Raw genomic sequence first — 144,179 nt, forward strand, 5'->3', positions numbered from 1 at the left:
CACACAAACCCCAACTTACCTAGCATTTCAAATTAGGTTGTGTTTGGAAAGCTGTTATTTATTCACATAATAATGATTTATTTATTCACATAATAACGATGCCTATGCATCCTGATTTATTAGAGCAGGTAGGTCACACTTTCCCACAAAAGACAAATGCTGAAATCCACGGGGCTGCATGTTCTGTGCAGAACTTTAATAAATTGGATATTATCAGGGCAAGTGTTAAAGCATTTAGTGCTGTGCAGCTGACTGGGTCTGGATGCTTCTTTACATTTGATGCTGGCTGTGACTTTGCAGCCATGAGTGGTGCCTGCACACTGGCCAGGTGACAGAACCCATGATGAGGATTTCAGCCCAGGAAGGCCACAGCTGTCACTGAGAGGGTGATGCAGCAGCTGGGGTTGGCCTTGGGGCAGAGTTTCTGCTAAGAACTATAGCAGCCCTTGAGCTAAAGGGAATCTCACGGAGGCAGCAATCAATATTTTGTGGAGCAATTCACTCACATCCACAAATGGATCAGAATGCTCAAATGGCAGAATGTTAATATGCTCATTTGTGGTTTCTGTAGAGCTTGATGTGATTTTTGGAACAGCATGGAAACATCATCTTCATCTGACTGTGTGGGCATTACTTCATGACCATCTCTAATAGCATGGCAGAAAGCACTCTGCTGCCCACCTATCTATAAATAACTAAATATCATCAACCCAGGAATAAAATTGCATTTTATGGGTAGTCTTGGGAACATGTAACATAGGCAATTAGATTACATGTAGTCCTACAACAGTTCCACTAAAGGGAATGAAATTACTTAGAAACTTGCTGTCCAGGCCACTTGCAGGTGAATTATTTCTCTTGTACACCCATAAATACAATATGTGAGGAACTTGAATTCAACTTGGACAATGCAAATCTGTCTTTAGATAAGATCTAGAAACTTTATTGTTTCTAATGAAATTTTTGGATTGTAGATCTTGAGTCCTTTTTAGCAGCTAAGACAAAAGACTAAAGACATTCTTTTAATATTGTTGGGATCAGTACTGTGGGATGTCTCAGCCTAATAATATCTACTCAACAATTTTATGTGAATTCTACCTATTTCCAGTATAGAATCACAGAATCATTAAGGTTGGAAAAGGCCTCCAAGATTGAGTCCAACCTTTGGTCAAACACCATCAGCACTGAAGTGCCACATCTATTTCCCTGCTGCTACAGCTGTTTGTATGAGGGGTCATGGTTACTGTTTATGCTCTTTCAGGAAAAAGAAATACTAATCTGAAGGAAAAGAAAATACCTTGAATTTCTGCCTTTCATTGCTGCTCCATGTTTAGGACATAGAATAGAGAGAGGGAGTTTGGGACAGAGCTGCTGTGAGAAGAATTTACATTGTAGTGCCTGAAGTCTCAGATTGTTTTCACTGTGTGATGGACTCCCTTTGCTCTTCCAGTGCTTTATTTTTCAGAGACATGCAGAGAAAAGTAGCTGGCAAAAACAAGATTATGCAATGCATAATGCAGTAGTGCTGCATTTAACTGGTGTGATGTGTGTGGCTGCCAGTGAGGCTGTAAAGGTGCTTGGGATCACAGGGCAGTCCAGGCTCTGTAAAGGTATTTGGGATCACAGGACAGTCTGTGAAAGCACCTCAGGACATTAACCAGTCAAACCTCAGAGGATACAGCACCAGTCTGCAGGGCATCTTCCCTCTTGGTTTGCTATGCACCTGAAAAGACATAAAAATTAAAGAATTAAACCAAAAACTGTAGGTGGGAGAGAATCCAGATCCATTATCCGAAAGCACTTTAGAGCCAAAGATGATAACCCAACCACTCCCATAACAACTCTTTCTACCAAGGTTTTTGTCATAATAAAATGGCAATGTCTGGGTATTTGAAAGGAATGCCAAGTAAAGATTGAGTCATGAGGGAGGCTGAGCATTTCCCTCATTTTCAGAAAACAGGTGGAAGTGGAGGCTCAGCATCTCCCAGGAAGCGCTGAGCACCACAAGGGGTTGGAGATGCCAGGGAAGCTGAGTGTTGGTGTGGAGGGTGCTGGAGTGGGATGATCAAATGAGCAGCACGTGGTGCAAAACCTGAGGAGGAGACAGCTCTAGGTGTTTTGGAATGTGAGAATCCAAACCCTCTCTGTTGTGCAGGGCTGAGAGGCCCAGCTCCTCCCTGAGAGCAAAGTGAGGGAACAGCCTGGTGCTGGTGTCCATGGGTGGGTTGTGTAACACCACTGAGCTCCCATCGAGGGTTCAGGGAGCAGCTGAGTCACTGCAGAGACTCATTGTGAGAGCACAAGCCCAGGGGCAGAGCAGTGGCTGCAGCAGGTGTTATAAGAAAAGAGTCTGAAGAAGCACAGAAAGTCATCCCGAAGTCAGTGAACTGAAATGCTGCAGGGGATCATCAGGGTACTGAGGCCAGCATGCTCCTTCCTGAGATTAAAGAAAGTTCCCCACCATTTTGAGGGACAATGAACCCTGATTGAACCCAATAAAAGACAATAAATCACACCCAGAGAACACCAGTCTGGCTAAATGAGACCACATAACCCTAAACAGAACATTCAGAGCCTCATTAGAGCCAGCCAGGTGCCATGAAGTTATTGGTCTGCTGAGAATTTAGAGAGAAGGATCTATAGTAGTGGCTGATATCATTCTGGAGATAAAAAATATCTTATCTGGGGTAAAACTGAGCCTGGCTACTTGTGATTTTACTGAAGGACAGCATTCTTTGTTCTGAGTTCTAGGGATTTAAGAGGTCTGATAACAGAGTTTAGCACTGAGGGAGGAAAGGATCCTGTGATGTTGCTGCCATCTCACAGCATCATACAATAGCAACAAGGACTCCACAGCTGGGGCACAGTTGCAGCTAAATTTTGGCATGAAGTACTGGAACTATGAGGAGAGCAAATCCTTAGTTAAATGGTTATGTAACTTGTAAAATTTTTAAGCTATGCATAGATTTAAGAGGTAGAAATGAACATAAATATAAGTAGTACAAGGATATCTACAGTTGTCACTACAAAGCACCCAGGATCACACTGACCACTAGCCACCTACTTTGGGATAACTGCCTCAATTTCAGAAATGCACTTTAATTCTTTAAAGTGAGATGCTATTGAAAAAATGCTATTTGAAAAGGCAATCTCACACAGCACTGGACAAAGTGTATGTGGGTTGGATTTAAGCAGTCCATTTTCTGTATCCCACTAATGTGCTGTGATAAAATGAATCCTGAAATACCTTGTATTATGACTCATCTGATATTAAGATGTGTCAGTGTTCATAAACAATGCTGTTCATCTTCTGTGTGTGTGCATGTGTAAGAGGTGTAGGTGGAAGCTGAAGTTTTAGTTGTGATGACTCAGCCTTTATACACTGTTTCTCTTATTTCTGATTTATGAAGAAATTCTCTTCTTTCCTGTGCACTTAGATGGGTGAGGTTCAAGGGCTCAGTGAGGAATGTAATATGTTCATTTCCTGGAACAATCCTGAGATTTTTATGTCTCTGATATTTGACTATTGAAAATTTCATCTTCTGTCCAAGGCAGCCATCTGGATTTTGGCCCTCATTTCTTCACTCCCTTTCTTTGTGATCCCCTTGAGTTAATGGAGAAATTTCACCTACCCTCTCCTCTGTTGGATTCTATATGATACTGCTAAAGTGGTTTTGCGGGTAAAGGTTTTAAAGAGAAATATGCCTCTTATGAATTTCATATTCTCATTCCAGACTATTTGATAAGCAGCCATCTATTAGAATACAGTGAAGAATGTGTATGCAAAAATTAGGCAAAGTAAGTTTTGGTGGCGATTTAGGTCTTGGTTGGTACAGAGATGAAATAGGCTGTTCAAATTTCCACCGTGCTGGGGATTTTTTGTTTTTGCTTTTAAATGAGAATTTGTATCATTATAAGTATTACGCTCTGTAATTTGCATAATCCACCAGGTGACAAAATCTCCTTAAATAAAGCGTGAAAAAGGTGAATTGTTCAGCAGCAGGGCTGGGTTCAGGCAGTGATTTGCAGCGGGAGCCGCAGGCGCCCAGCGCAGCCGGCAGGTGGAGGGGCTGCTCCGAGCCCTGCCTGCCAAAGGGCTCCTGCCCTGTCCGTGCCTCGTGTTTCTCACAAAGCAAGAACCTCTGCGGCAAAAGACGGACCCTATCTTTTCTTCTTTTTAGGCTATCTTTTCTTTTCATCTCATGATTTTGTGCCGTCTCTTTTCACATCTCTCATTTTGTGACTTTTCAAGCTTTATGGATGGTGATGGCATGTAGAAATCAGGTGATCATTACAAAGGCAGGACATAAATTCATATATGTGGGAGTGGAGGGAAGAGGTGTGGAAGGGCTGAATGCGTTTCTTTTTAGCATCATGAAAACTCAAAGGTCCATAATAGAAATAGGCCTGCCCGTCTCAATATATTGCAATGGTGTGTTATGTGTTATAACCTAATGATAGATTATGAGGCTGCAGGAGCATTCTAAGTGCATAAATATACATGGTAGTTGCAGTTCTCCTCTGGCTGTTGAGTGCAGATGTTGTTCTGGAACTTCTCAAAAACCTTGTTGCGTCTGGTCGAGTGGATGCAATATTACTGATAGAGTAATCCCTTTGTTTAGGGCAGGTTCAATCTGAGACTTTCTCTCTTTATTTTGTTACTCCTGCTTACTAAAGCCACTTCAGTACCAAACCTGTGTCAGCCTAGGGAGTCCCAGGAGCAGGAGGGCAAGGGGCAGTTGTGCCAGGGGAGGTTGGAATGGTATCACACGTTCTCTGCCAAGTTCTGCTGTGCTCTGATCCCCTGCACTTTGGGGAATAGGGGCACCAGTAACAGAAGCAAGCTGTTTGTGGCCCCCCCAAGTTTTCCCCTTGTCTATTCCACAATGGGTTTGCTGGACCATCTCCCTCTGTTTCTTTTGAGCTGGTCAGCCAACACAGCAGGGCTTTTCCCCGGCTGCCTGCCATCTGCCATCTCCTCCTTTTGTTTCCCTTTAGAAGCTCACTCCAGTGAGGCACTGGGAGTCTGCCATGAAATCCTAAACAGTCCTGTTTCCTGCTGATGTTTAGGAAAAATCATTGCTGGCCATCAGTGAGGAGAGTTTAGCATCTTGAGAGAAGGGGCAGTGACTTGTAAAGCCAGCAAGGGCAGCCCTGCTTGAGCCATGTCTCTCAGAGCCTTGTAATGATGTCCTAATGAATATTTATCATTATTTGTGATACCCTATTTTCAGCAGTTGTGTATTCTAGTAACAGCTGACAAAATGTTCGTTTTGGTTTGTAATGAAATTGTCTCTGTTTTAGCTGCTCATTATGGTGGGGATGTCACTCCCCTACCATTGTGTCTGCCATTATAACCCAGCTGGATTATTGGCAGGCTAGCAGGGTTAAAGGCATATCTATCTGAGAAGCTTCTTGCCAGGATGAGGGTCTCTGAGTGGAAATGTTAACTCTTTGTACTGTGCATTTATCTTGTAACAGTGGGGGTTTTTGGTTTTGTTTTTAGCATTAAAAGCATCTTCCAAAACTTCCCAAATTTAAGTGGCAACCACTAAAATCAAACTCCTTCAGTAAGAAGCAACACAGAAATGTTCACTGATAAAGTAAATTAAATTGAGTTAGACTCTTATAATTTTGTCAGTTGAAGTTGTCAAAGGGATGCTTGCTGGATGTGTGCCACAAGAAAGCTCTGTGTGCTGTTTGGCAAAGTGTGATTAGGTAGTGATTTATTTTGAGCAATAACCAAGCCCTTGGCTCATGTGTCAGGCCTGTACATCCTTTTCTGTATCCTTATCATTAGGCCAACACAGAAATCCAGAGGCTGATTCCTGTAACATGGACAAGGCATGTGGATGGGTTTTTTGTGCATGTATTCTTTCTTTCACTGCAAATGCCAGCTGACACAGGAGCTGTGTATCTGAGCAGTCCAAGGAAAGCTGGTTTGGAAGCCAGGACCTTTAATTTCTTTCCTGCCCATGTCCATTAACCATGGTCCAAGTGATGCATTAATAATAAACCCTGAACCTATTGAAAGTGGCACACAGCCTTGGGTTTCAGCTACCATACAATTATTCCAGATCTCATCAGTGAAAATAATTTATAACTTTACAATTACGTTTAGGAATCTGGTCCAAATCTTCCAAGTGTTTTTTGATTGTTTTCCCAGATTTAAGTCTTAGAACATCCCATATTAGTCTGGAAACCTCTTCACACTGTTCTTTTTCCAACTATGAAACCTACATGGAAGTTCTCATTTGGCTGAAGACAAACTTTTGCCAACAGAGAGAACAGCTTTAAATAAACAGTATTGTGGGATTTCTGTTTCCCTTTTCTCAAATAATGCTGCTGTCCTGAGGATGCTTGGTTTAGGCAAATGACATTTTGATAAAAAGTGACTTTATTAAAAATTGACATCCAGCTCTAAACTAATTCTGTATGATGGATTAAACCTTTTTTTATCCTTTTTATCATAAGATTGTCTTTGCACTGTTAATTTTGAAGATTCAGACAAATCTGGTCTTAGTCTTAGTATAAACTGAAGTTCATTTACATTGGAGTGGAAAAGGAATCTGGATGATGGGGTCTCCCTTTGGGAAATCTCCCTTCCACTAAAAATTGATAACAAATGGGTCTGATTCTGATGTAGAAAAGTGTACTGCAGTTGGGTTTTCACTCTTAAAAAGAAACTGGAGTGATTTGGATCTTCATTGTTCACAAATTCTGGACTTAGCTGTAGGAAATATCTTCTCTTTGTACGGTATGGCACAGAGCATTAAGGGATAAGTTTGTCATGCAGTACATATCACACCACATCTGGTCTCTCCTTACATCCTCAGCTTGGAAATGGATGTTCAGATGGTACCACAATGAGAGAGCTGTGCTGGCATTTTAATTTTTAAAAAGCACATTCTAGAATTGTTAAAGCAGGAGCATCCTATCAAAATTGTTGTCTGAGTTCTCATAAAAGAGTGTAGAAAGTGTTAATAATATAACACAGCACACAAGAACAGATGTCCCATGGCAAAGTTGAAACAAAATTGGAAGAAATTAACACCCAGTTTGATAATGCACAGCAATGGAAACTTTGTTCTGCATATGGGGGCTCAAGCTTGGATGCTTGCAACCCCTCCCCTTCATTATTGAACAAAGAGGAAAATAGGAACACAATAAAAATAGAAACTGATAAAGAAAGCTCAGTCAGTGCATTCATTTTTATCCTGTAGCAGAATTTCATTTGCTGATCCACTTTCTTTGCATAAATACCAACGAATTGAACTCACCTTTAATCTCTGAAGCTTAACTCTTAATTGCATAGATTGTCCATAAAAGGCATGAAGCATTATCCCAGTTCCAGAACATTGTTACTTTGATCTTTTCCTGAACCATCATGTCTTATGAGGCTGTTTGAATTCAACAAACTTGGAAATTTTAGGTGTTTAGATAGATGATTTCAGGTGTGACTTGTTAAATTGAAAGTGGAGATAAAGAAATACTGTGAATAAAGTTCAGAGTATCCAGTTTCTGAAAAATGGTATGTGAATGTTACATGTGGTAACCCTGTAAATTTGGAGGGTTTTGTCCTCCTCACAGTTCAGAAATCTGTATACATGTTTAATAGCCAAATCTCATCTTCCTTATTCAGTCTTGAGCTCCTGGGTCAGTAATGTTTCAGGACAATGCTTAAGAGAGGATGCCACAATCAGTCCCTTTTTATGTGGAAATCTTTGATAACTTTTTTGGTTTTTTGTGGCTTTATTTTGTTTTGTGTTTTATACTGTATGTTATTCTGAAGATATGATGAACCAGTGACCAGGTGAGGACTGTCTGAAATGCAAGCAAACTTTGTTACATAGATGTTATTTAATCACATGAGTGAACCAAATATGTATTGCTGAATTACAAACATTTTGCTGCCCAGTAAGGACTGAGGGTTGCATTATTAGTTTTGGCAGCTTTATCAGAATGGTTGTTGAATATCATTCCTTTTTAAAACTTAAAGGCAAGGAAGAGTGATTAGTAAACGATTTATCTTTGACAGTCCATATCAGAGTTTTCTACTTTGATTGAGTTTATGGATTTTCTGACTGTTGGTCTGAGAAGCTTTCCCTCTAGGTAGGTAGATGGGAAGGTGCTGTGGTAATTGTATCATGATTGACCAGCTTTGGATTATTTTAGGATTATTCAGAATGGAAAATACAGCTTTTACTACCTTTTAAAAAATATATTTTAGAAAGATTTGTCTTTTAACAAGGCTTTTTAGAATTTAACCCTGCAGTCTCTCAAAAATGGTTTCTTTCTGTGAGTGCCAAGAATTAGCTTTTGTTCGTTTTCATCCAGGAAGCAATAGATCAATTTCATCAATCAATTTAATTCTGTGCCTCTGTTTTTCCATTTCTGATAAAACTCAATTATCAAAAGATGCAATACTCTTTTACAGCAGTTGTATTAATTAGACTTTCTCCAGCACGTAATCATCCTGAGTACTTTAGTGGTTTCGGTTTGACAATTTCCTACAGTCCTGCAGAGATTGTGGAGCTATGTCAGCATCATTGTGCATGTTTTACCTGACCTAATATATGTTCTGAGACTTTTAAATTTCTTTATTGGTGTTTTTATGCAAAATTGAATGGAATTTTTTTTTCAAAAAAATGTTTTTGTTGGGTGTTCTGACCAGTGATGGGGTTTTGCCAATGGATTAATTTAAAATGTTCAACTTTTTATATGCATGCGTGTACTTGATACAATCACCTCCATAACAATCAGTCCTTTGACACTCTTTAATAACAGCCTGACAGAATAGCTGTGATGGACAGCTCTGTTGCTTATCAGTTGTTTATGTTGTACATAAGCATCAGTCTAATAAAAGATAATTATTTCTGGGAGTCATTGCTCTAGGCCCAAAAATAATATGCCCTCTTGGCAAAAACATATTGCTTTTAATGTACTTCACCTGAAAAATAATTAAAGCCAGTTTGCAATGAATGTTTCATTCTTGTTGTTTGTCTTCAAAAGATATCTCATTCTAAAGAGATATTGGATGCAGCTTATTCCCTAAATAATTTTAAAAAGTCTTCATGTAACTTCTCTTGTACATTTAATTTTGAAAGCACAATAGATCTGACTTTACAGTCCAGATTTACTAACTGATATTTTTACTCCTGAGAGATAATTAAACTAAAAATTATTTGGCAAGTGTTTTGTCTAAGCAGGACTCTTGATGTCTATATTTCATCCACATGGTACTCTGTCATCTTCTAAGGGATAATATCAGAGTTCAAGTGTTCATCCAGTTTGTTCTCAACAGAAGCAATGTTTTTTTGCTCAAGAAGTTGTGTGGTTTAGATCCAGCGATCCCATTTCATTCTTTGTGGTTCGTGGCTTACAAAGGCATTTCTCTCCCTGGTACAGGATTCCCCAAGGGCTGGGAGGGAGACAAAAAGATTCTGTTTGGAGAATAGGAATGGAGTTCTGTGCAACCAGGATTAGGAAAGTCCAAGTTATTTCTTGAGCTTACTTTTGTTTAATGAGCTGTGAATGCAAAGTTTTTGTCTTTGTAAGAAAGCTCCATCACATGTAATAAATTAGGATTATGGGGTTTTTCCTCAGATGCAGTGTTTTTGTATTGCTGCATGTTTTAGAAAACTGGTATATATGGGACTGAGAATAGTTTAAAAATTTTCTTCCCTTCCTCTTTTTATTACATTAAGTACAAAACACTTTTGGGATGAGAGCACACAAAAAGGATGTACCATTGCAGAATCCTTATTTTTTACTAAATGGGATTAGCAATGTGTAGGTTATTCTTTGATTTCTGCATGTATCTATGAATGCAGTAGGTGAAACAATCCTTGTTCCTCCCTTTCCATACTAGGATACACACAAAAGATGTGATGCATAAAACATCTTTTAATAAATAACCCAGCAGAATCATCATTAGCAAGGGGAGGGCAATTATTTCTCTTCATTAAACTTCTCAGTGCTCATGTTAAAGTAATCATGAGACTGTATGCTTTACAGTCTTGCATGGTTAAGGCATATCCATTTCTGCACATTCTGTAACACAAAAACTCCAAATTATACTGAAGGGTTAGAAAATACTTGTGGTCAAATGGTAATTTTAGAAATGGCTCTCAAGAGGTGTTAATTAAATCTTTAGTGTCCTAGATATGTGTTTTAACTTTTATACAGAAATTAATACAGCTGTCTGGCTGCTACAAGAATCTGTGAGCATTTGTCACTGAATGTAACCTGAAGTTAAATCTGCAAGAGTTGAAAAGTGTTTTTTTTCTGGATTTGAAGACAATTCAGATATGAGTGCTTTTTTCTGCAAGGTGATTCAGAGTCTGAGCATGTTTTGCCTGCACAAAGCCAGATTGTGGCACAAAGTGCAACCTTAATATTCCAGAATTAAAATACTATAAAAATAAGTGGCAAAGCTCTGCAGATGAGGTAAACTACACAGTATCTCAGAGGTCAGGCTGAAGGAAGACAATCTAGGATTTATGTTGTACATGGGTACTGCTGTGTATTGCTAATCAATTAGAAGAACATGGAGTCTTTGCTATTAACTTCAAAATGTGTTTAGGATTAAATTTTCCTTGCTTTCAGGAGCAATCATAAAACATACACCTCTAAATCCCACTGACTTTACATGACATTTCATTAGACTTGTTCAGAATACTGAGATGAACCCCTGTAAACCACACATTGTAAGTTGCCTAAAGGCTTGGTGAATAAATGTCACACTTCAGTTTACTTTTTAGATTTTCAGACTGGGGACCAATATATAAATACTCACTGGATTTGTAAAGGCTCTATTCCAGTAATATTCATTTAGGGTTTTTACTCTGATCCAAGTCCAGTCAGTGGTATTTTGGTGTCACTGAAACACTTCTAAATTATCAGCTTCTTCAGAAGCCAAACATGAATGATGTTTTGTATTGGTTTAATCTCCTATTGCTCTAATCATGTTCTGCTCCTGCTCTCTGTTCTGTGGAGAACTCCTTCAATTTTCAGAGGAGATTTGGGAACTTAAAAATTTAATTATAAAAAATCAATGCGGAAGCAGATACATGTTAGCAGGCTTAAACAGAAAATTTTGAAAGCATTTTGAAAATTAAGTAGGTCTGTTATTGAATCTGCTCAAAAATTTATGATCCATAACTTGACAAATTTAAAGGACAAGGCAAAACTGAGTTCTTAATAGTTTATAAATTTGGACACTATTCCTGCATGTCAAGACTACATACTGCATCCTTGCCCTTATTTCAGGGAAGTATGCTGGGTTGTTGGTTGGTATAGTGGTGAGTTTGGGGTTTGTTTTTTTTGGTAATACAAATACATGTATTTGGACTCTTTTTTTTTGGCCTTGGCCATCTGAAGATTGAGTTCTTCCACAGGGCTTTTTGAGCTCTCTCTTTCCAGAGAGCCCAGTAGGGTAAATGCTCACTAGGGAGTACAACTTTTCTGTGTCATCTGCAAAAACTTTCTCACATGTTTGTGTTAATCACGAACCTCACCAGCTTGTGTCAGTATTTTGTACCAGAGTGCTGCATGAAAACATTTAACCCTCGAGGATGCAGTTCTCCAAAACAATTTATCCTTTGTGGAGTTGTGTCAGTTTCCATGGCATTTCCAGAGCCATGTAGTGATAAGAGACTAAATTAAGACAATTTCAATGGACTTCTGCATTTGCCAGGTGACATGCTGCTGTTGACAAACAGCTGTAGTGAGTAGCAGGAACTGAAAATGGGGAGCTATCGTTTCTTGATATAATTTTAAGTAACTGTTGAAAAAACAGCCAACCAAAGTTTGAGGTTCTTGCACGTGTTATTTCAAGTGGGATATTTACCTTCAGCAAAGGGAAACACACAATAATTTACTGCTAACCTATCATTATTAACAAAGTTAATAATGATAAGGAAGCAATAATAAATCACAACTGGCATGTTTTAACAAGATGTATAGAGCCTTCTGGAAGTGTTCTTGCATCTCAATTATGTAATAAAATGATACAAATGTATTATTAAGGTCAAGCCTCTTCCTTCCAGGGTGGGGTGTCACAACAGGACATTGTGTCCCCAGTTCTGACAAGCTGTTCCTCCTGATGCTGATGCCACCATCCTCACCTGCAGGTTCTCTGGAGCCACATTTACAGTAGGAGCTGGATCACCTTCCCATTTCCCTTTAGTCTGAAGCTTTCTGCTGTCCCTGAGTTTTACTGGAGGCTGGAGCCAAAGTATTGTCAGGGGCAGTTCCTGCTCCACAGCCTTTGGTTAGAGTGTTAATGGCATGGTTTACACAGGCAAATGTTTACTGTGTGTGCAATCTTGTTTAGCCACACCATCCTCATAGATGCAGGCTCACATATATCCTGACACCTAAGCAAAGACATTAAAAATGGATTTTTGTCCTGATGCCTTGGGGTTTTGACCAAACCTTGTCTGAGTGAAGGGGCCCACGAGTAATTAGGTCCAGAGCTACACAAGTACATTGTTTTTTACTGTAACCTTTCCTTGAGGCAGGAGTTTATCAAATCAGCCTCATTGCAAAGATTTAATTGATTCTCATAACATGCTTTGGGTTCATTAGGTGAAGTAATACAATGGATTGATAACACTTCTGCAGAATGAATTTATCTTCCTTGCATTGTCCTTAACATTAGAAGGAAGACCATGCATACACTTTCATTTGTATTTATACATCTGAGCTGGTGATATTCCATTTGAAAACATTTCAAACAGAAAGAGATCCATTTGCAGCTGCTTTAGAATTCATTCAGTAGCTGGACCAAGTTCTTTTGCAAAATTTAATTATGTGCTTTCTGAAATGGCAGTAAGTGGCAATTTTCTTAATGCAGTTAGCACCATACTTAATATTATAATAATACTGATTTATACTCTACTCATGTCTCTCTTGAACTATTGTTTAACACTGAAAAAGATCTTCCAATATTTGTTGGAATTAAAAAAGGATGAATATAAATACAAATGCATATAGGTGTTAGAAGGTGCAGTTTCTGATTGTAGTTATTTTGATCTATAATTACTTGCCAAGAATATTTCAATGATTGTTAAATGGAGAATGAAATTCAATTCCATCTACATATCATTACAAGGTAAGGGTAAGTTTATAAGGCAGTGAGTGAAATGCTAATCAACCCTTCTGAAATTAAAGAGGAATTAAATGATTGAAATCCAGTGGGAGGTATTTCAGCTCTAATCAGGTTGTTTAATAGAGTTTGGCACGTTGTGCCAAATATGCCCTATTTTGAATGTGACTTGATTTTGGCCAGCAATTAATTAAAGAATAAAGAGTTGTTATGAAGACCTGCTCAATTCTGATAAGTTAGTACCTTCTGCAGAAGTGTGGTGATGCTCCACGAAGTGTTGGGCCCTGCATTACTCATGAAAATCTAACTTCAAAGACCAGAGTATTTCCTTAGTGATTGCTGTTCTACCGTGGAATAATGCCATAGAGGCACTACATTAAATTAAGCCAGCCACAGGGAAAATATTGTATTAAGATATCATATTGAGAGAATGTGTTGGTATCAGTACATCAAATTAATTGTTGAATTATACTTAAAGTACTAGCAAAGCCCTACAGCTTCTCAGAAATCATTTTGAGCCCTACCAAGTTAGGTTCTGCTGATCCTGATGCCGAACGATGCATAAAGATTCGAGTAGACTGGGAGAATTCTTTTAGCAAAAGGTGATACTGGAAAATGTTCTACGCCAGCGCTAATTGGAATAATGAATAAATGGAATATTAAATAAGCAGGATGATTGATTTCTTGCCAATAAATTCTGTCCCTGGGCTGGGTTTTCTCTCTGTCTCCACGCTTTGAATGTCTCCACGTCTCCCTGAGTGAGAGCAGGAGTGTCTGGGCTTTCAGCAGGGCTTGTGGCAGGGGGAATTCGCCATCTGCTGGCCCTGCCGAGGATCCTGCAGAGCCCCCGGTGCCTGGGCAGGGTTACCTGCGCCGAGAGAGGGGCAGCAAATGCTGCAGGAGGAGCAGCGCATCTGGGGCAGCGCTGGGGCTCCTTTGGTGCAGGGATTCCTCTGAGGGAATGAGTGCTGCGGGAGAACAGGGGTGCGGGATCCTCCGCTTGCCCACACTGTGAAATTAAAGGCCTGCGCTGGAAAAAGGCACAATTATCACAATTGTGATAATCACAATTATCACAGCATGCAAACACGGCACTTTCATAAATAGATATCATCAGTTTTAAGGCTTACAATAACAGTAGGTAGGATTCAACGCAACATCACCTAACACTCTTAACCTCTTAAATCCTGATTAAAAAGATGTCAGGTGCAAATTCCAGTTTTAAATTGCAAAAGAATTTACTTCAAACAGATTTGTCTTAAATTCTGTACTATTTTCCTCCGTCAAACAGAACTGCATTCCTTTCTACTGAAAACCGTCAAGTGGAATTTTCTTTTGAGGTTAGAATTGAATTTAATAGGATATTAACTGAGGCTATAACATTGGATTGTATTGTACAGAAAATGAACAATTTATAAAATGAAAATTGATAAAATGAAAGTTTATTATTGTTTAAAAATTACTTATACAGCTTATGAAATTCTAAGGTAAATATTTTCAATATCAGGTCACTGAAAAACCTATTTGCAGCTATGTTAGAGTTTTGTGGTCTTTTAAATTTTGTTTTTTAGTATGCCACTTACTACCTTCCAGTTCCCTGTCACTCAGCCAGATGTTTATAATTCTTTAAGCTTTTAATTTGAGTGAAAAAAATTAGGCATTGGATACAAATTGAATTTGTCATGCTGTCTTTTTATGAGCAGATTAAATTTTTTACTTTCAACTGTATAGTCAGTTTAATTATTTTATGTGTTATATTTTTTAATTGCTTTAGATACTTTTCTCACCGACAGCTGAGTCCTTTATTTGCATCATTAAGCCAATTTTTTTGGTTATATTAACAAATATCTGTTACCTTAAGAACCACCAAAACCTACCTCTTCTCCCTTCTTTTAAAGCTTTGATAAAGTGCATTCCTAGGATTAGTGTTGTATCAATTTAAATTATTTTAACTATGCTTTCTTGCTATCATGAAAAATACCTTGGCAATAATATAGTATCTAAAATCAGTGGGAATTTTGATTTTAGAACATTGTGGAGTTCATCCTTCTATCTAACACATTGATCTGTTAATTCATGCAGACATACTCATGCATTTTTAAAAAAATCTTGTGATTCTCAGATTGGGAAAGCATGATGAGACATGACTTTAAACTCTTTTGCATACAACTTTTATTTGATGTTTATTTTATTTGCTGACAACATTCACATCCATGTGCTGTGAGCAGCCCATGATAACAGTGAAGTATAAAACACATTTGAGTTTGTTGTGTGCAATGCATTGAACATTAATGGAGCAGTCAAGTCATGACTGTGGGCTTGGTGTGGTTTAAAAAGCCACTGGAATTTGTGCAGTACCTGGTGGTCAAGCACTGTTTAAAACCAGAGCTCTGTTCTGTACAGTGAAAGGTTGAACCTGTTCGTACCCACTCGGCAAATTCTGAAACTCTGCTGCCCCAGCTGCAGCTCTCGAGCAGGGTGAGACTGTGGGATGGGGAGTGGAGCTGGCAGTGCAAATATCCAAACAAACATCCGTGCAAACAGAGCACTGAGGAGCAGCCCCAGCAGAGCCAGGGCGAGCAGCACTCAGATGAGCTGAGCTCAGATTAATCACAGCTCTGCTGTCCAAATGGGGACCAAAGTAAATCCTGTAGAAACCACAGGACCAGGAATGCTCCATTCAAAACATATCAGACACAATGGGAAATAACTCTGTCTTGCTGAGAAAAAGTAAAAAATTATACTTCTTTATTTGGACCAAAAAATAATTATGGTAATAATTTTTCTGAAGTTCCTGCCTACAAATTCAACAATATAGAATACATTCAAGAAATCAGAGCAGCATGCATTTCCCATCTATTTGATTTCATAAAATTACTTCAAAATTTGAATGATAATTTATTAACTTCATGCGTGTAAAAAATTTTACTTGGAGGAGGCCTATAATTGTGAGGTGGGAAAATCAGACAGTACATTATCACTACAAAATTGGTTTTGTGTGTGAAATAAGCAAAGATATGTATCCTATGTATAAAATAGTAGTTTATTCTCAAGAAAAACAGCCTTCAGTGGATTTCTTTTCAAAGTTCTAATGCAAATAAGAAATACATGCTCACTGAAGTACCCTGAAGTGTTTTATGATGCAGATAGAGTAAAAAGGTTTTAAACATGGTTGTGTTTGTTTGTTCTTCTCCCAACTGCTTTATCAATTTCCTAGTTTAAAGGGTACAAAGAATGTAGAAACAGAGGTCACATTAGATATTACACAGATTTATACCACTGTGGCACTTCATGACCTAAAAAATAGAAGTCCTAGGAAACAGAGAACCTTTTACTTTAGAAAAGATCATTGAGTCTTACCATTAAATTCTGTTTATTTTTGTCTTAGACTGCCCAGTTTTGTCTGCATATACAGGTGGGTACAGGATTGCACCTTGCTGTTGTAATTTTTGGTTTAATGCAAAGGTTATGGACAAAGTTTTAAAAGTAACCTAGCTGCAATAAATTCTTCAATAAATGCTTTCAAGTTTGATTTTTTTAAATTACTGTACAAAATTTGTATATTGTTTTGAGAATTACCCTAAATGGGCAGCTCCTCTTCTTTGCCACCATTCCCAGTTTAATTCATTACCTTTGGGTGGGGCACATGGTTATTTGCTGGGTCTCTGCAGTTTTTCTGTGCTACTGGATAGATCCTTCTCTTCTGGACTTGTGCCTGAGATCAGTGGTCGGAAGAAATAGATTAATTAATGAATTTTATTTATATTTTCAAAGTGAAGACACATTTTTCTCTTTTTTCCCTTTTTTTTCCCTTGCCTTCTATTATAGTTTAAATGACTTGTAAGGAAAAGGTTAATATAAAGCCCACTGTACATTGGTTGGTTGTCTTTATCAAGGCACTTTGTCTGGAAAATCCCTTTCTTTGTGTTACACAGTATGAAAACTCAAGCTTAATGAAAATGGAAAGTTTCTGTCAAGGAATGTTGTCATTTGGCCAGGAAGATCTTTTTCTTCTTTACCAAGCTGGCAGCTCCTCATTAGGCTACTAAAGATATCAATGTCCAGACTGTACAAATTTCAAGATGGGTCAATTCTGAACAGAAAGGTTGAATAGTTTTTCCTGTTAGGGATTAAGTATAAACCCCAGCCTGGTTTATAGTTAAAATAAAAACCTGTGTATGCAAAATGCCTTGAAGAACATTTCCTAGAAATCTGCTTGTTAGTTCAGAACTTCTCTCCTTTGTCACTACCAAACTCTGGGCACTTCCCCAGTGAAATTTGCCTCTTGTGAGAGTGTTTATAAGCTCAGAACCTCTAAACATCAGTGGGCATGGAGCAAGAGAGAGAGCAGGACACAGCCCAGAGCTCCTACAGAAGGAGCACCAGGAGTTGTTTGGATCATTAGGGAGGGACACTGTCTCCTGCTCCGGTGTGGGGACATCAGCAACAACTCCCAATCTTACTCTCTGAAGTGGAAATGAGCAACTAAAACCAGGTCAAAAAGGGATTTGGCACACCTTAGAGGGAATTTGACCACCTTCACTCAAGATGAGGGGAGGTGGGAAATTTCTATAATCAATCAAATGAGGAGGCGGGGCTGAAAGTCACCCCACCCATGTGGGCTGGTGATGAAGTTTGGTGCTCATCACCTCATTCTCACCTAGCTTTAACTAAGATATTTACAGATCCCCTGCAGCAGGATACTGGGTTTTAAAAGCATAGAACTGTTATCTCAACTACCATTATTACCTAGTACTCTGCAAGTTACTGCTATTGGTAAAATCTGTGTGACACTGTAAATCTTTGGTATCTGTTCAACAGGACGGCAAAACATGGTAAAGAAAAATGTTTGAGTGACTTGTTCAAACATTTCTTTACAACTTATAGACGTCTTGAATACTTTAAATTGTTTCCTAGTCTTGAAATGAACTAATATTATTCATTCAGCTATTTTGGAAACAGATAGCGTTTTTGCTGTGGTCAAATATTGCTAGGTCCAGCTTCAGGGAGGTGGGGGAAAGGGAATTAAGCACACATCAGGGATGTTGGTTTGTTGACCCTCAAACCTCTGAACTGGCAGTGTTTGAAAGGGAAGGCGTAACTTTGTCTAAACTCTATGGTTTTAAAATGTAATCAGGAATTGTATAGCATGGCTTCATCTACAACAAAATTATTCTGTACTTTCAGTCTTTGCAATTCTGGCCTTTGGTTCTGCTGCACAGGCAGAACAAGGTGTCACCTGAAGTCATTTAGGGGCAACAAAACATTTTACTTTCTGTATTTAACTAGGAATGATGACTATTTCTTAGAGGATGAGAAAATCCTGTAACTTTAGTGCTGATCCATGCTATCACCCTGACTCTCGTCTGCGTTTCTTCTGGGTGTGAAAACCATCTCCAGCAGAGGCTGCCTCTCTATGGGGTGCATGGATAAGTCATTGTTTTTCTGGATGTTGTTCAGGCCTCTTCCTTTCACTGTCTGCACTCTGCAGCGCCTCAGGAGAGTCACCAGGATTGCCTTCATCATGACCATGGCAATGAACTTCCCCACGCAGCTCCGGGGGCCGAACCCAAAGGGCTGGAAATAGCGGGAGGGGACCTGCGGGGAGCAACGGGAGGAGCAAGCTCAGAGACAGGTTTTTCTCCTTAAAAGTAGTGAAAGCAATGATGGAAACTGGCAGTAGATATTATTGCCTGTCAATATTGTTGCCAGGCCTATGTACAAATCACAAATGGGACGGGACTGCTGGGAACGTGCCTTGAGCTGTTGTATTTTCCAGCATCAGTCTCATTGCATGGTTATGACAATGGGAAGATGCCAGCAGCTCACATCCCAGGCAGCAGACCAAGAACTTAATGTTACAACTGACTTTAGAAGTTTTTTGACCAATCACACAAAGCAAAAGCACATTGACAGTAGTTCCATCCAACCACTATAGGCACACGTTCCTTCGGTTAAAACAAAGCTTGCTTATTTCAAATAAAATTCCTGCTTGTAAGCCTTAAGACACAATGCACAGAGCTCCATTATTAAGCTTAGAACTTCCTAATATCTCACTAGATACACTTTTCTGCAGCTTAGGGAGTTATTCTAGACCAGTGTTAATACACAGACCATTGTTCTATTTGTCCTTTTCTACTTACATAATTTTTCTGCTGACCAATCTTACGGCTACTGCTTAACTCTAATCAGAGTTCTGCTGTCTCTGAGGCCTGCCTTTTGCAGCTGTCCCAAAACCCTCTAATTTTAAGGATTCCCACAGATATACTCTGAAAAACTTGTGGAAATAAACTTTTAAGAGCAATTCCTCATTTCACACTGGAAATCCCAGGCCCACCTGCAGGCACTGACAGAAGTGTGGATCAGCCCTTGGAAATTCAGAGGTAGCAGGGATTGTACAGTTAAACAATTGAATTGTGCTCATGTGTTTGTCTGTTTGTCCTGGGAACTACAGGGATTTCACCACAAGCTGTGAAATGGAGTGAAGCCTCTGCTCTTCAAATGCATTAAACTTCATTAAAAAGTTCTTCAGAAAATGTTCATTATAAAGCTTATAAATATCTGAAATACAGGCTGATGCCTTGTCTAATGATAATCACTGAGCCATACACCTACTCCATTTCTAATTATAAAGCTAATATTTCTGAGAACTAATTTGTCATGAAATTAAATGTTAAAATTTTTCATATTTAATAGAGAGATAACGCCAAACTATTGTCTTCTGCCCTGGCAGCTGAAATAGGAATTGCAGGATTCCCAGGATTCCTGAAGAGTCAACAGCTAGTTTCTGCTACCTTTATTGCCGTTGAATAGATCAGTTAAAAAGAAAGTCTGGTTATAAAGAAATTATTTTTCTTCATCTGTGTAACTTCTTTTTAAAACAGTGAGGTATTAACTATATTCTTGTTAAATAGGAAATCAGAACAGAGTAGAAACCATTTATTTATATCAAATCATCTGGAAAAAGTGTACTGTTTTTTCTTACTTTCAGACTGACAAAAGTGTTCAGTTTAATTTTTTTTTTAAATAAACTGAGCCATGCTTTTGGAAAAATTATAGATAAATACAAGTGTTTATAACACAGAGGAAGTACAGCAGCTGGCAGTGCAGCACAATGGCAAATGCACAGCCTGTGAAAATGGAAAAATGTTTAGATTCTAACAATGGCATCTTATCATAAATAATGCTGTGGATTGCCATTCACTTAGAGAACTGGAGGGAAATTGTGCCTGCCAGAATAATTATGTGGCGAACAGAATGCATCAAGTCAGATAGAAAATGTGTGGTTAAATATTTGGTCAAGGGGAAATATTTTTAGTAGCAAAATGTCCTCGTAAATTAAGCAAGATATCAATTTTTGATAGAAATACTTGGAATGTAAATAATGGGTGGCAAAATGGAGTCTATTCACAGGGAATTGTAATTTTGATAAAACTTCATCACTTACTCTACTTGAATTTTCTGCAAAAACTTTTTTTGAGTTGTTGTTTTTAATGCAGTTTGCAGGATTTGCTCAGCAGTTGAGAAATATGAACCAGGTGGATTAATGCTCATTTTGTGTGTGTTATATTTGATGTGCTTAGCTTTTGGTAAGAAATAGGTAAAACTTAAAGTTATTTTCTGGCTTGAACACTTTTTTTTTCTTTCTTAGTTGTTGCTTCAGGTGTTTTAATGGTGAGTCCATTTTTGGTGTATCAAAGTAATCTGTTCTTTTTTAAAGCTGAAGTTGTTGCTGTCAGTGTTCATGTGTGCAGCTGCTAACACAGGGCAGTTTTAATCTCTCCAGGTTATTATTGCTGAACAAATACAGCTTCACAAAACCAATTGTTTAATCAGTAATCAGCAGAGCAGAGGTCTGAGTAAATAATCTGAAGGATGATTTAAACCAGTGGGGGATTACAAGAAGAAAAAATATTCACATATTGCTTTTGATTATAGTTCTTCTGGTAGTTAGAACATAACTTGATTTGAAATTCAGAGCTGAACGGGAACTTAATTACTCAACATCTGCAGTATTAAGTTAGTTAGAACTTAACATTTTCATTATGATCTATAAAATATTGTTAATTTAAAGAGAAAAAAAAGAATAACATGGGCACTGGATCCCCAGTCTCTCAGAAGTTACTGCCCTGCTCCACCTCCCCAGAGGAGCAGCTCTGTGGGCTGCTGGCATGGCTCTAGCCCCATAAAGCCTCTTTATTTTGCCCAGTGCCAGGGGATATAATGGCAACTGTGTGTGTGTCTGACAAATTTAATCAGATTTTTTAAATCAAAACTATTATGTCTGGAAAAACTGTTTTCTGTATTATGATTATTTTTTATTTAAAAGACAGCTTGACAAGAAAATATCTGCCCAGCTCTAATAGTAATAACAACAGTAACCAGCAGGTTGTAATCAGCAACTGGGCACTTAGACAAAGGGAAAACAGTCTTATGGCCACAAAGTTATTGAGCAAAGAAAGAGGAAGAGACATCAGCAATAAATAATATCCAAATTTCTGTAAGCAACGAGATGGAAAACTTACATTTTTCTCAAAATTTTCAAGAGAGAACTCATTTGGCTTTGGGAAGAATTCGAGTTTGTGCATGCGGCCGATGTTGAGGATGATGTTGGTGCCCTTCTTCACGGGGTAGCCATCAATGACGTCGTCCTGCAGTGCTTTCCTCATGATCAGGTCCACCACTGGCTGGTATCTCATGCTCTCATAAATAAAATTCTCTACAGTTTTTAAGTTTGGCATGTCATCACTTTGGATGTCTCTGTCGCCTTGTGGAATAGAGCAGATGGTGAAGAGAGTAGTTGGTTAGGAATTTAATAACTTCATAACTTCATTGTACAAATATCAGAACATTTTGAGAAAATTATTTGGTTCTGAAGTAGGAAGAATCCGGCAGCTTCTAAGGAGTTTTGTGTGGCCTTACTTATTGAGGAAATCTGGTATATTGTTCATTAGCATAAATCCTAGTTTATTAATTAACAATCTTCTCGTCTTCTCCCTCTTTGTTCTTGTCACCAACAAAACTCTGGGGGTCTTTCTCTGGGTTTTGCATGAGAGAGCAACAAGGAACAACAAATAAATCTTCCAGGAGCTGACAGCAAACAGACCCTGGGGATAGTCTGGAGCTAATTCTGTAGGGATGTTAAATTTCCACGATGTGGTGAAGCCGTACCTTACAGGGCAAGGCTTCAGAAAGAAGCAGGGAAAATGAGTGAGTGAGTACTCTCATGAGGACAGTGCAATGAGGATTATTAAAAGTACCTTAGAAAAAGAGTAAAAGTCTTGTGATACATTTTCTGGTGTTTAACAGACCAGAAGTAAGACTTAAATAAGAGTGGATGAAATTAGTTTCTATATTGGTTCAGTGTCAGATTTTGAATGAAGGCTAGAGAAGGGGAAGAATACAAATTTGGAATATCTTGATTGTGTTTTGAATAGTTAGTAATTAGTACTTAGAGGAGGCCAATTTGAGATCAAAATGGATGACAGCAGAATATAATTTTAATTTTGTCTAGTCTTTTCCTCCTAGAGTTATAATGAAACTTAGAGAAGTTCTCTATTTTAGCACAGAGAAATACTGGTGATTAGAATTATTTGAAACAAGTGTCCCCTTTTGCTATTTCGGGGTAACAGGAAAATAATTTCAATTAAACTTGAGGTGAATGCTGATATTACTCTGTGGTTGCTGAGGAGAGAATAGACCATATTATTGCTAATATATTATCAATTCTGATGATTCCTATTTTATTTTATAAATTTCTCACATTTTTTCATTTGTTCTTTAATATAAATTTTTACATACAATAGTAGTTCATATGTTTTACAGCAAACACTTATGTTGGGAGAAAATGCCTAAAATTTCCAGGTTTACATAAATTAAATTAGATCTCTGCTGAAGCAAAATTATATTCCCACATGACTGACTTTGCAGTTCCTGCTTACCCACAACAGTTTCAATTTCTCTCATCATCTCCTCTTCCACTGTGGGGTGCTCTGCAATCAGGATTAGCATAAAGAAGAGAGTCACAGACAGAGTGTCAGGAGCAGCAATCATCATCTCCAGCACACACTGGTTCACATTCTCAGCAGTCAGATCCCCTCTGTTCTGAAAAAAAAAAAAAAAATTGGAAATTTTGGAGAAAATATTGATTGCTGACCTCTGATGCCAACAAAGGTTTACAGACTGCACAATTTCTGGTCAGTCTATCTTACACTAAATAGCATTTATTTTTTGTCTTTCAGAGAATGACAGAAAGCTCATGTTCTGATGGGTGTCTTGCAGGAAAGCAGAAATGTGTGTTCTTGGCTCAAATTCTTTTTAGTTTGTTGCATTTACTCAATGACTTTGTGAGCTGTCAGAGATTACACAAGGTAGGAGTGATATAACATTTGAAACCTTTGCAAACAAAAGGCAATATATTAAATAATACATCGGGATTAAAAAAAGGCTGAAGGACACTCAGGGATAGATGCAAGAGTTTTAGGGATGTTGTTTAAGCCATAAAATAAGTATGACAAGCACCTGATCCTGAAATACAAGTATTCCTGTTTGAGTCACTCTCAGGGACTCCCCAGCACCCACTCAGCATCCCTTTATGATGATGTGACTTTTGGAGAGGCACGTGAAGATTAAATTGCAAGGCCTATGTTCAGGGGAATGTCAGAAAACCCAAAACTTGCCATATTTTGAGTAAATTCCCAATACCTGTGCAAAAATCAACTGGGATGCAAAATCCATGTGTTCATCCAACTTTTCCACAGTGGAAAGCTTTTGTCGCTTCTGTTCTATTAAAGTTTCCATTGCTCCTTTAAGATCCTTGCTGAAAAGAGATGAAATGCAACATATTTATAAATATCTGCACCAGAGTATGACTAGAAATACAGAGATATAGCAAGAAAAGCACCTAAGGATGGCAGAAATTAAGTATTCCTAAGAATAGTTGTATGGTTCTCTGCAAAAGTAGTAATACTTAGGCAATGTGTGTTTTCTTATTATTCTTAAATAATTACTTGATAGTCTGGAATGAATCTTAATCTCTTTTTATAGAATAGACTGAAAAGGAGAGAACAGTGTCTATATACACTATTAATGAATAAAGGTTTTAAAGATTTATTACCATTTCCAAAGAATTATTTTCTTTCCTTGTGTTTTATCAGTAAGTAAAATGAATTTAGAGAACATAAGGGATGGTATTTTTAGACAAGTATTAGAAAAATTGTATATTGGAGTAGAGTTTATTTAAACTTTTCATATTTGAATAGTAAAACTGTGTCAACAATTTGTGTTCCAGTGGTGGAAAAAGTAAAGTTCAAAGGTTGTTATAAATTTTGGGGGAATTTTCAATTAACTATAGATTTGAAAGTAATTGTTTAAAAAAAGTATTCTGAAAAGGTTTTGAACGGAATCTTCAGGTTTTTCAAATGTGGGTTTGTTACTGTTTACTTAGATAATGTGTGTTTGTGGGGTAAATATATTTAGAATTTCAATTACCATAAAGATCTCAGTATTTATAAATATTTTATGTATTAGAAATAATTAGTAGTCCTTTTTGAAAAGTTTATCAGAAGAATATTACAAGTCTTCATATCCTGTGGTGGTTCTTTGCATTGTCTTAAATCCAGAAATCTTTTCTTTTTTTTTTTCTTTGCAATAAAAAATTATTAATAAGTTCTTTTTTTATGAGACTGCTTTTGAAATATCAATATTTGCTTGCAGAGGCTTTCTGGTAATAACTGGCCTATAATAGTTTATTATCAGCATCACAGGATAAAGCAGTAATCAATGCCATAATAAAACTAGCAAGCAAATATTAGAGAAGGTGAATCTTGTGTCCAGTGCTTAAGAAATGTCAATTAGTTTGGGTGAACCTGATCTCCTTAAAGCCTTTGTTATGTAGCACTATCAAAGCAATTTATTGCATATCCTTCTTAAGGAGCAATTTCACTTACTAGATGGAAAACAAATCCCAAATGAAAAAAAGTGACTGCCAGCTCTTTTTAAAGCCAGCTCTCTTTTGGCAGAAGACAGAAAAGAAGATCACAAAACTGGAAGAGTAATTTTGTGTTCTTGCAATGAGGAAAATGGCGAAATGTATTTGTTCCTTACTTAGGGAAAAACCCCTAAACCTTGAAACGGATTATCACACTGAGCACCAAGTTTTAACTCATAAATGAGTGTTTGGCTCAAAAATGCATGTTGAGAAATACAATAACCAGAAATTGTTCAAGGTTTAACTCTTTGGGGTCTGTACCCTGAATACAGATGGGTTTCCTTGTTTGGATGAGCTACAACCTGCTCTGATTGTCCTCAACTGGACAGCAAATAATCAGTTCATCCATACAACGGCTTTTCCTTGTCTGAAACAAAGCTTAGTTTCACATTTGAGTGTGCATGAACTGATATTTTGGTGAATAAATTGGAACTGGATAGACAAAGCTTTAAACTGGTCCCAGAATTCAGCTACTTGTACCATCAGTGACAAACCTGGTTCTGTCTTGGCTCTGCAAACAGGGGACCTCAGCAGCCACCTTTGCAAGTGTCCCAATTTAGTGTCTAAAAGGCAGAGGAAAGATCTGATTCATTTCCCTTGATTTCCCATTGAGGGAAATGCTTCTTCATAAAAAGAAAGACTCTTATGCAATCGCTCTGTAGAGCGGTTGATACTCACACTGCGTCTTTGTACTTCTTGCACAGCCAAGAAATCTTAAAAAATATGTCAGGCTTTAATAAAAGGGCTTGCCAGGCATCAAAGTAGTTTTGTATCTTAAGCACAATGGCATTTTCTGAAAAGAAATGTTAGAAAAAAGGTCATTAGTCAAGTAAGGTAAATCTTTCAGAAAATTAATAATAAGGTTGGGTTCCCTACTCCACTAAGTTCCTGGGAATCTGATAAGCAACTGGTAGGTAACATTTGAAGCACAGTGTAAGAAAGGTCTAGATCTTTGCAGAAACTCTTGGTAACTTGCTGCAAGGGCACAGAGCTGTGTCAGCCAGACCAAAGAGTCTCCCGTAGAAGAGCAGAAGCAGAGCTATTGGAGAACACTGAAATGGGCAATTTAGACATCCTGATAATATTATTTCTGTTATAGGCTGAAGAAACAGAAAACATAATTTTTTAGGTGAACTTTTCAGAGCAATCATTTAGTTTGGTAGAAAGATTTGATTTTTGCATGAATATAATTTAATATTGGAATTGTACGAAATTGGTGCATAAACATCTCTTTAAATGGCACAATTCATTAAGGTGGGTGAAAAGCTAATGCATATTTTTGGTCACGTAAAACTTTTTTATAACTACCATGATACTAAATCAATTAAATTAATTATTGATATGGTGATACAAGGGTCTGGTCTTGCTCTGTTATGTTGAGACAAAACAGCTGAGCGGTGTCAATGAATTTTCCTTGGATACGCATTTCAGACCCATCCTAAGGCCCAGAACTGAATCTGTCAGTACCATCCAGAGGAACCCCAAGGAAGAGCTTGTTGGAAGTGTCAAGCATGATCCTCCTCATGAGGTTGAGCACGTTGATGTTGCCCAGCTCCGTGGTTTCCTCCTGCAGCTGCTCCAGGTGCTCGATGGTTGACTCCACGCAGATCGCGATCATCCGCACCAGCCCGGGGCCAGACAGAGCTGGGACATTTGTGCAAAAACACAAAAGGTTTGTTAGTTTTTGTACCTTCTTTGTGATGCCTCAAGTGGTGATAGCAGTGTTGATGAAATGGCAAATTGTGTCAGTGGCTGGTGCGAAACCATTCTGGAGCTTCAGTGGTTTATCGTTCTTTGAAAGGAAAATCCAGGGATGGACTGTATCAGCCTGAATAGCTGCTGGTATAGTCCAGGGTAAGGAAATAAAAAGGGTCTTTGCTAGTATGGTACAGGGTAAGGAAGCAAAAAGAATCTTTGCATAATATCCACACGTGTTTAACTCGACCGCAGGGTGAGATGTTCAAGTCCTGACCCCTACACACAGAGGGTCTCCCTTACTCTCATAGGGGCCTGGGGCCTGGCCCTGGTCTGGGGCAGTACAGAGTGGAGGAACAATCAGGGAAATGGGAAGGAGGGGCTCAGGGACATAGGAACAGGGGAAGGAGCCAGTGGGGTCTAGCAGCTTTTTGAGGGAAGCTTCTCGTGTCTCCTAGAGCAGGGAATGCCCCCTAGGGTCTCCACAATGGATTTCAGACAAACATTTCAGCAACGTTTCAGGGAGGGCTGGCTCTGTGTGTGTCACAGGGATGCAGGGTGTCTGTGCACGCTGGTTACCTTTGGTGAAAAAGGGTCGAATTTCTTTCCAGTGAGCTGGGTTGTTGTTAAATATGATCCCATTCTCATACATGCCAATGCACTGCAATCCAAGCTTGCTCCCAAACCGAGACACGTAATGCCAGTGCTTCATTACATGGAACACGCTGGAGGATCTGGGGAGGGAAGGAGGAAAAAGCCCCAAATAAAAGAACTGTTTCATGGACTAAATACAGCATTTGTATGCTGACATTTTACAGTTGCTCCCAAGTGCTGACTTGCATTCTTAATTTAGCAGCAATCACAATGCTTAGCACAAAATGTTGTTCCTTTTACATAATTAAAAATCTGATCAATGCTTTCAGAATTTATATTAAAGCAATAAGCTGTTCTGCTCAGATTTAAACTATTTTTCAATTAAAATGCAAATAGTTGATGAAGGAATTTTTAAAGGATTTAAAACTGAATAGTGTGTTTACATAGAAATGTGCAGATATATATGATACACTTAGGTAGAGCCCAGTGTCAGATATTTCAGAGGATAAGGTGAAATATTTGATGTGTACTAAATTACAGCTTTACTGTTGTATAGTTAATGCTATGTACTCTTTTGTAGTTCTTTGATCATTCTCAGACACATATTGAAAGCATAAAAACACATGTATCACTTGAGTATGCATTATCATAGTACAATGGTATGTGTGCAGTAAATAATAAATATTCTTAAAGAGATGCATAAGGGAAATCCATGATATGCATAATTGTATTTACCACCACCAAGATTAATTTGGTGGTGCTGACAGACAGCATTCTTGCTTTAGGATATAATTTCCTTTAGAGGGAGCCAGCATTTCAGAAATGCGCATGTGATGAAACACTGATCAAAGGAAATCCAACCAAAAGAAAGAAAATCAGATCAAAGATTTGAAATGAAACAATATGCTTCTTTCTTTACTGTGTAGTATAGTCTATGGGCCAAACCCGAGACTACTAACACGGGTTTAGTTTATTTTTTCAGTCAGATAATATAAATGTGGCTTTTGCTATTGACTGCAAATATCCTTGGTTTTCAGTTTTGCTTCCTCCTGTCCCACATGTCTCTGTGCAGGAGACACATCATAATGTCTCAAGGCAGGCTTTTGTCAAGTGACCTTGCATAAGGAGGTTTTCCTTTTGAAACTGTTTAATGAAGTCCTCCAAAAGACATCAGCTATTGTAAGCAAAACTGCAAGTCCTTCTCTCTGAGCATTAGCACCTCAGTATTAGATTTGATGCTAAAAGTTCAGATGACATTGGTGAAAAGAGATGACATTGATTTTCTTGTGCAGAAGCCAGGTTATGTTTAGTTTTGCAGTGAATTTAGGATCCACTGAAAATTTTATTCTATATTATTACTTTAAAAAAAGTTAAATGTTCGTTTTCTAGGTATAGCCAATGATTTAAAGCCAGAAATGCCTGAAAAGAAACAATGTATAGACTGTAAATCTGACGTTGTTTAGCAGCACTCCTGGTTTGTTTCTGATTAATTGGTAGCACAAAGACAGCTATAAGAGTTGGTCAGAATTTCAAAGCTTTCAGAGCATTATCAGAACATTTTACTGCTTTAGTTGATATTTGTAACACCTTTGTAGGATAGGAACGTGAACAGTTTTCTTGTCATGATAACTTCTTTCTACTGAGGTTTAAATAGAGATGAAGCTGACTTGCACCATGTGGCAAATTCTGTGATTAGTCTCTATGCTGCTCTTCTTTCAAAGGCTTTTACTTAATGAAGGTATTAATTGATTGACACTGTTACTTAAAAGGTTCTGATTCTTTGTCAATTACACGTGGTAAACCTTTTACTGCTTTTTTTTTTCTTTTTCATGGCATGACTTGTAATAATCCAATTTAAGAAACTAGTGGAGCTAATAAAATGATAGGCTGAAGTTTAGCATTATGTTTAATACTGTGCATAATTGAAACCTATGAATAATCCCATTAATTGGAGTGGAATTATTCCTAATACTATAATGCTGTATTTGCTTAGTTAAATCACTGAATTGGAGCCATAACCTTCAAGCATTTACTTCCACTTTAAGGAGAAATTTAAAAACACAGAAAATGAAAATTTGACTTAATAACACATTGCAGTAAGCCTAGATCCCTAAACTGAAAGTTATCTCTATAATAAATGGATAGTAAAATAGATGGTAAATTATTTCTAGGATTTAGCCACAGTACTTTCCTATCCACAAAAAAATATTAGGAGAATTCACCAAAACTTCAACATCAGAGTCTTTAAGCAGACACAAGAAAAAGGTCTGTGAATAGCAGAAAGTAATAGGCTTTTGTTAGGACAATTTTTGAAAATAATAACTTCAATTCTGCTTTAGAATAAAGTAGCGAAGATGTTGTAAGGACATAAAGCTTTTCAAGTTATTAAGTATAGAAAATAAGGATTTACTTGCTAATTATAAATGTTTCTTCACCGCCGATCCAAACCCTCACAAATTCTCCGTATGTCTTGTTGTAGTAGTTGCAGGCATTCCCTACTCCCATCCAGAGAAATCTGCCATGAGAGATGAGGGGGCCAATTCCCATGCAGTATCCTGGCCCTAAGGAACAGGGGAGAGAGGGTCGGTCTCACAGTGCTCACAGACAAGAAAACACCTTTGGAAAGGAGGTTTGACACACGGCAGTCACAGCCTGTGCTGGGCAGCTCACACCAACTCTCCTGCTCTGAAACTGTCTCAGGAGCTGCAGCTGTGCTGCTGAGATCTCACTGTCTGAGAGGCCTGTAGTGCTTTCAGTGGCACCTACAACAAATGACATGCTTTGCTGCTTTGGACAGCTTCCAGCTGCTGCTTGCTTTTGGAGGGGCGAGGGCTCCATCCTAGGAAGAAGAAATTCTCTTTTAGGCAAGAATCTTTTCCCAGAGTTTCTTCCAGGAGTCACTGGTTTAGGGTTATTCCTGTCCAACACCTGTGAGAGGCTGTGCACCGCTCTCCTCCATGCAGCAGGGTGTTGCATCTGGTGGAAAATAAGCTGAGCCACTAATGTCTAAACAGGCCCCCAGAAATTCCAGAAGGGAAAGGAAATTCAATGTTGTTCTGTTCTAGAGGGTTTTCAGTGCTAAAGATAGAGAAACATTGATAAACTACTAAAATCTTAAAACCTTCTTACATAACTGTCTAGAGTAAAGATAATTTAGAGGCTTAAACTTTAAAACATGCAAAAAGTAGTTTATAATGCGCATGAAAATGAGAGTTGTAAAATAGAATGAAATAGTTGAAAATCCTGAGTTGTAAAATAGTATTTTAGCTTTCTAGCATACACAAAATAAAGCTGAAGACGAAATGTCATATGGCCAAGCCACAATTATTATGGAAGTTCTGAACTTAGAATATGCCTGATTTCCTTTACCAGGAAATTTTAAGAATATGTATTTCTTAAACTGATTCATAACAAATTTTGTTGTCATACCATAATTATTCAGCATTAATTTGGCACTTAAATTTCAGGAACAAACAAAAATTACTCTGAAAACTTTAATGTGGCAGAAGGGCTAAAGCTGACTTACCTGGTACTGATGAAGTCTCTTCATGATTCCATATGAGGAAGAGAAAGCACATGAGGATGAGTATGGGCACGGTGGCCACGGGCATCGTGTCTGGTACCAGGCTGGTGATGTTGAAGTGCATTGGGTTCAGGGTCTCCAGGACCATCTCTTCAAAGAGGTTCTGCTTTGCTCCAGAGAGAGAGGGAGGAAGGGAGAGAGGCAGAGGCTGTCAGAGGTGTTCAGCTCTGCTTGGTGCCTCTCAGCCCCTTTGCAGTCCCCACAAATGAGCAAATCCGCTCTGGATGTGGCTTTATAACCAGGGGGACTGCCTGGAGTGATTGCTGGGACAAGCCTCATCACAAGTCAGAAGAGACATGAAGCAGACACATTTTTTTGCTTGGGAATAACAAAGGTTTTCTGACCTTGATGTTGAGGCATAGTTTTGGATATTTTGGCTGTCAGACCTTTTATCTCTGATATCGGCTTTGCTGGCCAGCACTGAGGTTTACTCCTTGCACATCTCTAACCAAAACACAAGAAATTAAACTTTCAGCACGTGTGCAAGCATTGAATGAGTTCACTTGCCAGCTTTTGTCTGTCTTATTTAGCTGTTCCCTTCCTGCATGCCTGTAGTGCCAGAGATCCTGAATTTCTAGAATAACTATGGTAGTTTTCAATGATTCAGATGAAGTACCCCAGAACCACAGTTTTTGTCTGAGACTTTTTACTGCCAACCTTCCAGTGTAACATAATGAAATATAATGTAAAGCATTTCTTTATGGTTTTTCTGTTAAATACTTTGAAAAATATAATATATGCCGTAACAAACAGTGTCATAGATTATCTGTTGCCATATTTTTACTCAGGCTGTAACCACCACTCAGCACAAGAAAGAAAACCCAAGGACAACCAACAGGTCTCATGCATAAAAAGAATAGAAGGATTAACTCAAAGGTTTTTTTGCATGTTTTTGAATTAAATAGTAAAATATAAGAAGCTGGGTTACCTGGGAAGGAATGTGTGAGGAGGAATGTGAGTAAGAATTCGTTTAACCACAGGAAGGTACTGCTTGAACATGCGCAATATTTTATTAAAAAAACATCTTAATTCTGCTCTGGTGATAACTAAGAAGAGATTTGTTTTGTTTCTTCCTTCAACAGTAATTCAAAGTTGAAGGATATATTTACTTAGCAGAAGGTTTTAGATACAGTTTACTTTCAGCAAGTGCTTTCTTGCTTGTTCTATACTTTGGCTTAAAAAATGGGAGCTTGCTTTGTAGTGACCATCAGTGCTATAATTATGTTAAACTAAGCCAAGAATGGGATAGATGCTTTCTAGATAGGGAGAATCCTGGTGTGTAGGGTCCAAGGAGGAAATATATGGAGTGTAGGAAGGGAATATGGGGAAAGGGAGCAAGCAGTGGTTTGAAACCTTGCAGGTGCATGCAATGCTCCCTTTTGTGTGTTTTGTGTCCAGGCTTCTGGGGTTTTTATGATCCAAAATGACCAAAGTGCCAGGTGACCTTCCAGAACCATCCCTGCTGCTGCAATGGGGAGCAGCCCAGCCCTTTTGAGGGTGCCCAGGGACAGGTCCCACCCTGGACACCTCCAGATGTTCCACTGCCCTGTGAGTTGTGAGAAACAGCTTTGTATTCACAAGCATTTCCATCATGTCATGGTATTTATTATGAGTGCTATTCCTTACCACAACAAAAGCATACCTGTGTATATGTGAATGTTTTATCAGCTTCTGTCCCTTTCACTAAAATGACTTTACAGCATTACAGAGGGAGAAAACCACACTTGGGGTGTACAGTTCCATTTGATGTTGCTTTCTCCCTGGATCTGCATAAACTTCATGTTTTTACTCCATTGCCATAGATAGGCTCTGGTGTACATTGTGTTTTCTGGGTTTCTTTTCATTTCCAAGACATTCTGGTGTGTGCTCAGTAGTTTCACTGCCTCACATTCCCTGTGCAGACGAGCATGGAGCTGGTTATGCGTTTGGGTGCTGTGAAATAAACCAATTTCATGCCTCCCAATGTGGATGTGTGAACAGTGAATATTATATCTGCAGGGTGAGCCCTGGTGGAGTTGAAGGCCCTGATATGTGCCTTCAAAGTACACTGTGTGTACTTTGCAAGTATGAGTCTCCCCCTTCTATCTCCTAAAAACGAGTTTTGATCTTGTTCAGCTCTTAAACACTCACAGCTAAAGCTTATCACTGTTTTGACAGTGGAATGCAGACAGGTTTCTGTTTTTTCAAAATATACAGATAACAATGGACTGGGTTTTAGATTCTTGATTGCCCCAGCTTCATGATTTTACAGTTTTTAGTAAAAGAATTTTTTCTTTTTCTATGTCCAACACCTTGCTGTTACATTTATAATTTTAACATCCTGGATTGTTCTGTCATGTAGATAAATGTACTAAAGGCAAAGTATTAGGTTTGAATATTTTATACACTCTTGACCTGATCTTAAACAGCCTTTAATCAAAGGGGCTTCTCAAGCCCTTAAGCAGTTGATATTTCCTGTATTGAAGGGTTCTTTGCTTAAATTCAATGAATATTAATTAAACACACTTTCAGGGCTTGCATTTTTAACCTATTTTTTTTTTCATTGCAAAAGCCAGCTGGGCCATGAAAAATTCACCTTAAAGATATTTCCACACAACTGCTAATCCCACTTTTTATGCATTGCATCTTTTAAGAGCTGCCCACGAGTGAAATCTCTCCTCATAAAAACTCAAACCCATTTGGACAGTGAGTAGTCACTGAGCAGACTGAAAAATTTAGGAATGGAACTGAGTTAGAGTGCCCACTGCGCGTGAAGGAAGGCTTCTCTAGTCTTGCTCATTTTGGCTTTTTTGCTGTAAGTAATTTTTCCTTTCCTTGCAGTTGGTTGAGGTGGCTCAGATCAGAGGGGTTTGTTGGTTCCGATTTTTATTTATGGGGCAAAACTTTTAAAATCCAGTGGGGGAAAAGAGACTCATTGTAGGAAAGGGTTTTTGGGAGAGAATAGACGGATGTGCCCAGGCTGTCTGGCCTGGCAGCAGTGACAGATCTCAGCGCCTGGGAAAGCAGCTGCCAGCAGAGGGCCTTTGAGTTTACTCATTTTTGAGATTGGCTACAAGGCACCAGGAGAAGGTTCTAGCTTCTGTCAAACGTTTTCTTGCTAAAGGTAATGTGAGGAATGATGTCAAGGTCCACAATAAGGAGAAAAGCTCATGCATCTGAAGGACACCTGTATTGACACCTCTTATTCTGATTACAGCTTTATGCTTAATGACTCTGCAAGTAAAGGAGCAAATTCATAAAATCATATTATAGAATTGGAGCTGAAAATCTTTATTGATTTTGAAAAAGAGTTCATAAAAATGCCTCATAACTCTTGAAGAGCCACTCTTGAGTCCTGGAGTTGCTTCCTTTGGAGTGCTTTGTCTATCAGGAGAGAAAAAATCTGCTACTTGTTATAAATTCCCAAGTAATAGTAACTTGTATTAGCAGCATCTGAAGCAACTTTTCTAGGTTTAAACAGTTTAGGAAAATAAATAGACTTATTTCATACAAACCCTATTTTGTTTTACAGATCTGCTCCCATTGTACCACAATTTTGGCCAATGTTGATATAGACTGAAGGAACACAGTACCTCTGAAAAATAAAATAGTAGGTTTTAATTAAGTTGAAGAGGATATTTATCACCAGGTGTACAGCATATGTCACATCCTTGAGAGAGGGATTGTATTGTTTCCTTGAAAGGCTGTGGGATTTAAAGCTGAGAGCAGGTCAGGAGACTCTTCTGAACTTGGGAGTGCTCACCATTCCTTGTGAGAGGTAAATTGACCTGTAAGCATCAGGCTGCACATTTATTTAGTGCCACCCTGCATTCTGTGGTCTCTTCTAACTCTCCAATTCTCTCAGAATGCAATGTGGGTGTCACTGAGGGTTTTTCCACCACAATTTATTGGTTATCTTATATTGCACTCCTCTTGTGACATTTTTTTGTCTTTGGTACACAGTACTTTTTTCATAATGACTTTTCATTTGTTTTATTACTTAATTATTTTTGTCACATTATAATTTTTCACTGTGTTTTAGTCACCTGATCCTTTGCATCTGTCAGCCATCTCCCATTACAGGTGGGTTTGCAGTCCCAACGTGCAGATCTAGCATTTTAAATTTGGGTGTTTTCATTACTCTGCTTCTGCAGCACTCTGCCTTCTTTAGGAATACTTTCTACTTTTAACTCAATCCTCTGCATCTCAAAAGGAAGATAAATACAGTAAAATGTGAAAAGGAGGGAATAAACCCCTTTTTCAGTCATTCCTAGAGTTTAAGTCAGTGGGCTGGAATTTGTGTAGCTGTAGAGGTCTATCCCATCTAATTACTATGGAAATGTATTCTAGCAGTGTTGAATGATTATTACAGCCTGGTAGATTAATCCTGCACCACTTGATTACTATGAAATCTAATCTAAATAGCACTTACAACTTCATCTGTTGTTTAGGTTAGAGGAGGAGGAGGAAGGGAGAAGGAAGAGATGACAGCTTTCAGCAAAGCTTGCAGGTGGGAATTTAGTAATGACCATCCTGGCAATCTAAAGGGGCTCTTGACAAGTAAATGAGGAGGTAGGAGCCTAAAGCTGTGTCAGAGGGCAAGGGAAAGAGAAAGGCAGAACACAGCCATGATTTTGTGGTGTTGAAAAACATCTGTACTGTGTGATAAGAAAGATTGTTACATTTGATGCCTCTGCTATTATATTGAATTCTATTTTTTAATTTTGGTGAGTGTTGTTATGACAGGGTTACCTTGTTTCACAGCTGAATAGGATCTGTCCCTAGAACCTGCTTCTCTGAGATTAAGTTCTGTCAGCTGCCTTTGATAGCACTTGTTAAAATGCTGCTGCAGTGCTACAGGGCTGCTGGTGCCACAACTTTATCCACACAACTCAATTTCTTGTCACCCTTTCTACTCAAGGTCTACAGTGAGTTCCAATGTGCAGAGAAGTTTGGAATTGCAAACTTAAAATTACAGTTGTAAATGTTGACATTCCTACTGTCTGGAGTCAGTTTGGTCAGTTTTCTTAGCACCACCCAATACTGGCATGTGACTGGAAATTAGCTGGTCACTAAACACTTTTCCAGAAACAAATACATTACAAATATCTTCTATAAATGTAGGACTCCATTTGAATATTAATGGAGTTCTGTTGTGAGAGCAGTGTACCTTTTTTTATGCCTTTTTATGCTGGTTGAGGTGTGATTTGGAAAAATAACTTGTCAGTTTTAGCCCTTTTGTGAAAAGATCTTGTTGCTTATGAGGCACCACAATGTCCATGAAAAGCATCGCCCACATGGGATGGTACCAGGGTTTCCTGTGACACAAACCATCTCCTGAGCAGAGCAGGGGTGCCAGTGCTTGCAGGGCACCAAAACCAGCTGGGGATGTGCAAACCTCTGCACGAGGGGCAGGGCTGGCATTTACTTCATCCCAGCCTCAAAGTTTCATTACACCACCACAGGCTCTAATCAACTCAAAACCAATCAGAAAATGAGTTGTGGATGGCAAATGAAATCTCTCTAAAGTGCTTTTGGTCAGACTCTTTATTGTGGCTGTGGCAAAACAGAACTGTTTGAGAGGGTTTTCTGTAGATAGCTGCTGTTGGTTTCTGGTACTACAGGGTAGGAGTTTTGTTTCTAATTTCTCAAACAAAACCCAGCTCTCTCTACCATAGTCATGTTACTGCTGTTGTACTTTTACTGCTGGCAAATATCTCAATCAATTTAAGCAAAAAGTGAGTTGACACAGAAGGGACGACTCTCGAAGAAATATTAATTAAGTTTTTGACTTTTTCCTCTGGCTATAAGTATCATATATTCTATAAAAGTATGTAAATTAGTCCTGAAGGAAAGTTTATCTGTGTGTTTGAAAAAAAAAAAAAAAAGACTGAGAAAGAATGCTTGACAATTCTCAAACCATTATTTTTGCAAATGACTTTATTGATCAGATATTATGAACTGAGATATAACAGCTAGAAGAAAGCCAGCACCTTTCCACAGCAAGCACCAGTTGAGATATACCAAGCTTTGGTTGAATAAAAACATCCCCAGGGTCAGTTCAAGACTTGTTCTGCCTGAGAATTTTATCCTCACTTTATTTTAATCTCGCTTTTTAAACCTCACTTACAATCCATTTTTCCATGCTGTGACAGTGATGCTTGGAAATGTCAGTTTGTCCAAAATTCACAACTTCCCAACTAATTCTGCATTGCTGTGCAGCAGCAGCTGGCAGTGTCTGTCCCATGCTGTGTATTCCCCCAGAACTTTGTCATGGTACACATGAAAAAAATCCACTTGAGAGTCAAAAGTATTAAATCAGACACCACAGAAACACTGAAAAGGTTTGGTTCTTAATCTATGGGGTCCACATCTATAAAAAACTGAAATTATTTAATATTTTCTGATGTAATGTAAACAGCTTGGAAGTGTATTCATGAAGTGAATACGCTTTCTTAGGATAACTATTCTGCAAGAACACTGTGCTGTTTTTTAGAAAAGAAACTTCATGGAACACTTGACAAATATATAGCATATTGCTGCTGTTTTACTACCAAGAATTTGGCCAAAGACCTGCATATTTTCCGCTAAAAAACCCCTCTGTTTAGGTAGTGACAGCATATAATTTACACAAAGATAATTACAGTAGCAGATCAAAGCAGCTCCAGAAGGCATACTTCCCACTCAAAACAAAAATAAATCCCATTTATTTAACGTCCTACCCATGCAGTTTGAAGAAAAACGCCAGAATATGAATTGAAAAGGTACCTGTGTCTTCGTGTCAGTTGCGGGTTTCTGCTGGAGGAGAGCGCTGTCCTGGCTCCTGATGTGCTCCTCTCACAGGTCTGGATAGGTTGTCTGGTGATCACTCCCTGTAGCATCTTTTATGCAGGTGCTTCTTGTTGCTAAGAGATCAGTTGCTTGGAGATGGAAGTTTGTTTATTGTAATAGATCAGGGGCTGTAGCTTTGAAAAGAAAATTTTGTAATTTTACCTCTACAGCTCAATGTATCTGCTGCAAAACAGCCACTGACAGAGATACACATGCTTGGTGCTGATTAGAATTGTGACTGGAGAGTAAAACAGAGAATTAAACAAAGTTTATAGTTTGTGTTTAGTGGCTCTGAACAAGGAAACAGATTTGTTGTTTAACTGGAGATACAACTAGCAGAAATTATGTGAACTCTTTGTCGTGTGTATCTAAAGGTATTTTTGATTTCCAACAGCAAGGAAGTCCAAATGTTTTATTCTAAAATAAGAATGTATGGAGTTGTCAAAGACATTCTGTAGGACACAATCCTTCACTGCCATTGCAGAGGACTGACTGCTGTACACATACTTTGGTATTTGCTGTTTGCTCTCTGTTCCCAGCTGGTTTGATAACTCCCAGAATGACTGTACAAACTAAGGCTGGTTTCTCTGCTTTGTGGTTCTTCTCCTTTTTGCTGTAGTTTAGGGCAACTCAAACAAGCTGCCAATTGTCTTGAAGAAGTGCATTATGTGATTACAGGAAACATTAAAGTAATGTCCAAAGATCTATAGGAATAGGTGTTGATGATGTTAATAGAGGAGACTAACACAGAAGCATGAATAAAGTGCTTGTGTCTGTTACTGCTTTGAAGCAAGAGAAATCCAAATTGTCTCAATGTCAGCATGGGGAAATCCTTGGCTGGCTCAGCTGCCTCTTCTGTAAGTTTACCCTATGAGTCCAAACAGACTGTTTTGGGAAATTGGTCAAAATCATCTTTTTTTGCTTAGTACTCTTTAGTTGGGAAAATTCAATGACTCAATTGTGTTTCCAGCAGGGCTGTGTAATATCCTGTGGCAGTAAGCCACTGGGCATCCCTGTCTTCCACTGTCAGGCCACAAATGTAAAAGAGTCTCATAAAATGTTTTCATTCTTCTTTTGAAGAAAGAAAATTACTTTTGAATTCACTCAAGCTTTAGCATTCGCATTTCTATACTAAGAAACTCATCTGGTGGGGCCTTACACTTAGAGCACTGGGATCTCACTTGGAACAGAAGGTGTTCAAGGCTTTTGTACAATAGTTCCAGTGATGGAATCTTTTAACTCAGGGAAGGATGAAAGAGACCTAGAATTTTTCTGAATGCAAAGTCTCTTTTGAGAAACCTTTATTAAAGTAAATAAATAATGCAGACAGTTTGGGGAGAATAAGGGCTGAATTCATGCACAAATTCTTGTGGTATTACTGCAGCCCTGTGGAAGATTATACAACCAGAAGCAAACATAATTTCAATTGGACAATTGAACTCTTTCCATGTGTGCACACCCTTCCATTTCTCTTTATTATGCAGAGACTTGTTTGCAGTACAAGCAAAAGTGGGCAGAACTTCAGTTCTGTTGTGTTCTGGTTTCCACCAGTGGCATAGTGTCTGATATTCTGAAAGTGTTAAAATTACTTTGTTTTATTTCAAGAAGACACAATACCTGGTTGTAACTTTTGGGCCTTCCTGAAAGTTTAGAGCAAAGTCATGCATTAGCTTTTTTTCCTTTTCTTTTACTAGCCAACTGTATATTCTTACTGCTTGTAGACTAGGGATATTTACATTCTGGAGGAGCTGAGGTTTGGGGCTGGTTTTGGTCCATTGTATGATGCATTTCTTATAGATGGTTAACGTGGGCAGGTTAATATAAGTGATCAGTTCTGAAGCAGATGGATAATTGTTTCCGAGACACCAAATTAAGAAAGCTTTGTACAAGAGAGCTATCATACAAAGTTTCCAGCTCTTCCCCATGACTTGGAACTGGTTTGTGGCATTTAGTGTGGTTGTGGTTTCAGCTGCTGAGAAGAACAGCAGCTTGTGTTGAACTTTCTGTGCTGGTTTTCTGGTTGTGTTTTTCCTTTGTGTTCTGTGTTTTCTCAGAAGCCAGACTTGGTCCTTGTTGCCACTGCAAACACATCATTATCATTGGTTTTGTATTCTGTGGAGGAAGAAGGTAAAGGGAAGTTCTGACACTCCCAATGCTTTTGTGGTTGCAGCCGCCTCTCACTGATGGTTTGGTTTTGTTTTATTGGTGATGGTCAGGCTTTAACATTGGAGAGTGACTTGGCTATTGGTGAAAGAGCTCTCAAATGCCTTGCTTTCATTAGTGATAAATTGTAATTAAAACAAATATTAGCTTTGTTTGGAAGCACCTAAATCCTTAGATATTCTTAATTATACATGCACAAAAGAAACTACTTAAGTACTCCTTTTTAAAAGCTCATCAGAATGATGAGATTAGTGAAATACAAAGTTAATATAAGGAGTGTGAAACAAATTCAATTTTTTTCTTGGTCAGCAAGTGTTACTTGAAGTTTAAGGGGGACCAAGAATGGCCAGTTTCTCACACAAGGACATTTTTATTTCTTGCTCCATGATAATTTATTTAACCAAAAGTACATGTCTAAAAATGAAAAAATCTGTTAAAGTTTTTGTTGGAGCTCCTTCTTCTGAGAGTGCTATGTATCTACTCACTGATACAAAGAATTTGTGTATGAATTCAGGGGTATGAAGCTGGTCATGAAGTAGCCTCAAAATGGGTAAAATAGCATGAAAGTGATTGTTTATATTTAAACTAGGTTTCATCAAGATTGACTTCTGTGGGATACAACTTTAAATCAAATAATATTTCCATATACCAGACAAAATGTATCTTTCTCTCATGCGAAAGAATTCCTGGAACTTTGCATAATGCAACCAGAATGATTGGACTTGTTGTTCACTACAAAGGTCTATGTTGAATACTACAAATTTTTCAGAGCCTGAGTAGGCATTCACTGAATTAACAAAGTTGGGTTTTATACCATTAAACAAAAATAAAGCAGGATTTTTTTTTTTGTTCTAAATATTTCACAATAGGCTGTTGAGGGAAAATGATGCAAAATGCTCTTCATAGCTGAGCAGAAGGGTATGTAACCTTCTAGGGACCCTGTGCCTCCTATGATAACATGATAAGAGTTGGGCTTTAGTCATAAGGGCTTGATTCTCCCCTAGAAACTAGGTAGAAAGAAAATTGCTTACATTAAATCAGTGGCAATGAAATCACTGGTATAAGAACCAGCATTGTGAAACTGGTGAGATGGTGTCAGATCTTAATTCTTTTTGTGTCCTGGTGGTATCAGTGCAGACTCAGAGGTGTGAGGGAAATGCTTGCTTTGCCCCAAGGATGCAGAGCCCTTGGTGGACCTGTCCTGTTGTACCCCATGATGTGTGAGCAGACAAAGAAAGAGGGAGCAGAGACATCTGTGTGAGCAGAGCTGTCAGCACAGGGTCCTGCTGGAGATCCATGGAGATTGTTGCTCCATCCTGGGTATTGGACAGAAGCAGATGCCAGGTGGGCAGTTTAACAATGGGGCAATGGTTAAACTCTCTGTGCCTTTCCTTCTCTATATAAAAGTAAAGGAATCTAAAGTGGCACTCTCAGACACCCCTATGTTTGCAATAATGACTGCCTGTCTTTCCTAGGCACTTAAAGAAAGGCATTGCTATAATTTAACCAGCCATTTTATTCTTTCTTTTTCTTTTAACTTCCCATGTGTGCTATTTTCCTGTTACCCTTAACAAGTCAATTATCAAGAACTGAGAGAGGTGAGACTACTGCAAGTGCCTGTCTTCAAATACTTCCAGTGCTGCTTTCTGACTGGGGTGTGTATCAGCCAGGGGAACAGGTGATGTTCAGCCTGTCAGGTTCTCTCACTGGGGAGCAAAATTGTCCAACAAACATATCCTGTGTGTATAAAAACTTATCAATTCCTGAAAGCTGTGTCAGTGAACTGCTTGCAGATTTTGAGTCTGTTTCAGTCCACTGTTGTTAAAGCACAAAATGCTGCAGAATGTTTGCAGACAGTCAGATTTTAGCCCTTGCCTTCATTTCCAGCCACATTTCCAGTGGGGGGTGCCTGGGTGCTGCTTCTAAACAGCTCCTTCATTTGGCAGCATCCCCTGCTCCCTGAAACCTGTTCATGTCCCCTCCACGGCTGTTTCTGGTCATTGTCATAAATGCACCTTTCCAAGAACAGTGTGCACGCAGGCAGGTGTATTTTGAGTGCATAGGCAGGTGTGTTTTGAGGGATTTAGTCACACAATATTGGAAATCACTCATTTCACATTTGGTATGTGAATTTTTCTTGTGCAGTGTCTTGTAAGGAGCTGCCTTGTTTAGCCTTTCTAACATTATATTCAGTGCAGGGATGTACTTTTTTGGCCTCACAGCAGAATTTTCTTCATGCAAACTGGAGTTTGGCTTCCCTAGATAATACCATTTAAAAAGATCACTGATGTACTCTCATATCAATGTAATTGGTAGAACCCATTTATACTGCCTATATTTTATCTTTCATGTCCAGCTTCAGAGGGTCTATACTGCTTGCAGTTCTAACATCAGCCAGATTTGGCAATTCTATTTCACAAATCTTCACAATTCTCTTTCTGGCTTATTGTCCAAACCCCCAAACTTTAGAGTGTGTTGAGAAGTTTAGGTGCTCAACATCCAGAGTGTCATGGTCAGCAAATTTCAAAAAAGAACATTGGCTCTTATTCTGGAAGGAAGGAAAAGCTTTAGGAGAAGCTCATGATATTGTCAGGTACGAAACAATCCATAAGAGCCTCTTGAAATCTTTCTGCCTCTACTGCCTGGACACAGGTACAAGTCTTCAGACACCACCTTTGGGTACTTGGGGCTTGGTGTTTATGGTTTTGGTGGGTTTCTTTTTGATTGTAAATGTTGTTGATGTAAGGAGCTTTATAAAAGATGTTCCATGTGGCTTTAAACACTCAAAAAAAAATCTCTTCAGTGATTTCTTTGGTCTGGAACAAGTGCAGGCAAAATGGTCAGTTTTCAGTATGACTGAATGCAGCCCCTTAATTTCTGCACATGAGACTGAATTTTCTTCAAGACCGGTCTCATGTGATGTTTGTGTGCTCTGGGCTTTATTGCAACCACTCTTCCCCTGAATAATCCGTAAGTGAGGAGGTGCACAGGAGCCAGGGGCTTGTTCAGCTGGTATTTGAGGGTCATTTTCACATCCAATCTGCAAGGAAGAATCTCCTGGCCTTGGGTAAGGAGCCCCAAACCCTGAGAGGTGTCCCTGCTCAAGGGGAGATGCCCTGGAGTGCAGTCAGGGGCGGTTTAGAGGGAGCTTGGGTTGGACTCATCCAAAGCTGTGTCTCTAGCAGAATGTCTGTCTGTCCTGAGGAGCCTGCAGGGGAAGCTGGAGGGGAGATCTCTGCCCTGCAGCCCCGCAGGGACGGCCCAGAGGCAGCAGAGGCAGCTCACAAAGGCTCCCAGGGGTGCAGAGCGCAGAGTTTGGCTCACAGTGAATTACAGAAGGGACCCCTGTGCACTGCTGCTCTCTGGGCCCCCCTCCTCCTCTGGGGGTGTTCTGGAGGGGTTTCTGGCCCAGCTCTGGGTCAGGCTTTTGCCCCTTTTGGGGCCAAACACCTCATTTTCTTAAGCAGTCAAGTGGATCTCTCACATTGCCCCCAAAAATCACTCTTCTCCTTTTGTCCATATCAGACCGATAGAACAGCAGTAAAAACTCCAAATGAAAGCCAAAATGGAAAGAGTTAACAGTATGGATATTTTTCTCCTATTAGTCTGCCTACATAAGTTCAAATCTTGAGACTATTGTAGACCACACTTGTTAATTCAAGAAGCACTGCCTATTTTGAAGAAGGGGACAGTGTGTTCTTGTCACAGGCAGAGGCAGCTGTAATGGTGAATTATAGGAACAGGTCATGCATGCACTGTCTAAAACTAAATCTCTATTTATTAAGTGCCTGAGCATCTACACTTTCAGCTTGTTAGCTGGTCAACTTGTTTTCATTTTATTCCTTCTCCTGAACTGGCATTTCAGCTGGTGAGAAAAAGAAAGAGGTGTGTGATGATTTTTGTCCTTGATGTGCAAGAACTAGTGAGGACTGTCTTAGATTTTCTGTCCGTGGGCATCAGAATAATTTGAGAGCAACACTTTGGAGAGTGGAGAAAGGTGCTTTGAGAGACAATCTGTTCTCTTGTCATGGAAAAATGTGCAAGATGTTCAGAGCAGTTCAGGATGAGTCTTCAGATTGTTACAGGATTCTTTGTCAGTTAAATACTTTTTTCTCCTTGGTTTTTTAAGCCCTGCTGTCACAGGGATGTCTTTGTAAGACTCATGCAGTGTTCTTTTATGTCTGCAATAAAGGTGACACAAAATTGTGAACTTGCAAATAGTTCCTCTGTTTTCCCCCCACTTACCATCTATTGCTGCCACATTTAGAAAATGCTCCAGTGTCCATTTACTTTTTCTAAGCAAACTTCTGTTATTTGGCACTTACATTGGGAACCTGAATCCACTGTCATTGTATCACATCAAATTCTTTTTAATGCTCACTTGGATATATTGGGATGATTCGGGTATCCTTTTATTTAACAAGTGGGAATACTTTCCATGGGAAGTCCAAAACAAACATGCTGAACTTTTGCTGAGATGGAAGTGCAGCCAAACCTCCCAGCCAAAGCAGCCCTGCTTGGAGAGCAAGAGCATCTGCAGAGCTGAAGGTGCTGCAGGCATTTTCTCAGTGGAATTAAAGCACTGAATGCAATACTAAAGTTTAGCTTGGAAAGAAGTTACGAGGCCATCAGGTTAAAATTCTCTTCACTGCTTCTGTTCTGAATCCTCTAATCTGCTTCCTCAAGTGCTGTTAGTGATATCAATTTCTGTGTGAAGGCAGCTTTGGCTGCACAGTGTCTGAAGTGAAGAGGATCCAGAGAGGCCTCTCTGCACCTGCTTTGCACAATGCAGAGTGTGCTCTTGTAGGCACAGCAGGTTTGCAAAAACATTTTATGTGCACTGGGCTTGTGGTTTATACAGAAGAGTTTTTCAGTGTTTTAGGACTATATAATTTTGCTTGTATATCAGACCAAGTTATGAAGTATTTTGGGGCTCATTAGATTCTCATAAAGTGTTGTGGTTTTTTAATTTATGCTGTTTTGTTAAATAAGAGAAACATATATTTTGAAATGGTCTAAGGAGGAAAAACACTCCATAACCATTAATAAATCCAACTTGAAGCTGTGTAGGATTTCAGGTTGAAAACGCTCCTTTAAGGTAATTCCCTCTGTGTTGAAAAATATTCTTTTAACCTCCTGTACTATTATGGCTCCACCTTGTAAAAGCTGCAAGCCAGTTTTGTAGAAACATGTGTTTTATGTTCAGGCCCTCTCATGTAAGAGTTTGATGGAATATTATATTTTCATGCCGCACAACACAGTGTGACAATTGTAACCATCTGCAGAGGAAGCTGTGGGCACAGAGTTACCTGTGGCTGTGTAGCAAAACAGCCAAAATTGCTCTTTGGTTGTGAGCCCAGAATTCATGACCCAGAATGTATGGGAAATGCTGTGATCTCAAAACTTATCTTTAAAGCTGTATGTAAGTATGCTTAGTGCAGGTCATTCCTGATAAGTTCTGAAATGCAAACAAAGCTGAATGTATCATAACCTGCACAGGTAAGAATTATCTGTAATTATGTTTATCAGCCAGCCATACAGTGAAATGTTTACTTGTCCATTGCAAAATTGCTCACAGTTACTGGGGTGTGCAAACAAGTAAAACACAATGTATTTTCTAAAAACCCATTGGTAACAAGATAAACTCAAGCTGAAGAAGCAGTACTGAAATTTATTCACCTGAAGATACCTATTTGCTGAAGATTATGTCTAAGAGAGCAGCATAAGGGAAATGGTGCAAAATCCTCTTCAGTGTTTGGTGGAATCCAGTCAATTTTAATACCTGAAATGTTCAGAATTATTAGGGATTCTGAGTTAAGCCTTTGTAAATGGTCTCAAAGCAGCCCTGCACAGGGCAGTACTCTCAGTGTCAGCTAAGCTAACTCTGAAGGAAATACCTTGGCAGCAGAATGGTTGTGTTACTTCAGTCTCTGCCTGTGATAATTCCCTCTGTTCCCAGTAAATGTTCTCAGATGGAAATTCCTCTGCTGTGCTTGGGTGACTGAAACCACTGGCTGGTGAGGGTAATCAAGAGGAAATCTCCTGGTCTGTATTTTCTTAATGGCTTAGATTGTATTTCTAGGCTCAGGAGAGGCCAGGTCCAGTAGATCTTCCATAAAACTAAATAAATAATTGATCCAAGGCTTGAGTGATAAGCAGTAAAAGTCAGGTTAGAGTATTCTAGATTACAACTATTCTTTCTTTAATGAACAACCAGACCCATCATTATGGCTTTGCTTCACATAAATATTTATGTATCAAATCATCCTCACCTCTGCTTGCCAGACTCTGTACATATCTGTAATAAATCCCAATCTAATTCTGTAACACATAAATGACAATCCCCCATGCATGTGAGCAAGAATTCTAAAGTTAGTATCGAAACATTTTAAAATTATAAACATACAAATTTAGGTGGCTTTGTGTAGTTACTTAAATATGCAAGGACACTTATCAGCACCCAAATTACATCAAAAGTAGAATATTAAAAAAAATTTCGAGGATTACCCCACAATCAGTCTGCATCTCATCTCTTCTGTAGAGTAATATAATGTGGTGAATCACTCTGGAAGGATCAGGTTTTCTGTTTGGTGGTTTAGCTTTTTTACTTAGTAGTTGATCTGGCTGAAGAAATGCTGCAGCTCTTCCTCACTGCTGCACTTCCCCTGCCTAGCAGCTTAAGCACAGATTTCCAGCTTTCCCACCTGAAGAAATGTGTTATCATGTTTAATTGCATTGCTATTAAACCTACCCTAACATTAGTTACAAACTGTACATAGAGATCACAAATACACTGCATGCACTAAGTGTTGTGCCCATCTATGTCATTGTTACATGCAAACTACTCCTTACAGAGGACCCCTGCACTCACAGAAAAGGGGCTGGGAATGCAGTGCTGTGGCATCCAGCCATTCATGTTCAAAAATCTGATAAAATGACGCTTTTCTCAAGTGTCTTTCTGACTTGAGCTGCTTGTTTAGAAAATTATTAATTTTTTTTTTTTTTTGAGTTGTGGTATTTCTAGTCCTTTTGTGTTATCTTGAGATGTTTCTCTGTGGAGACAAGGAGCACAGATGCAGACAGTCTGAGAGGCTTCTTCCCAGACAGGGAATGTGCCAAATTGCTGCCTGACGTGGGTGCAGCTCCAGTGCCTGCAAGGGAACTGAGTATTCTGCCAGAGTGCCCCCTCCATCCTGTGCTCCCAGAACAATCTGAGTGTTGTGGCACAGCCATGTGCCATTCCAGATCTGCACAGACTTGCACATTTTCTGCTCTGCAAATCAAGGCATACACAGCTCTGAAACAAGGGGAAATGCACCCCTTCCTTCAGCTGGAAAAACCCAAGTGCCTTCCACACTTTCTCCCTGAATAGGGCAAAATACTCAAAATACAGTTTTATGTCTGTACCTGTTATTATTGTATGTGCAGCTTTTCTGAAAACTGTGCTTCTAGATAATTTATATTTAGAAAACCATATTTCAAATCTAATCTAATAAGGAAAATGCACATTTTATCTCCTGTTTCTTGCCTTGGTTCCCTTTTCTGTTGTCTTGAGGTTATGGAGTCACTGGAATAGAGTCTGTTAGGAAATGTGTCTGAATAAAATTTGTTGTAGTATCAAACTTTCCCTGGGTAGTAATACTTCTATGAATATAATTAGTTTTCCGTAACTCTAGACATTTAGGTCCAAACCAGTCTTTTGGCCGTGCCTTGTCAGTGGTAGAGGAAAATAATTTCTAGGAGTGACTGTCAGTGTCTGCTCACCAAGATCCCAAATCTAAGAGGCACTGAGGTGTCAGGGTAAGCTCATTAAAGTCTCCTCTTTAGTTAATCCAGTGGATATTATTTTAATCCTGATTTTAGGTGAATAGGTAGTTGGCAATTATTTGGTTACTGATGGAAGCTTTAACTCTTCTAAATGAAGAAGATCCAATTCTAGATTATTGCTAGATTTTAAAGATGAAAATGGCAGATGGATTTAAATTGCTTTAATATAACTGGTTTTTATGTCACTCTAATGCATGGTTTTACTGTTAATTGTCTTTGTTGCCTCTCTGTGTCTTTAAAATTGCAATGGGTTTTCCTATCAGGACCTGAAAGAATATGTCCCACAGTTTTGATATGAGTGGGCAAATAGTGCCTATAAAAATCTACCTAATACAGAGCAGTTTTCTTGGGAGTGTTCTGGAATCACACTGCTGTTCTCATTTATAAATTATCCCAGTGCAGTTGGTGCATTTATTTTTCAGCTGTGTTTGGCTATGACTGTGTTCAGTTTTCTGAAACTCAGAGATACCAGTAGTAAATTCATTATTTGACATTTCTTCTCTATGACATATTAAACAGTGCTGTTATATAGTGCTATTTCTTTCTCTTGGCTTTATAAATAGTCTTAAAATGTATATTTATGGTTTGTATAGTTCTATATCAAATTAATGTGTTAAAAGTGCTCGAAGAGGCAAATTTATATTTAATCCCCTGTGAATCACAGTGGTAAATATGAATGACAAAAAGCTGAGGAGAATAAAGCTGGAATACTGCTTGCATTCAATATTTCCTGACTGAACATTGCCAGGAGCTGCAGAGAGTGGATTGTGACGGAGCTGGTTGAAGCTCTAGGCAGCAGTTGCTCTAAGGTGGTGGCTGCCATGCACGGTGAAATGATATGGAGAGAGGTTTTGGAAGCAGAGAGGCAATCTTAATTCTGCTCTGTTTTATATTCAGATGTTTTATTTCTCCCAGTCTGTTATACCTGGGCCACAGAGGCATCTGCTCCTGCTCCTTGGACAGACCTCTTAAGAGTGGATGGTGTCAGAGAGTTTCCAGCATGCAAACTCCAATTTTTATTGTGTTGTTGGAATACCCTTACCAAAAAACGTTCTTTGTTGCTTTGTATCTCAACATGGATATAACATAATTTTGATTATTTTTTTTGGTACTGGATATTTAATATTTAATTCCTGACTGTGTTTCAGGGTAGTTGAGGAGTGTCCTGATCCTTTGCTTCCCTACTGAACTGCAGGATTCTCTGCAAAAAACAGGGACTATTTTCAAGGATAGCTATCTGGATTTCTACAGTTCTTCTCATTGTTTTCAGATTTCAGTGGTGGTACAAAGATGTGATAGATCTTTTAAGTCACTTCCTATTTGTCATGTGTTTTGATCAGTTGCTTTACCCCCATAATTTGGATTATGAATGGGTTGTTGTAGCCATGGTGTCTGAATTGTTCTCTTTCTTTGCTCCTTAAGTCATCTTTGTCTATGATGTAGCTTTGATTTTTTTCTAATGTGTGTTGGAGGAATTCTGAGCAGTTTTCTGGGAAAATAGTCTTTAGCTGCCAGTGCCCAGATGAAACATCTCAAAGGCATCTTCCTCCAATTTATTGAATGTGCATTCAAAGACAATGAGACATTCTGCTGATGCCACTGAATAGTACTCTTTGTGCTGCAGCTCTTGCAGATATTTATGGGTTTTATTTTGAACTTCAAACACCAACTTGACCTACCTATTAAGAAACACTGAGTCCTAATTTATGATTTATAATAAATCCACATATTCCAAATTAACAGCTGGCATATTCTTTCCTCTGGATAGATTTGCTTATTCTATAATTGATAATGTTGATAATGAATGTATCAAATATCTGGTGTATTGCAACTCTGTACTAACTAGGAGTTTCCTGAAATCAGAAGTAGTTTTCAAGGTATTTGTGGCTGATTCCTCGAGGAGCTTTATGTATTTGTGCCTCTGAAAAGCACAATACAAGATTTAAGGGTTGGGGTATTACTCCATCTTTTCCACACCTCTGATACAAAATCATGAGAATTATAGTATTTTCTTTGTATTTTTATCTTCTCCCAGTAATTTTTTTCCTTGAAAAGCAAGCCTGTATCCAGTATGCCATAATCTGTGTGGAATGTATGTGTAGAAATGGAGTAGGAGGCATTCTGGTGTGTGTGCCTGATAGAAGCCTGAATTAATTCTGTGGGGTGAGGTTGATCACACAGCTTAGTGTGGTCTGGATCACTACATCTGCTATTGTGCCTGACCTACAACTGCTGCAAAGGCATTTCAAACCTACATTCTCCAGTTTCTCTGAACATGAATATGCCAGGACCTAATATGAATTTCAAAATCAAGCCTCTTTTTGTATATAGTCAGAAGCCTTTTGATATTTTAAAGCTAATTCTTTGCTGTAGAAGCAATGCGCCAATATTTATTTCATATTTTTATAAATTTTATATTATTTCAGCGCCAATATTAAAGTGTAACTGTGGTTTGGATGGACAGACTCTGCCCAGCTGCTGGTGCATGTCATGGTTTGAGCAATGGGAGCAGGGGTGAGGAGAAGGAGCATTTGCAGCCCTGCCTGAGCACATCCCTGCTGAACACATGGCTGCAGCACTCACCAGGGTCAGCTGTGGCAGTGGAAAGCACAAGAAATTTACTGGAAAGCCTTATCTGTTCATCAGCTTGACAGCCCAAAGAATGATCTTCCTCCTTCTACTTTGTAGATTTGGAGTCTATAGTAGCTTTGGAGTGGTAAAATTAATATATCAAACCTCTGGTGTATTTCTCGAGAAGAAGGGAGATCCAATAAAATCTGTCACTTACCATGGCAGGTTATGAAAGCTTTAAAAGATCATTTTTTCACTTTAACTAGGTCAGGAAAAGAGATTATTTTCTTTCTGATAGCATTCATAAGGACTATAATCTGTCTGATCTTGTCATGGCATGATCAGAGGCAGTTTAACTGTCTCATAAGAGCATTGTCCTCAGCACCTTGGTCCTTCTTCCAGCATTATCTACCCAAGTGAAATAATGTTCTAATCTCCAATGTGCTTTATCACTGGGGCAGCTGCCAAAATAGATGAGATTTTAGTAATAACAACTTCTACAAAGTAAAACATCAGTGGGAGCATTAGTTAAGTGTGACACCATCTGAATACATTGTCAGCTTGAGGATAATCAAGGAATATTTTTTATTATACACATAGTGAGTAATTTGGATACAAAAATACCTCTTGTGGGAATGCTATGTTTTATTTTCTGGGAATTAATTTCAGCTCTGCAAAGCTGGAATTCTAAAAAGAAAAAACATGATGCTGCTTCTGCAGTTCGCATATTGGTAGCTTCTATTTGCTTCCAGCGCTGCTTGGGCAGATTTATGTGACCCTTCTATGCCCTGTCAGTTATGATGCACAGTTAGGATGTGCTTTAGAGACACAGGCTCTGAATGCCAGGAAATAATTGAAGTGCTGCTTGCTGGCATTCTACCTAACTGAGAAAATGATGGATCTAGGGGATAACACTTTTCTCACATGGGTTTAAATTGCTACTGAGCAATTTTTTCTGGTTTTTGAGTAAGAAAATAGCAGTAAAGTTCCTAGAATTTACCAATAGCATTCCCAAGCCTCCATTCTGCTTTGCTGATCACCACTGGGACCATTGGTTTTTGTCACTGTGAAGGAAGAGAGGCATTGAGCATGAAGTGCATTGCAGCTGGTAACAAGTGCTGCATGGATGAACCAAAATCTCCGCTGTGTCACACAGGGACAAGAGATCCAGGAGCCACAGCACTATCAGGCAGTAGCAGAGGATAACATGAGACATTTGAATGAGCTGCTGTTCATATGGGCTGGGGGAGCACTCAGTGGAAGGCAGGGACAGGAATGTCCACAGCCCAGTCAGCTGCTCCTGCCACTGGAGCAGCTAAAAGAACTTCCAGTGCAGTCTTGGGAACCTCTTTGCCATGACACTGAGCTGTCAGCTGATTCCTGGCTTATAAAAATGGGGCAGTTTCTCACCAGAGGTGTAACTGTGTGTCCTAGCAAGCCAAGGGCAGGTCTGCACACACTGCCATAAACCTCTGGTATATGTTGGGGCTTGGGGAATGACTCTGCCACTCTGCCATCCCAGCAGGTTCCTGACTGCAGCCTTGGATAGGGTGTGCTGATCCAATGGCCCATTTCTTAATGAACAATGTTCAGTTGCTTTTTGCTTGTAATGGAGAGAAAACCTTGCAGAATTAGGCAGATGGGAAAACAAGGGTGCTAAGAGTGCTGTGTTGCTTTTGTTATTCTCCAAATTGTAGCTCATAATTATTATACTCTTTTTTTTTTACTCAATCATTGCTCTTTGAAATGGACAATAAAAATGAAGAATTGCTGTTAGTTGTGCTGTATGGTCTCTGAGGTGCAGTTCTATTTGTTCTTGGACAGAAAGTTTTAGCTTGCTGGTGTGATAGATTCTTACTCATTTTGTTATGTCTATGAATTATAAAGTAAGCTTGCTTAAGATAAGTCTTCTGGGAAATTCTATGCAAGGTCTTATTTCTGTCTCTTCTTTCTCCTTTACAAGTGTAATACTATAAGTAAAACTCAAATATGCACTTCTATGCTAAGCTGGGACATCAACTGCAGAGTCTCCTGGTTTTGGCTGGGATAAAATGATTTGTTTTCCTGGCAGCTGGTGCAGGTCTGCACTTTGGAGTTGTGGGATAACGCTGACAGCCAGTGACACCTTGGCTGGTGCTGAGAGTGCTCACCTGCAGCCAGGGGCTGGTCAGAGCCTCTGAGCAGGTGCACAGGGAGCTGGGAGGGAGCACAGCCAGGACAGCTGAGCCCACCTGGCCAGGGCATTTTCCACACACAGGAATGTCCTGCTTGGTGTGGATATATTGAGGGAAGCAATTATTCTTGTGACCCTCCTTGACATCAGAAAGGTTATTGTCATTTATGGAGGACTTTGTGATAACTTCAGAATAGTTTGCCAAGGCCCAAAGCCTCAAATGATTTTTCAGCAAGTGTTTGCTCATTTAGTTTTGTAATTATTCCTTAGACTATCTTAGAGCAGGTTTGGACTAGATACAAGGAAAAGAAATATTTTGCAGTAAGTGTGGTGAAACACTGACATGGGTTATCCAGAGAGGTGCTCCATCCTGGAAACGTTCAAGGCCAGGCTGGATGGGGCTCTCAGGAACCAGGTCTGTTTGATGGTGTGCCTGCTCACTGCAGAGGGGCTGACTTTTAAAGGTGCTTTTCAGCCCAAACTACTCTTTGTTTCTGTGCTGATAAGCCTTATGCCTTTGGGTGCATGGTGATTTTCTTCTCTCTCATCTGCCATCATGTGATGAGATGGAATGATTGGTCTCTCTTTCATCTTGTTTGACCTATACCTGTGGGAGTTTCATAAGGAAACTCTCTGATGCAATGCCTGAGGACCCCAGCACTTTTTGCAGTAATTTTTTATTTCAGAGAGATGAGAAATTAAATATGATGGAGTTGTTTTCCTATCTCTGCTTCTCTACTGTGCTTAGGCAGCTGTAGCAGAACTGAGTGTATTAAGTTCAGATTTGGTTTGACCCAATAGTTCATCTGTCAATGTACTGTGGGATTAGCATGAATTACAGGTCAATGGTGTAGTTAGAATGGAGACAAAATTTATGTGATCAGTTGCAGCAGAGAATTGTCACTGTGACAAAGGATGAAAGCCTTCTCTTGTAGGAAACTTGCCATTCAAAAGCTGGGGGTTTCTTGAGGTCGGTTTGAAATGATATCAGTGTAAGAAAGTGCATGGCTTTGATTTGAAATGTCAACTTTAAAAATAACTTTTTTGAAAAGTGTTTTTGAGTTCAAGAGCTTTTACATTCTTCATGAAGTCTTGGTATTCAGTCAGATTCTGCTATATGCTCTAATTCATTTTCTTATCTTTGCTATGAATTAACTGATAACAAAATTTGCTATATGAAAGGTATCCCATGTGACAGAGGGTTTAGCAGTAGTGATTTGGGAAAGGTCTGTGCTTGAATTAACTGATAACAAAATTTACTATATGAAAGATACCATGTCAGAGAAGGTTTAGCAGTAGTGATTTGGGAAAGGTCTGTGCTTGAACGTCTAAAGCAACGGGTCAATTTTTGTAAGTGAATGACACATGGTATTCATAAGAGAGCTCACTGATGCTGCGAACTGCAGGACCCGTGTCACGGATCAGTGCGATGACGGGATCTGTCTAACGGGGGGATTTTTAATATGCAGTCTCACTGCTCGACGCCGGGAAAACCCCATGAACAGCATCAGCCCGCTTGTGTCACACGCTGTGCCAGGCGCATCCCTCTCTGGCAGTGTCCGAGGGCAGTCCCCGTCCTGCCCGGTTTAGCGGGCCCGGTGCCCAGCCCGGCCCGGCCCCGCCGTGCCCCCGCACTGGCGGGCCGTGCCCATAAATGCGGGGGGCTGCGGGCGCGGCGGGGCGATGGAGGCGGCGGGCGGGCGGGCGCTGCTGGCCGCCGTGGGGCTGCTGTCGGCGCTGAGCGCCGCGGGCACGCTGTTCCTGCTGGCGCAGTGGCGGGAGCTGGGCGCGGCGCTGCGGGAGCTGGAGGCGGCGGCGGGGAACGGCTCCGAGCGGGGCCTGCCCCCCGCGCCCGCGCCCGCCGCCCGCACCAAGCGCAGCCGCCGCGGGGAGCGCGCCCGCGCACACGTGCGCGCCGACGGCGACGAGATGATGATGATGCTCACCTACTCCATGGTGCCGGTACGGCCCCGCCGGGGCTGCCAGCGGGCCGGGGGCGGGAGAGCCGGGCCTGGCCCAGCTGCGGCCCCGGGGCGGGCACGCACCCGCCCTGGCTCCTGCGGGGCGGCTTTACCTGGAGAGAGCGCGGGGCTCTGTCCCCCTGCCTGCTCTGGCAATGCCGGGCTCGGCTCGCAGGGTACCGCCCGACTTTGCAAACCAGACCTACACAGAGAGGGAGGCTGGGTGTGATGGGGGTTCGCAGTGGTCTTAGGATGGGACTCTATGTTTCAGAAGGCTCGATTTATTATTTTTTGATATATATTATATTAAAACTATGCTAAAAGAATAGAAGAAAAAATTTCATCAGAAAGCTAGCTAAGGATAGAAAATGAATGAATAACAAAAGCTTGTGACTGACTGAGACAGTCCGGACAGCTGCACAGTGATTGGCCATTAATTAGAAACAATTACACGAGACCAATCACAGATCCGCCTGTTGCATTCCACAGCAGCAGATAGCCATTGTTTACGTTTTGGTCCTGAGGTCTCTCAGCTTCTCAGGAGAAAAAATCATAAAGAAAGGATTTTTTTCAGAAAATATCATAACCACAGTTGGGGGTTTAGTGAAACTCCAAAATTTCATTGCAATAACAAGCCTTCCAGTTTCCAGCGTTCCCAGTTTTTAAAACTAACACCACTAACAGAGCCCCCGTGTGTTTTGTGCTGTTCAGCATCTCAGCATGAGGCACAGGATATCACCTGACATCTCTTTGAAACTGATAATGCCCTTCCAGTAAGTGCTAAATTTCAAGTGGTATTTGATGGATCAGGAGAACTGTATGTCCTTTCTGTGGTAGAACAGCACAGTTTTTTGCACATCAGTGAAAAGATGATGCTCAGTAGGAACTAATGTCATGCAGTTGAAAAATTACACAGGCTGTATAGCTGACAAATTTTGAATAGACTGAAGTGCTTTTGCATTTTGAGATAGAAGAAATGCAAGAAAAATATTACTATTGAGAGAACTTTGGTGGAAACTGTCCCAGTAAGGGCTGCAGGTCTACATGCACAAAAGTGTAACTCAGGCTCTAACTCGTGTATTAATGTTGCTGGTTTAAAAAACTGTTTAGAGAAAATACCTCTTCAGTCATGTTCTGATGGCATTTCTGTTAATAAACTATTGCAATCCTCATTTTACAGTGATAACATCTCCATTAATATTAAAGCTAATGAGAGTGTCAAGCACAGGTGTTCAAAGCATGGAGTCATGATAACGACTTTGTTTGGGTTTTAGAGTAATATTTTTTTTAAGCTAGGCCTTCTAAGTTGTTGTGCTTTAAGTTTAGAATTTGCAGCACAAGACTTCTGCAAAAAGTAAAAATCTGTAAAGTCACATAATTTTGTACTCAAAACTGTCTTTTAAAGAACTTATTTTAGGAAGTCATCCCTGAATTTGGCAGGTGCAGTTTGTTTTGCTCTATCTGATACGAATTGCTCTTTTGAGTCCAAAAGATCCACAAATAAAATTATTGGGGAAAGGATTCTGATCCTGATAGGGCTTGAAGACAGCCAATGCCATTTATGCTAGGTGCTCAGACTGGGATCATTAGTTGCAGGTGAGTGTCTGGATAATTTTGACAGTGGCCATTAAATGTGCTACTCTGCTGTCAATAGGTACTATGATTACATTAATTACATTACATTAATTTTATTGCCCTCTCCAACTAGGACTGAGCACATTGTGTATATTTGAACAGCACGTGGCCAGACTGTGCACTTGTGCCTCTAAATGTCCACTGTGACTGCTGTGTGTGATGTGCTTCATTTAAACCTGTGTATCCTGCAGGGAGCTCCTTGGGAGGGTTTGATGCCTTTTTATTCTTACTCCCATCAAACATTTTTCATTCTGGCCACTGCACAGTGTGTAACTGTGTGCAGAATCATTTGCTCAAGGGGAAAAGAGTTCTTAGAAAAATATTCAAGCACCCCCTCCTCCCACTCCCGCATTTCTGTATTTTGAATCTAACTCCCACTAATGTAATTTGAAGACTTGGCTACTTTTGTAGTGTGAGACAAAGTTCCTCAGAGTTGGTGGGATGACCCCTGTGGCACTGGTGGCCCCTGTTCAATGTGGGCCTGAGCAGAGGCTTGGTCTGAACAGATTCTCTCTGGAGATTAGATCAGAGCTAAATCATGTTAGCTCTAATAACACGAGCACATTTTTTGTTAAGGGCCTCTTATTTAAGTATATGTGTATTTATTTTGCAAGTGAGTAAAAATAGGAAACTGGCAAATCTGCTGCTGCAGAAAGGCTGATGGGAGGGTACAGGCCAAGATTCAAAGTGTGATTTAAGACAGTGCAAGAGATGATGGCTACCAATTAATATTTCATAGTTTAGGAGTTTATTTTATTTTTATTATCCCACCATTTCTCCATGAGGAAACCAAGATTTTAGCATTTAAATTATATATTTTTATCTGTAGCTTTTCTTAGTGATGATGCTGGTTGTGAATGGTATCTTTCATAGCTAAGCTGGAGCTTCTGTCACAGGCTATTTGCACTTCTTGAGTGCCCTGTTTTTTAATTGCCACCTGAGTTGCACTGACTGGTAAAAGTAGTGCTGCTGAGATAATTGGAGGGCCCCAAAGTGAGCTGTGATCACTTCAACAACCTCAACAGAACTATTTAAATTAAAATGCAGTTAGAATTAGAGTGCATATGGACAACATGTATTTTACAAATTACAGGGTAGGAGCCAAGTGTTTTTGAGGAGTGTGAGGGGAAAGAAAACAAGCATATTCTGATATTCAAAATCAGTTAGCACTTCTCAGCTAATTTAAACAGTCTGAAATTCTAAATGTACTGTTCCAGTACAGTCTGCAATCAGTACATTCTCAGCAGGTATCAGACAGAACAGAAACTCATTGTCAAATATGGTTTGGTTTTGCAGCAAAAGGATATTTTCCACTAAATTAATTGTCATCTATTTGAGTCTGTTAGATTTGACAGTTGAAACTAATGATGGATTAATTTAAAAAATAATGATTGACAGTGGCAAATAACCTTGCTAGAATTAAGCTTTAATCTGCCTTTCAGATTGCCTTGCACTTGTTCCTTCTGTCTTTTGGGACTAGTGCATTCCATTAATTTCTATTAATTGTAGATTGAGTAACTGCACAAAGATCAACAAATGTGCAGCTCTGGGTAAATGGTTCATAAATTATCACTCATTGCACAGCCCTGAAATAGTGACCCTTTATTTTCTGGCTATAAACATTAGACTTTCCCATAGAGAGCTCAGGGACTTGCAGAGATCATGGTCATAGTATTTCTGCTGTTTGTTTTGATGAGTCGCAAAATGTTTTAGTGTTGACTCTCATTATGCAGGACATGTAATGTGAATGTTTGCTCAGCCAAGAACTGTGTATTTTGACTCCTCTATTGATAAATTTTAGTCTACTCTAGATTAAAAGCCTCTTTATGAACGTGTCTTCCAGCTTGATTTAATAAAGACTTGTCTTTTTGTTTGAATTATTTTGAGTGGATGAAGGTCCATTTCAAATTTGCACATCTTGGTTATTCAAAGATAAGAAATTGCTTACTTGGAACACAGGTCATCTTCCTCCCTGGGTATGCTTCATTAAAAAAGTTCCCATCACTTAATACAAACATAAAATAAAATTGAATGTAGTTTTTATTGGCTGATAATTGGATTTTAATACCTTCTGCTGATAGAGTCCATGCTTGGACAACCATATGTGTTCCAGTAATGTGTGAAGTTTAATGACTAAATGATGTATGGAGTTGTCTGCCCAATATTTTATTCATATTTTCAGTAAGGATTAAACTGAGGTTCCACTGCCCAAAGAGATGGATGGTGTAACAGTGTTACAGAATTCTGAATAGCTCATTCTAATAAGCACAGAGGGCCAGTAGTATCTTTGGGTTTGGAATTATTTCTGTAGGTAAAGTGAACTGGATACTTTTATGAAATATATTGTTTTCAACTTTAATTTCTTTGCAATATTAGGTCCGAGTGATGGTGGATTTGTGTAACAGCACAAAGGGGATATGTTTAACAGGTATGTTTGCTGCCTTAATTATTACACCTATGTTACCTCCAGGAACCCAGAAACAGTGTTTTCAAAGAACCTGAGATCAATAACTATGTCAAAATACTGCTATTTATCAGAGTCTTAAAAAAAGGTTAATATATACCACTTTTATCTGTATCCTCTGAATATAAAATCTGGAATTTAAGGAGCTCAATTGATGCTACTTGGAGCCATTTCTCTTTGATGCCATTTTCATAAGCAAATCTTTTAGACTTGGGTGTTTCAAATACCAGCTGAGGTTTAGTCACAATATTTTTGCATATGTCACACTTCATGCCTAGCACAGGATGAACATGCACGGGGTAGAAACTCGCTCCCATTGTTCCAAGTGGCACTTAGTGAGGTCACATGTCACCAGTGAGGACCTGGAGCTGCTGATGGCTGAGTGGCGAGAAGGTGTGGAAAGCTTTGTGGGGTTTGGTGATGTGTCTGGTAGCAGCCAATTTAAGAGCTATGGTACAGCTTGGAGGTCTGTCACAGAATGAGTTGTGTTCCTTTTGGAAATGAGAAGATTAGAAATAAACCAAATTTAAGAGTTAAAGAAAATGCTTCACTTGCTGTCTAGTTTGAATTTTCAATAAGGTCCATTTGACTCAACTGATTAAACATAAATGAGAACTACCATTTTACACACAGATGTTAAATAATATTTCTGGAGCTATACATCAGTTCTGATTGCAACAGTGGCTGAAGCACAGACAATCTAAGTTTTGGTTTTTTTGGGCTTCAGACTTGTAAATTCATGTTACTTGGTGCCTTTTGCACCTTTTTTTCTCTTAACACCATTACTTGAGTGGCTTTCTCTGCTGTAGGCCTTAATGACATTCGTGGCTTTTCAAGCACCTTTCTTATGTATCTTATGTTTTTATAAGGAGCCTCAGCTCTAGGGATGAGGAAGGAATTCAATGCACTAATGGATGTAATATAGTGTGAAGGAAATAGCCATTTACTGGCAGAAAGATGTTAACTGATATTACTGCCTGTACTGATTAAAAGGGATGATTCCTGTAATGGTATTGTAAAATGGTTTTCGCTTTACTCATAATGCTTCATAATTAATGCTGAAATTGTTATCTTTAGGGAAATCTAGTAATTACTGTTATTTTCTGTTGTAAAAAGTGGTTGAAACAAGGCAGTACTTTGGCTGGATAAAAATGTTCAGAGTTAACTTGGTTCTTTAATTGCAACTGTCATCTTTGTATTCTCCAATTGGTTTTCCATTTAAAAATTTTTTGTTGTGTATTGGGGATCACAGGTGAGGAATCACAGACATTGTTCTGGTTAATCTTTCTTTACACTAGCCTGCTATGCTTGCTTCTCTTTAGGGCCCTACATATACGCTGTCTAAGAGTGAGGCAGATTATTCTGTATTACAAGTTGCTGAATGACTGAAGCAAATCCAATTTCTAAATGTACCAACCAGTTTCTGTGGGAAGCTTGATCCAGACTGGATAAGTCACATGTGAAAACTCTGACTGTTTATATGAATGACAAGATTTTTTTTTTTCTTTCTTAAATAGACTTAGTCCTGAATTGCAATCTGTAAAACACAGGGAAGTGTGGCATGTATTTTTAATGTGTATCCAACAGGATTTTTAATTGTGACATTCATCAGTGTTGTAAAGCCAATATTCTTCCACTAGAAGAGGTTTTTGAAGAACATAAAGGAAATATGACTGTGAGGTGTCTTGCATCCATGGCTTTGTGAAGGCACCAAAGCCCCTGACAGTGAGGTTACATTGCAGAGGTTTTTGCCAAACTTTTGTCAATTGAAATTTGAAAAAAACAAAACATGTTTATGTAAAGGTGTTACTCTTTTGACAAGTCTCAGTCACTGCTAATGCTCAAAGTTATTTATAATACAAAGCAGGTGAACAGATAAATGCTCATTTTGAAATTGGAGGGATTTTCTTAACCTTTTACTGTTCTGATCTAGTGCTCATCAGTTCAGTTTGGAATTGCTTTGTTTTCTTGCTAGGTTAAACTCACTATTTCTTCTTTCTTGTGTTGGTTTCTTTTTTTTTTTTTTTTTTTTCTTTCTCTTGTTATAGGCCCCCCAGGACCCCCAGGTAAGACACTTGGACAATTTCAGTAACATTTGGGGGTAATTGAAACAGTTGCTGGTACAAAACATTGAAATGCATAAATGCATCTTTCACAAAATTGTCTTCCCTTGCTAATTAGATAAAGGGAGGGTTGAATGACTGCCTGCCTTGATACTGCTTGTATTTAAGTCAGTTCATGCCCCTTTTGAGAGAGGGGAGGTTTTAGACATTTTAATTTTCTAGTGGAGGAAGTAGAACATTTAATCAAAAGCAAATTAATATGTTTAAGTAGCATCTAGGTGAAGAGATGAACTTATATATTAACCTCCCAAGGAAATGGATATTACAATTTAACACTAAAATGATCTTTTAAAAAAATATTGGTTACTGATTACACCTTCCCACCTCCCCCATAACTTTTGCTCCTTTCTTAATGAATTCTGTCTCAGTTCTCAGGTGGTTGCAAGGCTATGTTATGAATGGTTACTTGTTTTCTATCTGTGCTGCTTAACCTGTGGGTCTGCTTGGAATAATTCTCTTTATCAGAAAAGTATGAGTTATATTTTGCTGGGGTTTAAATATATAAATAAACATGCTGCATGTAAAGATAGTAGATTTCATGGTAACTTGCATTCAACTGAGAAAATTAATTTATGCTGTTTGCTTTGATCAGGGCCTCCTGGGCTGCCTGGCTACAATGGATCAGATGGAATCCCAGGAACTCCAGGACAAAAGGGAGAACCAGGAGTAAATGGAAAAAGAGGAAAAATAGGTATAGCTTCCCTTCATATTAGGTTACAATGCTTCTTTGAAATCCAAAGAAATTACAGCTATCCAGCTAAATAGAGGTGAAGTGCATCTATAACTAGAGTGGATATGGTTTGTAGTAAAAAATATTTATTTATTGGTGCTTAATACTGGAGCAGTGCTCTTGATACTGAAATGGTTTTTATTTCTAGGTTTGCCAGGACCAAAAGGTGATCAAGGACAGAAAGGAGAACCAGGAGAAATGGGTTTGCCTGGCAAGGATGGTATGCCAGGAGGAAAAGGTGCAAGGGGATCCAAGAGAAAAAAGGGGGATGCAAACAATGATGTGATATTAGAAGGTAGAGAAAAGTGCTCTTGGGAGTTCTCTTGCAACAGTCTACTTGACAGAAAAAGATATGCTTCACTTCTGAAGCATGAATATGATCTGCAAGGGGAGGACCAACCTGTCCAAATAGGGTTTATATACACAGGGAAGTCTGAGTATTGCTCTGCACAGGAGATTGTTCTCTTTGCAAGGCAAGTCTTCACAAAAACATTTCTGCTTGGCCTTTGGGTTGAAGTGTGTGTGAATATCACCCTTTCCAGAATGCTTTCATACATTTGACTTCCTCCTGCTCCAGTGTAGTTTTATTTTTCTATTAGAAAATGAGGGGCAGATTTCACTCAGGATTATGTGAAGCAGCCAAATATAAACTGTGTAAAATCACAGCAGTGTAGCATCTGAAATGGTAACTCTCTAATGGGCCTGTAATCCAGACAGATAAAATGCATTTATATGCTACTCCTTGTGAAGCTCTATCTGGTTAACTTTCTAACAAACAGCATTTCAGAGAGTTTATTGCACCATATTCTGTACTCAGGAACCTCTGAAGAAAGAGAGAGGCTGTTCTGTGGGTGTCCTGTGGACATGCACAGTTCTCTGCAGGTTTCCTGCTGCCTGGGGAAGGACTGTGTCCTGACACTGCATTTTGTACCCAGGTGCAAAAGGTGAGCCTGGACCACCTGGGCCCCCTGGACCTCCTGGACCCCCAGGGCCTCCAGGTAAACGTAAAGGTAAAGCCAAAGTGGAGCTTCAGGAGAACATCTACAGCAGCAAATGCACAGGTTAGTGCTTTCCAGTGTTCTTTGCCATTAAACCAAGATTAAACCATTGCTTCAAGGCTCAAAACAGCATGGGTTTAGTTTTGCTGGCACCACTAAAACTGCATAAGCTTAAAGCTGAACATGTGTTCAGGTGCTTTGCTGAAATACAGTTTGTGTAAGGCAGCAGCCTACCTTCCTGTTGGTCTTCTAATTGTGTTTTGGTAATGCTCAGGCAAAGTATTTACAAATGGTGTCTTCTATTAGGTGGGATAAATTTGGAAAGAAAGAGAAATGCAGCTGAAACAGTTGGCTTTTAGATAATGAATATTTAATTTTAGATGTAAATATAAACCCCTGATTCTGGACCATTGAAGTGTCAGAACAGAGCCCAGGGAGCCTCCTTACAGTGGACAGGAGAGAGCTGGAGCAGAAATCTCATCCTATTTGAAATTCAGAAATGCATCAACTGTTGTATGAGATAATTGGGCCATTTGCTCAGGTGGCCTCTTTTCAAGTCCTGAAACAAACTGAAATGCTTTGGAGGATAAGCTCTCTGATGGATTTCTGATGGATTTTAAATTGCAGCAGGAAAATGGGAGTTACACTCAAATAACTCTGCAAAGATGAGATCTTCCTCGATGAGCTTTTATGTTTTATGACTCAGCAAACCATGAGATCTTATTACTAAATTGCAAGGAATAATCCAGATTTTGTAATTAAATATTCATTACTCTTTCAAGGAAAGAAAATACATATGCTGAATTACAATTGTAATTAATTTATTGCATAAGAATACAAGCCTGGCTTTTTCAAAATAAATTTTGAATCTGGTAAAACTTAGTTTCTTCAAGAGAAGAGAATAATTAGTTGGAAGTGCAGGTATAATTTTTCTCTCTGGTACTTTGGTGAATTCTGGAAGAAACAAAACATCTCTGCTCCATCCTTCCCACCTTCCCCCAACAGACCAAATGAATAGTTTTAATGACTTTTAAACTCCATTAACTCTCACCCAGAATATTTTATGATAGGAAGCAGCGGGATATTTATCTTGGTTTTTGATGGGAAGAAAGTAGTGAAAATTTCCCATAAGAATCTCTGATTGAAAACTGTCTCTTTAATTTTAGTTGCTTTCTAATCCATGCAGCTGGAAGTACTGCAAATATTCTCAAAGGCAAATCCTGCACTCAGCTCTGCTACAAACCCTGAGCTGGCCCTTGGCTATCCGATAGTTTTAGATAAATTGCTGTACAGGGAACTGCTCCTTCAGTCAACTGCATCTATTAGACTCAGCCCAAGAAAAATCATCTTGTGCATTGCAATTTATAATTTCTGCTGAGTGATTTTGTTTTTTGAAATATTCTGGAAGTATTTTGGGATCAGAAGCTGGAAGGGGATCTCGAGGGATTGGTAAATTCTATCTGTAGGCATTCAGCTTACCATGGCTGGGTGGACTGTTTGTGCCTTACTTGGAGATACACTGTGATCACTTGCAAATTTTCAATGTCATCTCACCAAATGCCCTAGATAATGGAAGGGAGAAATACATGTTGTTCTTGCTCCATCTTGGAGTAGTTTTCTTCTGCAGGAACAAAAGGAGGATATGACCTAAAAGAGAAAACAACAATGCAGTATTATTTGTCCTTTCTTTCCTGCATGTCATGGTACCCTTTCAGCATTACTTTATATTTTTTTCCTATTTTTAACTATCTTTGTCACTTAAACTTGATCACAGACCTGTAAATCCTAGAAATATATTAGAAGGCAACAATGAAAATGCAAGTCTAAAAAATGTGCAGCCTGTGTGTAAAGCACAGCCTGTCTGAGAAACTGGAGATAAAAGTTAAGAATGGAATTAGAAAACAAGGCTACAATGAAACCAGCAGAAAGATGAGAAGTGTTCTCTGTGGTTATTCATTCTAAGCAAACCGAAATGTGTCACATTGTTTTAAGGGCAGAAGTGATACTTGGCTCTAAAGAAAATGGTCCATAAAAAATTTAATTCAGGCATTATTTTAAAAGTGAATTCTAAGAGCAAATCCAGCCAGCTAGTCCTTAAATTGCTGTGGGACAGGGAAAAATATTTCCAGGTGTTTGATTCTAATGTGATTCTAACCATTTCTATGTGTGTCAATAATATAATGTGTCATTTCCCTTAGTATTTCATCCTGCTTCTTTAGTGGCATGGATGTCAAGCTCATGCATTATGTACTCAAAGCATGTGTACCTGTTTTATTACTGTCTTGGGCATTAACAACATGACCAAAATGTTCTATTGCTAACAGGATCGACCCTATCTTATGGTCTGTGGGGATTTGTGCATGAAGGTTTTGTGTTTAACAACTACTCCTTCCCAAGAAAATGCTTTTTCTCTTACTGAATCAGCCATTTTCCAGCTTCCTCAGCTGCCCGAAGTTATGTCATGAAAAGGGCAACTCTCTCTTCCTAAGTGGCTACTCAGAAATTCACAGCTAAGGAACTAAATCTGTTGATTTAATTAGTTACTCCTCAAAGCTGACTGTCAGCCTCAACACCTCATTTCCTTGGCAGAAGTGAGAGCAAGTTTTTTCTTATCTCATTTTTGACCACACCAACATAAGTATTTTTTTTTTCCAGATGAAGCAAAATCCCAGTTATCATTCCTTTATTTTAGTGGAGTCACTGATGTGTCCATCTATCATGTCAAATAGGGTAAAACAAGTAATTTTTCTCTTTCTCCCTCCACCCTAGATGAGATATGTGGTGTACCAAATGATGATACCCTCGCTGGAAAGGCTGAAGACAGAACCCCAGAACCCCCTTCAAAAAAAGCTGGTAACCTGCTACGAAGTGTGACTGGAGTGCTACTTTCTCTCAGTGTCACAGATCATGGACATGTGCTTTTTCCACACAGAATGTGTCATAACGTCTGTAGGAAGTCCTGATCAGTATGTCAGTGTACAGCAAACGTTTGGAACTTGGATGAGGGAACCTGCCAACATAAGTGATGAAAGGATTTGGCTCACCATGCATTTTTTAGGTATTTTTAGTAGTAGTCACTGACCAAAAATCTGTTATCTGACATTCCTTCCTTAATCCTTTCAACCTAAACTTGTAAGAATGATGAGTTTTTACCTACCTCTTTTTCAGAATATTTTCCGTATTACCTGTTTAATACTTGACTATACATATGGCTGTAGGCATTTTAAACATATCTTTAGACATTTTCAGAGTCAACATCAGATTTTTAAAATAGCTTTATGTTTGGGGTTTTTTTTTACTAAATCCAAGTTTAAATGTCTATTGTTTGTGGCCTTTTATCTTTTTCTTTCAAGAGTTTCTGTTTCCTATGGCTTTACTTCCCTAAATTGTAGCTCGGAGTTTTGCCTTTTTGTTTAGCTAGGCATGAAAATGAGGCAACTGCTGCAAAAGCTACATTTAGAGCAGGGAAATGTTCAGGACTTAAGTGGGAAAAGGAAATATTTCTGCATATACATCACCTGTGTTCAGAATGAGGACCTATTAGGTCTGTGGGAAGCAGGCTCTTGATCATCTTTTCTATAAATTACTCTTGTGTGTGTCTGGATTCTTTTTTCACATTCCAGCAAGGTGAATCACTATTGAAAACACAAATACAATTGTTTGTCTGATAGTTGATTGAGATGGACTTTCAGTAGAGACTGAGCTTTAGTATAGAGATTTCAAAATTAGATGAACCAAATGATAGTTCTTTTTTTAACATGTTTTCCTCTTGGTTTAGGAAACTATATTAAAGAATATGAAAATTTCGATGCCTTGCTGAATGGCAGCTACAGGATCATTAACATCACAGGACTTTTCTATGGATGTGGTCACGCTGTACAAAACAATCATCTCTACTACCATCAGGGAGGAACCAGTTACATTCAGAAGTAAGTCAAAGATAGTTGGCCTAAGACAAGTGAAGTTGTGAAAGGAGGAGCAATGGGTTGGAGTGCCAGAGCTGAACCTCAGAAAAGCAGACAATTCTCCTTGTAGCATTTTGTATTTCTTTTTGGTCCTACCTAAACAGGAAGAACAGAGGAATGGTTCAGAGCTTTTTCCAGAACAGAACAACTCATTCTTTCCAATCTGTAACAAAAATATGGGCCACCAGCCTTCCACTTTGAGTGTGCAGATGTTGTGGGAAGAGGAAAACTGGGAGAATAACTCAGGGCCACTACTCTGCTGTGACAATTCTTTAGGCATTGTTCAGCCCTGTGTCTCAGGGGTTCACTTCTGCAGTTACCATGTCATAGAGCAACAGGTCCCCAGGATGAACAAGATGCCATGTGCAGAGAGGACAACAAATTCTCTTGGCTATCCTGGGATCCAACCAGGTAGAGACAGGTTCTATTGAACATTAGATTGCTGTGGGTGTTCTTCAGCTCGGATTCTTTGCTGTGTTTATAATCACAAGAAAGAAATGAGAACTGACTAAGGAATTAGGGTACCAGAAGAAAGGATTGCATTTAGAAGAATAAGCTGTGCACCTACCTGCATCTGAGTCAGAAGTGGTTCAGCTGCAGTGTGGGAGGTGTAGGTGGGTGGTTTTGTGACCATGGCCTACTCATGAAACTTGGCTTTGCAGAGCCCTTGCTGTGCTCTGCTCTGGCTGGCAGCAGCAGGGAATGCTGCTGGCACAGAGGGGAGCACTGAGGCACCTGCTGAGGACAGGGCGACCTGGAAATTTGCACATTCCACTGGGGAGGAGGGGCTCCAGTGTTTGATTTCCTCATAATAAGAACTTTCCTGATACATCTCCCCAAACTAGAACTGAGAATTACATCTCTTATTTAACTTTCTACTGAGGAGACAGACAAACAATACAAATCAACCCCAGAATCTCACCTTGTGGGAAGAGCCAAAGACAGTCCAAGGGCAAGTGAAAGATTGCTTGTTCTTTCAAGTTCTTACACGACTCTGATGTCTGAGCCAAGAACATTTACTATACTTTGATGTCTGTTCCCAAGCAGGTGTGAGTGCTGCCTTCCTATACTCATGTGCATGCCAAGGAATGTGAGCAAGCTGCAAGGATTCTATAATATTTATTCTGCCAAGCACAAGCTCACTTTTTGGCAGCCTCCTTTAAACATATTTTGGCTTTTTCTCTGGTAGTCTGTAAAAGACCATCACTGTCTAAGACCATCACTGTGACAGGGCAGAGATTCCTCACCCTGCATACCGCTAATCAGGAAATGCCTTCATATACAGATGAACACAAACTGTTGGTGGAATTTTCAAATCCTCTAAAGGAGCTGCTGAGAAATGGCCTTTCTGTTCTGTTCTTCACTCTGAGATTATTTACCTTCAGCACAGACAGAATGAGGCACTATGGATTCTGTGACATTGAAGTCCTTGAATTTGGGCTCCATAAAAGCTTCTGCGAGTTGTATTGTTTTAATGGAAAGTAGAGGTGAGGATCTGGTTAGTCCATTTCACAAATGTTGTAAAAACATTCAAAAAGAGTTTCTTGTCATATTTAAAAGCAGGCAAAACTAGGTTTGTCTGAACCTTGGCAGGTTTTCTCATGATGGTCAGACCTCCAACACTGTGATAGTTTCATTCTCTTTACTTTGGTTCATAACATGCGTTACTATCTCTGTTATTTTTGATTGACTTTGTTGATATTAGTGATCAGAAAAATGTTTGTAGCTTGATTTCTTGTGGTTGATGAAACTATTACACTATGTCTTGTCGTTTACCCCAGGATGTCAGAATATCAAAGAATTTCAGAACCATTTGGAATTCCAGGCTGGACTGTCCCTGACTGGGGGAGCCCAAAAGAACCTGGGTATTAAACTTCACTTTTTTGCTCCCTTCCAGATTTTCATGTGTAAATAACAGGAAAAGATAGGGTGTCATGTACTGCAGAACTTGTGAATCTTGAGGTGCTTTCTGTCTTGTTGGCTTTTAGTAGAAGAGAATCCTGAAAAAAAATCTGCATTTCTGACCAACTAGTCCTGTTAAGGTCTGTCCTTTTAGCCCTTGCATGAGGTTATTTATAGATGTGAAACAATGAACAAGATTAACAGGGTTGACACATGTATTTCTCAAATCTCTTCCAGCCTTTAACTGGCTTTTTTATTGCACACACATGCTGCTGGAATATGGAGTTGCTGCAGATGTGAGTTTTACAAAAGCTGAGGGGAATGATCTAAGTTGGGTATTCTTGACTTTTCTTACCATGGTTTTTCCAATATATGCTATCCATGCCGCTTAAACAGAAAAATTATTCTTCCAGTATTGCATGTTCCTGGATCTGAACTGTTCCTGTGATTAAGCCTATCTTTTCAGAAAAAATACTTGCAAGTGTAGCACATTCCTTTATTGAGTAGTATTTTTCCCCTCCTCTCTTTGAAGCATGGAGCTATACAGTGAGAGAGAAGTCAGACACCGAAACGTGCTTCTTTGCAGAGGGCATTATTTAAAAAGATAAAGCCATGCTCTCCCTGCCTTTGCTGAAACCCAGTGTTATTGGGTTATTAAATGCTGACAGCAGATGTGTCTCAGGAAGAGCTGATTATCCTCCTAAACCAGTACAGGAACATGATTTAGCCGCTCACTGCTCCTGCCCTCAGATTATCAACCTATTAAGGAATCTCAAGGAATAAAAACAATTTTATACATCAGAGATGGAAGAATTCAGACTGTCCCATTGAGGCCAGTATAAGGTCACAATTTTGGCTCTGCAAAAGTAGGATTTTAATTCCTTTGATGTCTACTTGAGTAAACCACCACATTATCTGGACTGTTTTCATCAGAGGAACTCCAAGACTAGGTGAAGCTGCCCAGAATTCCTGCTGCTTTGGTCAATCACATTTTCTTCCTTTAGCTCCCACCTAGTCCATAAGCAAACTTTTGTACAGATTCCATTTCCCAATTTTGTGCCTTCACCTGGTATTCAATTCTTTTTCCTACCCGCTCCTTTTACTTGCTTCTTTCATCTTGGTGATAATAAAGCTCACAGACTAAATGAAGTGAAACCTACCAAAAGCAAATCCATGTTCTTGCACACCTATCAGATTGGTTATGACTTTATAATTTTCTCCTAGTGTTTTGGAAGGTCCTTTGAGAACTTAGTCTTAAAAGGCATCAGAATGCTCCTTGAACAGATATTTTCAACACTACCTCTATCATTGGTTCACCACCCTGTGTGTGTGTGTGCTGAGCTCTGGTCACCTGTACTGAATCCTTCCTGTATCTCGTTTCAGGTTCGGGCTCGATAAAGACTCGCAGCACACCCTGCACATCAAAAAGGCCTTACACCAGGGCAAGAACTACCTCTTCTCTAACTCCAAGACGTATTTCAACATAGCAGTGGATGAGAAGGGTCTTTGGATTATATATGCATCAAGCATTGATGAAAATATAATGGTAGCCAACATTGATGAAGAAAGCTTCTCAGTCAATTGGCACATCAATACCACCTATCCTAAATCCAAGGCTGGTAATGCATTCATAGCCTGTGGCATTCTGTATGTTACTGACACTAAGGACACGACAGTAAGTTTTGCTTTTGATTTACTGAAAGGGAAGCAGATTGATGCAAGGTTTAAGTTACGGTCTTCACAGTCTATTCTTGCTATGCTGTCGTACAGTCTGCGAGACAAGAATTTGTACACGTGGGAGAATGGAAGCTTAATGGTATACCCAGTCCGTTTTGGCACATGAATATATTTTCACATGCCACCTTTGACTAAAGCATCTGTTTAAACTCTATGACATACACATGGGGGTGTCTTCACTTGGAATAATTTTCTGTTTGCTGCTGGTGGTGTGTAAATGGTATGAAAGGGAGATCACGTGCCTTTGTATAAACACACTTCAATTACATAGGCCATCCTCATCTTTTTAAAAAATTGTTGTTCACTATTGCGGATAGCACACAGCATAGACATACTTTTGTTTTTCCTGTTACTCAGCTGATAATTGTGTCTAATGTACATTGATGATTCCATCAGCAGAGACTATTTGTAACTTTTATTTACCATCATCTTCTCTGCACTAATTTTCTAGTCAGTGATGACAGTCTAATATAAACACCTAAATAATGAACTTTTGTGTACAAATACCTTTGTCACTTTCATTTAATTTCCATGGATTCTGTGTGACCACTTTTTCTGGACAAAGTTTTAAAACTTTTAAAATAATGGGAATGGAAATACTTGTTTAAATAGAAAAAAAAGCAGAAAGCTTAAAATTTGACAAGTCAAATCAAATGTTAATAATCAAAAGCAAAATCCAGCTAAAGGAAAATGAGAATAATGACATTAAATACAACTGAATAGACATGAATTGTGTTTCTTTAAAATTAAAGGCATAACCTCTATGATTAAAATTTCATTTTTAATGGTATTTGAGTTTCTTGTGTTGCTGCAGACTCTTCCTTGGCTCTCACTGCCATGCAAACTATACCAGTATAACTTGCTTATAGCTATTTAATAAGGCATATTACTAAAATAAAATGTCCCCACATTGATCCACACAAATGAAATCATAAAATGAAGTGTGTACTTCTTTGCTGCTATTTTTAGAATCATCATGCTGCTTAGTGACTTAATCTGTTGCCAACTGTAAGTCTGAGACTGCCAATTCATATTCAAATTTTTGAGTTGAAGGTGAGAAATAATAGGAACTTTTTAATTTTAATTTTGTTCTGGTATTTCAGATTTCTAAATTTAATGTTGGAACAAAAACCTCTCCTGTTGTTTTATCTATCTAGATTCAAAATCACGGTCTTGGAAAACCCCTGCCTGAATTTCTAAGCTGCCTGTGCATATTGCTAAAGTTCATAGAGTGCACTCAAATACTTAGGAGCAAGGTGTTATTTAAATCCTGAACTGCACTGAGCTGTTTAATACCTGTATGATCCAGGCCCTGTTGAAGGGATTAATGAATTTGGGAATGTCTGTGCCTGCAGAACCTTGCTTAGCAAATGTGCTGGAGGAATCCCTCTGCTGCAGCTAAGCTCCAGTGTGTGGCACAGGGATGGCTGGGCTCTTCTCAGGATACTTGCTGTTATCACTAAGGTCCTGCATGCTAAGGAGAGAGATGCAGAAGGGAACAAAAAATCATGATTAATGCTTTGAACTAGTTTATACACCAGAACTCACAAACTAAAACTTCTATCTATACCTGTGTGACACTACACACTCCAGAGCTACAGTTCTGTGGGCTGCTTGTGACTTTTGTGGGGGGTGTGAAGGTTTTGGTTGGGAGTTTTTTCATGTTTGTTTGTGGTATTTTTTTCAAAAATTGAAATGTGGTACTAATACCACAATACAGCTAAAATACCCCTAAAGTCAGCAATATACTCGGACAAATACAGTTCAAGTCAGATGTGATATTTTCTAGATAATGTACCTATGTCAAAGCATGGTAAACTTCTGCATAACATTGTTAAAACACTTGGATCAATGTCTTGGAGAAGGAATAGCCAGGAAATTCTACCTCCTTTCTCTTCTTCTTGCAGCTGTGGAACTTAATTCTGTTAACCTTGCACTTGTCAAGAACAGCTGAAAACAAAATGTAAACAGCTAATCTTTTTTATTTCAGTACAGTCTGAGGTCAAGTTAAAGCTAACTCAGGAAGTATCCAGTCAATGTACTGGAGATTTAGATAAATCTGTTTAAATATAAGGAAGAGTTCTAGAATGGGCTGTTTCATGAAATAAAAGTAATTTATTTAACTTACAAAGGGAAAACTAAACAGTGACATTTACCCTTCCTTCTTTTCTCCTACTTCACAAGCTGCAATTTAAAATCACCTTTGGAGAAAGGTGCTTTTTGTTCTAGTATATCTTACAATACAGCACAGACATCAAAATTTCATTGGAAGAATAAGACAGTTTGTTAACATTTAAATACACAGACATCCATTCCAGTCCTTGAAGAACATGTTTTTTGTTTACAACAGAAAAATACATCTGACAACAGTAGCTAGTTATATTACAAGCAAACAATATTGAACTCTGCATAGTTTATACAATATACTCTGGTAATAATTTAATTACCAGTTTTATCCACTATTTACTAGCTGGCCACATAAAGCCTGACATTCATCTGAAATGTGGCATTATATCTTCCATTGGTATTCTCTTAACAGCTTCATTTAATGAAGTATTTTCTGGACAAATGATTTTCAAAACTCAAAGCTGACTAAAATGCTGGATGTTTTCACTACAAACATTTAGTGCTTACAATACATTCCTAAAGTAAAGGCAGGTGTCCAATAGAAAACATAGCTCAGAAAGAAAGGAAAACACTGTGCAAATTAAACCCCATTGCATTTAAAAATGTATTGATGTGCAAGTTACAGTATCAACTGTGCAATAATACTAACTGGGAAAAGAATCTCAGCATAAAATGATACATCTCTCACAGTACATCCTTGATTGCACATGTTCCACGGCGTTTGCATCCATTACACTTCCTGCAGAAATCAAATACACTGAGTACCCTTAATTAGAACTAAACTATTTTACAATGAGAAGTTGTATACATGCTTCATTTAGCGGGAAAAACTGGAATAAAAGTAATCAGAATCACGTCAGAAATGCTTACTGACTTGTAGAGCCACAGTGCTTGTGAAGTGACTGACAACTCTCAGGATCTTTACAACACTCACAAAATGCAGCTTGTGGGTTACTGAGCAATAACCCCCCCACGATCAACAATACTGGGTTGAATTCCTTGCTTTTACAATCCAGTACATGCATTTCCTCCCCAGTGATCCTTATGGGCATATTCAAAATATACCTGCTGTAAAGTGTTGCTTTTCTCCCCATAACACTTAATGCTGCAGTAACTGATTTGAAAGGAAACACAATGTTTTCTTTCCACAGTGCATATCACTGTGTTTTTAGCTACTCACAGGGACATTATAGAAACCAGGATTAGCTCACAGAACGCTACAGAATGTCAAAAATGCCTGAAGGTACATTGAAAGCATTGGGAAGAACCCTCATTTTCAGTGTGCCATCTGCTCCACAGGAGAAGATACGATTGCCTTGCACAGTCTCAATCTGGGTGACACCAGCACCAATATTTCTGAAAAGGGATTGCTTAGCATGTTCATTTTTAAATGAATGAATTAAATTGTAGCCGGTCAGTCTCCACACCTGTATCAAAAGAATGACAAAAGGAGATAAATATTAAAGGATTTGTATTTTCCCCCCAATGTTTCAGATTCCTGGCTGTTCTAAACTCTGTTGAGAAAGATAAAGGATATTTTTTTGTTGCCTCATTGCAACAATTACTACAAGTCCATGAGTCTTGAGAGGCTGCTGATGCAGTGTAAGGCTGCCTTACTGTGGACCAGCTGGGTATTGGGCAGGGTAAAGCTTCCTATGTTACCTGATCAGAGTCCTTCTCCCATCTGCCCCCCCTGGAAAGCTGCAGAAATGGAAAGGTTGCATTTTCATTCAAGATGACTACTGTCAGCTTTTCAGCACCTGGAAATGCTTTCCTGCTAAGGAATGCTGCAGAGAGTAAGCTGCACAATTTGTAAGTGTGCAGAGTGGTAGGAAGCACAGCTGCCAATTGTGTCCTAAGCAGCAGGAGCCTCAGCAAGGCCAGGCCATGAAAACCCCTGTAAAGCAGTCATCCAGAAAAGGAAAGAAACTCTATTCACCTTCTCTTTACCATATTGTATTTCCTTCTCTTAGTATTCAGGTAAAATGGCCGTTACAACAGGGACTGTATTTTTGTGGTGGTTTGTATTTTTTTTTTTGGTGTTTGTTTTGTTAATTTGTTTTCATGTTGGTGTTTGTTTCTTGCTACTCTGCCCTCTCAGTAGCTGTCTGGGGCTACAGCATCAGGAGAAAAAAACAGAACTTGGTGATACAGAAATTTAACACAATGTTGAAGTTACTGAGCGCCCCCTGTGTTACAACAGCAAAGTCAGAATATTTTTAAGTGAGAAAAAAACAAAGGTAAGATTTCAGAACCGTGCACTTTGCTTTATCCACTTAAAATCAGTCTCACAACCTTAAGAAGACTATCCTTTAGAGGGGGGAAAAAACCTACTTGCTTCAGAAGCCTACAGTACATTTCAATTTACAGCATAAATGTAAAGCAGGCTATACATCAAGTGTAGGTTTGGGGTTTCGAGGACTGTTTTTGTTTTGTTACTGCATTTCTCTGGCTATTTCCATAAGACAATACACTCCTTCAGCCAAACACTCTCCCCCAGAAGCCAGCTCCTCCATGCCTTACCTTCATGTTGCCTTCGGCCGAGCCCGTGACAAAATAGTCCTCGGAAGGATCCAGGGCAAGGGCCTTAACAGCTGACTCGTGTGCTTGGAAGGTGAAAAGGATTTGCCTCTGTCTGATGTCAAAGATGCAGATATATCCCTTCCTACCTCCAGAAATCAGCAGTTGATGCTTGGGTGCATACTGAAGTACTGTGGCACCATGGTCATGACAAGTGAAGGCTGAAGAAGAAGGATGTCAGAATTTAATAGATTTGAAACTGTAAGTCGCTCTCAATCTTAAAATTACTTTCTTCTATAACTTGCTACCTGAATATTTTGTAACTTTGCAGACACATTCCTTCATATGGGTAATGTCTTATCAGCTGACAGCTTAGTGCTCTCATAAGAAATACCTAGATCTAATGCACAAGAAAGCACGATATGCAGTCCAAGTTACTTTAGAATAGAGGGTCATACCTGAATTTAAAATTTCAGAAAATATAAAATTCACTATATGAAGTTGAGATAGATTCCTGATTTAGAAAAAAGTATAGCTGATCTTGAGCAACCTGGTCTAGTGAAACGTGTCCCTGCCCATGGCAAAGGGAGTGGAAAGAGATGATTTTTAAGGTCCCTTCCAAACCAAACCATTCTAGGATGTTCTTTCTTCATACTTTTCCATATAGAGCAGATTAACATCATTGTAGAGAACATGCAGAACCAGGTGCATGTATTAATGTGCAACACAAACTTAGATCTGTTCCCCAGGATAAGGTTTTCCCCTTGCCCCAAATGCACACACAAGCTGTATTTCCTTAGTCAGTAAGAAGCAGAGGTTTAATTTTCACCACAGTACTTACCATGTATAAGACTGTTACTAGATGAAACCAAGGTGTCCCAGAGGCACACATTTCTGAGGGAGAAAAAACCAAAATCATTATGGCCTATTGCCAGGTGACTCATGGGGTGACATGACTTCAAAAGTGCTCACATTTTATGTCAATCTAGAAGGCAGAATTGAACACTCTGCAGTCATTGGAGAGCATTTGCAAAGAACTAAGAGTTTTAATTATTTTCTTTGCTCTTTTATGCTTCTTAGTGGAACTATACCTTCTACCCTTAAAATGTCCGCTGATCAAAGGTTGTGTCAAATACTTATAGAAGTTATTCTTTTGAGAGAAAAAGAATTATCTGCTGAACAGATTTCTACCCCCAGCAACAGCATCACGTCAAAGTAGTTGCATTGGGAATACAATCTGAAAAAATGGGTCAATTATTGACCACTCCTCACACAAACAAAACTTGGAAACAAGCAATTGAAGAAATGATATTCAGAGAAATTATCTGGTAAGTTCAAGCTGTAACAAAACTTAGAACAACGAGCCTTAAAATGTCAACCACACATTAATGCCCAAGAGCTTAGCAAGTTAAGGGTGATGAAAAAGTAGTTTTTAAATTCTTCATTGTTTCTTTAAACACACCTGTTATCATTGGATTGTCCCGATGTAGCAACTAGACTTGAGGAGGTTATAAATGCAAAGTCACTTGTGGTTTTACTGTGGCACTGCCAACTCTATTAAAAACAAAACAGAAAAGTGCAACCTTACCAGTTGTTATTTGCATCAGAAGTAATTACTGTCAGTCTGATGTCAGTGATAGTAAAACACAGAGCCTTTGAAACAAAGCTTAAAAAACTGACAGTTTGAAACTGAGAATGGATCAATAGATTAAAATCCAGTACAAAATGAAAAGATATTACAATAACTGACACAGAACAAATCTGCAGTATAGTGTATGACAACAGCCTGAGTTTTAAATTAAGCATGGTCATCATGTCAAGAAGCAGTAAAATGTATTGAAGAGTGTATTTTTACTAAGTTTTGGGGTTATAAAGTTATTAGTTGCGGCTCTGATTATTAATTAAAACATGGACAATGTTGAAGGAGTATTTGTAATTACACATTTATAGCTTATGGTTATGGTGCAATTGGTTTAGCAAAGATGTATCATTGAAACTCTGCAGTTTTGATGAATTGTGCCAATTAAAAAGCAGCAAAGCCAAATATGTCTCATTTAAGTCCTATTCTCTGAGCCTGTCTCAAGTTTCAAAGACTTTGCTTTTCTCTACAATAATAATAACAACAAAATAAAATCTGTTTACTTACCAGGTAGGGCTTAGGATTTGAGGTGGTTTGGTTTACTTGCCAAATACTTAGAAAACCTTCACCATCAGCAACACCACACTGTAAAGAATAAATTGCATTTATTAGCATGACATGGTAGTTACTGGATGCTTCATGATAGTAAACTGCTGACTTCAGGGAAAAACCCCCCTGAACCACCAAGCCTTCGCCTGCAAATTGAATATCAATAACAATGATCTTCAAGACAAAAAATAAAAACTAGTTTAGAAGCCAAGTGAATTCAGTGCTGATTGTTTAATGATTATTTAACGATTGATGGTCTCCTGCATACCCAATTCTTTTCTGGAAATGGCGAATGCATGGAAGCTTATCTTTCAATGTTAGATGCTAAAGCTAACCAAGGCATCATTACTCCATGACTCTACTTGAAAATGCTTTAAAAAAGTCAGATGCATGATAACATGCCATAAAAGCATGATAAGAACAATTTTGCAAAGATTGTAGTCATGAATGGTAAAATGAGTGAGCTATATTTATTAACCAAAATGAATAACATTTAATATTGTATATTCTATGCAGCATATTCTGTAAGTATTTTACAAAATAATTTTAGAAATATTGAGAAATACTTTTTATATTTTCTCTTTTTAGTTGGGCTTCACAAGTCCTGCGTGAATGACCTCCATGTGAAGCACAGCAACAAATACATCTTAATTTCTGACTTAAGATTGAGTCCTACATAATGGTAAGACTGCAATATTTCAAAGCACAATCAAAACACATTTTTAGAATGAGTTTAAATGACATTCTATGCCACCTGAAAATAGATTTGCTGTGAGATACTTTATATTTCCAGCTATTTCACCTTTGCTGTTTCATAGCTATGTACAGTCATGTCCAAACACCTTTAATTCACTTTTTATAGTTTTTAACTATAATGAAGTGAAATATTTTGTGAGTAAGAATGCAGACAAGACCTGTTAAAATAATAGAATTGTCAACATGAAAAACTGAGGAGGTGGGTATTCCTCCCAATTTCTTTCTCTATTCTTCTTTCTGCATTTCATATCCCTTATAGGGTCTGGCCAAAGCATGTCTTTTTGTTTTCTTTCTGCTCTCCACTCTAGTGGAGTACACTCACAGCCTTTAACTCATGGCCTGAATTATCCCTTACCTTATTTCCCTGGGCATTAAAATACATCCTTGTCACCCTGGCATTCCCAGCCTGCTGGAAGCACACCAGCTGCTGTGGCCTTGTCCACTCAAACATTCGGACACTTCCGTCTTGTGCTCCTGTAAGATCTAAGATTAAAAGATGATAATTAATAGTACAGTATTTTGTAGAAAATTATAAATTTCATACTAATGATTCACTTACAATACTGATGGACTGGATGTGAAGCCATTCTCTTGACGTTATTCAGATTTCTTTTTATCAGCTTTATATGAAACAAAGAAAAATTAAAATAATTTTGAAAAATACAAACACACTATTCAGTTTTGTTTATACTATTACATGGTAAGTGTCCCCCAGTTAAAAAAAAAATCTATTAAGCTAACATTATTTGGATGGTCCTACATCAAAATTCCCATGAGAAAGAAAACTGTTGGTGGTTTTTCCTGAACAGGATGGGACTGCTGGGATATGTTCCTTGAGCTTTATTGCAGCACCAGTGTCATTACATGGCTGAGACAATTGGAAGATGGCAACAGCTCACATCTTGCCAGCAGCAGCCAAAGATTTCTTTGTTACAGAGCATTTTAAAACTTTCCAGCCAATAGTATATTGCTAAAGCTTACAGACAACTGTTCTAGCCAATCTCTAAAAGCACATGTACAACTGCTTCACACAATTCTTGCTTGTATGCTTTCTATTAACAATATACATTACTTCTTTATTAAGCTTAAAACCTTCTACTATCTTGCTAAGCATATTCTGCAGTCTTAAGGTCTATCTTGGCCAAGGCTAATACTCAAATTATTGTTTCATATCCTTGCTTGCTGTACTATTGTAATTTTGTACTTTCAGACTTTGCAGCTGCAGGCCTTAGAAACAGAAAGAGAGCAATTAGGGCTAGCTGCAGCCTTCTGAAAGTCTTCTTACCTTTACCATTTCCCACAATAAGCCACCCAGACTGACCCATTGTTTTCTATATCACAGTGATTCTGTGCTACAGTATATGAGGAAATGCTTAGTTTGGCCTTCTTTTTGGCCAGGTCTTGGTTGCTGTTGGCCTTTTATGTCAGTACTGGATTGACAGTATGATGATAATGCACACTAGGTCTCTCTAGTAAACAGCAGATGATAAACACCTCCTCTCCTGAGTTGCACACACACAGAAGTACTCACCACACCAGCTCCAGTGCTGGTTTGCCCAGTGCCTAGCCAGGGCATGGATGGAGATGGCTGGATCTGACTCACTCCAAATGATGGTGCACTTGAAGGAGCCAGTGTTGTGGTAGAACCACGGAAGTCAACGTCATCAGAACTGGAAAAGAACAGTTCTGCTTTAAACAAAAACTTCTTTGCTCCTAATAATCTTTAATTATTTGTCAAGAGCCTAATGGCAGTGGGTAGAGGAAGTGACAATAATGAGACAATAAATTGGTAATTCCTGCACTTATGCAGTACAAATTCTTTCCATGAGCCCCAAATCTATCTACGTTTAATCTCAAGAGATGATCTCAGTATAAGAATCTAAGCTTCCCTGAGAAGAATATTTATTGTTGGGCTGTCCCTGACCTGTGTGTGCAGTGTGCAGGGAGCTGGTACAGAGGAGTGCTCGCTGCAGCTGATTCATTGACAGCTCTCAGCACAGGAATGGAGGGGACAGAACAGCCAGCATCAGCTACCACAGCTGCCCCCCACACTGCACTGATGCAAGGCAACTGCAGGGTGTGCAAGGTAGGGCTTCCTTCATTATCTTGTGCACCACATGGGATTTCACTTCACTGTGCAGTGCATGCATTCCTAAAGACTGTAATTATTCTCTTGCCTTCCCTCACTTGCAAAGCAATCTGAAACCTACTGAAGAAGAGTAATTAATGTTTTTTGTATGCTCCATTCGTGCTTGCACAGGTACTATAGATACAGCCTCACAGAAAATCAATATTCTTATTAATATAACCACAAAGAAACAATCCTACCTTTTAGATTCTCTGTCATATTCTTCCCCAATCCATATAAATGACTGAGCAGCCAGTAGAGCTGAAATATCAAGTTCTTGAACATCATGTGTAGATGCCAAAACAATTTCATTGCTGTTTGCCTATGCAGCACAAATACAGAATTTATACTAACTATAATTAAGATCTTTTATTACATTTCTTGTAGTATTTGAGGCTTACCTTGTTAACTGCAAATGCCATTATCATATCTGATTCTTTGTGAATGATTTTTGCTTTTCCTCCAGGGTATCCAAGATCTGCTTCAACCTACAAAACATTTATAAAAAACTTCAATTAGAGTGAAAATCCATTTTTTAGCGATACATTCAGAGTGCAAAATTCATGCAAGAAAAGTTCAGTGGCCTTAGCATTGTTTCAGTAGCTAAACTTTAGACTTCTCATACTCTTTGGTGTTCTAGTAGCCAAAAGTGATATTTCAGTGTAAGAAACACAAAGTTGTGTGTGCAACACTATTTACAAGGTGTTCGCTCATCCCAATTATCAGGACTTCCGAAGTTAGTTCATGGATTAAAAGCCTGTCACACAGACTACACAGAACACACAGCTTCTGTTAGTCACATTAGAAAAGAAAAGCCAGTTCCACAGAACTTTTAAGAATGTGCTAGAGGTTTGGGAGAAGGGATACTACCTTGTTTTTGTGATCTTCTGCTACGCAGTTTTGTTTGACCTGCTCCACACGATCTTCTACAGACTACATAACATCACACAGTCACAAACACAAAACACATGCACAAACAAATATAAAAAAAGAATGAAACATTCCAAACTAGATTTTAAAGGCCACTCTGTCAGTAAATGATGACAAATGTATTTTTAACTTTTTATAAAAGGCACAGAAACTAAGACAGGAATCTAAACAAACTCACTTAAAATGTAATGCCTCCTAAATGAACACAAAATGTATGATATAGTAAATAAATGGAGGAGTAATACACACACAAACTCCATACTTACAGGAATTCTAAAAGATATTAAATTATATACTTATTTCCCATGATATTTATGTGTTGGCTTAAATTTTCAGTTAGAACACAGCAGTTGTAACCAGCACAATTTGTAAAGCCCCATATTATATATTACTATATAATATTACCTTTATATGTATATATTACTCATGCATATATACATATACACAAATGAATAGCACATTTAAATTTCTTTTTCAGTATGACACACCAAAAAAAGAAAGACTTTTCAAATTTCTTTGCTTATAACTGTTACTGCAAATGTTCTGTTTATTAGGATAGTATTCAAATACATAAAGGTGAGATATATCTTGTTCAAAAATATTTGGTTCAGTTGATATCCCAATCAACAACAGTCATGTTGATTTTGAAAAAAATCCAAATATTGTTAAATAAGAGAAACTGAAATATCAATGAAAAATGAGAAGAAAAATTAAATACTGAGGGGACTGAAGAACAGTTATAATTGAGCTTTGTTTTTTTAAAAAAAGTTACATTCTTTGTTTACCTCACTCTGCTTTCTTTTCTTTGTGAATATATATCTTATGAAAGTCTCCTGAAGGAGTTCTTGCTTCACAAGAAAATGCCAGAGCCTTTTTGCTGGAAGAGCTGAGTAATCCTTTGATCTGGATAAAACAGAAGAGAGAAAGAAACACAGGGTATCCTGAGTTGGAGGGACGGAGCCTGTTCAGTGCCCAACCATCTCCTGGGTGAAAAAGCTTTTTCTAATTACACACCTAAGCCTCCACTGACACAGCTTCAGGGCATTCATTCCCTTGTGTCCTGTCACTGTCACCAGGGATCAGAGATCAGTGCCTGCCCATCCTCTTCCTCTCACAAGGAAGTTGTACCTGCAGTGGGGTCTGCCCTCAGTCTCCTCCAGGCTGAACAGACCCAGGGCCCTCAGCTGCTCCTCACAGGGCTTCACCTCCAGACCCCTCACCACCTTCACCTCCAGACCCCTCACCAACTTCACCTCCAGACCTCTCACCACCTTCACCTCCCGACCCCTCACCACCTTACTGCCCTCCTCTGGATGCTCTCTAATAGTTCTATATCCTTATTGTATTGTGGCACCCAAAATTGCCCCCAGCACTGTTTTGACTCAGTTGTAGTTTAATATATTGAGCAAAGCTATTTTTGAGTTGAAAACACAGTTCACTATCTGCATTTACAGACACCTCCAGGCATGACACTGTCTAAACACAAGAGGATTAGCCTTAAAAGGACCTTAGTACAACTGTCTTCCTCCTCCCCCAGACATCTGCATGTATTATATAACTCTTCTGCTGCTGGGATAGAGTGAGAGACAACTGCTACTGAAGGAATAGTAAAACAGGTTGAACAGGGTGTTCCCAGCAATGGCCACTGCCCTCTATTCCTACAACCTCTGCTCTTTTCTAATCTTCCTTTCTTGTTGCAGCTGTGAGAAGTGCAGCAGAGGAAGTAAAGGCTGCTGCAGGAGACAGGTAGCTGCATAAGAATGAACAAAGGGATGTGGGTAAATGGTTTCTGTAAAACTTTGGCTACTAGACCTAAGAGCTAGACAATCTTTGTTTGGCTGTTTAACGTGAGGAGGAAATGCTCTTTAGAATTTCTGTGATCAAAGAATGTGTTTATCCTAGGCAAAAAACACTTACTTGAAAGGTGTGTTCTCAGGTTCAATCATTGCTTTATTGCGGAGAAGAGCTGGTCCTGCCCCTACACCCACATCACTGGGGTAAGTATTGATGTAGTTTGGAGGTGGGCCTTCAAACTGGTCCATTCTATCTTGAAGAATCTGTTCCCAGTGTTCTAAATTTTTTATTACAGCAATGCCCAATGGAGATGTTACAGGCAGATCTAAACAGAAATATTAATGAAATAAGGCTCGGAGAAAAAGAAATTAAGCTACAGCGAGTATAAAACCCCCATGGGGGTTTTTTATTACATAACCATAAAAAAAATCTTGAAAGGAAATGTACATGTTGGCAATTGTAATATTTAAGGTATTTGATTATTTTAAAGTTAGAACTAAAATATAAAGTCTGACAGAAAGCAATATATACAGAAAAATAAAATGTAAAGCAGGATTTAGCATACCGGTGAATTCCAGACCAGCAATGGGAAAGAAGTTCTTAATGTTGTGCAGAACTAATTTTACCATTGTCAGATGTAGAAGAGCCCAGCTGTATAAAAAGAATAGATTTGGTCATGTTAAAAAAACATTGAGTTATCTACAAAGTATTTTTCTTCTTCAAGCAAATACACAGGTTAGAAAACACTGCAGAAAGGTTGTATTTAACCTGCACCCCATTGAAAAGCTGCATGCTTGAATCAACAGTCTAAACCATTATTCTACAGCTGGCATTGTGGTTCATGATGTTGAGTCTTAAAAATGAAAATGGGTGTTTCTCAGTTGTTTTCCTCTCCCTAAAAAATTGCAAACCACACCAACTTTAACTTCCTAATCCCTTTTTTCTGACAAGTAAATGGGGAACTATTATTGTGATGAAAATTTGTAATTTCTGTAATCCTATTGCCATAGACAAGTCTGCCCACAGTACTAAAATTGCTTCAATTATGTTGGATGGTGCAGAAGATCCATTTTTTTGAAATTTGGAAGCAAATGTAAGCATATGACATAACTATTCTACAATAGTGACAATTTCTGCTGACCTGTAAGAATTGGCATCTGTGTGCTCCTGGATCTGCACATCAGAGAGGAAAGCATCATCCTCTTCCTCATCACTGTGAATGCTTTCATCAGAATCATATATAACACCACTGTCTGATAAAGGGAGAAAGGGCTGCAAGGCAAAGCAAAAGTCTGTATAAAAACAATATTCTCATCTCTTTGACTTCACTTATGACTCCCATAGAGTTTAAATGATAGCAACCTAACCTTTAAGTCAGTGTCCCTAGAAATACAATTAATTAGCAAGGGGGGGAAGTGTTAATCACTATTACTGATAAGAGGCATGTTTTGAAAGTGAAGTAATAGACTTGTAGGCTCTTTATCCTTTATTATCAGGATAATATTCTGTGTCTTACTACTAAGAGCGCTCAAAATTTTCACTTTATTGTTGTCCCTTAAAACTTAATGGAATTCTCAATTACCTTTGCCATAAAGTAGTCCCACATGCTGAGTTCTGGAGGAATAAACTTTTCTTTATAAGAGGGTCTTTCTGCAGGTACAGGTGGTGGTACGTTGCTGTCTTTTACTGGTCTGCCTGGCACCAGCATTCTCATGTTGAACCGGCGGCGGTGTTTATCCATTTCTTCTGATGGAAGAGGAGGTGCTAAATTCAGGTAGTTAAAAAAGCTGATATTAGTATTGCATCTTTAAAATGTCTCTATTTTACAGCTGAAGCAACTAACACCACTGTTATTGGTACTAATTTCTACTGATTTAGAATCAAAGCCTAAATAAAGTAAGTGTAATCATAAAAAAGTTTCATTAGGATAAATTCAATAACTGTGGCATTTGGACATTGAATATATTTTGAAAAATAGTTTTTACATACTGGTTTAAGTTCTTAGGAGATGCAGCTTTTAAAAAGTCTTTTAGTTGAAAAATTTCTCAAGAAAGAAATAAAGAAACTCAGATAATTTGTTGAGAAATAAAGTAATATGTAAAATATCACCAAACAGTATGCTGCACAATTAGCAGTTACTCAAATATAAACCAAGGAATTCTAAGGACAGCAAAGAAAATATTTTAATAGAAAGACAGGCTTTTTGACAATTAAAGGTTATGATTTAAAATGCCTTAATAGTAATCAAAATATTAATGAGGATTTGTTTTTTAAAGTGGTATTAGCCTGGCAACATCGAATATTACACTTACTTTATTACAAGGGAGCTAGGTATTTAAAAACTATTCTGTTTGTCCAAAAAAGCCACTACTAACACTCATCTGCACTGCAAGTCTTTACAAACCTTCATTACCATCCTCTGAAACATCAGAAGCTGTAGCAGCTTGAAGATTAAAGGAAAACAGAATACATCTCAAATGAACACAACTTACAGAAGTTATTAACACTATTATCTTATGAAAATAATTGCCCTAAATGAGTTTAACTTATTCCACGAATGACAAACATCTGTTGTGCATAGTTGTAATGGTGCAATGCCTTATTACTGTTTGGTTTTATATTCTGGAGAGAGAATGTCTAATTTTTGCATAAGTTTCAAGCCTATTGGTGATTTAAAAGTCTGTGTGATGTGATTTTTAGTATTGCTGAAGTTTATAACAAATGATTGTATCTGTCTTTGTCTTCAGAGTCTGAATTCAATCTCCACTTTTGCTTTTCCTTGTACAGCATATTAATACTTGCTCATCTTTGAAAAATCCTGGGTTTAGTTGGAGCTTACATATGCATGAGCTGTTTTTCTGCCAAACGAAGTTGGTATTTCTTCTCTGTGGTGTCATGCTAGGTGAAATCCTACCTTTCGATATAAACTGATTTCAGAAATATTGTTTCCTACTTATTGCAGTCATTAAATAACAACACTCATCTCCCATTAAAAAACCCATAGGTATTAACACTGATTGATGTGTTAATAACTGATTTATATTATTTAACTGATTTATATCACCCATGTTTTTTTTCCTAAAAATAATGGCTGAAATTCCTGAAAAATATTATAAATAAGCACCTAATATTACTATTATAATAACTGTACAGTTTTAAAGCAATTCAAACTGTGCTGTACACCATTACAAAGGACAGCTGTGAGGCTATTATTTGTTTCAACTTTTTAGTTAATGTGTTTTCTTGCCGGTAGTTTCTTAAATTCTGTTCTTTAAAGGAAGGCAGGCTTTCCTACCAGAAGAGGCGCAAAATGCCCACCGTTGGGGTGATCTTTGTGGAGCAGCGTACCTGGGATGTTCTCAGACTGCCTGCGGGGTTTCACGAGCAGCTTGACTCCCCCGCCGAAGACAGCGGCCCACATGCGGCTGTTGAGCGGGTGCGCCGCCAGCCGGAACAGCTCGTTGCACGAGTTGGTGGCCAGGGCGTGGATCAGCAGGCTCAGGTACACGGCGACAACAGCTTCACACAGCAGGATGTTCAGCTTTGGCTGGTCTTCATCCTGAGCTGAACTTAGCAGGTTGATAAGTGAACTCACACCTGCAAAGAGGAAAAATTCTGGGGTTAAATGAGTAGGAGGACAAATGGACAAAAAGAAAACGTTTTACTTCCACATTTTATAGTAAACATAAGTAGCCACATGATGCTTTTATTCAGATGAAACATACTATTAACAGTTTTCTTAAAATTATAAAGATCAAAATTATAAAAAGCCTTCTTGGGTCTGGGACTTTTGCATTGCACTTCTCTGCAAATACTATGGGCAGTTCAGTGCGCCTATGAAATTCCTGCACCATTTCCACCATTTATGTTGTACATCAGAATTAGCTGCTTTGACAGCTATACCAAGTGCAGCATACATGTAGGACAGTACTGTGGAGACAATAGAGGCAGCATTGCTAAGGGGCTAGGCAGACTGGAGGAAAACATTTTGTGGTGACAAATTGTCATTAAGTTTATCCTAAAGATCATGGTCTCTTCTTCAGACAAGATGTTTGCCATGTACAAAATTTATTTTTATTTGTTTTGATGTGTGAAAATGTGAAAGGCTGTTACCATTTTGAGAATTAAGCTAGAAACATCAGTCAATAATCCATGACAATTTCATCCCTCATACAGGACACTGAAATAATTTTGGCACATGGAGCTGGTCCAGTGGAGCTAAAAGTAACCTTATTTTAGTCTCACCAGGCCACTGAGCAGGAGATGAGTTTGGAGTTGCGTGCTCTTCGATGCTTTCTGTCCTCAGTCTGCGTCGATCACTCAGAAGCAGTCCTTGATAGACCATCCCAGTAAACTGATTTGCTTCTGTTTGACTGCTACATACAAATAAATTTTTTTTCTGATGAGAAAGTGAGTACACCAAGTGAGAGTGACATCATATTTTCCTACTGTTTACTGAAAAACCCTGAATGGTGTTATTTTATCTGTGTAAATTTGATCGGGCATATCAAAGTAAGCAATGTTTAATGTGTAAAAGTATCTTTACCCATAAACAAACATTTAATCCCTTTTTAAGTCACATGCAGGAAGAATTTCCATTTAGGATGCACAAAGTATACTGCAAATGTAGGACTGTATGAAAACTTCCCTCTTTACCTGTAGCTGTGGCTGTCACATAGTGCTTGATAAATGGATGCAGAAAGTGAAGCTGCTAAAGAATGAAGTGTGTACACCTAAAATAAAGAGAACCAATGAGTTATATGTTTCATTTAAAAGGTGAGTAAAATACATTTCTTTCTAAAGGGTATTGGAAATGTGTTCTGCAGGACTGTTCTAGTTTTAAAGCAAGTGCATGAAATAGTAACTGAATGTTACTTTGAGTTTACAGCACAGTGCATAGAAAATCAACACTATTTGTTCAAGATAATTTGATGGCAGTCAACACCTTCTAATATTATCTCAAGATAATTAACTTTATTCTAATACAGAACAGCCACAGTAAATGAGCATACTGAAGTAGTGATTAAGCATGTCCTGTTATGACAATGAATTTGATGGAATGGTTCCTGGAAGCTGTACTATATAACACTGCAGTTCAAAGTAGTAATAGCTACTCAATACACATAAAATACAAAAAGTTTGTGTAGTCATGATATAATATTTTTGTCTAAAATCTCTTTTCTTACCTCAATTATGTGCTTATAAATTCCTTTAGTCTCTAGGAATAACAAAATAACTGGTTCTGCCTCACAATGGAAGAGAAACAGTCCAGCTCTTAAAAAGAGGAAATGCAAGGATTTCTTGGAAATTTCAGTGAAATTCGCAGTGTGAAGAAAATGATACTGTCCATTTCATCAAACATTAGGCTTTAGATTAAAGCTATGAATTACCTTGACATCTTCAATATTAGGATGTGGTGGTGATTTCATCTGCACAATAGTGTAAAGTATGTCGTGGATGTGGTTGTTTAAGTACAGCACAGGATTAGCTATCACAGTTTTTGTGGATGCTATGCTTGCAGACAGCAGTGGTAGTGTTGTGGGTAGTGGAAGTGGAGACTGAAGTTGCTTTACAGTAGTTTCCTGTTATAAAAGAAAAGATTGTATTTAAAATTATTGCTTTGAAAAAAAAATAGATATAATTTTACATCTTAAATATATTTCCCAGATTATTTATCCTCTTCCACTGTTGTCTACTCACTACAGACAAGATTTTACTGTCAAAAGCAAGTTATTATTTACTATAAGGTTCAGACCTGACAGCCATGTTTGCTGGAGTACATTTTGATTTCATGCAGGAAGAGTATTTTTATGTAGTTCATTAGGAAGTGTGGACATTGTCTCTTAAGAAACAGTAACTAAACATGTACTTGCAGTAGCACAAGTTGGTACAACTGGTCACTGGTCTGAGTTTAGGAAAAAAGCCTAATTTGTACTTATCTGAGTTTCTCAAGGGGAAACAAACAGAACTTTAAAAAATTCTTTAATGTACATTCTAACCAAAACAGCTGTGTGTTGCCCTATTTTAAATAGGAGAAATCTAGGACTAGAGCATGTGAAAAGACTTGCCCAGTATCAGATTATTTGCTGTAGCTCAGTGTAGTACTTAACATTTGCTGTAAAATCTCTTTTTGTACAAAATGCAGAAAATGCCATAACAGAATACCTGTCTGAGTTTATATTATTTGTTGAGCCTTGAAGCTAACATCTCATTCCTTGTAGCTGCTTTGCATGATTTGCAGAGGTCTAGGAATGAGATTTTGTTTTACTTCAGTAACTGTGAATTTAAATTATTATAGGTACCTAGAAATTGTGATTAAAATTATGTCATAGTAATACATACATTGCTGCAGCTACAATATAAACCAGCAACATTTTTATTCCATAATCATAAGTAGCCTGATCTTCAGTGTCACAGAGCAGATTCTTCAGAACCAAATAATACATATTGGGAAAAGCAGCACACTTAAATAGCAAGCTCTTTCTCCAGGAACATTATAATGACCATTAGACTTAGAGAACATTACCAGAATCTATCTAGGCACAAACTCATGCACTTGACATAACTGACAGTCTAGAACTCTTCACATTCATCAGCAGAAATGAATTTTGAATTTGCTTTACCTGCTGTGACTCCTGCAGCAAGAACTTCAGCTCCATCCTTACAGATGCTAAACCTCCACCTTGTGCCCCATGGAGACTACAATAACTGAGGAAAACTCTGAGCAGAGCTTGGTTCCTCTGCAGCCACCACTTGCGTCTCTCAGCGTGCTCTCGCTTTGCCTGTAGTCTGCGCCTTTCGATCTGGTGCCGTTCGTACGAGCCTATGTCTGGCTTATCCATAATATCTTCGGGGTCAAGCAGATCCCCATTTACTTTGGTATATGTTTTACAGTAGTCTTTGTCCCCGGTGTCATGGTTGCATATTTCATGCATAGCAGCAATCTCTTTTTCTAGCCAGTTGTACAGCTGAAATCTGAGCTTTCCTCCATCCACTTCATAACCTGTAGCCAAAGTCCTCAGTTCAGTCATAAGGATTTTCAAACAGGCTCTGAATTTCAGTTGCTCAGCAATAACATCAACCTCAGTGTCTCCCGCCTCAGAAACCTCCCCATGTGGTGTTTGAGCCACGCTGGTGTCTGAGGTCCTCTCATCTTCACTCTTAGAATCAGACTTTTTCATCATTATCCCAACATCCTTGTCTTCTTCATCTGATCCATTTTTGTCTTCACCCCAGTCAAGAGTAAGGGGCTCATCATCAAATTTTACTGCTGGTTGACTCCAGTCAAATTGTGCTGAAGATTCAACAGCGCTCTCCAAAGCAAAGGAAGTTGAAATGGGTTTTGACCAGTCTATATCACCACTTCCAGCACCATCCTGGGCTTTGGAATCTGAAACATCAGCCTGGATTGAAGGACTGGATGAATCTTTTTCTCCAGCTAGAGGTGACTTTTTTCTTATTTTTGGAATTTTGGAAAGGACTTCAAGGGCTAGTACAGGGCAGCCTACTTTAAAATGAGCATTTGCAGTAGTGAAGAATAATTTTCTTTCTATAAGATTAATTTTATCAACAAAGCTTTTCTCAGTTTTTAGACCTAAGGTGGCGAGAGTTCCTTCTGGTGAGCTGAAGTATCTTCGGATGAGCAAAGGGTGGGTCCGAAGGTAGTTGTAGAAACTGAACACCACAGGATTGCAGGACTTGACAATAACTGAGGAATTAAACAGATATGACATCCATTGAAAATGCTTTTTAGATGGTATTATTCTGTTTTGCAGTTATTTCCTGCATTAGGGATTTATCAAAACACACAAAGATAATGTTGGGTCTAGTTATCAAAACAAAATGAAATAATTACTTATTCCCCACAAAAAGAAAAGAAGTATGGGCTGGATGAGTAGCAAGATACAAATTCTATCATTTGCCTCACAGGTACATTGCACTCAGCTAAGCTATAAGGCAGCTGAGATGATCATCCAGGTAGAGATTTCCCCAAGGAAACTCCTGTAGAGAATATGAAACCTATGTGGCCACCTGTCACTTAACATTAGTCTTGAATAGATGGCATAGGAAATACTGCTAATTCCTAGAAGTAAGAATAAGAATTTAATTCCATTAGAAAAAAGACCAACCAGCATTTATTACTAGAAAAGTATTGTATGAAGTGCCAAACAAAGACAGTTCTCCTGAGCTTAGCTGACAGCAGGAACTAAGTTTGGTGTTAGAGGGCTGAAGAGCCTCTCTTCTTTTTCTTAACACATTTGCCCTATCAGATTAATATTTTTTCCCTTACCTGGGTTTTCATCATCATCTTTGGGTGTTTGTTCCAATAATGTATCCAGCGCTCGTGTGTAATCTTTCATTATCCAGTATGCAATGCTTCTCAGAAATGGATCAGAATGCAACTTAGTACAGCTGAATCCAGTTCCATCCTTCTGGCAACCCAAAATCTTTTCATAGAGAATGGAGGTGTATGTGACAGAAGTTTCAAACTCCGATTCATACAAACGAGCAATGACCATGGCCAACTGGATGTCTTCCATCTTCTCAAGGCACACCTATGGTAAGCAGTGGGGAAAAGGCTGTTTTATAAGGGGAGTTCTATAAAATAAAGTGAATAGCAATATATGTTTACAGAACAGATATTTTTTTCTCCTCTTATCTGTTCTTTGAAGTATAAATTAATCTTCAGGTCAAAAATGTGGTAAGTGATAGATATCCAAGTAACATTTTCTTCTGTTTGGAAAGAGGTGTACTTTTCTCTATTTTAGGGATTTCAGTATGCATAGTAGTACATAGCATTAAAAAATTAATGTGGCAGAAGATAAGGATGTCTATTTTTAGTCCATCTAGTAGAATAATTGCACCCTCCAATTTTCATGTTATTATGTCACTGGTAAGATATTTTTCCCATCATCTTGTGTAGAATTACATCTCTGAGGAAAATACATTCTCAAGTGAAGACAAACACACTGAAAATAAATAGGCAGATAGTCTAAAGGTTCTCTAAATCCCATCCTCTCCTGAGAGACAGTGCTTAGCTTATGATCCTTCTCACAGCTCCCACCTCCCTTGTGGCAAGCAGCAATCATAGCTCCACTAAAAAGGGACCCCAGCACTGCTTCACAAGAGAACTCTTGACTTCTTTTTTTTACTTAATGTTGTACCAAGAGGTCATGCAGAATAGCTCGAGGCTGAACAGAGTGCTGCAACTGAACTGTGCAGTTCAAACAAAGTTTTGCCAGAAGGGTCACAGTTCAAACTGTGATGATAGTTCCAAGCACTCCCAAGAGTACTTCCACTGAGAAATGGTATCTGAATAATTATTCTGGCCCTCAAATCAGCTTCCCAGTTGCTTTTCACAGTAGTGTGGAGGTAAATGGTATGTCTGCAGGGCAAAAGGGAGTCCGGTGTGGACATACCATCCCATTTCTGCTGCCACAAATTGTGAAAACTTCATCAGAGACAGCTTGTAAGGATGCAGTAACATAGGTCAAATTAGAAACTGAAACTTAATTTCTCAAAAGCAGATACCTCTATAGCATCTTTTAGTGAACCTGCTAGCAAGAAAAATGCAGCTGACTGCTCAAACCGTTGTTTTCCCAACAAAGCAAAAGCATTTTTTAAAGCAGCTTTACGCCATCGGTCTTCATTGAAGTTGTGGCTGAAAAAGGCAGTCATCTTTTCATCATGCTGGGACCTGCATAAAGAAATGCAATGTATAGAGCTATTTATTATGTACCTTGGCATACTATCGCTTGAACAACATTACTTGAAATTAAACTCTACTCTTGAATGAATTCTGCTTTGCATTCCTGGTTCAATTAACATTTAATCAAACTTCAAGTTAGCAGAACTCACCTAAACAGACCCCACACCACTGCCTTTTTCTTCATAGCAAGGTAGAAAAGGGCAGCATCTAAGGCATCATTGTTCCTCTGGAATGAAGCTTTCGCAACCTGTAGTGAACAAAGCCTACTATTATTGATGAAAATATAAAAGCTGCTGTTAGCTAAATAACCTGTGTTCTTTGTCACAGAGGATGGCAAGGTAGACTGTGTTATCTCTACAAAGCAGCAAAGTAATTTGTGAGAATGTTTTATTACTACGTAACAGAGCTCTACACTGCAAATGCTTTTAAGAGTCAGAAATACAGCACTACTGCAGATAGCAACCCCTCTCAAGCACAGTGGGACATTAGCAATGTGCAAATAAAAATATTTTCTTTAAAATTGTTACAGTAACTCATACTATTAGGTGAAATTCCTCTGGCAATCCATTATTTAAAGATACTTAAGCTAATAACAGTGTTTCTTGAATGAACACTGTTTGGGTTTTATATAGGACTCTCATGTAATTGGATTTGGAGTACTAGATAATTGTTTTGCTCCTGGATTCTTTGAATAAACTGTAATATTTAAAAATGTATTTTTACATTAGATGGCTAGGAAATTTAGTATAGTAGGCACATCTAACAGCATGGAGCTAGAGTTTGTAACCAGTAAAAAGTACCTTCTCAATGCACCTTCGGAGAGTGTTGATATTCCTGACCCACCAACCAATGCCCATCGCTCTCAGCTCAGACCACTGTGGGTCTCCCTTCTGGATAGCAGGAATCATATTGATCAACTCCTCCTCGGCCTCAGAATGGAAAGCCCATGCAAAATGGCAAGTTGACAGGCCTAAACAATAACATGAACCGGTACAATTCAGAAGACTAAGAGTTGCTAATAAGTAAATGGAATATTTCAGGGATGCAAAGTGGGGCCTCCAACCCAAGAGCTGGGTACATCTGAGAGACACTGATTCCCTCAAAAGCAAGTAGAGCTGTTAAAGGAACAGCTGAAGTATCTTTTTGCTTGCTAGGGATGTCCTCTACTCTGTACTTCTTTCATAATTTTCCAGTATTCCATTCAAAACTATACAAGATTTATACTGAAGGACAGAAGGAAAAATATTCTGTTATCCCAGAAGCAGACCCATTTTGGGCTAGAAACCCTTCTCTCTGCTCTTTAGGTGGTAACTTCTTTGCTTTTTGTGAAACTTTTTTTATTTCACAACATTTACTCAGATTAAGCAAAAAAAAACCAAAAAAAACCCAGCTGTGATGAAAATAATAGATATTCTTTAAGATAAACCCATGCTTATGTAAGGAAATAATCAATTACCTATATAATCTGTGTTTTATCTGGTTGGGCAATTTGTTCATGCCCCAAACTGGATAGGCCAGAATCTTCTATTCTAGAGCTATTTACAGTGCATGTAGGGAAGCCTACATCAAGCCTTTGCAAGATAATGGCCTTAATGAAATTGAAAATATGCAGAGAATAGAAATATGACGTTATAAATGAAAGGTAAGCAGATGTTGTGAGGGTTACCTTGGTGGAGCAGCTGGACACGGTACAGGGGAGGCAGGGATGTCAGCAGGCAGGTGTGCAGGCGCATGGCCAGCAGGTACCGGAGGCCACATTCATCCAAGGTATCTCTTCCTGTGCCACAGGAAACACACTTTTAAACATGCAGCTGACTACAGTAGGCATGGAGACAATTTATCATAATATTGTGTGAGGAATGTATGTCAAGGCTGCTGAGAACCTGAACTACAAGTTATTTATTATGTATGAACTACAAGTTCTTGCTTACATCTGTTTTTCTTTCCTGCTGTATCTAACCTGAATAAGTGATGCTAGCTTTCAGCTTTGTCATCCCAAAATACCCAAGGACTAAGTTTACCTTTGCTGAGAAGAATAAGAATGTTAATTCAATAATATGTCAGTTACTAACCTGAGTAATTCTTATCTCTGTTCTCATCTAGTTCAGTGCTTGTCGTGGCCACAGTGTCTGCCAAAGCTACAAGGAACATCTGCTCCAGTCGAGTGAGGCCTGGCAAACTTGAGTGCATCAGGTGGCTTGAAAGGACACTGGCGTGTTCTCGGCCAAAGTAAGTTGGCCCATACTGTGACAGATTAATAACTTTGGATTTACTCTCCCTCTTTTCAGGCTCGAAATCTATAAAGTCTTCGGTTGTAACAGGCTGAACCTGGAACAGATCTGAGTACTGATCCTCTGCTTTTCTCTTTGCATGGTCTTCAGAGCCCTGAGGTATTTTAGAAGTTTCTTCGGCAACATAGGTGGCATCCTGATCTGCAGCAAGCAGTGCGTACAGCGGCAGTGGGGGAATCGAGTCTATCTCTGTGTAGTCTCGGGTCCCATCTTTCCCAGCAGTAATGGTGTCCTTGGCAGTGCTGCCACTCACACTGATGGTGCGAGAAAGATGGCGTTTAGGACCAGTCCCTTCTCCAGCTTCTGTGTCTTTGACTATTGCAACTTCTCCTGCAATGCATTTAACTAAATGCGACAGAATGGCTTTGGCTCGGCGAACTTTACCCAGGTCCATCAGTTCTAACAGCTGGGTTGGATGATACTGGGGTAGAGTAGGTGAAAGAACATGAGCAGCTTCAAAGAGGCCCCCATCTTGAATTACAGTTGGAGTGCCAAAAACATCATCCACAACACCTGCCCCATCAATTACACTGGTCTTCTTCACCACTGCGCTTGTTTTGAATGGATCTTGTGTTGTTGAGTCTTCAGAAGGAAAAACGTCGCTTTCTCCATTACCAAACTTGACTGCGTGTTTCCACTGAGCATAAACATGCATTTCACAGTCCATGCCCACCACCAGTATTCCATCTCTCACCCAGGATAGAGACACAGGCAGGGAAGGAGTACCATCCACGGATGAAACCAAATCAATGGACCTCAGCAACACCCACTTTGACTTCACACCTTGTTTTATGCTCCCTCCTAGAGGCAGGGTGATGACAGCTACTCCCTCTTTGCTGCTGGTTTGATCTGTTACAATCCCTGAAAGCCTTCCATACATGAAGATGTTGGCACCCACTCCAACTGTCAATATATGTGAACCATCTTCTTTTGAAACCCAGTCCAAATGCACCAAATGCTTGATACTGGGCACCAGGTATTTGTCTTTATTCAAAAAAGCATCTGACTTACTGTAAACAAATAAATTACTATCCACGCTGACCCTTGAGTCAAGAACACTTCCAACCTTTACTAAATCATCCAGATGAATTGTCTGTTCCAAAACCCACTCTGATCCTCCAGTAGACTCACATTCAAGAATACAAACATGCATGGAAAATTCTTTGGAAACAAACCCATTATGCTGTATGGGTTGTTTGTATGCTACTGCAAGACGTCCTGTGTAAGAACAGCTAACAGCAACCGGCCTTCCTATTATGCTCACTGTACTGCTGTTGTCTTCCCCTTCATCATTCATTAAAGGCCATTTTCTCCAGTGGTAGGTCTCCTTCTCCTCAGCTCTGCTGTTCAGGTCAGTCTCTACAGTGCATCTCCAGAACCGCACTCTGTTGTCTGAACAGGACGTTACTATCAAATACGGTGCGAGGCAGACAGGGTATATTGATGAGGAACTCAAGTGACCTGAAGTCAGAACAAACATTTGCTTTTAGTAATACACAATAGAATGCCTTTATGATTAAGGCAGATATAACACTGTCTACCTACTGCTAGAGAACTTTACAACGTGGTGTTATTTTTAAAATTTGGATTTGGATAAGGGCAAATAATATCAGAGCTGGTAACAGTCTTGCAGCTTGAACATTACCTATTATCTGCATTTCTGGTCACTATTCAAAGATAAACTGGTACTGAACTAATTCAGAGAAGAGCGCTTAGAACAATGAGAGGAATACAAAGACAAACAGAAGAAGGTGTTAGTGCATCAGGTAAAAAACCCACTATATATCAAACACAGGAATGCTGGCGAATGAGCAACTGGGTATAAACTGTTCATTAACAGATTAATACTAAAACTTACATTTCCAACTATTAGAGTGGTAAGTTTCAGGAACAGCATTCCTGTGGGGACTTGATACATTTACAGAAGAGTAACATGACATGGGTATGATGATTTGAAAGCACCTTTTCAGTCCTTTGTGTTTTCTGTATCAGTAAATCAGAGTCTTACAGGCTGGGGAGATACAATGCTATAAACCAGGAGATAAATCAGTGGACCAACTATATAGCAAAAATTGTAAAAGTTACCTGCTGAAGGAGTTGCTCTTACTACTTCCACACCAACAGGAAGATCCAGGGGTTGGCTATACACAAGTCTGGAGCTCAGAATGAGTTTACTGGCAGTCTGAAGGTTAGCAATTGATGAAGATCGTGGTATGGGACTTATGCCAGGCGATACATCTGGAGAAGAATCCACAGTCTTCTGTTCAGGTACACTAAGCTTATTATCTGCTGAAGATGCTTCAGTTGATTTTGCTATATTAAAAAATGCCAGCAGCGTTAAAAAATTGTTTATAGGGACAAAGCATTAATATCTGATAATCAAATTTATTTGTTTTTACAAGAGCTCAAGTTGCACACAAAATCATTACACCATGTGTGCATGCTGTGCCAGTTTTATTGCATGCTGTGACTATTCATTTAAGACATCCATAACATTCTGAAATACTGATAGTTTGAAATAAAGAAGCCACTGCTTAAGTACATTCCTTATCCCATCAACACATTTTAATATTGTTAGTAGTTTAAAATGCCATCAATATTTGTAAGGAAGTTTACTGCTTCTATTACATTGATATATTATTCTGAAGATTCTTGATTTCTAGGCTTCTGCTGGGCAAAGGTGATACAATTTGTTTTATAATAAACCACCAAAATTTGTTTTATCTTAAGTAATATGATAGAAATGTCAAAGAAAATTACAAGCACCCACTCACCTAAACAGGCTTGGACAGATTTGAGATGAAGATGCCACATTTGAAGAACAGAACAGCCACTACTATCTTTTTCAATTACAACCAGGTAGAACTTCTCTGAGAAAGGTGGTGGACGATACCCTGTAATTTACACATCATATATAAAATATTTAAACATATATATTGATATAGGGTCATGAAATTTATATTTAAACTAAACAATTTTTCCGTAGCAAAAGATGCCCTAAAAACTGACAATAAAATCCCCATTTTCATCTTTGAAATAAATGGTTAGATTATAAAACAAAATATTGAAACAGTATCATTAGCAGCATGCATCAATTGACATTTTGATTACTCATGACAACAGAAGAATTACAAAATAGATACTGACTTACAGACAATCTGAATATTAATGGGCATATATAATTTATTAGATATTTGCCTTTCCATTCAGTTTGAACTTTTTTGCCAGATTATAAAGACTCTTCTACCTGTCTTCCTTTTTCTTTTGAAGTTTTAAGTCTACTACCAAACCTTCCAGTGATTTTCCATTGTGTTAACTTGAAAGCCAGATATATTGGCATCATTACCTGCACCTACCTATTGATGCAGAAAATGTGCTTCTATTCTGTTCACATTTTATATACGACATAAACACTTTGAAAAATGTACTTTGTCATACAAGCTGTTTCACTCCAGGCTATTAGAAACTCTTTGTTTAACACCATTTAGCAACAATTCCTATGAGCAATACATGACAGCCATTTCACTAAATTTTACAGATTCTCATTTAAAAGTAAATTACCACATGCCAGCCAGATTTTAGTATTCCCGAAAAACATTTTTTGCTACCAATTTAATTCATATTAGTTAGAGTTCATGCTATACCTTGTGATGGCTGGAAAAATATCTCAGTTTCCTTCCCTTCTGCATCCTCCTTATGTGGTTTGTATCCCAAAATGAAGTCTTCTTGGAAGACATGAAGCAATTGTGTGTTTGAGCCACACTGAAACATTGAGCAACTGTTATGCTTCCAGAACAGTACAGCAATATTTAGTATTAATGCAATTAATTATTTCCTCAGTGCAATCTAGCTACCAATGAGGAAGACTTTCTTTTATAAAGTTTAAAGTTATCATCAGAAAAAACAAATATTTTCCTTTCTTATTATGAACAGCATGTTCTAGAACTCATCATTTGTATATTGAAATAATTTCACCAAGGTCTGCCAGGACAGACAAATTCTGTAATAATACTTCTGCTGCAGTTATTGACAGATTAATTAGTATCTGATTTCATTTTTCATTTTCATCTATTCATTTTTATTTCTTTGGTGTTGAATAAATAACAGTGGCAAAAAGTCTCAGACTTTTATCCCACTTCAGTGGAAGGACATGTCTGCAGCGAATTGCTTGGGAAATCTGAAAAAGGGAACAAATTGCAGATTTTCCTTCTCTCAGATATCTTAACATCTGTCTTTTCTGACAGCAATGTATTTCTTCACAGTAACTCCACCTCGCTACAGAGAAGGCTGCTCATGGTGAAATCCTTCCCTGCTGGTAAGGAAAAATATATCCCTAAAATAGAGTGATGGCAAAGTGATGCTGCAAAACACTTTTTTTTTTTCCCAGAGAAACAAGATGGTATTCTTTGCACTCATTTATAAAAATTATAGGAAAATGTTTTGTAAATCTGAACCTAAATTTGAAGATTTTATGTTACTGATACATGAAATACTGATACAGAAATTTATTGACAATATAGAAATACTTATTTATAAATGTCCAAACTCCATAGTTTTCTAATTAAAATTGGTAAAACTCACTGTTTTTGCAAGCTGCTAACAGAAAACAGCATTGGAGCATATATAGTATATATCATCAAAATAAGTGACTAAGAAGAAGGTTCAGTTATCCTACCTGCTCATTGATTGAGAAGTATAGCTGTGTTAATTAATAAACTTATTTTACAATACAAACACAAAAAGCTTGAAGTCATACCTGGCTATCATTCTTACATTCTTACATTTTGGATAGTCAGATCCAATTTTTAGGTTTGGGCTTTTAAAAGTTATTTAAAATTTATTTTTGGGTTTTTTTGTGTTTGAGGGGATTGTAATTATTTCCTTTAAATTATGATACCATGGAAATCATTCTTTAGTAAAGTTGTGTTTTCTTCAATAATATGCTTAGAAAATATAGCTTTACTCTAAAAATGAACTTTGAGCTCTTAGCAGCTAACAAAATTTGGCTTAGTAAAATGCTCAAGGTACCTCAATATTCACAAAAATTCAAAGCAGTCATTGTCACCCTAGAAAAATGTAATGTTCTTTTATGCCATTTCAACAGATTAGGCTAATTAACAAACAAAGTTATTAAACACCCTTATGTGATACCCTAGAGAGTCAACCATTTATTTACTTTGTTAGTTATTGCATCAAGCTCAATGATACATCCTGGTCGAGCAGTAGATTGTTGGCTCACAATATTAAACACCTCCCCAATAAGTTTCTGAAACAGAGAAAAATGAGTAGAATTAGTATATTTTTCCTTTGGACAGAAGAAAATTGCAGTTGCTTATGATAAACTGATGCTTCGATTTTTTCTTGTTGGCACAAACTGTAACAGAGTTCTTGCAGTTGTCACTTTGACACTCATGAATAATGTATTTATCAAAGCATGTGCACTGTTGTGAGTCAGTAGCTCTTCATGGGGATGAAACACCAGTTTTTATGGAAGCTAAATGTTGCTAATTTAAAGATTTATCCTTGCATAACACCACATAATGTGTCTGTGCAATGAGAAACAATATACCCTTTCACTTCTCTTTCAAGCTTTTGTCACAACATGTAGAAAACACCTTCAGTACAGCTTATATATAAGCTGAAAGCTCTATTGATTTTTGCTGGAATGTTCATAGTCACTGCTCCTAGAACAGATTCTTCAGACTGATCTGAATACTGACAGGCCTTGTCTTGCAAGATGGTTTATAAAATAACAGAAGAATGGGAAAAAAATTGAAGATGTGTTTCTTTATACAATAACAGTACAAGGTCAGGTTTTACTTTTCCTAAAGTCACAGAAATGAAAGATAAAAAGAATGAAAAAATTAGTTATTGAAAAAAGAAAGCTAACATGACCCTTAGCTGATTCCCTTATATCCCACCATCTCTGCCCTTCCTCATATATAGATGTAACTTAGGTGGATACACCTCAGCCTTGCTCTTCTGTTTTCCTTTTCCCTCTTGCTCTTGACTCCCCTTTTCTGAGAGGACAAACTAAGAAATCCTATTTTTCCTTTTCCTGCCTGCCACAGCTTGGAGAAACTTGTTTGGGAAATTTTGGTTCAGTGCAGACACTTTTAGTAGTAATAGCTGCATTTTTTCTGCAAATGCTTAAAGAGAGCTGCAAAATGTGCAACTATGCAAGATGTAATACATAAGATCTATACATGGAATGGCACAAAAATCACACAGAACTAAAGGAAGGCAAACCACTGGAAGGGGGCAAAGGTGAGTTACATTAGTTGTATTTTAACAGTTTCAAACCAAACCATGTAGAACTTACAGATGATTCAGGGTCAGATAATTCATCCAGAAGCTTTCGTGCATCTACAACAGCTTGATAGAGCCTCAGGTTTTTGCCATCTGATGCAACAAAGCAAGCACTAGCAGAGTTGCAATAGGTACCTAATAGGAGACACAAAAAAAAATCATGAAGAAAAAAATGGCAGTCAATGGTACCAAGCAGTCTATTACAATCCTCACTATGTGAATATGCTTCAAACATAATTTTCATCAAGCATTGAAGCAAAAAACCTAAGCAAATGTGTGCATTAATACAACATCATTTGAACTTTGAAATAATTCCCTTTCTGTTCATGAATGTACCCAGAACTCCTCAAAAAGGTTCAGCAATCTAAGCTGAACTCATGTATGTTTACAAACACTATTCACACATGCCCCAGTCTGTAGTACACCTAAGGGAAGGCTGCCATTCTTTACTCTGGTGATGTTTGATTTGCTGTCATCTCCAGGGCATTGCTTGGAAGAGCCAACTCCACATTCCCAAGGTTGTCACAGACAATTCAACGTAAGAGTGTAAGGGGAAGCTATTCAGCCATAGCTTTCTTCTTTGTTTATTGACCCTAGGCTCTTTACATAAAATTAATCTCTATGAATATTCCCTTCTGCCCTGCAGTTGAAGTGCAGACATAAAAGTGGAGGGAAAAATAGATATGTCTAGAGTTCTGAACAAGATATGAAAAATTTAAGAGTGTCTTTTTTTGTTTCTCAACAGTACATACAACAGGCTTTACACTGTGATATCCATTTTCCTCCAAACTACAAGAATGCAGCTCATTATTTGTGTTTAGAACACTTTGTGGGATACAGACAGCCCAGAATGTTACTATGTAAGTAGAGAAAAAGAATTTGTTTTATTTTAAATGAAATATATTATGTATTTATAACTTTGCATTAGTATAAAATTTAATGCTACACCCACAGTACAAATGGCTTTTAGTACTGTATACAAAGATGACAACTACTACAACACATCTTTGTGACAATTAGAAAATAAGTATCTGTGTGGCTTCATAGAGTAACATTTGTAGAAGTAATTTTCTTAATTGCAATGGAAAGCTCTAAAATTAAAAACATAAACTGAAGAATTGGCCAAGGGCATCATACATCAGACGTTGTACAGTCTGACCTCTGAAAAAGTGTTCTTTGCAGTTCTGTAAAGTTAATGTAGTTTATTTATTTATAAATATCCTGGGTTCTAACTGGGCTTTTGTAAGCTTCTGGTGGTCTGAAGAACTTCAGTACTGTTTCAGGACCTCCTAAGCACTTTTAAGCCAGCATTTTAAAGGGATTTGAGCCAATTTAATGCCAGTTTTGGCTGAAAATCTTCCCCTATAGTTCTGATGTCCAGGTGGTCCAATTACTAGCTCTGTTCAAGCCAATGTCCCTGCAGCTGCACGTGGCCAGCACCCTCAGCCATCAGCACACTTGCATTTGCAAACCACATCAATGCAGAGAGCACTCAAGGAAGCTGCCTGAAGCACTGGGGAAAGGCAGCATCCTGTTCTCTGTGGGAGCAAGGAGTGCTTACTCACACAAAGGAGTTCCTGAGTGTCAGCTGATCCACAGCGACTGCAGACACACTCAGACCACTGCAAGTGATTTGCAGTAGCTTAAAACAAAGTAAAAATGCTTAATTTGCATAGTAAAAGGAAATTTTTGAAAAGTAAATGTAAATACACTCCAAATAAAACAGTAATTTATTGTAACACATTAATTCTACAACACACAGTGTTAACTTTATATGGAAACATGCCAGGTACACTCACCAAGGCAATAGCTGGGAATGAGTGTTGGAAGCCAGGCTACATTAGAGAAAGCAGAGGTGTGAAGAGAGTTAATTCGAGCCAGCTCAGACACTCCTCCAGTGTAGGATAAAGGTCCTATGGGGTCTACTCGCCACAGAATCAGCTCACTGTAGATTGCATTTGGGTCATGGAATGTACGGGTTGCTGCATTCTTAAGCTGCTGCTTAGAAGAACCTCTCTTATGCTTAATAGGATCCATCATCCTGTTTATCCTGTCGGAGTCCCAGGAGGTGTCTGACTCAGGAGTTAACAGAGCATTGTGATGAGAAGATGTCAGCAGCAATGGTAAAACAGAATGGCAGGCCAGATCATTGAGGTGAAAGCGGTGTCCACAGTACCGGAACTTATGGGATACAGTTAGCACAGTAGTGAAAGCTGATTTATCAGCAAAAGTAACTGCCCACTGGTTTAGAGAGCCATCTATGTGTTTGGAAATCATCATTACCACAGGAGAAATTATATTCACATTTGCACTGTCCTGGGCAAAGCTTGGTCCTTTATTTGCTAGAGTATTATCTGGAAAGTCCATTGTTTTCTGCTGTGCAGCACTGCTGCTGTCTTTTACAAAGACGGGGCAGGCATACATCATAATATTTTTGCTAAGGGAGCTAGCATCTCCAGATGGAAATGCAACAGGAATCCTAGAAGAAAATGAAACCTAAAAAAAAGGAAAAAGAAAAAAATCAGAATATATGAACTCAGCTTCAGCCTGAATAAACGTTAGCTATTTTACAGGAAGTACTTAAACAGAATTCCTACTGATATTCAGCTCTAAAGCAAAGGACAATGTTAGCATTAAAAATAAAACCATTTCAAATATGCCATACCTGAACTTGTCGAAAGATGCCTGGAGTGTGTTCATCTAAATACTTCACATGCCACACTAGAAAGGTCCCATCAACAGGATGGATAGTGAAAAGCATATCTGGATTCCTGTTCCATTCTGTTAGGAGCAAGTCGATTTTCCGGTCCAACAAAACTGTGGGCAGAGGCAGGCGAGGCCCTGCTAGCAGAGATGTTTTGGGGCTTCCCTCTCTTTCTCCATCTTCATGTTCTGAAGAGCCTGTACCAGTCCCTGTCTCTGATTCTCTGTCTATAGACAAATCTGCAACAGAAATATGCCATTTTTTGCAAAGACATCCCTATCAGTTTCCATTCAACACAGAATTTTTTAATCTGCTAGTAGTACTAGCTGGTCAGAACTAACCAGATTACTAACCATGATCTAACTTCATATGTAAGCCTTTTTCTTTTTCTTCTGTTTCTTCTTCCTCTTCAGCTTCAATATCAAAATCTTGTTCTAGTTGTTGTTCCGAAATTTGTCTTAGATGCTGCATGAATACTTCAATAGAGGATGTAAAATGAAATTCTTTATTATTCAGCCAGTGGACAACAAAGCCTCCACTTCCTTCATCTGTATTAAAAGCAGTTCCAGCCAACACTGAAGGAATATCTGTGGACATTTTGAAACAAATAAAAAACCTATGTATTAAACCATATAAAGCTATGTATTAACCACTCATCTTTTTATTCACATATATATATATGTACATATACACATTTCACTTATTTTAGGTATAACATAATTTGTGCCTGCAAGATTAAAAAGGTAAAGATCAAGATTTTACATCCAATTGTAATGAAAACAGTAAAGATATTTTAAGGTCAATACATTTACATGAAAATTTATTCTTATGTGAATGGTAAATGATATTTAGTGGTTCTAACTGCTCAATTTCATATGTTGCAGTGTTGACTTTCATGTATGGATTTTAGGTAAAGAAAGTCACTGCTCCTTAATCTTTTCCTTCTTTAAAAATGTTCTGCATTATTCTATAAAAATCAGCTGTTTTCCCACTAAGAGACTCTGATAGTCTTTTTCAATCACTACATTCTGCAGGATGCAATTACTCTATTCATCATATACCATGGCCCTCCAAACCCAAGAATCAAACACCAACCAGACTGGAAATTTATGCTTCTTTTGCTTTCTGATCTGCAAAAATGAATTTCATTTGCTCATAAAGATTCTGAAGGTATTCAGAACAAATTCAGCTTCCTTTTTCTTAAAAAACCCTATGCCAAATAACAGACTTCCTACAAGTTCTCTCTATTTAATGAGACAAAGCTCAGCTTCCTTTATTTTTTCCACGTTGTGCAAACACATTATTGCAGTCTAATCAATGTTTGTATTTCACCTGTATTAGGGTTGATGCTTGCTGCTATGTGGAAGTGACCAAGTGCATTTGCTTGATGGGAAATGTGACGCTGAACTTCATGAATGCCCTGCTGATCTGGCAGTACATCTGTGTGGGTAACAAGAACTGAAGATCTCCTTTGTCCTTTTCTCATATTTTTCAAATGATGAATTGTCTGTTGTAGTTATAAAAAATAAATTAATAAATACCAAAAACATTGTCAGATAAAAAGTTACACTTACATAAAGCTTTTTTCTACTAACAAAATGAAGACTAATTTCAAAAGGATTATTTTAAATATATTTCAACACAGATTAGTAACATGATACATCTAATTAGTAATTAGATGTATTATGTACTTCTGATCTACCCAAAAGTAAATCTCTTCTAACAGTCTTCTAAAAGTTCCTTTAATATCTACTCAACAACACCACAAAAAATACACAGGATTTTGCACAACATTAATGGACAAAATTAAAACAATCTAAAAGCAGTAACTTTTGTAATATAATTTTATAATGAATTGTTTTTGTATGACTGAAAATTTCTGAGCATATAAAGAGCACAAGTGATTTAACAGTCTGAAGTGTAATTGCTCCCAAGCTCCCTATTTATTGATGGCCATGATATTTAAGAAGTAAAACCTTCATCTGATTGTAATGGTCTAGAAATGAGTGGTGAGGTGTTTTTTTGTTTTCTTATCTTTCCTTGGTTTTATATTGATAGTGTAGTGCTGAGGATAACAGACCACCACTTTGTCATCTAGAGGATCATCTTTATTAAACACACTTGAGTATTTATATGTTTTTTCTGTGCACAAGAAGGATCAACTACACAGCCAGTGATTAAAGACTGACCAATCAGACAACTAAATGGAAGAACAGATGTTTCTTTCTCTTTTGTCTTGGACACTCTCACACATCCCACACAGTTAATTGAAACATTCTCACACTCACATTTGTAGCTGCAGATGATCTTTGGTATGCCCTTTCTCATGAGAAAAAGGTGCTTGTTAAGGTTGACCAGGAGCAGCTGCTTCTACAGACAGGTTTTCTTTTACTGAAAACTTTATAGACTCACTAAGAATATAAGACTGTCACTGAAACAAAATTATCTAATGAAGTAACTAAAATTTAAGATTTTATTTATTATTTTGTCTTTATAATTGCAGACTTTCAGACCAAATCACAATGAAACCATCATTACTATTCCACATTAAAGATTGTCTCTTCCCATCACTGTTAGCTAACTGTAAAAAAAGCAAATTGAGTTTTAAAAACATGGTGTATGAATGCAGAGTTGGAGTCTCTGACTTTTTCAGTGTTTAGTAATAGACTTCAAAACCTGATATGGAATAATTCAGGTTATTCCGTTATGCATATAGGTATTACATAATATACATTCTTAGAGCTCTATATCCTTCAATATTTAAAGTTTTGAGAATCCTGAAATAAAAATGTCACAAATTAAGTATTTACGTGTACCTCTAGTGCATGTTGTATAGTGTCCTTTTGCTTTCCAGACTGAGAGATGGTGCTGCTGATGCTGGAGGTGGTGGTTTCACAGATCTGCTCCCCCAGGAGAGCATCTTCGGGCAGCAGTGTCTCTGCCCACAGCCGGCAGATGCCATCGAGGCATGATGTGAGTAACACATTACAGACCAACCCCCTGATGGCAGAGACAGCAAAATTACTGTCTGGGGAACTCAGTTACATAGACATAGCAGAAATTAGGGGAGTGTACAAGAATTTAGTAGTTACTGTTTTATCCAAATTTCTGCTTCTCCCCTAACTGAAGGTTAACATGATTATCATTTTTAAACCTGGTGATACAGAACTTAAAGGGAAGGTATTGCCATGCCTTGTTTCTTGAAAGTATAAGAAGAGGAGTCTCATGCTCTTGATGGCAAAACATTAGGCAGAATGTTAAAAAAACACCTGATCAAAGGCTTGCTTGCTTTTTGAAAAAAGGCAGCTTTCAAACCTGGGCATGTACTTGCTGATGTTCCGCCAGGAAAATCCTGTCACTGCTCGGGGATGCGCCAAATAAACAAAGGAAAACTGCACATCTTCTGAGCCTTTTTTCTTTTCTTCATTCTCTTGGGGCAGGAGAGATGACTTCCAACCAGTCATAGGATACCAAACCTTCAAGAGGCAGTCATCCTAGGTAAACCAATAAAAAGCTAGGGGTTTAGGTAGCTATAATTAAAAATGTAACAAGAGCAAAATCACAAGCAATAAGCAACTGCTGTTATGGTATTGTTCATGAAAATTTGGCTCAGAACTAAAATTCATCTCGCTGTTCAACAAACAGTAGGTGCCAGTAAAAAGTGCTTACCTATTGAGACTTGTAAACCAAAAGGAATCATTCAAATGAGAGGGTGACATTAAAGAGAATTATTAATTGAAAACTTAGCTTGAATAGTGATTTGACAAAAAGTATTGCAAACTGAAATAGAATTGATAACTGAACCCAGAATTCACTAAATAAAAACCTTCTTTAATTTATCCAGATATGTGCATATTATACCAGATCATAATGATCTCATTACTTTCAACAGAAGTAGAAAAGATTGTTTATATATATCTGAAAATTCATCTAAGTATACTACATTTAAAAAATTTTTTTTAAAAAAAATATAACACATACATACATACAAGTCTGTATCACTGTCATTTACTCATGTATTCAGTAGGAGTACATAGATAAATCCAATTTCTTGTTGCTAAAATCCATGGAATTACACAAAATACAGCATTACATGAGATCATAATTTACCTTTGCTAAGATTACAATAGAATGTATGGTTCAGGTCTATACATATTACTTCTGTCAGACAAATGAAAAATACTGCAAAAACTCAATTATTCTTTTTGTCCTTACCTTCCCAGCTGTTGCAAAATATTCACCATCAGGAGACCATGACATCAAATGTACTGATGTTGCAGTCCTAGAGAACAAAAGAGCAAGTTAAGTAAGGTCTATTTATTCTAAAATATTAGTCCATAGGTATTCAGTTGATTCAGTGTTACTGTTAATTATTTAAATTTAATATTAGATTAAGTATTTTATAGTTGTTTCTTTAAGCATACTTTTTGAATAGTAGGAGCAAAGAAGTGTTTTCATACTTTATTGAAAAGACAACTGAAAAAATTGGTTTAAATACAGCAAGCTAGGTTAGATTCAATAGGCGTGAGGATTTTTTATTTGAAATAACTTCTATTGTTTGAATTTTAGGGTATTTAAAAGTACATTTTAAAATATAGGTGAGGTAGCATTGCAATTTGTCTTAAAACAAAAATTATCTCACTTGCACTGCCAGACACATTTCCAGTCATTTAGAACTGGGAGAACTTTATCATCCTTGATCTGACTGCTGGCATCATCATCTTCATCTTCCTCTAGAATGTCATCAGATGGAGGGGCCCACAATTGCAAAAAGTCTGTTGCTGTCAATAACCTGTTACCTGAAAGGGAGTGATACCAAAGCTATGGAAACAGGATGATGAAGGTATGTTGAAAGATTAAGCCTCTCATCATATTTTGTTGTGAATTATCCAGAATAGGTTGAATGCTAAACTTTAGTCCATTTTAAATATGATAAGGTATTCCATCATCTCACCCAGCTGGTTTTATTAAAACATTTTGAATTTATAGTATCTTTCAAGAAAGAATACCAAGGCTATTTATTTTGTTCCTCTTTTTGCATTGTTAAAAGGAGAACTTTGAATCATAGAATTGTATTTACCAATAAATGTTGCAGATGCTTAATAGCTATTCATATCACAAATAAATACAAAGACATCTTATAAAGATTTGTGTCTAGGTACATTGTCGAGTTCAATTGTGCTAAAATTTCATTTAAATGATTATTAGTGACAATTTAAGTCAGTTAACAACTTAGCACTGTGATTCCCAACCCAAAATCTTACATAAGAGAGGCAAACACTTGGCACAGCATCTTAACAAATGTTAACTGTAGCCTCACATTTTATGCAACACTGCCTGAGAAGAGGTAATTTAAAATCTGCATATTCAAGCTCTGATTTTATTATATTAACAATATTTTGTGTTCAAGTCATTCTAACTACAAATGTTGACCAAATATTTCATAAATGATGCATTACCTTGAGGATCCCAGGCCAGGTTGTAAGTCATAGAACTGAGGAAGAATTGCCCAGTTTTTAGCCACTGACACTTCAGCTGCTGTAGTGTAAAAACAGTCAAGGATTAAGTCTCACATCAACAGCAAAAAATAAAGATATTGGTATTTCTTTCTATATGAAATTGCTATTAAGCCTGCTGCAAAAGTATTAAGTGATAGATTGCTACATCTAGTTTTAGTATGTTTTTAAATTGTTTTGTAAAATCTATCTGGACTTGTCCCACATACAAATATTTCTGTAGATTACTTTTGAACTACTGTGACCATAGATTTAGAGGAACATAAGGGATGGCAGTATAGATACCACAAAGATTGTGAAACCTGCTTGAGAACATCCTCAGTGGTCAAGCGCTCAGCCATGTCTGTGCTGTTAAAATAAGTCAAGGTGCACTAAACAAGTCTGTGCTGTATGTCTGTCCTGCACCTCTCATAACTTCACAAATAAGAAATACCAGCTTGTCATTCTAGTATGAGACTCAAGAACAAAATGTTGGGAACTTAGGAGAAGTGCAGTCCACAGTTCATTCACTGAAAGAGTCTACCCATCCAGTTTTATTATGATTGGTGGAAACTGTTTATCCATTTTTCTGTTGTGTGCCAACATAATATAATAAAAATAACTGGCAGACAGACTTTTGCCTCTTCTAAGAGCCTTAAGAGAATTAAAATAATGAAATACACACTTACACAATTTCTTTTATGAGAATTTATACCAAGTGGTTCAAAAATGCAAACAGCGTTTCCATATGATGCAGCAATCTGGGGAAAGAAAAAAAAAAAAAGTTGAAGACTCAAAATGTAAGGTTAGGAGGCAAGTGGAGTAAGTGCTCCTTAGTATTCCAAATTAGCTAAAGAATTTCCAGTACCTCTTCTATGTGCCAGGGTTGAAATTTCACTTGAAAAGTGAAATTAGTACAAATGTAATTAACTGTGTTATGGGTATATTTTCTTAAGGCAATTGAGGAAAACACTCTTGAATAAACCCACCTTTCACATTTTAACTCTAAACAGGGCAAACATCTCTTTCAGTGGCACAAACACAGTCACAGTCATCTAGAGCAACTACTCTTAATGCACAAGAGAAAGTTGATGCCTTCACTGCTTCTGCTCGTGTTCTGTGTACTTCACAGCTAACTAATGCATTAATTATTAGTGTCTGTGTCCCTAGATTACATTTTGTATCACTAAATAATAGTTATAAAAAGCAGAAAGAAATGCAACTCTATTTTTAGCATTCAAATACATTTTGAGAGGATATAAATGGTAAATAGAAAAACTGAAGTACATATGCCATTGAACCCTTCAGTTTCTTTCATTCACTTATTTCACAGAAATCTCTAAACACAAAATAGTATTCCTTAGGTATTTATCTGGGCCTGTTCCTAATACTCATATCCTTTAAATACTTCTAACTATCTTTAAAACTTCTCTTTCTTCTTTAGAAGATTTTTAAAGAAAAACTGTTTAAGTCCTTCCCATCCAGGATCTGGTTTCCTCAAAACGGAAATGATGCAAAAGTTTCATGGCATTTATTATGAAATCTTATTTCTTCCTTAGGGGGAGGGGGAGAGAAGGTTGCAACAACAGAGTCGGTCAGAGAACAGACTGTGTGTTCAGAGTCCTGAATGCAGAACCACCCAGGGGTTTGTGGTGGTCTTGCAGGGACCATCTCTGAAGCTGGGATCTCTCTCCCACTCTTACTGGGACTGTGCTGCTGACGTTCAAGGGCTCTGCCAACTAAATCTGCCCAAATCCTAACTAGGGCTCCCTCAGTACTGGTACCAATTTTTAATTCTAGTCAGCAGTGACAACTGACAAACAAAATTTGCTCAGTGCTCTACTGGAACTCCTAGAAAATTTTTTTCCTTCCTCTTTCTAACCTGTCTCTCTAGCATTGTTTAGGGATTTAGAATGAAACCACTAAGCAAATCAAGGGGCCATGCAATTATGACAGCTCTTGGTGTAGCACTTCTAAACACACTAAACACGCTGAAGCCTTTCTAAATGTATTTCAAATTCATGACTTTGCAGGACACACATACATATATGTATGTATAGATAAATGATTTATCCATTTCTTCTTTTGTTAGATGGAAGCACACAAAATGGAGCCAGTAACCATCATTTCAGTACCATCCCAGTTCTGATATTGTACTGTAACTAATGCATCTGTTCACATCTTGTCACACCTCTTATTGCAGGTCCCAGAAAGGGAATAAAACCTTTGTTCCAACATGTCTCCTGCTTCCTCTACCCTTCTCCCTCCCCCAAATTACTAATAAATTGAAAGAATAAGACTAACACAAGAGGTGCTACTCAGAAGTCCCAGATCAATAAATCATGATCTTTGTTGGGAAATTAACTCTTTCATTCCCTTAATGTATTATGTTGCTGTTTAATTATTTAATTTAGAGTTCTCAAATTTTAAAACTTCTATACAGATTTATTGAAATCCTTACCCTGCCTTGTCGCTGGGAGCACTCCACGCAACTGACCTGGATGTTTCCATGTTTAGCACCGGGAATAATCTGCACACATTCAAAGTCATTTGCCAGAATAACAATGTCACAACCAGAGCCATATGCCTGAAACAATTTTCAAAAGAAATAAAATTAAATGTTTATTTTAAAAGCTAACTAAACACTCGCTACAGGACTGATGTTTTTGGAAGCTGTGAACATCCCAGTTAAACAGGAAGTTACAATGTAGCGGGTTTGCTCCTCACTAATTCAATGAGCAACAAGGAAAAACAAAGTAGCAAGGGAGACCATAACACTATCAGGGTTTAAATGAAAGCAAACAGAAAAGAGTAAAAAAAAAAAAAAAAAACAACTCAAATCCCAAATTGAAATCAAGAAACTTGAGCTCTCCATTTACTTTTTTTTGTTTTAAGTTTTAGTAGATTTTTTTTCTCCCCTCCAATTCTTGTTGACACTTAGAGCAAGGCAGTCAAGCCAGGAGCATTTCTTAATGAATTTGCACGTACCTTTCTTCAATAGGTGTGTCTTGTACCTCCATCTGCCTTCTTTATTATTTTTTTAAATCAAGATTGTTAAGGGATTCTTTTCTATAGTAATGTAATTTCTGGGCTTTTCTGAGTTTTAAGAAGTCATATTACTGTAAGACTGTAAAACAACAAAGATTTCTTTTGGATATACTGTTGTGCAATACACTCTATATTCTAAAGAATTTGTTTACATAGTAGCTATAGAACAGTAACAGCCTGCAGCACTTTTTATTGGCAGGATAAATATATATACCTGTCTGCCAACCTTTCACCTGTTCTAAAAAGTTTAATCACTCCAGATTATCTGTCCCATTGAGCTCCCACCTTCAGGCACAGAAATCTCTCCCTAGAATCAATCTCCACTAAGCCTTTTACAGTAACCAGTTAAAGCTGGAAGTTTCTTTCCTTAAAGCAAGTTTTCCACTGATTCCAATACAGTAGGCAGAAATTTATAACACCTGAGTTAAGCAGAGAATGCAAGTCCTCCACAGTGAATTTTAGATGGTACAAAATTACTTGTCACTTTAACTTGTCCACTGGATTTTTCACAATAATTTCCAAAATACTGAGTCAGCCCTTGCCCTCTGCATTGAGATCAATCAGTGTAAAGGCTATTTTATTGTAAATGTATGAAAGTTGTATTTGTACTGATTTACCACCAGTGCCCCTCAGTGGCTGCACTAAGATGAGGGTGTAAGACCACCACTGGAATCAGAATGGACAGTTTAGGTCTCATGACTTTCTATGTCTACTTCTAATTCTCCTGGGAAGGAGCAACAAGTGAGAAATGCTGAAAAAAAGAGTTTAACTTAGTGAAAGTACGTCACTGCATGGAACAGAAAGGAACAGCAATGCAAGCAGCAAAGCAAAAACTCAATCCCCAGAAATTAATACACCACACAACTGCACACACAAAAATGAAAATTGCAGATAAGACAGATTGTCTAAAAGATTTCCAAGGTCACCTCACAAAAATAGAACGACACAGTGTTGTGTGAGACATAATAACCCACACTGCTGTTCTGGGAAGCTCTGAGGAACTGATACTGGAGTGATTCACAATGTAAGCAGCATTGCTAAAAGGTTGTTGGAGCGAGATTATCTGTGTAACAGAATATCCCAGCTCCTTGATGACTAGGCTATGTGATTATTAGACTCAGTCTGGAAGGGAGTAAGTTATTATTAAAATTGAATAGGATTATTTCCAGGATGTAAGAGAAAGAAAGATGAGATTCTGAAATAAGTTCTGGCATTGAACAGAAAGTCCTTTTGTTTCATTGCTTTCCTATTTTTATACTGTATTCTTTACAAAACAAGCTTCACCAGCAGTGTTGAATACTGGATGAAACAGTATGGGCTCCTTAGTATGAAGGAAGAAGATTAAGACCAGGATGTGAATGCCCAGAAGTAGACAGGAAAATAAAAGCACATCCTCTTGTTCCAACAATTTATTCAGAATTCAAATATTCACAAGAAATTTATTCTCCTACTTAAACTTCAAAGGGTAAGCATTGAAACAGAAAAGAATTGAGTCATCTTCTTTTCAGTCTTCTCCATAACTACCAGTACAAACCTACTAAAAGATGGGACTTAAATTATCTAAATAAAAAGAGGTGTTGATCCACTTAAAACAAGGACTTGAACCTTTCAAATCCTCAATTCACTGTTGGTATTCATAACTTGAGTTGCAAATTTCAAGCTAAATTATATATAACTTATGATTAGTCGCATTTTTATTAGCAAGAGACATGTATGTGTGTGTCAAACTGTAAAAGTAAAAGGCTTATCAACTTCAATTTCCTTATGCTTAGTGTTCTTAAACATGCCCATTTGTATGTGTTTGCACAGCTCATAATGCATGAAACAGAAAATGATTTATCCTTGGCTATGTCTGTTTATTCTGTGAAGCAAAAGAATTTAGTGTTTCTCTTCAAACACTTTAGTTTTTCATCTTTTCTGTCCCCTACCTACACTTCTTCCACCAACAAAGCATTAACTTTTCAGCTAATTATGAACTATTTAGCATATTTTTACACAGGTAAGTGAAAAGGTGGTTCTTAATTCATCAAGATACAGAGATCTCTTTCCTTTGTGAAATCTTACTGTCACTTGTAGGCATCCTACTCTTTGCCTGTGCTTCCTGCTGCACCAACAAGTGACTCAGCAGCCTGAGTGCCCTGTGCCAGCAGTGGGGACCCCTTGGTTAGGGGGGCAGGCAGAGCCCCTTCCCAGCAGCAGGACACCAGCCTTCAGCTCTAGGCTGTTAGAGCAAGTGCTGCTACCTCGTGGTTCTGGGGTCATTTTCTGAGTGTAGATATTTGTCGTAAGAATGTGCCTTCTTTCTTGAAAGTATATGAAATCTTAAAATAATTTTATGAAGTCATTAGAACACACATTTGAAAAAGGTCCATATAGTTTTATGATTGGAAGACATTTTCACATTTCATGTTATATGCCTAAAAGCAAGTTTTTCATTTGATTGCTTTTATGCAGCTTTTCTGATGTCTTCATTATATTAACATGTTTATACTTTAAGAGAACACTTTTCTGTTAAATCCTCTTTTCTTTTGTCCTTAAGCTGGTAATGCAGCATAAACACCCCACAGTGACAAAGAACAGGGAAGTGTCACAATATTTAACATCAGTAGTTCCTTAAGGATTCAGCTGACAACAACATCATGAGGTCATTTGTGCCACCACAGGTCTCTCCTGCCAGAGAAACAGAGGCCACAATATTGGTGGTAGCAGACTGACAATCTGCCTAGCCTGATAAAAGGAATGGGAAATTGGTAAGCCATACAGACAGGAAAGATGAAAAATACAGCACCGAGATACAGTAATGGATGAGAGCAGCACAGAGCTCTTAAATAAACAGAATTATGAGCAGTGACTGAACAAAACAAGTGCAGTAAGAACCACCCACATGGAGTATCTGCCAACCTCCATTTCTAATGTCACTGATAACTTCAAGGAGAAAATTAAATGGAGTTGCAAAACCGCCAGAATGCAAGGATGACTTGCAAGATCCATAAGCAATTAATAAGCTGTAGTTTGCCAATGTTTGCTCTATCTGTCAAGATCTGGGACCACTGAAATGAACAATTACAAAACTTTAATTGAATGCAGGAGCACCGCACAGAAGTAGGACATTGTGTCCTAGTCTAACAGTTTATGCTATATCCTCAGTTTTCAGATAATATGAAAGCAGCACATGCTTCTGTCTTTTTCAGCTGCTCATGTTTTCCAGTTTGCTTCTGGAACTAAGAGACAGGGAAACAATTATTCCTTCACAGTCTCATCTTGGTTTTTCCTTAAACAAATACTTCTCTCTGTATAAAAAAAGCCAAAAAAATTCTCTTTCTATAACCTGCAACTCTTTACAAATTTGGCATAAGCATAATAAAACACAAGTCCTCAAGCTCCTGTGTGTACTATCAGGGATGCAGAGGCATTTCAAGATGGTAAATGATGTGGAAGAAAAACAATCGGTGTTATTAAAAAACTGAAATTCATAAACATCTAAAATTACATGAATTAAAACATCTATTGAAACCTGAAAGTCTGTACAGGGCTTAAAGGACTCCTCTAGTAAAACAACACTCATTTTTACGTTTCTGGCAGAAATTCCTCCACCTTCCACTTAGCAATGAAGACACCTGAATCCTGAACTGTTTCCAAGCTCTCATCAATGGACATCACTTGCACTTCCTCCCCCTCCTCCTTCCAAGTACTTCTAGAATTACATACACTTAATGCAAACAAGCAAAATAACTGAGAAACAACTCCTAACTTACTACTAGCCCATGGCCTGTGAAACAGGCTTTCCTAAATTGACATTTCAGACAAATTCATGATTAAATACTTTACAACATGCTTAAAAATACAGAGATAAGAGAACTTAGTAAGGATTCAGATATTAAGCATCTCCAATCCAGTTTACATAAAAACAGTGCAGAACATATAGATATATTTAAATAGTAATAAATAACTGAGAGGGATTTGCAAATAAGTAGGATGAAGTAGTGAAAACGTAGGAGAACCCAACACAGCAGAGCAAACCTATTTTCAATTGCTGTATCTTGTGGACATCTGTGTGAATGAAGGTTTTGCTGGTTTCAACAAGGTAAACAAATTTACAGGGGTGTGGGAAACTCATTTGCAATAGCTTCTGGAATTCACCCCACGCAGCTCCAGGCAAAGTGTCAGTACTGGAAAGAAATACATTAAGAAGCTTGTCCTTTTCAAAAATGAGAAATAACAAATGAATTTTTCTCACTTTTATCAGTAAAATTCTTAGATATCCCTCAAATCTGACCTTCTGATATTTCATTAACGATGTTTATGGTTTTGTATTTTGCGCGATCAGTGCAAAAGTAAATATCATTTCCTGCTTGTCTGACACTTGAAATTTTTATACTTACAGAATCCAGCCTCTAGGTAAATGACATAGCTATTTTTATCTATTCATTTTTAAACCCAGACTAACCTTAGAAACAGTTCCATTCTGTTGTAGCTGCTTAACCAGCTCTTTCAGAACAAAAGTTAAACGCAATCAGCTGTGGTTTGAAAAATGCATTTTACTACCTTTAAAAGCTTATTAGCTACCAGTTAGACTGTGAGGCACAAACACCTCTTCTGTCAGGGCAGGGTCTGTGCTGTAAGGCCCTCTGCTTAAAGCTAAACCTTCAACCTTCTGTAAACTCACTTGTGGAACACAGTTAGCAATATTTGCTCAAATGAGAACATGAACTAACAGCAAGCTGAAAAGTGCACAGAATTATTCCCAGAACTTCTGTCACTCAGTACTTTGACCCTTTGCTTAAGCAGAGTCTTTTCAGAGCTCAGACGAAGGAGGCTGAGGAGACTGTCTGGTACAAGATAGCATTATGGAGCTATTTTGCTTCTAATCTCCCTTCCAACAGTTTTTCCTGTGTATCACCCGCTCTACCAGACCATCCTGCAGGTACACACATCTCTGGGCCTCAGCCCTTCCTTGGGAAAGGCTGGATGTGTGTCAGGATTGCTGCAGGCAGATGTGGGAGCTGAGGGAGGAAAGGACCCTGCACATTCCAGAATAAGCACTGACAAAACCTTTGTAGCCAACCTACAGACAGCTGTCTCTATTTCTTTGGATCTCTATGGTTTCACGCAGCTGCTAATACTTGTTTTAGCAGGCAGAGAGAAAAATAGTGGAAAATTATTTATTTCCCTGTCTTATTCTCAGAATAACTAGATGACTTTAACCAAAGCTTTAAAAAAGTTGAGGCAGACTGTGTTATCATCTTACCTCTAGCTACACCGACTTGGAAATTAAAAGCTTACCTTTATCCCCAGCAAGGAGTCATGTAAACAAGCCAAGGACAAACCACAGAAGAAGGGAAGAATGAAGAACCTGAGAATTGCAATGTCCCTAATCAGGTTAGAAGAAAATGTGTTTCTTCTCTCGGAATCATAAGATTGCTGGACTTGGACATCTAAAGTACATTCATCTTAAGAGGAAGTTTCTTCTCCTACTCCTCCTCAAGAAAAAAGGGAAATAGTTCCAAACCTATTAACTAGTGGGTACATATATATACGTACCCAACCCATTATTCTGCTGTTAAGCAGAGTATTTTTAACAGCAGTGATTCATTTCTGCACACAAAAAAGCTGTATTTTCAAGTGCCTGCGATGAATCAGTTGTAGCAATTTTGAACCGTTCTCATGCATTCTCAACGCCCCAACACCAACCAAAACGTGAGTGGGCACATGTGCACACAAACAGCAGCTCCTGTGCCACAGCCCTGTGGGTTCCCACAGACACCTATGGATTCCTGCAGACAGCTGTGGATTCCTGCAGATATCTATGTATTCCTGCAGACACCTATGGATTCCCTCAGCGTGCTGTGTACATCTCCCTTGCCCTCCTGCCCTCTCCCTGCCCTGCTGGTGCTGTGAGCCAGTGCCTGACAGGTGCTGGGGCTTCAGAGCAGGTCTGCAGAGTCAGGCTCTGTCACCTGAACTGCAAAACCTGCCTCGGGATCTGAGCTGAAGTCCTGGCTCCAAACAGCTCAGCGGTTTGGGGGCACAAAGCTCTGTCCAGACAGGTGATGTTGACTGACAGAATTTGAGGTTAGGCACTAATGAACTGCTGGCAGTCAATGGTAGATTATGGTTCTACTAAGTCACACGGGTAACCAATTTCCTAAGAATCTGGATATAAGACCTCAAAGTGCCTGTTTGCAGGTAGTTTTTACCTGTACAGTTTACTCTAGGATCAAGGCCTAAAAGAACAGGAAATAATACCATGAATACAGAGAATGAAGAAAAAGCACAGAAGAAAGTTACAGCTATGGAAGTCCATAAGATACATTTATTAAAGCATACTTATCTCTTTAGCTCCTTATTTGCTCTATTACAAAAAAATTGGATACAGCAGCCAGAAAAACAGTGTGGTCTGTTATTTGTAGTTCCATAATTTAAATCCTACCAAACAATCCTGCATCGTTTCGGAAGATGCTACCTTTGCTCTTGGAAAATTCTTGTATAAACCACAATACACATTATAATTCATTACTGATGTTATCAAAGCTATGACAAGAATGGGCATAAAGTTATGTTGCATAATACTATTTGATTGACTTTTCAAATTGCCATTGTAAAAAGGAACACATTAGAATGTGAATGTGAGTAAATGACTTCTTATATAAAAATCAAAAGTAAAAGAGGTCCCTTTAATAGCAGTATGGCTGCATAGCAGCAGAATGAGGAAAATAAAGACAAACATGGCACCTTTTATTTCTTAAGAGTCTCTAGCATTCATTACTGAAATAAGACATTGGTGATAATTCACTGCAAGCTTTAAATGTTTCACGAGTCTGCTGACATTTATCTTACACTAGAAAGGATGTTCTGCATCATTTTGCTTGGAACTGGTTTGTGCCTGGGATAATCTTGTTAATATAAAATGCAATAAGACAAGTGACACCTAAAGAATAAGATACTGATTATATGGCAGCAGGAAAACACTGCAGAAACTGATCACTCACCAAAATCAAAGCATACCAAGCACACGTAACCTAACGGAGTGAAACTGACATTAGAAATTGACAATAAACAAAAATAGCCTGTGAATGAGAAACAGATTGTTTTATAAACTACGGGGCTCTTGAAATTCACTTAGTGTGTCTCTTTATCATCTTTTCCTGTTTCTTTTCCAGTTTGAGAGGAGCATTTGACAAATTGGTGTTTTAATTTTTTAATTTGTGTGTTAAGGCTCAGTAATGGAAGGCAGACGCTCCTCAGTAGCGGGCAGGCTTCGTCAGAGCCCCAGTGCAACTGACTGTGTGCGCTTTGCAGATAAGATATAAACATACACAAAAATATATTATAAAAAATTTTAAAATAAAGACAGACAGAAGGGCCCAGCGAAATCCGAGCACACCCACCGGGGGGTTTCCCCGGTTGATACAGAGCACGGGGCGCTGCCAGGCGATCCCCGGCCGCCCCCAGACCCGCAGCGCCCCCCGCCCGCCAGGATCCCCTCCCTCCGCTGTCCCCAGGCCTGCGCCCGCCGGGCCCAGGCCGGCCGCGGCGCCCGTTACCGTGAAGGGGGTGTCCTGCACGCTGCCCACGGAGTAGCCGTTGTCGCCGGGGTTCACGGCGCCGGTCAGCACCTGGTGCAGATGCATCGCGGCCCCGGCCCCGGCCCCGCCGCGCCGCCGGGACCCGGATGGCTCCGCGGGCGCGCGCGAGGGCCGGCAGGGGGGGAGCGGGAGGGGGGCGCGCGCGGCGGCGCACGCGCCGGGCAGCGCTCGGATCAGGTGAGGCGCGCGCGCGCGGGCACCGCCCTCTGCGCGCGCGGGGGGCGGGCCCGGCTGTGCGCGTGCCCGCGGGCGGGGCTGGGCTGGGCTGGGCTGGAGGGGGGGTTGTGAAGGGCGCGCGCGAGGCCGGTACGGGGGGGGGGGGGTGGTCAGGAGTCGGTGCCGTGAGGAGCGAGGGCCGGCCCGGAGCGGGCACGGCGGCGGCGGCGGCGGGAGGTGAGCGGGCCCCACTCGCCTCTCGGGCGGCAGGCACGGCAGCACGGCTGCCGCGGCGGAGATGCGGAGCACGGCCCGGGGCGGCGGGAGGCGTGTCCCGGGAGCGCGGCGGGCGGGGCGCCCAGGGGAAGCCTTGTCCTCAGCCCGGCAGGTGCGGGCGCGCTGCCGCACGGCTGCCGCTCGGTAGTTAGACGTACACATACACAAACACACACACATCTGTGTATATATATAGTGCTTCTGAGGGTGGATTGGTTGGTTTCCTTAGAGAATCCTCTCGTTTGGTCATTTCCCAGAGAGCTTGGGATGCTCTCGGGAATGCACCAGCGTCGTTCCAGCGCTGCCCGCAGCGGGGCCGGGACCTGCCCGCAGTGAGGGGACTTTGTTAACGTGTTCAGTTGAATTTCGTGCGCCTCACAGAAAACACGGCCAGGCTTTTGCTGCTTTGTTTGTAATAACCGCCAAACACTCTTGGAAACGAGTATGCCTTTAAGTATGACTGTCCTTCTCTGTCTCAGAGGTGTAGAGAACACTGGATCCTGGAAACATCTTGGAAGGGATTCTAAACTCTGACTGAGAGAATAAAAATACTCTGTGTGTTGTGTGTAATGAGATAAGGAAAATTCTCTGTTTTTCAGTCCTAGGTCAATAGAGTGGTCTCTCTGTCGTTAATAATTGAAGCTGCAAAGCTCCCACTCCTTTAAAGTCTATGGCAGTATTGCCTGAGTCAAGACTACAAGATTCATCTTACTTGTACTGCTTCTTAAAAGTGTACATCCCATACCACATGAATGAAATGCTGCTCAAAGTGCACGAAGTCAAGTTACATTGGGATGGAAAAAACATTCTTAAGAAAACACTTCAGATTTTGTCTACTTCCATGCTTGTTAGAGGCAATCTCTTTAAAAAGGCCACAGTGTCTCTAGCTGAGGTGAAAGGGAAAAAGGAAAAAAAACATTTAGATCTTCAGTTGACCTGGTTAAACATGAAAACACTATCTAATGTTCGTGTGCTTCATCTCACTATTCCATAACTTTTCTAATTGAAGGCTCTTCCACATAAGATATGTAATTTACAGCTGATTTTTATTATGAGTGAGATTTTTTTTTTAATTCCTGCAACAGGACTTAAAGGCAAAAAGTCCTTGGTGTGGCTTTTTTTTTTTGCTTAAGATGTTTGTTTGTTTGCTTGTTTGTTTTAATGAGCAGAATGAAATCCAGCTAATGCCTAAAAAGGGCAGCTGGCTTTTGGATTGGCAGCTGTAATGAACAGCGTGATCTAAAGGAAAGGGTTTTCCTGGTTGTGGTGGCCTGAAGTCTTCACAGAAAGCTGAGTACCTGCACGATTGGTTCAGTCTTGCTAGATACAGACATGATGAGGCAGACTTTTGGTTTTCAGTTCAGTTTTCCTGATGAGAGTAAGACTGACTGCAGCTCTTGTGGCTGAGTAAATGTGGCTACCTCTGTGCACAGAACTTTGAGCAAGAGTCAATCTGCAAGTCTCTGCAGATAAGGCCTCCACATTCTTCCTGAAAGCAAATATTTTCACCTGAGTTTTGCTGACAGAATGTTTTACCCACCTGAAATCATTCTTCCTTATTAGAGACTTAAATGCCTCACATTAAAGTAATTTTTTGTCTGTGTGACTGTGATTTCTATACCTGAGACCATGAAACACTCTCTTCCATGTACATATATATATATATATATATATATAATATATATATATATATGCATATATAAAACGTAAAATAATAGTACAGATATGTAAGGGGCCTTCAATCTTTTAATTTCCCCTTTAATTATTGTTGCTTTATTCTTGTTGCTTTATTCTATGATTTTATTTTCTTTTTAGCTCTAAACAAAAGTTCCTGCAGTCCTTCTGCTGGAGTCTGTTTGCCCAGGAATTCCCTATTTTGGCTTGACTTTGTGAGAAGAGAGCTTCCAGCGCCTCAGGACAGTGTCAGCTGCATGCAATCAGCAGGTCTGTTTAATTCATGCTAATAAGGTACAGCTGGAGCTGCTTTAGGTGGTGTTTTAAGCAGGTGTTAGGAATGCTGGGAGTGCTTTGTTCCTGGCTTGGTCTGGCAGGATGAGTTGGGTGACCTCTCGAGGCTGTCTGCATCAGGTATGTGGGTGACTGTGTCAGCTTTGCCTTTTGCCTCTCCAGGTCTAGAGGTATTACAAGGCTGAGGCTTCAGTCATCTTTTCTGCTGCTTCCAGAGAGAGAGGGAGGCAGAAGAAAGGGATCCAAATTTAGAGAGCAAACTCTGAACTACATGGGTGCTATAGAGAAATAACTGCTTCTGTTTGCTGTGGGGAGCAGAATTTTCACTTAGCTAAGGAAAGTAGAGCAGAAGCAAATATGTTTCTACATAGAAGCCATTATTATGTAAAAAAAAAATCTAACAACTTTTCTAGTTTTGCTTAGGGGTAAAAGCTAGGAGAAATGTTTTGCTTTTGGCAAAAGGTGGGATGTTTAATGGGAAGGCAGAAATTTCAAAAGGTTTCACAGTGAGGTCAGCTTAGAGAAAAAAAACAAAAACCACTCGTAAGAGGTATTATGCCAGATAAATATGTATGTGAGACTGCTTTTTATTGCAAAGGTGAAGTGCTGCCTTGGTATCTTGAAATTTGAAGAACATCCCCTGTTTCAGCCCCTTAGTTGGGTTTGTGGTTCTGAAAGCCTTTACCATTCCACAAGAAAGAGAGACTCTGAGCACTATATTTTTATGATTCTCTGAATATATTCCTCATGATTCTTAATGGTTATCTCAAATCTTCACTGGGTACACTTGAACAAAGTGTATTTTTCTCTCTTTAATAGCTACTTGTTGGTTTTTCTCTAGAACACAAATTCAGGTGTTAGCCTGGAGAAAATCCTGTACTTAAATCTATAAGTTGTGACATCTGTTCTCTGCTATTAATTTTTCAGCTGCAATGTGTTCTTTTTCTCCACCTTTGTTATTACTGCTTGAACAAGATTGTGTCCAGAATGATCTTAATATGTAAACTGTTGTTTATTTCTGTTGGTCATTCTCTGTGTGTTTCTCTAGAAGGCCTTAAAGGCATTCATTCACCTGAGAGGGGTGGTCCTTTCTACTGTACTCTGGAAAGACAGCTACAACACAGCTTTTGCTTGTTCTTTTTGTTAAAGTTCGTGTAACAGATAGCCTTGCTTCCCTAGGGGTATCTAAATGCTGAACACTTTTGGCAGTGCATATTTTGCACATATTTCCCTCTCTGAACCCTTCTTGTCTACAAATTTCCACAAACACCCACAAATACAATTTTAAAGAAGAAACAAAATAAGATTGAGTTACTTGGCAATTTTTCAGTTGTAACTACTTAGATGTTAAGAAAATAGAGATGGAGTAAACATAAATTACTTCTAATAGTGATATATGGTATGACTGGATTTTATTGACAGGATTAAGTGTTAACTAGTTTTGTTGGCTGAATTTATTCATGTGCTTGCTGTTAAATATGTGTCCTATAGAGATATTTAATGAACCTTTTATTGAACAAATGTGGTCAGAATAATTTTCAGAGCATTGGGATCCTAATATATAGTAGGAGGCACTGTTATTTCAATGTAAATATTTTTCTTCAAGTAGAATAGTTAGTGCTCTGCTCCCTTTCAGTTCTGTTCATTTGTGTATCCTGCCTTTCAATATGACTTCCAAACAACTGGAAAACAGAATCCCTCCAATGAAGTCACAAATGACCACATGTAATTCATTCAAGTGCATTAGCTCATGCAGCATGTACTTTATCCTCCACTCTAAAAGATGACTTAATAGAATGACAAATTTTATTGTCAATTACACACTAATAACTTTGCTAATACATAAACAAGCATTCAGACTGAGTTTTCTCATGGCACTAGGTATTTATAAAAGATGTTTTGGGAATTTTCCCTGGCCCTTTCATTGGGGAACAAAAAACACAAAACAAATCCCAGATGCATTCTGAGTCATATTCTATTCAGGATTTCAATTCTTCATTTCAGAGGCAGATGTTTCTGTCCTTAAGGAGGTAATAAATGGTGTTGCATGAATTTACAGAGCAAATTCTCATCCAGGAACTGGTGGACCCCAAAAGATGATTCCAGTTATAAATTTCTAATGACTGTTTTCAAGCACAGTCAGGTCTTCAACACCAGCAGTTTTACAAGCATCACAGGAATAATGCTGCTGAAAAAGGCTTGTATTTAAATCCCCTTGTGAGAAAATTTAGCCAAAATATTTTGGGCTGACATGTGAAAAGCTTCTTATGAGTTCAGATTTGTGGGTTTTTTTGGTAGCTCTTGTACTGGGCATTTCTTTAACTTCAAGGTGCCCTGTTATGGATGCCTTCTCACTTTTATAAGTGTTATTAGGAATCTGTAAGGGTGGGATTTTTCTCCTCTGCTCTTTTCTTTTAGCTTTCCATATGGTACTGTTCTTGAGTTTTCCTGGCACCTATATAGGCTGTTTTTGACACAACATGCAGATCTGCTTGTTTGCATGCTGTGGGCTTTTTGCCTAACATTTTCTGCAGGTACCTGAATGCATCCTAATCCAACATTTTCAATACTCACTTTTGGTAAGACCTTAACTACCTTAAGGCTGTTGTAATGCTACCCATGGTTGTGAAGATTGCAGTATGGGTTTTTTAATTGGAGTAAAACCAACCAAGCTTGTAACATTATAGCTGTCAGTTTTGTTTCCTTTGAACTGATGATGCAAATAACATGTGCAATCATGTGCATTTAGCTGCTGAAAGTCACTGTGAGCCTCTTATTATATTCTTCTGTTTGCAATATTAAAACACGATAAATGCTGTCTTTAAAGGTATGTTTGCATTTGGTAAGGAAGAAGAGTGGAAAAAGTATCCACACTGTTTATTTGTTTTGTTCTTTAGATGCTCAGTGGAGGCTTTGGAAATCAACACCTCATGTTGAGTACTTAGCTAGGTCTTCCAAAGTGCCCCCTGGAACGTCTCACTGTTTTCCTGTCTGTGCAGGGAATGCATTACAAAAAGAAGTGTGCAAAATAAGATTGAATTTGCCCCCTGTGCGACATGTGACAGGTGTAACTGAAGCACTCTGTGCCGGTTGTTGGGTTTAGTTTGGTATTTTGAGGCTCTAATCATTAACTCTGAAGTACTCCTGTCTCTTGCATAAACTCTCAAGCTGAACAATTGCTAATTAACTCAATGGCATTTTCTTGTGCTGAGCTCAGCAGTGCAATTTATCTCTATGGGCTGTGGCTTGGGCGATATGAATGTGTTTGCTGTGGGTAATTTGGAGACCGCAAGTATTTTATTTGCTTTATGCATTTCCAGGCAGTCTGTCAGGACAGATATGAATCACTTGAAGTGAAGCAGTTATCAATATTCCAGCTCGCTATCATAACTCTGAGGCATCTCCTCAGCTTTTCTTAGTGTGGAAATTTGAGATGTTGAGGGAGTTTCTTATGGCCAATTGACTAAATTGACTGGGGATATAAACCAGACCACATAGTTAATAGTAACTGGGGCTGTGTGAAAGTCTGATATCCTCCACATCTTCCACCTCCCAATCAGAGTAAAATGTTGAAAATACAGTGTCTTCTGGAATATTAAAAATATTTTTAAAATTCCATACACCCCCCACTGCAATTTGACAGCCTTGCAGCTGATCTTGGTTTAACACCTGCTCATAATTTGTGTCCATAGGAAAGCCTTTGAAAATTTCTTGCAATAGTACATAAAGAGCATTTTTAAAATACTTTAATATTTAAGGTATATGCTGTATTCTAAAAATGGCATCTATGGAGGATAGCTTGAGAACAAAGTGCTATCTGTGTATTCAGTTCCTAAAATAAATAATGAATCATGTAAGGTTTCTCAGAGGTAGCAGTAAGTTTGACAGGTGATATGCAAAGCTCTATCGGCTTCATAGTTTCAAACTGGTGACTGAATTATTTGGGATTTGTATTACTTGTAATAAATAATGAAAAGCAAGTAACTGTTGACAATAAACATTTTCTGAAGATGATTATATGTGAAGATGATTATAAGTTTTATGTAACTTCTCTCCAGAGAGAGGTCTGTAGAATTTTCTAACTGGAGCCTTTCAGTGCAGTTGAGGATTGTTGGTTCCTGTGTCAACACATCGGATCAAACTGATCTGCGGGATGCTGCAGTACATGTAAAAGAGAAATTTGTGTGACTCTTCATATTATATAGTACTGAGAATCTCTAGGGTTATTTTGGGATGTGGACTGTGTGTTCTGCTCTTGCAGACAATGCTGAGATTGTAATAAAGATGTGTGCTTGTGGAAGACATTCTCTTCATCCTACAGCTGCACGCAGGATATGAGAAGTGAATGTAATGCTGGCCATGGTTAATTATGTTCTGCAACAAATACACTGCAAGTGCTCTCTGCTATCCGGTCATATACCTTAGGGCAAAATAAAGGGTGAAATCTGGGCCTAAATAAGCAAATAATTTTGCCAGTGCATTGATTGCTGGGAAGAGTGCAGGTTTTCTTAAATTTACGTATATTTCCTTGAGATTTTATTGTGCTTTCCGGATTCATGTCCCACCCTCCCATTGCCTTCCCTTTTTCCCCTTTCTGTCTCCCTAAGTTCCAGAATTCCTTAACTCAGTTTAAACAAATGCTGATGTCCCTTCTATATATTGAGGAAGTTCTGGACAGCATAAAGAAGAGAGTTTTTTTAGGCACCCCACTGTTGGTAAAACTCTGGTGAGAGTCTGGCCCAGGAGAGGAATGGATGTCAGTGCCTGCAGTTAGTGGAAGTGATGCTGTTAAAGAGAAGATTGATGTCACAAGGTCTGTGGCAGGGCAGTAAGAAGGGGACTAAGGAGGTGGCAGCCATGGACAGGCTTTATTCACTGCACTCACATCTCACCTCATCTCACAGAAGGGGCTCCTCTTGTTCCACCAGCCTAAAGCATAGACCAGCTGGTTTTTTTGACCTCAGGGTTTTTTTGTCTAACCTAGACCAGCTGAATTTGGGTTATCTGCTTTGCCTGAAAAGCAGAGGGCAGTGTTAATTTTGTGATTGTTGAAGGAGTGATGAAAAAGCTGGCTGTTCATCACGTACGATACAGGGAGAAGCCAGACCTGAGCACTAAGTGCTCTCAAATGGTAGGTGCTGAGCACCTCTGCCAGGTAGCAATGTGTCCATGTGTTGTGAGGGTGTGCACAGGAATAAATGAGTTAAATGGTGGTGATATTTGCCAGCAGCGTGATATGGAAATGCTGCCCACTGCATCACACAGATCTGCTACCATCTGTTCACAGAGATTTGCTACATTAAGAGAAGCAGAAAATGGTATCATTTTGCTTATGTTAAAACTTGTGGGAAAACTTTCTTTTGTTTTTTCTCTGGATGTTTATTATCTCTGAATTCAGGTCGTGTCTTTATTCACAGGACTTTGATATTCCATGGATATTGCAAATTTAGGTGAAGGAGCTTCTGCTAAGTAAATAATACTTTTTTCTATATCTTATCAACATTGTTTTTTTAAAATTTTTCCTCAATTCCAGCAAATGCGTAATTGCAGTAATTAAGGCAGCAGGACAAGCACTTTATGTGGATCATAGAGTATTTTTTATATCTTATTGATGAGGTAACCCCAAGGGATCATTTCAGAATAACCTTGTAGTCATTGTTATCAGTTTATATTTTCATCTTTAGTGTTAAGCAGATCAAATAGACTAATTACAATTACTTTTGTGTTTGTTAGTGATGGGTGTTTGCAGTTATTCTTGGCCAAATAACCTACTTAAAACATTTTTATTTTGAGTACTGGCTGGGCAACCCAAGTAAGTCTGTGGTGTGGTCTGTTTGTAGAGGGTCTCAGACTTGGTGTCAGACACTATTGCAAAGAGCTGTTTGGGCACCAGCTGTGCTGGGCTACTGAACTGTGCTAAAAGATCTCATGCACAGTGTGTGATATCTGTAAGAATTAGATTCTGATTTTCAAATGCTCTCTGATTTTTCTCTATCCTGATGCTTCTTTGTGCCTTGTTAATCTGTTTTGAAGTCATCAGCTTTCACTTAGCTAGAGAATCTGTCAGTATTTTGCTGGCAATGAGAAGAATAGTTGGTACATCTGACCTTCTGCCTATTCTTTCTGGGTATCCATGGAGCAGGAGACAACCAGGATGAACTTCTGTCTGTTCCAACAGTTTTTTACTCGTAAGAAAACACCATGGTACAACTTCTGTTCCTGAAAGCAGTGGATTAGGTAAACCTTGGATTTGGCCTGCTTTCTGGCAAAGTAATGCTCACAAGCTCAAAAGCAGCAAAGTGGTGTCCATTTGGTTCTGGTACTGGGCCTGGTTCCAACACAAAGATTAATTATTTCCATTATGTCGTGGTACTAAATAAATGTGTATAACGTTGAAAAGGAGAGATGCTTAGGAGAGTTGGATCAGCACTACAAATGATTGGATTGTTTGGTCTTGCCATCCCCAAGAAAGGCTGTAGATATAAATCATCTACTTTGCAGTCTATTTATTATGGTTTGTACAGCTTAATTTGATGCTTGGGTGCTTAGACCTCTAGCACCAGTGTAAATTCTCCATTTGTGCAGTTGTACTAATGCAAGAAGGTAAATTTACAGACCTGGCTGTTGAGTGGAATCTCTCTTCTGAAGAAAATGGAAACATTTTATAGAGAAATAAATGAGAACAACTATTGAACAGGAATTCAAAACCTCAAAGAAATGTGAAATAATAATTATTTTTATTATTTTGAATACTAGATGCTGAACTGTTTGAAATGTAATTTCCTCCCACCCCCAAAAGTGGGTAACTTAGGAAACCTGGGATCTGATGCAGGGAAAACACCAGGAATACTTTCCACTTCCAACTGCAGTGACTAAAATGAACTCTAATATTTTTTTTAATTCATGAAAGATGTTTATGGGTTTATATCTTTTGCATTATAGAACCTAAAGGCCTAAGGGAATTATGGTGTTATATGCATTTTTGTGCGGTCATTTTACAGGCCTGTTCACCTGGCAATACAGTTTATAATTTTTTGGTAGTAAAAGACATATTTCCAATGTATGTATAATTTGTCAATGCACTTTAAAAACATATCTGCAATAGGACTCCATTTTAAAACTCCTGTCTCTTGACTGCTCCAGCTCCCAAGGAACAGAGTGGCTGAATGTTGTTGGCTTTTTCTCTTGTTTCCAGCTGAGTGAAACTGAACAGATGGGAGTGGGAGAAAAAATGACGAGCCAGTGCAGACAGTGTGAATAATTTGTTAGGTTTTGGTGTTTTATATTTTTTATTTTTCTTTTTAATTTGCAAGGTCACTGCATTTATTGCAAAAAGCAGCAAAAATATGCTGGTGTGTTTGGAACGTTGTTTTTCCATAGCTCAGAAATTTCTTCAGTTGCTACCTGGATGTAGAGGGAAGGGAAAAAGTCTTTGGTACTGTATTTAGCAAGGGTTGTATCCACAGGGTAGTACAACCACCAGAGTTTCAGAGCTCTGCCAGATGGCGTTAGCTGTGAGTAAGTTCTGTGATTCATTTGGTAAAATATTTGTCATGGCAACAGAGGAGCCTCTGACTCATTGGTCCAGTCAGTGGTAGAAACCACCACTGGTCTCACCAGATGTGAGGCTGGACATAAGAAATACCTCATGAAGCTTTTTATGCTGGTTACTTTGCTCAGTGAGATGTAATTGACAATTCTTTTCCCTTGTTTTTCCATCTCAGAGTTCAGCAGACCTTATGTTTTTGATTTCAAATACCTAACATGTCTCCTAAAAAAAATCACTAAATTTTTCTTTATCTTATTATTACGGTAACTGATCAAAGGAGAATTTAACTTTCATTAAATCCTCTCCTCTCCATAACTAAACAAGCAGCAGGAAGATTAGCCTAGGAATGGAATATCTACTAGAAGAATCAAAAGGAAGGGGTGGAGGCTGGAAAAATGCTGGATTCTTTTCCTCTACTAACTCTTAGAGAACAAGATGTGCAAGGTGGTATTCTGACAATTTGTGCTAGCCAAAACACCCACAAACCAGCCTTTTTGTGTGCTTAATTCTCAGTTATTCTGTTCTCAAACATTTATTCTTCAATTTCTATGTTAGTGTCCCAAAATTTTTATCTGCCTCTCCTTGCTAGTAATTAGTAAGTAGTAATCTTGTAAAATAGATCAGAATAACTTCCCAAGGAATGCTTTGGTAGCTTTGTTGGAAAAATGACTAAGCATCCTCAGAGGCAACCTCACATAACATTATGTTTCAGGAAGGACTTATACTGACAGAATGGATGTCTAGAGAGACACAGCAGAAGCCTTTGAGACATTTTATAAGCTTTTTTAAGTTAAAGGAAATATCTAGGGACATAGATGGCTGCAGACCCTCTCCCCTCCCATCCATAACAGTGAAAGAGTACGATACCCATAGAATATAAAAGGGTCTTGCAACTTAAATAGTCAGAATCACTGTTTAGGAATTGGGCTTCCTATATTGAAAACTTACTATTCTCAAGAGGGAGACAAGATCTTCTGCTTTCTCTATTAGTACAAGTCAGGCTTTTAGCTCTCTTTCTTTCCAGAAGTATGTGATTTTTTTGTTCTTTTGGAATGGACTGATGCCAGAGAGCCTTCAATTTTGAAGCCTTTTTTCTGATCCCAGAGGATCATCTTTCATACACTAATGAAGAAAAGTGTATTTGTAAAGAACCTGCACCACAGTGAATTTTAGGACTTTAGTGGATGTGCAGTGGTACCAATTTGTTGTATTTGATTGAGCTCTGCTTACATCACTTTGGGATCATTCCCCATCTCCTAGAAATGCCATTCAAATATCTATCTCTGTTTTCTTTATACGTACATATGTATCTCTTCCTCTTTGATAGAAACATAGCCAACATACTATAATGGCTAATGAAAAACATAAGTATGGACAAAATTGCAGGATAACTTTGTTAACTTATCTGTGCTTTATTTTGACCAGACTGCTTCTGTTTGTGTCATCTTGCAAGGTTTCTTGGAGTGAGAGACACGTGCTGGATGTTCCAGTGTCATGGCACTGTGGCAGGGGAAGCAGTAACATTCAGAAATGGTTGGTGTACACATACTTTACATTTGTGTTGCTCTGACCCTACCATGTTGCATTTCTGCCATCAGCTGTTAAAATGAAATCACAGAATAGGAGAGGAAAGGGAACGAAACATTCTGTCTCCTCTCAGTCAGCATGTAGCTTTCATGTGGATGGGACTACTTTGGAATGATGTATGGGACAAATGGAGCTGCTGGTGATGACATAAAACTACACTGAGGTGCATTGTTGCGAGCATAACATTCTTTTTATTTCTTATGCTTAATATATCATTAGAATGATTGTGAAAAATAAGTAAAAAATTGATTCATTTAAAATAATAATCAATTTTCAAGAATCAAGGAAATGGGTGATGCTCTACTTTTTTCAGACTGAACAGATCAAAGGGAATAAAAATCAGAATTACTAATGAGAAAAGGAAGTCCTTAAACTGCAATGATAAACTTGATCTCAGTAGTTGAAGTGATGTTTTCACAGCTGATCCTTCCAATTCAGAAACAAAGGATTTATTTAGTATTGCACTTAGAAAACTGAATGTTAAATACAGTTCTACTCTGGCAGAAACTATATCCTTTTTTATAGTGGAAACAATTTTAAAAGGTTGATTTTTTTTTTTGTCCTGAGTGATTTATCATTTGTCAAGTGATTATAAAGCTGACAACCTGACACTTGAAAAAGCCCTTTCCTAAACCTGATGAAAGGAAATCCTTTTAATTACTTTGCTCTATTCAGACTAAAATAGAGCTTTGCTAGTGGAAAGTTAATTTACTGGCAGCAAAAAAAGAACTAGTTTATAGAACCTCACCTCTAAGCCTCATTTACAGATCAACCCTACAGAAATACAAAGCACAATGAATAGTTCTTGTCAGTGCTGGATTTTAGTATCAGTTGATAAAATATGATAACAAAGCATCTCTTGCTTTTCACCCTAGGAGCACATTAGTCTTTGTTGTTCTATTTGACACAAATTAATTAGGTTGTTCTGTTCTCAGAATGACTGCCTAGAAACAGTTGCTTTCATGTATTGTTGTTCTGTGGCAGGATTTTGTTGCTTGCTAAATTGAATCCTTTTCAGTAAGAGTTGAGGCAGAGATAGTATTGATTCTCAGGAAAACACAGACCTCCTGAGAGTCTGTACTCCCACTTAGTCATCTGCTTAAATTTAATGCTGGCCCTAAATATGTGGGTATTTTATGAAGGCTCGGGGATTGCCAAAGCATGTGGCAGTAATTCCAGGAGAAAATACGTGGGAAATTCAATAACATGCTGCGTTTTTTGTAGAGCGTTAGTGACACCCAGTGGTTTTATTTGGTCATGGACTAATACACATTAAAAAGTTTAGAATAAACTTAGAAAAAATCTTTTAAAAACTGGAGGTCAGAGGACACAAGAAAAAACTGCTGGAGTCTGTTGGTCTTTGTCTGGTATATCTGCTGGCTCTACTTCAGGCTCCAAAGTTTAAGTAAGCTTAAATAATTGGAATGAAGGGGGAAAAGTACACTTCAAAGTTGTCGTGAAATTGTTCTCATTTTATCAGGGATGTAATGACAACGGAGAAAGAAGGGAAATGATTTCATTTCTCACAGCAAAATTTTTTTACTTTCTCTTTGCTACCTCCTCTGTTTATCTGACATTATTTTAAAATATTACACTGTAATAATGTATGATTTATTCTTTTCTTCTACTGTGGCTTAGGTAACTCTTTACAGAAAGCTTCACTGCTGTTTTAGTCTATTTTCATTGCCCCCTTAATTGGTTTGCTAGAACTTGGTTAGTTGTTTTGCAAATACATTTAGCAACTGATAAATGTTTGCAATGTGTTTTGAAATTATAGTTCATAAATTGTCTTCATGTGTTAACTTTTGCCTCATTCACAAGCAAAACCTGTTCCTGAAGCCTGTCTTAATGATTATTAATCTTCATCATCCTTTGGATTAATTATTTTTATTCATACTGTAGCAGGAGATCTGAGCATTTGTACAAAACCTTAAAATTACTGTCCTAAATACAGATGGTCACAAGGACAGTTATTCCAGCAGAGGACACAGAAAGGCCAGACAGCAGGACTTTGTACCCCAGTGACACCAAGATGACATATTCTTACCAGGACTCTTCTGAACTTTGGAAAGTCAAAGGAAGAAAGGGAAGGATGATTTGGGGTGGGAGTGTGAGTTGGAAGGTAACCTAATTCATATTGAAATTTAGCTTCTGATCCTACCTATGTTCAGCCAGGGGATGATTTAAACTTTAGGTTTTATGAGGGAAATTCAGGTTCAGTTTCTTACTTTTAAATGCAACCTGTATAGTTCTAAATATATCTGCTCATGATGTGTAACATGGTGATATCAGTGTTTCCCAGGCATTGAGAATAAATAGATTAAAGCCTGGAGACAGCATGGAGCCAGGGCAGTGCAGTGTGCACATGCTTGATTTGGTGGACCTAAGCTGTGCCTTCTTTCTCACTGAGAAAGGAAAATAAATCTTTTAGTGATGGGGGATAAGGAGTGGCTTTATGGAAGAGAGAGAATGTTTTCATTGATTTTCATCAGGATAAAATGCCCCTATTGTTAGGGAAGACTTGCTTAGTAGTATGCTAGTCCCTTTTTAGGAGATGCTAAGGGCAATCTCACAGACCATGGCTGCATTTTTCACCATCTGCTTCACAAGAGATGATGTTTTGAAGGGGGTGATTTCAGTCTTGGCATGGGCAGCAAAATGCACTGGCCACAAAGTAGAAGGCCACTCAAATCTCGAAGCTTGTCTCTCAAGCACATAGTATCTATAGCCCTTACTGTCCATTTCTGTATAATATTGATCAATTTAGAACAAGTAATATTTCCATTTAGACAGGCTACTACCTTGCTTTATGATTGCAGAGGAGAATCCATGAAATTGAAATGAGACCAGTGGGGGATTGATTTTTCTTATATCTGTCTAGCTTTATCAAGGCTTGAGCTGAAATATTCAAATATCATGTTTTTTTCAGATTCATACCTTTAAGTATGAATATATTTATCATGTCTCCCAGAGAAATGAATAATACCAAGAGCTATTTAATCATGAGCATGGAGATTGCTCTGCAGATTGCAGTGCTCTGACAGTGCCAGTCAACATGGAATAAGAAAAATTGTGCTGGGAAGCAAGGTGTCAGAGTCATAGTTACTTACAAAGCAGTAAATATATCCCATACTTTCCAAACAACACAAACAGAGATATGAATAGAAAGAAGCAACACCATCTGTTGTTATTAATTAAATTTAGAAACGCAAAATTTAATTTTTAACTTGTAGTTATTTGTGATATCTGGTACATCTCACATATTATCAATACTGGGATCCAGCCTTGTCAGGGAGACTAGAATTAGGAATATTCTGAAGGTGGCTGAGTTATTTAGTCCTCTTTCACTTTGAAAGAGCATATCTTCAGTTAGGCTATGAAAGCTGATGGACAGTCACAGTCTGTCACCTCCAAACCTCTAAAACCTCTCAAGCTTAAATCTATTCTGTGTTTTAGCAGTTCTTGGTATAGTTGCACAATGTGTTTTGTTTTGCTGCCATGTAAAATCAAGCTGCTATCAGCTGCACTTGTGAAGGTGTGACATGTGTCTGTGTTCCAGGGAGGCAGCATCCACACAGGTGTGATGGAGCCTTTCTTTGCCATAGACACAGCCTTAGGCTATCAGCCTGGAGCTTACAAATGTGAGGACTCCTGTGCACAACAGGAATTTTAGTGAAAAAGATGGTGCTGTGTGGGAGATGGCCTAAATTCAAGAGATGAGGGAGAGGAAGATCAAGTGCTACAGCATGGCTGTGCACCTCAGCTGGATAAAGCAATGGTGCTGTAGTGACACTACAGGACTCTGTCACTCAGTGTGACAATTCTTGGTGTTACAAAGACAGTCAGTGCTTTCGTTGTGTACAAATTTCATCTGATTGCCAAATCTTTCAAGGGAGACCTCTCTATGGAATATAAATTAAATATCTGCCTGCTGTTGATCACTTGAAGTCACCAGAAGAGTGTATGGATGTGTGGAGGCCCACTGGTTTTGTGGGATTAAATGTTTTTGCCTTATCCAATGGCTGAGTGCAGGTTTGTGCTGAGAAGGATCAAGGCAGAGCTTGGATGGGAGCACAGGTTTCAGTTCAGGCAGCACAGACTTACTGCCATTAATGAAATAACAGGTTTGCTCTGGCTGATTGTGTGTGCAATTTCTAAGTTTAAATTGGATTTTAATGCCTCTAAATAAGAGCCTTTCTCTTCTCAAATCATGACTGATAAGAAAAATTTAAATAAACTGACAAAGGAATTTCTTCTTTTGCATGGAAAACCTTCAGCTGAGATGTATTTAAAATTCTTGGCTAGTGTCAATGCTCTGGATGGATGAAATGTGGGTAAGAGACTTTTGATGACTGAATCCACACTCACAGAAGCCAGTGGTAAAAAATACAGGAACATGAGTGTGAAGAGGAACAACTGTGAGGAGGAGCAGGCATCTTCAACAGCACCTCTGCAACAGTTTTTATTTAAAATAGAAACACATCTGAGTGGTGTAGTCAATAACTTTTTATAAGGAGCTTATGGGTTATTTCTAGAATTTTTTCATCTCTACCAATATTTTAAGTCTTAACTAATGAGCAATCAGAACATAATTTGTAAGTGTTGTTGCTTTTTTTGTAGTCCAATTCGGACATAGGCACAGCCAGCAGAGATGATGAAGCTGGTACTGAGGATCCAATTTTCAAGCAGTGATGTCTCTGTAGGGAGGTGTTTGCATTTCTTGGCACTATAAATGGTAAAGAAAATGGCTGAGGCAGTGAGGAGGGTTTTTTCCTTTGGCCAGATTTCATTTTTGGATATAGGGAATCTCTGAAAAAATTCAGCCCCATGCTTAAGAATATTACGCATATAAGAAATGTGGTATGTAAATCAAATGGGTGGAGTTGCTCTGCTGGGTTGGAGCAAATGCTACAGAGTCTATTCAATTGGAATTCTAAACAGCTGCTTGGTCTTGCATAGGACAGTTCTATTTGTTATTTCTGCCTTCAGATACATCAGATTCCATTCCTTATTGTATGAAGAAGAAACACACATGTGCATGGAATATGGATTGGTTGCCTTTATTTGAAACTATTTTTCTTATTATCACTCTGCACTCAGAAAAACAAATCATACTGCCAAGGGGCAAGTTAGGTAACAATTACAGCATATTAAAGGGAGGAGAATGAAAAGCACACAATTCTTGATCAATCTTTAGACTCACATATTTGTCCAAATATTCATTCATTATTCACAATTAATAGCTGCTCAATAATATTCAGTGGGAACAATTCAGGAAAAAATGGTTTAAACTGAGTCAAGTATTTCTTCATTACAAATAATAATATCCTTAATTTCTGATGTATTAGAAACTGTTTCACAGCATAACAGTCACTGTTAGACATTTCTTAAGTATTTATTTACATTTAACACACATTTCTCTAAGTGAATAAGCGTGCTGAGTTACCAAATTACAGCACAATAAGTTACAAAATTATTATTTTTAAAATAAATATTACCTTTTAAAAAACACAGCAGTCATTTCAAAATAAATATGCAGTGATGAAATTAAAATAAAAATCAACCTCAAGACTTAGATGTGAAATAGTCTTTAAAAAAAACAATTCCAAAGCTGTTCATGCATACACAATCTCCTACAGGAGCTAATAATTATGCAATAAGCCCTACTGCTTGTTCTGAATTTCTTCTGTGCACGTTATGAAAAGAAAATATATGAGATTTAGACAAGTGCATAGTCACAGATTTACCCAGCCTAGGAGTAGGAGCTGAGTGCACAGGTACTTTTATGGAGAAAAATATTTCCAGATTTGAAAATGTAACATAGAAACCAAAATGATGGGAATTACAATTAAGGTAACTTTGATAGCTATTCTGCTATTAAGTAACTGAGATTCAGCAGATAGTTTGTTTTGTGTGTATTGTATTTTAAAATATTTACTGAAACTCTTGAAAAGTACTTATTGTTAGAACAAAATCTATTAATGTGGTGTATTTTTATAGCACATTCTATCACATCTTACAATGATATTAAGAAAAAGCTCAGCAGCTATTTTTATATTGGACCTCAATTCAAAGACTATTTAAATAAAAAAGATTGATTAATCATTTGATAGGACTCTTTTATAATTTAATTTTTGGCATCACCTCAGAATTTTTTAAAAGCTCTAAAAATATTGTTTCACAAAAGCTGTAAGTGAAATGCACATTTGAATTATTACTTCTTTGAATTGCAGGGCAGCCACTATAGCATTCCCTGGAGTAGAATAGTACTTGCAATAGAGGGCTAATATAGGTTTGCTAAATGGATTAAACTTCTTATAACTGATAGCTGTTTTATGTCCTCCCAAAAAGAATCCTTGGAAAAAAGAGCCCAAGTTGAAGTCACCATCCCTTTTTAATTTGGAAGTCGCTTGGCCATGCTTTAAGGTAAACCCTGTAAAAAGGGTTGTCTGCAGGAAATGTTCAGATTACTTGGGTGGACATCTGTTCTATTTATGCAATCTGAAAAAGGTTGGTCTAAAGGAAAATTGATTTTACTTTTAAAAATGACAAAACTTGGATGCAATATAGGGGAACAAGGTGAGCAATGAAAAAGAAATTAAAATCATCAGAGTAGTTCATTTGAAGAAGTAGCTTTTTGGGTTTGGGATTTTTCTTGTGAAATCTGTTAGGTCACTGTAGCTGACAGACCCTGTGTGGTGACTTAGAGGGAAATGTAGGCAATGCCTAGGCCAGTCCTGTTTTTCAGGTACTGTTTCAAAGTACCCTTTTTGTTCTTGGTTTTAATCACATTTTGGTCAAAAACATGGAAGTTTTGCCAAAGCACTAACATTTTTTAATGAGTTTTGATTCCTGTTCTAACGCCTTACTTGAGCAAATCTCAGGTCATTTGGAAAAAGGGATACTGCCCTGAAGAGCAGCTATGGAAACTTCTTTTGGCATTTTAAAGTGGCAGAAAATACTTTATTTTCTTATAGTCTTTAAATTAAATCTGTTGAATTCTAACCCCTAAGCTGCTGCATTTCATAGCTGGGACTTGCTCGGAAACAGCTCTGCAGAATTATCCTCTGCTCAGAAGTGTCTGTTTTTAACACTGTGCAGCTGTGTGTGAGACTTGCAGGGTAATTTGTTTCCTATTCCTCCCTGGTTTGGTTACTTTGCATGTTTCTGTTGATGTTATCTCAGTTTTCAGATCTCCTTCATTAATTTTTAAGTTCCCCTACCTATTGTTTCTGAGTTGAATGAGTTTGTGAGTACTTTTTCATTTGGTTTTGTTTCCTGTTTCCAGTCTATCATACATCCTATACTCATCAGATTGAAACTCATGTTTAAGAGCCATTGCCTGGACTAGAAAGTACTAATTGCAAAGGTGCCAATATTCTTGGGTGTTCTCAGGGACTTCTCCAGTATTGCCTGCGTTTGTTCTGGTGGAGATGTTTGCCAGTCTTCAGAACTGCTTACTTTGTGTACCTTGTGAGGATCTTCCAGTTGCAAGAGAAAATCAGTGATTCAGACAGGTTTAAAATGCAATTTTGTAGTGTTTAATGGCTATTGCTAGAATAGAAGCTTTTTCCTTTTAAGGCTTCTGGAGCAGAGATGAGCTGTTTTACCTGACTTCAGCCAAACAGGATTTCTACACTAGATGCTGGTTGTCATTCCCGAAGGGTCCCTGTAGTGTGGACTAGAAAGCTGTTGGAATGGCTGGCACACCCAGTCAGTCCATCCTGCCAGGCTGTTTGCTGCCATGGCCCTGGAGCTGAACCCAGCCCTGGTCAGGGGCAGGCAGGGAGTGCCAGCCCCAGTGGGCAGCACTGACAGAGCCCTGCAGGATGGACATGGGCTGAAGAGCCCAGCACTTCATACATGCTGGATGCTTCACAGACTGAGCAATGCTTGGGGGCACAATGAGATTTGGGCTCCCTGAGTGGGACAGTTTTGTCTCATTAATGGTTTGCAGGTTTATCCCTGGACCAGAGAGACTTGGGATTGTCACAGGACTTGTGTTGATCCAAAAATGAAAATATTTGAAAGTGTTTGTCTCTTAGGGCAGGAGGACTTCAGCCCTTTTAACTTCTCAGCAAGAGACCTGGTAGAAGGTGGGCTGTATCTCAGCTGGCTGCATACCAGTGACCCATGGCTGCTAACTGAAGGGTTTAAAGGACTGAAGAGCTGGAATGATAATTGTTTTCTCAGTTTTTTTTTTTTTTTTTGGTATGGGTGTTTTGGTTTTTGTGGTTTTTTTTTTTTTTTTTGTCTTCCCAGAAGCAACATAACACAGGAGGGTGTCTGAATTGGGCCTTGCTAATTGAAAGCAATTCTCAGAATTTCATGGAGGGCTACTCTTCCATTTAATAAGATCTTATCTTTTTGAGTTGTAAGTAGGCTACTCTTGTGAAGCTCATTGCAGTTTGTTCTTTTCAGAAAATAGGTTCAATCATGATGCAATTTAGATAACTAAGTTGAAGACTGTCATCCTAAAGTGTATTATGTAGCTATTAAGCAAAGTAAGTGCACGTTTAAGGAATTGCTTTTGATGTGTTGTTTTTTCCTTCTCTGATTTTTCTTCTGATGAGTTGAGAGAAATTGTTATTGCTTTTGGAAGCATTGGAATGGTTGGAAATCTGGATGTGCATCCAACTCAAATTCATCAATATCTGGATTTTGGCAGCAGACACTTCCAGAGCATAGATGTGTCTTAAAAAAATTAATGTATGCATATGCATTTCCTCCTTAAGAGATTTGCTTACACATGCTTACCCAGAACCTCTGTACTTGAGTAAGTTAGGGAAGCCTCTTTGCAGTGTTAAATAGTGCCATGAGTTATGCTAGCTGTGAAATATTTCCACAGAGCAACTAATTCCACCCATCCTTCATTTTAGTAAACAGGTTTCTCCAAATTGGTTTCATCACTTGCTGCACTTGTTACTTGCACCAAAAATCATCTGGTGCCTAAGCATTTGTTTCAGCATCTATAGAGGCTGAAATGATGAGTTTTTCTAGTATGTGTCTGTGTGTGTAAGTTCTTAGAAAGTAATTGAATATCAACTCATTTTTTTCACCACTGTGATTAAAAAAGAGCTTAGACAATTTTGCTGAAATACAACATTCCTTCCCTTCTTTCTGAAAAAAAAAATAATTTGTCTGGAAGGAGACAATTTAACCATGAGAATTCAAGCATGATAATTTTTAACTCCTACTTGTCATCAAGTAGGAGTTTGAGTAGTAACAGTTACAATGCCTTAACTTGAGATTGCAAGTCATTCACAAAAATGAAGCACTTACCCAAATAAATAAATTATTGAGGCAATGCAGCATTCATTATAAAACCACTGAGCTGTGTTTATATTAAAGTCTTTACCTCTCCCAGCAGGAGGAGTCAGAGAAGTATGTTATAATAATACTTCATCTTTATATGGTTTTGGATTGTGTAGTAAGATGGATTTTCCAGCAGAGGGAGAACCATACTGTATTATTGGGAACTGAGCTAGAATTTTGCAACCTCTAGTTTAATGAAAATTCCTAGTACTTTGCTTGGAAGACATACTTATTTGTTCTGACTGCTGTTATTTTGAAATGTCAATATATCTTTCTGCCAAATTCGTTATCAGTAATTTTTATATAATCATAGTTTTGATATTTTTTAAAACATAACTGAATAGCTATATGCCTGTTTTATAAGGATTTTTTTCCACATCTGTGATAGTCTGGCCTAATGAGTTGTACTTCTCACTGATTGCAGTGATAGATGTTTCTTAATTGTTAATTAAACTATGTTAAAATCTGCATTAAGGGACATATGTGTGATAACATTGTTTGTCTAGTCATTATCAGAGGAATCTATGGATAACAGCTGTAAAAAACCCAAACCACCAAAACCAGAGCTGTGTTAGAACAGTGTGTTATTGGAAGAGCAATGTGGATGAAGAGTACAGCATGTTTCAGATGGAGAGCAAGGCCCTGGATGTGCCAGACTTGGTGTATTTGTTTTGTCATCACTGCTTCCTTCAGTGGCCTCAGATCTGTGCTTGCTCTGTGAAGCACTTTAGCCATGTTCTGTTACTGGTGGTTGGTGATTTGTTGGCAGTGTGTGGTTTAAAGGATGTGTTTCAGTCTGTGGAGCAACTGCATGTAGCATTTTAGGTGCTATTTTATGAGAAAGAGTAGTGTCACCACCAAAGACTTTTCAGCAATAGAACATTATGTTGCAGAACATGATAAATTTTGATCACTGCTGTCTCAGCAATTTCAGCTTTAAGGGACTGTCAGAGAGAGAGGGGCTGATGGAGACTATTTAAGCTTCAGTGAGGCCACTTTTACTCTCTAACAAAATTAACCAATATGGAAATAATTATTCTGCAATAACTCCATGTTCTGTCCTTCTTGTGAGAGTGGCCATGTTCGGCAGTGAAACTAACGGCACTGGGAATATTACTGGATAACTCGTCCTCGGAGAGCAATTCATGTAACACCATCAAATTACACAATGTCACTGCAAGGTATTGAGGAACACATTACAATGACAAATTAGAAGTGCAAGGTCCTTTGAATAATGTAGTTCCTGTGAAGGTGGAAACTCATTTCAGAGTAGCTCTTGGGATTCAAAGGCCATTTGGGATTTATGAATATGGCAGATATTTTGCTTTTTGAGTCTGGGGGACACTGTAGCTCTTTAGTAAGGCTCTTGTTTATGTAAGATGAATTTGCCTGTTCATAAAAAATGGCAATATATCCTGCTGCCTCTCTTCTACAGGGAATTTGCATGTAACAACTGTTTAGGTAATTCCAGGCCTTTACAGGGAGGTATCTTGAGTTGGCAGATACTGAGTATAGTAGCACTGAGCAGGTACTGGATCTGTTAGAGGGTACTGAAAAATTTCTGAAAATTATATTGGGGGCTGGGATTGAGCAAAAGTAGATAGAAATCTTGATACATAAAAGGATTTATCATAAATTGTGGTCCTTAGGAAAAAAAATCTCATTTTCCTCCCAAGCTCAGTTTCAAAGTCTGCTTGAAACCCAGATAAAAACCATTTTTTCTGAGTAAAAAACATATATCTCAGGCATCCTTGGTCATGCTTGTGTTCAGTGTTCTTGATAAAGCAAAACAGTCTGGTGCTTACTTCTAGTTGTATGGCATCATTTGGGCTTTTTGAGGCTTATTTCAAGATATATTCTCAGGCTAGACCTAACATCATGCTTCTCAGTGTTTCAGAAATATTTTCCTGGGTAGTAATTTCCCTAGTGAGGCTACATACACAAACCCCAAACTGGGAAGAAATGATAGTGCAACACTTCAACAATAATCTTGATTTTCAGAAGGTCCTACTGAGCACAGCTTGCTATGCTCAAGGTCTCTTTATATTGTCTTGTCATCCATGGATTACTGTTGTAACTATTTGTGCAGGAAAGCTGCTGTGACACCCTTTGGCAAAATGCTCAGAGTAAGTGCAGGTGTAAGTAGAAACTTTAAATTCTTTGGGATGTGTTTATTTCCACTTGAAGTAGTTAGGTACTAGATTGAAGATTCTCTTGGCTAGACCATGATCTTAAAAAATTAAAGCCAAGTGTCCTTGTAGATGTTATTGGGGTGTAATTGTAGGAAATATTGCTTATTAATCTCAAAGAAACTCTATTTGATAGAAATGATAGGAAAAACAGACTTGTAATAAGATGAGGAAAACATAGGGAGACATTAATGTAGCACCAGACCAGCAATATTTGAAGTTCAACCAGAGAATATGTAGAGTACCAAAATCCCTTTCTCTCTGAATTCTTAGTATTTGCAAACTTATTTCAGAAAAAAAATCCCTGTATTGTTTTATGTAGTGAAACAGCTGACTGAATTCTAATGACAGCATCACCCTCGGTAAATGGGCACCTCATATGGTTGATAAAAGAAATTGTACAGCTTTTTGTCTTCTGTGTACTATTCCAACAGTGACTTGCAATGTTCATTTGTAGGAAATGGAGGTTTTTGTTAGTGGACAAGTAAAAAACTGAAAGATTTAAAATGGCTTTAGTCAACAACAGTGTTTTCTTTTACTTAATTAAAGTTTGGAACCTTATTTAAAATACCAGATCAATTTAAATATTTGACATAGTATTTTCATTCTTAGTCCATGCAGAATATTTTTCTTTCTTTGGCCAAAAAACTACTCTAATCATGAGTAGTTTTGATTGACTTAAAGCTGGCTTTACCAGTGATTTTCTTTATTTATGCAATGAGCATTTTTTCTCATTTTACTCAGCCTTCTTATCAAGAGGCTAGACTCATGCTGAGTCAAGTTTGGCCTGAATGCTCTTTGGCAAGGCAGAGCAGAACCAGTCTGCATTGCTGTAAATTTAAAAGGAAAGTAAAACAAAAGGTGAAAATAGTGAAATAGCAATCATTCCAGGGAAGACAGGAGGGAAGTAAGTAAGGGAAAAATGTACTTTTTAGCATCCTTTGTGCTTCCTTAAATATTTGGAAGCAGAAATGGCCTGAATGCCTTGGTAGTACTTGAAGAAGATGGATAGCTCTGCCTCTCTAAACTCTTTCTCTTTCTTCCCTGACCTTCGAGCTTTTATTTAAGCCCAGGAACTCATGCCAGGGCTTGCTGAGCTCATCATTTGATCTCACAATCTCTCTTTCCTTACACACAGCTCCACTAAACCTAGAATAAAATCCTGGCTGCGCTGCAAACGTTGGCATGCATGGCAGGAAGTTGTGTGTAAAGGTGTGACTGCGTTGTCATTCTCTTACTCTAGTGTGCTGCCTGAGGGAAAAATACTGAGGTCAGAGTAGGGTTTTGTTGTTCTTTGTAAGGCTTTACCTGCTTTCCTCTGAATTTTCAGTACATTGTTATTATTGGTATTGAAATTCTTATAATTCAGTTTGTTTCTTTGCTGTTCCTAATAAATTACTCTATCCAGATTTGCAGTTATGGCTGGGAATGTTTCTGCTCTGTCGTTTTGTAAATATTTTACTTTTTTTTGCTGCTTTCATTTCTTGCACAATACAGAACAATCTGCAGCTATTTCCGCCTAG

General features: G+C 38.4%; 3 protein-coding genes across 9 annotated transcripts; 1 reads left to right on the top strand and 2 right to left on the bottom strand.

Annotated features, from left to right (window-relative positions):
* Positions 1 to 15,259: 15,259 nt before the first annotated feature.
* LOC131088833 (aromatase) lies at positions 15,260 to 37,889 on the bottom strand. 3 transcript variants are annotated; one of them, XM_058033175.1, is made up of 10 exons: positions 37,720 to 37,889; positions 30,916 to 31,075; positions 29,800 to 29,950; positions 27,375 to 27,529; positions 26,568 to 26,744; positions 25,779 to 25,893; positions 23,816 to 23,930; positions 23,053 to 23,215; positions 21,637 to 21,878; positions 15,260 to 18,709 (listed from the first exon to the last, which is right to left on the bottom strand). In XM_058033175.1, the coding sequence occupies exons 2-10, from the start codon at positions 31,058 to 31,060 to the stop codon at positions 18,443 to 18,445; spliced, it is 1,530 nt and encodes a 509-aa protein (XP_057889158.1). In that variant the 5' UTR covers positions 31,061 to 31,075; positions 37,720 to 37,889; the 3' UTR covers positions 15,260 to 18,442. The 3 variants fall into 3 exon arrangements, with proteins under 3 accessions (XP_057889158.1, XP_057889157.1, XP_057889159.1); XM_058033174.1 differs by having other exon boundaries at positions 30,916 to 31,078; XM_058033176.1 differs by having other exon boundaries at positions 30,916 to 31,083.
* Positions 37,890 to 54,377: 16,488 nt separating this feature from the next.
* On the top strand, positions 54,378 to 70,535 carry GLDN (gliomedin). Of its 4 annotated transcripts, none has more exons than XM_058033546.1 (10): positions 54,378 to 54,478; positions 58,489 to 58,540; positions 60,625 to 60,642; positions 61,292 to 61,390; positions 61,578 to 61,724; positions 62,365 to 62,490; positions 65,197 to 65,280; positions 65,360 to 65,485; positions 66,206 to 66,356; positions 69,678 to 70,535. In XM_058033546.1, the coding sequence occupies exons 1-10, from the start codon at positions 54,446 to 54,448 to the stop codon at positions 70,135 to 70,137; spliced, it is 1,296 nt and encodes a 431-aa protein (XP_057889529.1). In that variant the 5' UTR covers positions 54,378 to 54,445; the 3' UTR covers positions 70,138 to 70,535. The 4 variants fall into 4 exon arrangements, with proteins under 4 accessions (XP_057889529.1, XP_057889530.1, XP_057889531.1 ...); XM_058033547.1 differs by having other exon boundaries at positions 54,397 to 54,478; positions 61,578 to 61,667; XM_058033548.1 differs by having other exon boundaries at positions 54,397 to 54,478; positions 61,578 to 61,649.
* A 1,591-nt stretch (positions 70,536 to 72,126) lies between these two features.
* On the bottom strand, positions 72,127 to 119,707 carry DMXL2 (Dmx like 2). 2 transcript variants are annotated; one of them, XM_058033544.1, is made up of 44 exons: positions 119,575 to 119,707; positions 111,444 to 111,569; positions 109,672 to 109,743; positions 108,947 to 109,025; positions 108,130 to 108,286; positions 107,703 to 107,769; positions 106,803 to 106,981; positions 106,304 to 106,487; positions 104,820 to 104,994; positions 103,841 to 104,074; positions 103,449 to 103,726; positions 102,583 to 103,279; positions 100,797 to 100,918; positions 99,651 to 99,740; positions 98,119 to 98,236; positions 97,249 to 97,368; positions 96,560 to 96,787; positions 94,256 to 95,935; positions 93,850 to 93,960; positions 92,984 to 93,153; positions 92,333 to 92,430; positions 92,006 to 92,171; positions 90,765 to 91,029; positions 89,098 to 90,182; positions 87,865 to 88,056; positions 87,131 to 87,207; positions 86,720 to 86,850; positions 85,823 to 86,071; positions 84,057 to 84,238; positions 83,616 to 83,746; positions 83,040 to 83,125; positions 82,598 to 82,799; positions 81,466 to 81,583; positions 80,621 to 80,683; positions 80,152 to 80,238; positions 79,951 to 80,072; positions 79,154 to 79,292; positions 78,182 to 78,242; positions 77,978 to 78,105; positions 76,825 to 76,902; positions 76,141 to 76,232; positions 75,520 to 75,572; positions 74,682 to 74,899; positions 72,127 to 73,585 (listed from the first exon to the last, which is right to left on the bottom strand). In XM_058033544.1, the coding sequence occupies exons 1-44, from the start codon at positions 119,659 to 119,661 to the stop codon at positions 73,376 to 73,378; spliced, it is 9,207 nt and encodes a 3,068-aa protein (XP_057889527.1). In that variant the 5' UTR covers positions 119,662 to 119,707; the 3' UTR covers positions 72,127 to 73,375. The 2 variants fall into 2 exon arrangements, with proteins under 2 accessions (XP_057889527.1, XP_057889528.1); XM_058033545.1 differs by lacking the exon at positions 80,621 to 80,683.
* Positions 119,708 to 144,179: the final 24,472 nt, after the last annotated feature.

Source organism: Melospiza georgiana, chromosome 13 (genome assembly GCF_028018845.1).
Source record: "Melospiza georgiana isolate bMelGeo1 chromosome 13, bMelGeo1.pri, whole genome shotgun sequence".
In the NCBI taxonomy this organism is placed as follows: Eukaryota; Metazoa; Chordata; class Aves; order Passeriformes; family Passerellidae; genus Melospiza; species Melospiza georgiana.

Bases quoted from the DNA above. Each gene is read 5' to 3' on its own strand.
- LOC131088833 (XM_058033175.1), bottom strand. From the start codon at position 31,060: ATGGTCCTGGAGACCCTGAACCCAATGCACTTCAACATCACCAGCCTG. The intron at 25,894-26,567 runs GTACTGACAGAT...ATTTCTTTTCAG, and splicing joins CCTTGGGGTTCCTCTGGATG to AAAATGCCATTGTGCTTAAG. The intron at 23,931-25,778 runs GTGAGTATCAAC...ATCTCTTTTCAG, and splicing joins AAGAAGTACAAAGACGCAGT to CAAGGATCTTAAAGGAGCAA.
- GLDN (XM_058033546.1), top strand. From the start codon at position 54,446: ATGATGATGATGCTCACCTACTCCATGGTGCCG. The intron at 61,725-62,364 runs GTAGAGAAAAGT...TTTTGTACCCAG, and splicing joins CAATGATGTGATATTAGAAG to GTGCAAAAGGTGAGCCTGGA. The intron at 62,491-65,196 runs GTTAGTGCTTTC...CCTCCACCCTAG, and splicing joins CTACAGCAGCAAATGCACAG to ATGAGATATGTGGTGTACCA.
- DMXL2 (XM_058033544.1), bottom strand. From the start codon at position 119,661: ATGCATCTGCACCAGGTGCTGACCGGCGCCGTGAACCCCGGCGACAAC. The intron at 79,293-79,950 runs GTAGGATTGTTT...GTTCTTTTCCAG, and splicing joins TATGACAGAGAATCTAAAAG to TTCTGATGACGTTGACTTCC. The intron at 73,586-74,681 runs GTAAGGCATGGA...CTTTTGATACAG, and splicing joins CGGCCGAAGGCAACATGAAG to GTGTGGAGACTGACCGGCTA.